Source organism: Schistocerca nitens, chromosome 1, assembly GCF_023898315.1.
Source record: "Schistocerca nitens isolate TAMUIC-IGC-003100 chromosome 1, iqSchNite1.1, whole genome shotgun sequence".
Taxonomy (NCBI): Eukaryota; Metazoa; Arthropoda; class Insecta; order Orthoptera; family Acrididae; genus Schistocerca; species Schistocerca nitens.
Window position 1 is genome coordinate 436,039,069 of NC_064614.1, and position 134,844 is coordinate 436,173,912.

Sequence of the window (134,844 nt, forward strand, 5' to 3'; positions counted from 1 at the left end):
TTAGAAAAGGGCGTTCAGCAAGTCTTCAGTTTTTGAGGTATGATGAGGTGAATGACTTGAGAGAGGAGTTAGGTTCCCACAAGACAAGACGATGAGGAGGAAGTGGTACAAGCAATAATTTATGCAGATGCAGGAAATATACCAGTACATTTAATTTTGGATATATGTGCGTCAGAAAATATTTTTTCCAAGAGTTTGTTAGCTGCGACAGCAAATGACATGCATGTACCCACTTTCCCTACACAGAACTGCAAAATATTCACAGCCATAGGAAACAAAACACGAAGTGTCAAGCTGCAAGCTTGCATTCCCATTATTTAGATAATATTACAATCAAATACAATTTTCTTATGGCTGAGAAATTAATAGTGAAATGTCTTCTAGGAATGGAGTTTGTCAAACAGTTTAAGGTAAACTTCGATGAGGGTACTGGTAAATGCTGCTTGCAGGTTGATAGAGAGATTCTATCAATTAATTTGGTTACGAAAAAGGAAAATCATGCTCAGAATAGCAATAAAGTAAATTTTCATCTTATCTATCCTGGAATACTTTTAATAAATGAGCAATGTAGCGAGGAGGTGTTGGATATCCCAGTACTATACGACGTTATCAATGGAAAGCTTGGCGGCTCTGGTTATTCAGCTGAGACACAAAGGAATCATTTAATGTAAATAATCCACGCAGTATGAACAGGTGTTTTGTAAAAAAAAGCAGGTATTATAAAAGATTACATTTACAGATTGGACGGGTATCCGTATCAAACTTTCTGACATAGTTCTTACTCAACCCTTGAGTGAAGAAAGAGCCAGCGAATGAGGAAATAGAAAGAATGTTAAGTTGGCGAGTAACAGGACCTTCAAAGCATCCTCCATATTGCAGCCCACTGTTGGTTGTCAATAAGGCAAGCAATAGTATTTGATTGCTACTTGATGCATGATCCATTAATAAAATCATTGCTCATGTAAGGATAGAACCTGAAAATATCGACAAACAACCCTTGAAATTTCATGGTGTTAAGTATTTAACTTCACTGAATCTGTGCTCTTCATACTAGCACATGTCATTGGATCTGTAAAGTAGGAAATAGATCGCATTTGTTTCTTCTAGCCATAGTTACCATTTTTGTGGATTACTTTTCAGACTCGATGGTAGTGCAGGTGTTTTTATAGCAGCAGTGGACACTATATTGGGAGCAGTGCTGTGTAAGAGAATCACCACGTATGTGATGATATATTGATTGCAATGAGTTCATGGATGGAACATTTAGATTTGTTAGAGGAGGTACTTGAAAAATTTCTAGACTATGGTGTTACAGCTGATTTGCAAAAGCCCAAATATGGAAGAGAAAAAATCAAATTTTTGAGTCTCATTATCTCTCTAAAAAACTAAACTTCTCCTGAACAGGCTAAGAAGGTTCAACGGTACTCACCGGCTGCCGTCTCATCCTCAACCTACAGGCGTCGCTGGATGCAGATATTGAGGGCATGTGTTGAGCACACCACTCTACTGGCTGTTTGTCAGCTTACAAGATCGGAGCCGTTACTTCTCAATCAAGTAGTTCTTCAGTTTGCCTCACAAGGGCTCAGTGTACCCCATTGCCAACAGTGTTTGGCAGACCAGATAGTTACCCATCTAAGTGCTAGCCCAGCCTGACAGCACTTAGCTTCAGTGATCTGATGGGAACTGGTGTTACCACTGTGGCAAGGCTGTTGGCTCACATTATCTCTCCCACAGGTATTTTACCTGATCCTGGAAAGACTGCAGCTATCAACACTTTTCTACACCACAGAAGAGAAAACAAACGCATTTCTAGGACTAACTTCATTCTTTGGTAAGTTTGTATCTAAACAACTGATAAATAGTGATCCCCATCTGAACCTGTCAAGCAAAATAATACATGGTTAAGGAAAAATAAAAATGGTTATGAGCTGAAGAATGTCACAGAGACTTGCAGACCATAAAGCAAACTTTCGTAAATCCAAATATTGTACACCATACAGACATGACATAAGATTTTTGTTTAAGCACAGATGCATCGTCCAGTGTCTTGGTATTTGTCTCTATCAAATTAGAGAAATAGATGGAAAGAGCACAATTTGTGTAATCAGTTCTGTCAGCCAAACATTCAACTTTTGAGGAAGATCATACTTGGTTACGGAACTCAAAACTGTTAGACACAGTATGGCCTATTGGAAGTTAGGATACTATTTATGGGAAAAACACACGAAAGTTTGTTGTGACCACAAACCTTTATCTTTCCATTTCACTACAAGTTTTTACGTAAGCGAATTACTCAATGGTCGTTGTTGTTGTTGTTGTTGTTGTGGTCTTCAGTCCTGAGACTGGTTTGATGCAGCTCTCCATGCTACTCTATCCTGTGCAAGCTTCTTCATCTCCCAGTACCTACTGCAACCTACATCCTTCTGAATCTGCTTAGTGTATTCATCTCTTGGTCTCCCTCTACGATTTTTACCCACCGCGCTGCCCTCCAATACTAAATTGGTGATCCCTTGATGCCTCAGAATACGGCCTACCAACCGATCCCTTCTTCTAGTCAAGTTGTGCCACAAACTTCTCTTCTCCCCAATCCCATTCAATACCTCCTCATTAGTTACGTGATCTACCCATCTAATCTTCAGCATTCTTCTGAAGCACCACATTTCGAAAGCTTCTATTCTCTTCTTGTCCAAACTGGTTATCGTCCATGTTTCACTTCCATACATGGCTACACTCCATACAAATACTTTCAGAAACGACTTCCTGACACTTAAATCTATGCTCGATGTTAACAAATTTCTCTTCTTCAGAAACGATTTCCTTGCCATTGCCAGTCTACATTTTATATCCTCTCTACTTCGACCATCATCAGTTATTTTACTCCCTAAATAGCAAAACTCCTTTACTACTTTAAGTGTCTCATTTCCTAATCTAATCCCCTCAGCATCACCCGATTTAATTTGACTACATTCCATTATCCTCGTTTTGCTTTTGTTGATGTTCATCATATATCCTCCTATCAAGACACTGTCCATTCCGTTCAACTGCTCTTTCAAGTCCTTTGCTGTCTCTGACAGAATTACAATGTCATCGGCGAACCTCAAAGTTTTTAGTTCTTCTCCATGAATTTTAATACCTACTCCGAACTTTTCTTTTGTTTCCTTTATTGCTTGCTCAATATACAGACTGAATAACACCGGGGATAAGCTACAACCCTGTCTCACTCCTTTCCCAACCACTGCTTCCCTTTCATGCCCCTCGACTCTTATAACTGCCATTTGGTTTCTGTACAAATTGTAAATAGCCTTTCGCTCCCTGTATTTTACCCCTGCCACCTTCAGAATTTGAAAGAGATTATTCCAGTTAACGTTGTCAAAAGCTTTCTCTAAGTCTACAAATGCTAGAAACGTAGGTTTGCCTTTTCTTAATCTTTCTTCTAAGATAAGTCGTACGGTTTGTATTGCCTCACGTGTTCCAACATTTCTACGGTATCCAAACTGATCTTCCCCGAGGTCCACTTCTACCAGTTTTTCCATTCGTCTGTAAAGAATTCGCGTTAGTATTTTGCAGCTGTGACTTATTAAACTGATAGTTCGGTAATTTTCACATCTGTCAACAGCTGCTTTCTTTGGGATTGGAATTATTATATTCTTCTTGAAGTCTGAGGGTATTTCGCCTGTCTCATACATCTTGCTCACCAGATGGTAGAGTTTTGTCATGACTGGCTCTCCCAAGGCCATCAGTAGTTCTAATGGAATGTTGTCTACTCCCGGGGCCTTGTTTCGACTCAGGTCTTTCAGTGCTCTGTCAAACTCTTCACGCAGTATCTTATCTCCCATTTCATCTTCATCTACATCCTCTTCCATTTCCATAATATTCTCCTCAAGTACATCACCCTTGTATAAACCCTCTATATACTCCTTCCACCTTTCTGCCTTTCCTTCTTTGCTTAGAACTGGGTTGCCATCTGAGCTCTTGATATTCATACAAGTGGTTCTCTTCTCTCCAAAGGTCTCTTTAATTTTCCTTACAAAAATTCTGTTTTGAAATAATATATATAAAAAGGGGGACAAAACATTATAGCTGACGCACTTTCTAGACTCCCACATGGATCAGATGAATTTACAGAACTAAATGAACAGATCTCAGATTTCTGAATCTCATTAATACAAGCCGAAAATTATAGACTCTATTATTTAAAACTGTGTCAAGAAATGGGAAAGAAAAGATCTCGTCGGAGGAAAGTAAGAGAGAAAGTGTTACTCTCCGAATCTGCGCTGCAGAGTGTCAAACACTCGAATCGGTCTCGCCTGAATGAATTTGGGTGTAGAGCAGTTCAAAAATGGTCGCGACTCAGTGACTGAGGAACACTGTTCTGGCCGACCAGTTGCAGTTTCAACTCCCTCACTTGAAAGTCAAATTGATGACATTATTCGTGCCGACCGCCGTGTCACTGTGGAAATGATAGTTGACAAGGTTCAAGTTAGTACTGGTACAGTTCACAACATTATCTGTAACAAGCTGAAGTACAGCGAAACATGTGCAAGATGGGTCCCAAAGGAGTTGACGTGGCTGCACAAGGAATCTAGGTTGAGAGTGTGCACAGAGCTAAAGGAACATTATGAAAGAGAATGTGACCTATTCCTCAATAAAAGTTTAACTTGTGATGAAACTTGGGTTCACTATTATGAGGCAGATTCGAAAAGACAAAGCATGGAGTGGAAGCGCACCAACTCACACGTCAAAAAAAATTCAAAACCCAAGCATCAGCAGGAAACGTCATGTTAACGGTGTTTTGGGATGCTGAAGGTCCAGCGTTTTGTGATTATCTCGAAGAGCAGCGTACAATCAACAGCCAATACTACTCTAATTTGCTCTTAAACAAGGTGAACCTAGCCATGAGAGAGACGTCGTGGATCGCAGAGGAGAGGTGTGATTCTCCTGCAAGACAACGCACGTCCTCACATTGCTCAACTGACCCGTGAAACCATCGACAAAATGGGCTGGGAAGTAATGCCTCATCCCCCTTACAGTCCTGATTTAGCACCTAGTGATTTCAATTTGTTTGGTGCACTGGGGAGGCATTACATGGGAAGATGTTCCAGGACAACGAGGACGTGAAAAAGTTTGTGGAAAAGTGGTTCAAACATCAAGATAAAGAGGTCTTTGCAGCCGGAATAAAAAAGCTTGTAGCCCGTATGGAATAAGTGCGTAAATGCTAAAGGGGATTATGTTGAAAAGTAGAAAAGTGTTGTTTTGTAAGAATGAACTTTTTTTTTCTACAGACCAATTTGTCTCTTTAATTATTGAATGAGCCTCGTATGTATGTATGCTACGAGAACCATTGTAACTAATACAATTATTACAAAGATAGTAGACGATTTTTTTCCTAGAATAGGTTAACCTAAGGCCGTATTAATTGACAATGCATCATACTTCAGAACTCCTAAATGGAAAACTTTTCTTAAAGATTCGTGAGTAAAACACACTTTATGCAACTCGATTTCATCCAGAAGCAAGTCCATTCGAACATGTATTTAAAGAGTTTAATCGCTTTGTTAGAACTTATATACCAAACAAGCAAACGAAATGAATAGGGTACATTGCTCTCTTCCAACACACAGTTAATAATTTATCACATCCATTCACAGGTTTTACACCTCCTGTACCACGTTTAGGGAAAAATGACCTCGAAAACTGGTCACAACCTTTGTCATGTATATCAGTACACGAACCTTCACTTAAAGAGGAAATAAGACAAACTGCAATTATTTTGAGTGAACAAGCACAAAAACGAATGGCCAAGTAAGACAAGAATTTAGGCTGCACTAGCATCATCCAGTTAAGAGATCACGTGTTGTTACAAACACATCCAGAATCTACTAGAGTTAAAAATATAACCACAAAGTGGAAGATGTTGTATTCAGGACCTCTGCTGATAATGGAAATTCCACATCCCATGATGCTGTTTATTAGGATGTCCCAAATCTGGAAAGGTAAACGGCCTGTATGCACACAAAAATATGAATAAGTTTGTTCAGTGAACATGTGAACATATGAGGCTTCAGATAAAAGGGAGAAGAGTGTAAATATGGAAATATTTAGTAATAAGTTTAAATTATGAGCATTGTCCTGAAAGAAGGCACGCAGATAAAAGTCTATTTTGCATCATTACTAGGGGATATATTTGAAAATTATACATGTAGTAAATAACTTCACTATGACCTTACATTATCTGGGGGCGAGTGCTAAATAAAAGACATATACATGGAGCACACTATTATGTTATCACATGAAAAGAGTCAGAAATATTTTATGAATGGCAATCGACGCACATAAATTGTGTGGTATATTTTAGGAAATGATACAGCGGATATCGTTCAGTAAAATAGCAGAATATGTGCGATGTATACGTCAAGCTATAAGATAGCTACAAGTATGTATAAATATATACGACTATGTACAACAATGATCTACGAATACATTCAGCTATGTATACTGCAACGACCTACAAACTAATAACATCTTGGTATATGCAACATGTATACTATGTCCTAGTTAAGAATGACTAAGGCAACTACTACATCTACAACTATAATCTACTATACTATACAATATCAAAAAACCTAATGAAAAGACCATCTATTATAACACTATGCTCTACGTTAAAGGAGAAGGCACTATGTGGAGAAGAAACTGTATAGATTATTAAATGTATCAGAGAACAACGTGACACTCAAAAGACCACAGGCAAGAAGTATAAACTTAATTGAAATACTTGTAATCCGAAAAGGTGGAAATACGGACACTTATTTTGTGGGCAGATATTCTTTGACTGGAAGCCTTTATATGATTTATTATGAACGTATGAACAGCTGGCTGACCTGCGGGAAACCAGGCTCTAACCAGTTAATTACGTATATTTTTTGATAAAGATGATGCAAATGATGCTGTGCACGTTCCACTTTTGTGAAGGGAATTTATAATTAAGGCAGAGATACCGGTGGTAAGCCCTGCTTGTAATATAGTTATAAGTATTTTGTGTGAAAGTGTTTTATGAAATATTAGTGAACCCTAGTAAATCGGAATATTCGCTCTCAAAGGAAAAACAAATATGACTGCTAATAAAGGCAGAAAGAATATTCTACGTTAGCCTTGAAGGAACACAAAACGCCGTGACAGTACATTAATCTCACACAATGTTACAAGACGTTATGAGGCGAGTATGCATGGTTGTCTTAGTTTTTCTCAGCTGCATTTGCGGAAAACACTGAATATATGAACAGTTACATGAGTCCGTACTGTTTTGGACATTATACTACACGAATCGGTACATAAAAGAGAAATAATTAATTGGTGAAGGAAAATACATTTGCATATCAGTACTCGTCACCAACGGATTTATAACGATATTGCCGCTGGACAAACATGTATTAAAAATCTAATTACCGACGTGCACCTGTGTAAGATGCAAGAAAATACTTATGTCAAACATCATTTCGTAACACAAGTTAACTGATATGCACATTACAGCAAAATGTACTTACAGGGTTGCCACATGTTTCCCCAAGTGAAATTCCCTTATATTTCCCTGATTTCCAGATAATTTTTAGAATTTTTCTCTGACAAATTTTGAGATCTCAGGGGTGAATAAAGATTTAAGTTGCCAAACATATATAGAGACTTCTGTATTTCTAAACGCGTGAGCAAAAATTTTAAGTACTAACATCAACATCTTTTGTAATGAACTGTTTTTAGATGGAGAAAGCAAGCCCAATGGTATATGTGTTTCACTAAGACCACTGATGTTATTTTATTCCAATAAAACCAAACACATTTGGTGGCAAAAATACGTATTTACTTGGAGTCGCAAGACGGATTTAAAATACCTTCACTGATTTCAGAAATAACCTCAGAAAAAATAGGCATCTTGGAAGAAACATATAAGGCGGGGAAGAGTTGTGTAAGCCAACGCTATAAGTGAGCGCCAATAAGATGTTGGTTCTACTATGTCAGTTACTGTCAGTTATTACCCACTGGGTTAAGTCTATAATTCTAGAGGTATTGGGTGTCCACCTGATTAGCCGAGTGTAAAACTGACAGAATTTACGTATCGTCAAATTTAGCAGACGAAGTTTGAAAACAGAAACTGTTGCCGTTAGTTTTCCCGATCACAGTGCATTGTTAACCTGCGTGAGTTTAACACCACAGCCTACCCGAAGAGTAAGAAGCCAGTGAAATCTAAATATATCGCTATTATCAGAAGAAGACTTAGTAGATTCCCTAACCAGAGATTGGGAAATTCTCCGTTCACTGGACAACATTCCAAGTGTGCTAGAATGGTGGACCCTACGGGCAAAATTAATATCTTTTAGTATAGATAAGGCGAGAGTAAGGAAACAGACTGCAGAATTCTACTATAGTGTGCTAAGGCACCTCTATGATCAGATAGATCCAGTTCCTACAAGATTAAAAGAGATCAAGCAAATAAAATCAAAGTTTGAACGCAAGAAACTGGACGGACTGACGATAAAATCCAAAGCAAAGTCAGTCATTGAAGATGATAATGTCGCATTGTATCATCTTGTCAGACAAGCCAACAATAGAACAACAGTCTTCATGGATGAGTTTCAAAGCGATGATGGTACCTAATCACCACCCAGGTGGGAATAATTAAAGAAATATCAGCGTACTAAGAAGGCATGTATGGATCAGGGGAAACAGACGAAGAAGAATATGTTGAGCTCTTTGGTGCATATCTTCCACGAATATCGCAAGATGATGAAAACATTTCTTAGGACATCACGAAGGACGATGTATTTGAAATTGTGCGGAGCTCCCGCGCTAGGAAATCTCCAGGATCTGACGGACTGCCCATTGAATTCTATAAACGATATTAGACCCTAATAGGAGAAAAGTTCACCGAATTGTCAGTGAAGTCTTATGGGGAAAGCCAGAGTTCAAACAATGAAAAATTGTGTTGATCCTAAAGGAGAGAGGCTGCAAAAAGTAAATAACCTACGGCTGATTTCGCTTTTAAATTCGGATTACAAAATTATAGCTCGAGTAATCAATAAGCGTTTTATACCATACACCGCTGACATTCGCCAACAATAGACTTGTGCTTTTAGAAGGAGACATTACAAACCGCGGCTTTGTAACGTGATGTCATTGAGCTAACACAGACAAGTAACATAATGTGGACTGCTTTCCGTAGACTTCCATAACACATTTGATCAAATTAATCACAAATACCTGATAGAGACAAAGCATCTAATACACTTCCTGCCAAAAACCATCGACATCATCAAGAACATGGCAATGGGTGTTACAGCACAAATCTCCATTAACTGTCAACTGACAAAACAAATTGAAATAAAAAGGGGCGTTACCCAAGCCATCCTCTTATGCATGCTTCTGGATGTTTTATCGCTGGAACCTTTCCTGAGATAGCTACAGTACAGACTAACAGGCACTGCCGTTCAAGGAACAAAGACAATGATAGGTGCTTGCGCGGACCATGTAGGCGTAATCATCAGAGACTAAGCAGATGTGATACAACTAGAGATAGTACTTGCAAGATATTGTTCCGCATCTGATGCGAGGGTAAATGAAAAAAAAGTAAATTTCTAACTATAAATGGGCTTGCTAACTTGCGCATTGAGTAGGCGAACCATGTCAGTGACTATAAGGCTCTTGAAACAGCATTGACAACTTCCCATTTAAAAATGATAGCAACAAATTGGCGGGATGTGGCAAGAAAAATCAAGGTAACTTTGACTGAAAACTGTCAACTTAGCATAGACCAGCTCAAGACAATACAATTCATCAACATGTATATTTTAACCAAGGTCCACTACATAGCACAGGTTCTCCGCATCTCATCATTGGCGGCGAACACGATCATGTCCACGCTAGCAAAGTTTTTATCGAAGGGGGAATTGTTTCGAGTGTCGGTGAAGACAGTAGTGTTGGATCCAAGCAATGGAGGGATGGGACTAACCCCGACATCAGGTCTAAAGCGATGGCGTTGTATATAAAACGAACATGGAGCATAATGTGTAACAATCCAGGAAGTGTTTCAGCAAAACTATACGACATTGTCAGGCCAGAAAGCGTACAGCTGCCGATAAACAAACAAAAAATAAGTTTAAACAAAAATCTATTTGGCAGTTTTATCTTGAATGAATACAGCAAAGGTGATTTTAGCAGAAAGAAGGAAACATGAAAGGAAAAATAACATAAAAACTAAATATGCTGGAATAGCATAGAATGTAGTCTGGAAAAACAGCAGTAGTGGTGTTCTTTAGTCTGACGTGTGAACAGCGTGGTACAAGGTAGTCAATAACATCATCAGCACTAACGGGCGCCTCTTTGCCATCGGTTTAAGTGAAACTATTTGCAGTATATGCAACCTCTTTAATACTGTACCTCATCGGTACACATGTGGAGATAGGATCATCAACTGTAAGAGGACCATGGCAAAAATTGTTCAAATAACAAGAACTTCAGCAAACAATGTAACGACTTCCATTTTATTCAGACAGAAGAAACTTACTACTTTCAAGCACACACAGTGATTTGGTTAATGGGCAGATATAAAAGTTACATTTTTAACAACATCGGGAGTGATGAGCATATTGAATACAAGACGTATATGGAAAATGAATTCGAGAAAACACTTAAGTATCCGAACCACAATAAGAAATATGGTAACATGCTCCAAATTTCAGAATGAAATTTTCACTCTGCAGCGGCGTGTGCGCTGATATGAACTCCAGAGTTCGAGTCTCGGCCCGGCACACAGTTTTAATCTGCCAGGAAGTTTCATGCTCCAAATTGTCTTCAACAGAATGGGTATAGATTAGGGACACGTGGATTCCTCGTGGAGAGGAGATGGGTTGGGCCACGAAGCACAGAGAGGCCCTCTACTTCTGCGGCGCGTTCCCGATCTTAACCTCCCTTACAAGTCACGCATGAAAAATAAATCAGTAGTACGGCAGATACAAGAATATGACGGCAAACATCTGGTGTCTGTTATAAAGGAAGATATTGGTTCAAATGGTTCAAATGGCTCTGAGCACTATGCGACTTAACTTCTGAGGTCATCAGTCGCCTAGAACTTAGAACTAATTAAACCTAACTAACCTAAGGACATCACACACATCCATGCCCGAGGCAGGATTCGAACCTGCGACCGTAGCGGTCGCTCGGCTCCAGACTGCAGCGCCTACAACCGCACGGTCACTCCGGCGGGCCGGAAGATATTGAAGTTCTTAAGGATACGGTTAGAAGGCTGAAACTGACATAAATGACAAGGCAGTGAAGGACTTTGTGATGTTGCGTTCGAGAGTGTTCTTCTGTCCACGTAATTTACGCTGAAGGAGACTTAAGAACATATATCGAGTATTTACTGAATAAGTTAGGTCTGGGAAGTGATGAAGAGGAACCTCAGGCTACAAAAGTAGAAAATGTGCATGCTGCACTGCCACCAGTTGTAGGTGACAGTGAAGATGCTAAATGTGTGCTACTGCTCATTCTATGTATGCTGTAATTTATGACTGCAATTAGCTGTCACCTTATTTATGTCATTTCATTTTAAGCTAGTCATTTTTTTACTGTTTTTGTGGAATTAAAAAAAAATAAAGTGGTAACGTGTTTGCCAACCAGGCAGTGGGCCCGGGTTCGATTCCCAGCCGTGTTGGAGATTTTCTCTGCTCGTGGACTAGGTGTTGTGTTGTCCTCATCATTTCATTTTACAGCTATCTTTCGAGAAATATATGCGTAAATAGTGTACAAACTGCCAGCGGCTGCCACAATTTTCTTCCTCTTATTGTCCGTACTTTCTAATGTGTGAACTACTTCCAAAGTGCCAAAATGTACTAGAATAAAAAAAACGTCTATAAAACGATGCACTGTACAATGTACTTGCCGTGAGACAGTCGCAATTCTTGAAATCCATCGCCCATGGCTCTGACCTGCCGAGAAGCACCGCAGTCCTTGGTCCATGGATAAATCACGAAAATCCGCCTCATTAGGCCACACGCAAACAGACCCTGCCTGCGGACAGATCGGTGAGACTATATCCGACGGGCAGGGCCCGCACATCAGTGGGAAACGAGGGGCTTCAGATCGGCAGGTCTCACCCGCTAGAGATACCCAAGGAAATGGCCCGTCGTTGAAGTCCACTCATGCGGCCAGCTATTCAGTTTCACAGACACCATGTTGACGAATTTAGACCAAGGTGCTCAATCCATAAAACAGATAACTTGCGCAAATACTCTGAGAACCAATACTAACGAGGATAGGTAACAAAACGAAAGCTGAAATTTTAAATTTAGCATTTGAGAAATCTTTCACGCAGGAGGATCGTACAAACATACCGCCGTTCGAGTCTCGTACAGATTCCCGTATGGAGGGCATAGTTCAAAAATGGTTCAAATGGCTCTGAGCTCTATGGGACTTAACATCTATGGTCATCAGTCCCCTAGAACTTAGAACTACTTAAACCTAACTAACCTAAGGACATCACACACATCCATGCCCGAGGCAGGATTCGAACCTCCGATGGTAGCAGTCGCGCGGCTCCGGACTGAGCGCCTAGAACCGCTAGACCACCGCGGCCGGCTGAGGACATAGTGATAGACATCCCTGGGGTTGTGAAGCAGCTGAATGGGTTGAAAATAAATAAATCGCCAGGTACTCTACTGCATTAACTCCTTACTTAGCTTGCATTTACCGCGAATCCCTTGCCCAACGTTAAGTCCCGAGCGACTGGAAGAAAGCGCAGGTGACGCCTGTACATAAGAAGAGTAGAAGGACGGATCCTCAAAATTACAGACCAATATCCTTAACATAGGTTTGTTGCAGGATTCTCGAACATATTCTCAATTGGAATATAATGAATTTCCTTGAGACACAGAAGTTGCTGTCCATGCATCAGCACGGCTTTAGAAAGCATCGCGCCTACGAAACGCAACTCGCCCTTTTTTCGCATGATATCTTACGAACCATGGATGAAGGGTATCAGACGGCTGCCATATTCCTTGACTTCCGGAAAGCGTTTGACTCGGTGTCCCACTGCAGACTCCTAACTAAGGTACGAGCATATGGGATTGGTTCCCAAGTATGTGAGTGGCTCGAAGACTTCTTAAGTAATAGAACCCAGCACGATGTCCTCGATGGTGAGTGTCATCGGAGGTGAGGGTATCATCTGGAGTGCCCCAGGGAAGTGTAGTAGGTCCGCTGTTGTTTTATATCTACATAAATGATCTTTTGGATAGGGTGGATAGCAATGTGCGGCTGTTTGCTGATGATGCTGTGGTGTACGGGGTCATCGTTGAGTGACTGTAGGAGGATACAAGATGACTTGGACAGGATTTGTGATTGGTGTAAAGAACGGCAGCTAACTCTAAATATAGATAAATGTAAATTAATGCAGATGAATAGGAAAAAGAGCCCTGTAATGTCTCAATACTGCATTAGTAGTGTAGCGCTTGACACAGTCACGTCGATTAAATATTTGGGCGTAACATTGCAGAGCGATATGAAGTGGGACAAGCATGTAATGGCAGTTATGGGGAAGGCGGATAGTCGTCTTCGGTTCATTGGTAGACTTTTGGGAAGATGTGGTTCATCTGCAAAGGAGACCGCTTATAAAACACTAATACGACCTATTCTTGAGTACTGCTCGAGCGTATGGGATCCCTATCAGGTCGGATTGAGGGAGGACATAGAAGCAATTCAGAGGCGGGCTGCTAGATTTGTTATTGGTAGGTTTGATCATCACGCGAGTGTTACAGAAATGCTTCAGGAACTCGGGTGGGAGTCTCTAGAGGAAAGGAGGCGTTCTTTTCGTGAATCGCTACTGAGGAAATTTAGAGAACCAGCATTTGAGGCTGACTGCAGTACAATTTTACTACCGCCAACTTACATTTCGCGGAAAGACCACAAAGATAAGATAAGAAAGATTAGGGCTCGTACAGAGGCAATTGGCAGTCATTTTTCCCTCGTTATGTTTGGGAGTGGAACAAGGAGAGAAGATGCTAGTTGTGGTACGAGATAACCTCCGCCACGCACCGTATGGTGGATTGCGGAGTATTTATGTAGATGTAGATGTAGAACTCACAGTGAAGATGATCGCTGAGCCCCACACATACACTGTCACAACTACGTTTTCGGCAATAGTCTTTGACAGACAACTTGAGTGCACACACTTTCACATACTCACTCAGACACAACTCATGTAAACATGACCGCCGTCTCTGGCCGCTGCGTAAACAGTCTCTGAGAATTAGATCCAAACAAACTACTCCTCACGCCTCCCTGCCTCTCGTTGGCAGCTGCTAGGCTAGCGGCAACAAGTGGTGGCAGCACTGGCTGTAAGCTGTGGGAAATGGTAGGAAGGGGAGAAGCAGTAAGAATAATGGAGTAGAGGAGCAGTGCACATACTCAAGCTGCACCATTTCATCTACTGAGACAGAAATGAGGTTTTTCCAGCCTTCTTTTTTTTTTTCAAACTTCCTGATATTTCCTTGGCACGTCTGGAATACCCTGATTTCCAGATTTTGTGGCAACCCTGACTTATGACGAATAAATCATTAAATCATCACATGGGTGCAGTGAGACTCTCTAGAACCTGCACGAGTGAAGTGTTGACAATCAGGTAAACCCTGGTTGATAATTTGAGTAACTTCATGTAGAATTAGTTTTATTCTCCTCTGTGAATAGTAAGTCTTTCTTATCAATATATAGTCACTTATATTTAACTTCGTAGAAGTTGTATGCTCCCTAGTTACATACAATGGATGTAAATGGGTCTGTTAATTTTTCTGATTGGTGCAGATTCTTGAGATGATGCACAGATGTGACCAACTGGATGGGGAAACCTGTCCTCCCCCATAAGGTGACGTGTAGAATTATACGAGGATCATTCAATAATTAAAGACACAAATTGGTCTGGAGAAAAAAGCGTTTATTTTCACAAAACAATACTTTTTCTACTTTTCAGCAGAATCCCCTTGAACATTTATGCACGTGTTCCAACGGGCAACAAGGTTTTTTACTCTGGCTGTAAAGAACTCTTTATCTTGTTGTTTGAACCAATTTTCTACAAACTTGTTCACATCCTCATTGTCCTGCAACCTCTTCCCACATAATGCCTCCTTCGGTGCACCGAACAAATGGAAATCATAGGTACTAAATCAGGACTGTAAGGGGGATGACGCAGCGCACTTTGTCGATGGTTTCACGGGTTAGTTGAGCAATATGAGGACGTGCGTTGTCTTGCTGAGAATCACACATCTCCTCTGAGATCGACGACGTTTCTCTCTCATGGCTGGCTTTACCTCGTTTAAAAGCAAATCCGAGTATTATTGCCTGTTCATTGCACGGTGCTCTTCGAGATAATCACAAAAAACTGGACCTTCAGCATCCCAAAACACCATCGACATCAGTTTTCATTCTAATGCTTGGGTTTTGAGTTTTTTCTTGACAGGTGAGTTGATATGCTTCCACTCCATGCTTTGCCTTTTTGAATCTGCCTCATAATAGTGAACCCAAGTTTCATCACAAGTTAAAATTTTGTTGAGGAAGTGCCCACCTTCTCTTTCATAATGTTCCTTTAGCTCTGTGCACACTCTCAACCTTGTTTCCTTGTGTAGCCACGTCAACTCCTTTGGGACCTATCTTGCACATGTTTTGCGGTACTTCAGCTCGTGACAGGTAATGTTATGAACTGTACCAGTACTAACTTGAACCTTATCAACTATCATTTCCACAGTCACACGGCGGCCGGCACGAATAATCTCATCAATTCGACTTTCAAGTGCCTGAGTTGAAACTATAACTGGTCGGTCAGAACGGTGTTCGTCAGCCACTGAGTCGCGACCATTTTGAACTGCTCTACCCATTTGTAAAAATTTGGACGATTCATACACCCTTTACCATAAACTTTAGACATTGTACAGTATATATTCACTGGTTTCTCGATTTCAGCAAGTAAAAAACGAATAACAGAATGTTGTTCAACTAATGTGGACATTTCAAGCGGACTCGCCATCTTGAATTGTATTTTTAAGGTTATAAACAAAATAATGTTGATACATCAGCTGATCAGGTCTCATCCCAGTTATGCCAACTTAAAGCCATTAAAGTACCAAACTTGCCCTACAAATAGTTTTTTCTCCAGACCAATTTGTCTCTTTAATTATTGAATGACTCTTGTAGTACTGTTTTTACGTGCCTGTTCGTAAGTATAAATCTACACGTAATTGCGTTGAAAATATTATTTTGGTTGTAATTACTGTACTTTATATGATACACTGTAGTGTACTCGCGCGAAATTAATGTCCATGAATCACGAAAAGTGTAAGTGATCGAAAGTCCTAAGCAAATGTTACGTCAAAAGACAATGTATAATTGCTGTAGTGTTACGTCAAGTGAAAAATCAAATGTTGTTAATAAAATCAACAACGAACGAATGCACACCCTAAGAAACTTGTGGAACACAGAAGACAATCATTAAAAAAGAAGAGGATGGTCTGGGTACTTACTGGGCAGAATTCTGTGGCTGGTATGCTGGGCGTTGAGTACTCTTCGACTCTACAACTCCACGTAAGCCATCGTACGTCTCAAGACGGAATATTTCCACCCGCTGCTGACAAGGCACCAACTCGTATAAAATGTTCACTGACTGCTGAGATGACCAACATTGAGATCAACAACAATCCACAAAGCGCTTTCGAAAATGAAAATGAAGAGACTTGTAGGAGATAAACATTGTATTAAACATACTGTGTAAATGTATGATGTTAGTGTTTAAACTTGGAAATGGAAGAAAATGTGAATAGACAATAACAGCGTTCTTAATACCTGTATTTTTCTACATTTTTCTCAAGTTGCTTCTACAAAATTTTTGAACATACACGTATTCTAAAAGGAATTGTCCCTAGATCAAATGATAAAAAAATTTAGATACCAATAATTTTTGAAATATGTAAAAAACCATTAATGTAACAGTTCAAAATCTCAATGAAGTGTATGTATATAATAGACATACCTGCTGTCTGCCGTAATCCGTAAGAACGCTAGTACAGTAGAGTCCCGTTAATCCGAATTAATTGGGACCGGACCGTGTTCGGATTACCGATTAGTTTGGATTAGCCGGAATTATGGTGACCAGTTTCTAGAATGAAGTATACTAAGCAGATAAGTAGGTACAGCATGGTAACAAATGGGAACAAGTGTGGGAACAATGGCTCACTCTCACTCCCTGCCCTTGTTGTTGAGCATTGTTGAGGCTTTTATAGTGTCTGAGGTGCACTGCCAGTTGGCTCGCAAAGCGCTTGGTTATGTTAGTTATCGATCGCTGGCACGCGTAACAGTTGTACTGTATTCGTTCAGGTGTAGTGGTGTACGTATTTTCGTCATGAGTACACGGAAACATGCAACGTTAACTCTCAAAGAAAAACTGAACGCTTTGAAGCGGATAGACAATAGTGTGACTGTATCTAAACTGGCAACGGAAGTGGGTATTGGTAAAGCAACAATTTGTGATTGGAAGAAGAACCGAGTGAAGCTTGAACAGTCCTGTGCAACGTCTTCGGGAAAAACACTCGAAATTCGGCAGACTTTGAAACAGTCATAGAACGATAACGTAGATGAAGCTCTTTTCCTTTGGTTTACGCAGGCAAGAGAAAGGGGAACTCCTTTGAGTGGAGCACTGGTTCAGGAGAAGGTTGTTTACCTGAACAAGTTAATGAATGGTGATGAGTCTTTTAGTGCGAGTACGGGCTGGTTGGGCAGATTCAAAAAAGTCATGGAATGGTCAGCTAACCATTACCGGAGAGAAGCTTTCTTCTGACCGTGATGCAGCGAAGGAATACTTGGATGAGTTTCAAAAAATGATAAGAGAGGGAAAGGACAGGGTGATCCAAAAAGAATACCACAACTTTAGGAATTTAAAACTCTGCAACGACAAAAGGCAGAGCTAAGCAGTATCTGTCGGCGAATTAAGGGAGCTATAAAGTTTCATTTAGTTGTACATTTGTTCGCTTGAGGCGCTGTTGACTAGGCGTCAGCGTCAGTTGATGGTAAGATGGCGACCGCTCAACAGAAAGCTTTTTGTGTTATTGAGTACGGCAGAAGTGAATCGACGACAGTTGTTCAGCGTGCATTTCGAACGAAGTATGGTGTTAAACCTCCTGATAGGTGGTGTATTAAACGTTGGTATAAACAGTTTACAGAGAATGGGTGTTTGTGCAAAGGGAAAAGTTCTGGACGGCCGAGAACGAGTGATGTAAATGTAGCACGCATCCAGCAAGCATTTGTTCGCAGCCCAGGAAAATCGACTCACAGAGCTAGCAGAGAGCTGCAAATTCCACAATCAACTGTATGGAGAGTCCTACGAAAAAGGTTAGTTATGAAACCTGAACGTCAACTACCCGAGGCGATGGATCGGCCGCCAGGCAGCCCGTGACAGAGCACTTCATCACTGGCCTCCAAGAAGCCCTGATCTTACCCTCTGCGATTTTTTCTTATAGGGGTATGTTAAGGATATGGTGTTTCGGCCACCTCTCCCAGCCACCATTGATGATTTGAAACGAGAAATAACAGCAGCTATCCAAACTGTTACGCCTGATATGCTACAGAGAGTGTGGAACGAGTTGGAGTATCCGGTTGATATTGCTCGTGTGTCTGGAGGGGGCCATATTGAACATCTCTGAACTTGTTTTTGAGTGAAAAAAACCTTTTTAAATACTCTTTGTAATGATGTATAACAGAAGGTTATATTATGTTTCTTTCATTAAATACACATTTTTAAAGTTATGGTATTCTTTTTGAATCACCCTGTATTATTCCCAACAAATTTATAACACTGACGAGGCTGGCCTTAATTTTAGGGCATTGCCAACAAAAAGCCTGGCATCAAAAGCAAAGATCATGCTCCTGGTTTTAAAATGTGCAAATATCGTGTGACTTTATTAGCGGGCTGCTGGTTATCACAAGCTGCCTTTAATGTTGGTCAGCAAATCTGCTAGGCCCAGATCTTTTAAAAACTGGAACATACAAATATCGTGTGACTTTATTAGCGGGCTGCTGGTAATCACAAGCTGCATTTAATGTTGACTGGCAGATCTGCTAGGCCCAGAGCTTTTAAAAACTGCAAAACGAAGTCCCTGCCCGTACATTATCGCAACCAGAAAAAAAGCTTGGATGGATGGTAAGCTGTTCAAAGAATGTTTTCACGGCCAGTTTGTTCCCTCTGTTCGACGCTTTCCTAAGGAAAATCATTTGTCTCCCCGTGCAATCCTTTTGATTGATAGCGCGCCATCTCACCCCAGCACTGAGGAATTATGTGATGGAGAAATGGTGGCGAAGTTTTTGCTGCCGAATGTTACACCACTTCTACAGCCGATGGACCAGGGCGTACTGCAAACATTAAAACTGATTTACAGAAAACAGTTTTTAAGAATTCTGATCCAAGATGATAGCAATCATTTAGTGGACAAAATAAAAAAGACGAATGTGAAGTGTGTTGTTTATTCGACGCAGAGTAAGGTCAGAATATTTCAGAAAATACTCTGAGAAAATCGTGGAGAAAACTGTTGACATCTCTTGAATTTCAGAACAGCCTAGTTGAAAATGAAGAGGAAAATCTACTACAAATGATACAGACAATCCCTGGATGTGAAGAAGCTAATGAAGGAGACGTAGATGAGTGGATGGCAGCGGATGGGGCATGTGTGGAGAACCTTACTGACGCTCATTTAGTTGCTGCTGTGACTCAAGAGAAGGAAGAAGTGGACTGCTTTGACGGAAGTGACAATGAGCCTGAAAGCGACAAAGGAGAGCTGGTGCCACACAGTGACGCAGCAGAAGCCCTCGACCTCGTGCTACGTTATTTGGAGCAACAGACCACTGCTACACCTGCTGATTTGACGTTTATGAGACGATGGCGCAACTATGCATCATATAACAGACTGTCTTCATTACACCAAAAAACAATGACTGAGTTTTTGTCGTCTAAAAAGTAGGGATAACATGTCCGCTGTATTTTAGTAAGTTTGACAGCTTTTCTTTCATTGTTATGCATTGTTTAAACGTAATGTTTTCTTGCCAATTTTTCTAATACATGTTTTCTGTACTGCGTAAATTAAAACAGTGTGCATGTACAGCAGTTTACCGCACAGTTTTCCATACTTAGACTAACATTTTTCATGTTCGGATTAACCGAACGTTCGGATTACCGGGGTTTGGATTAGCGGGACTCTGCTGTATTTCTTACGACAGACAGGGGGTAGATATAATGCTTCGTTTACGTGAACGACACCTGCTGTAAGCTGATGTTTAAAACTATGGGATTCGATCTAACGAGTGCTAAAAGATCCCAAATGTGAAAGAAAATCAAATAAAAATATTTTAACTTTTATAAAATATGGAATTTGCTGTGCATTCAGCATACACGTTCCCTGTCAAAGAAAAATTATTGAGAGACAATACATTACATTGTAGACTATTGCCCATTAAAGACGTGTTGTGACATGAAGTCTTACGAACTCTACATTGCGTTATTTGAGTTTTACCGTGAGCTCTAGTGAAGATGCTACACCAAACGTCATTTCTGAATAATAAACGAAGGTTATTTTATCACGAAGGTGATAAATGCGTCGACTGCAGCGTATCGCAGCTGTACTAATAGCAGGAATACAGCTGCAAATGAAAGAAAATTAAGTTTGGTCCTTTTCATGGAGCAATGCAATGAGAATAAAAGTCCATTACTTTAAAATCTAGGCGATGCGTTCAAGAAAAAAGAGCTATAAAAAGGCATAGGAAGAAATTTCCTCTCGCGCGAAAGTGAAATCACTCGCAAGAGATTGGTAAGAAAATATGAACACCTTTAATGAAATATACGAATTCCAAAACTGACTCGGGGTTTAACTGTAATGATTTTTGTAATTACAAAAGTCATTTCAATAGACCCGAAGTCAGCTTTGGAGTCCCTGTACTTGATTAAAGGTATCTATAGTCCCTCATATTTTCTTAGCAAGCTCTTGTGCAGTGATTTTACTTTCGCGGATGAGGAAAATTCTTCCGACGATAGTCACGATGTTGTTCACCCTCTTTCTTGACCTTGTAGTCTCTATTTTAAAGTAATGAATTTTTCTTCTCGGCCTTGCTTCATGAAAAGGACAAGACTTAATTTGACGCCTCTACGATAAAATAACTTTTGTTTATTATTCAGAAACGACTTTTAGTGTAGCATCTTCACTAATGATCACGGAATCAAAATAACGCAACAATGAATGAGAACCTAGCAAATCTATAAGCTAGCATATTCATTTACCTTGCAGAATAAGAAATGGTTTTAACTCTGGTCTGAAAGCCTTTTCCATTTTCAAGCTCTTTAAGTACGTTGGCAGGGCATTATAAAGAATGGCATCAAAGTGAAGCTCATGTCTTTGAGTGTGGGATGTTCTAACACCTCCTATATGGATGAACCCACAGTTGCTTGTATTATAAATGTGGTAATCGGAGTTGATTAGCAGGTCACCAAGTCTAGCTCTTATCACCAATATGTAATTGTATATGTACAAGGAAGGAATAGTAGGCAGACACAGGTTTTCAAATAGGGAGCATACACAGGTTCTTAAATAGGGGTTTGCATGAGCCCTAGCCGAGCTGTGTAACAAGATTGGAATAGCTCTTCCCTGTAATGTAAAAATTTCATTTAATCGCCAATTAATTTTACCCCGAAAACTATTCCACAAGCTACAAGAGACTGGAAGTAAACAAATACAGCCATTCTAGCATCATCTGGGGAGAAAACTTTAGAAATAATTCCCAGACCAAAGCATGCAGAACAAAGTTTCTGGGAAAGGTTAGTTACATGGTCTTTCCAATTTAAGTCTTGGTCAGCATACATTCCTAAAAGTTTTGAGCATCGTACCCTGCTAGACATTGCGAGGGTCAGTGTAGCGAAATGGAAAGAAGACAATGATTTCTGTTAAGAAAGATGTAGGGTAATATCAACAGCAGCAGAAAATTGTGTAACGGGATTAGGATTCATCATGAATAGGGAGGTAGGGCAGAGAGTGTGAACAGTCCAGTGAGAGGGTTGTTCTTATCAGAATTGACAGCAAACCGACGCCGTCGACGATAGTTCGCGTATATGTACCGGCGTCGCAAGTGAAAGAGGAAGAGATAGAGAAAGCATATGAGGATATTGAACGGGTAATTCAGTACGTAAAGGGAGATGAAAATATAATAGTCATGGGGAACTGGAATGCGTTTGTAGGAGAAGAAAGGTTGCGGGAGAGTATGGGCTTGGTATTAGGAATGAGAGAGGTGAAATACACTCCTGGAAATGGAAAAAAGAACACATTGATACCGGTGTGTCAGACCCACCATACTTGCTCCGGACACTGCGAGAGGGCTGTACAAGCAATGATCACACGCACGGCACAGCGGACACACCAGGACCCGCGGTGTTGGCCGTCGAATGGCGCTAGCTGCGCAGCATTTGTGCACCGCCGCCGTCAGTGTCAGCCAGTTTGCCGTGGCATACGGAGCTCCATCACAGTCTTTAACACTGGTAGCATGCCGCGACAGCGTGGACGTGAACCGTATGTGCAGTTGACGGACTTTGAGCGAGGGCGTATAGTGGGCATGCGGGAGGCCGGGTGGACGTACCGCCGCATTGCTCAACACGTGGGGCGTGAGGTCTCCACAGTACATCGATGTTGTCGCCAGTGGTCGGCGGAAGGTGCACGTGCCCGTCGACCTGGGACCGGACCGCAGCGACGCACGGATGCACGCCAAGACCGTAGGATCCTACGCAGTGCCGTAGGGGACCGCACCGCCACTTCCCAGCAAATTAGGTACACTGTTGCTCCTGGGGTATCGGCGAGGACCATTCGCAACCGTCTCCATGAAGCTGGGCTACGGTCCCGCACACCGTTAGGCCGTCTTCCGCTCACGCCCCAACATCGTGCATCCCGCCTCCAGTGGTGTCGCGATAGGCGTGAATGGAGGGACGAATGGAGACGTGTCGTCTTCAGCGATGAGAGTCGCTTCTGCCTTGGTGCCAATGATGGTCGTATGCGTGTTTGGCGCCGTGCAGGTGAGCGCCACAATCGGGACTGCATACGACCGAGGCACACAGGGCCAACACCCGGCATCATGGTGTGGGGAGCGATCTCCTACACTGGCCGTACACCACTGGTGATCGTCGAGGGGACACTGAATAGTGCACGGTACATCCAAACCGTCATCGAACCCATCGTTCTACCATTCCTAGACCGGCAAGGGAACTTGCTGTTCCAACAGGACAATGCACGTCCGCATGTATCCCGTGCCACCCAACGTGCTCTAGAAGGTGTAAGTCAACTACCCTGGCCAGCAAGATCTCCGGATCTGTCCCCCATTGAGCATGTTTGGGACTGGATGAAGCGTCGTCTCACGCGGTCTGCGCGTCCAGCACGAACGCTAGTCCAACTGAGGCGCCAGGTGGAAATGGCATGGCAAGCCGTTCCACAGGACTACATCCAGCATCTCTACGATCGTCTCCATGGGAGAATAGCAGCCTGCATTGCTGCGAAAGGTGGATATACACTGTACTAGTGCCGACTTGGTGCATGCTCTGTTGCCTGTGTCTATGTGCCTGTGGTTCTGTCAGTGTGATCATGTGATGTATCTGACCCCAGGAATGTGTCAATAAAGTTTCCCCTTCCTGGGACAATGAATTCACGGTGTTCTTATTTCAATTTCCAGGAGTGTATTAATCGAATTTTGCAATAAATTTCAGCTAGTAATATGAACACTCTGTTCAAGAATCACATGAGAAGGAGGTATACTTGGAAAAGGCCGGGTGATACGGGAAGATTTCAGTTAGATTACATCATGGTCAGACAGAGATTCCGAAATCAGATACTGGATTGTAATGCATACGCAGGAGCAGATCACAATTTACTAGTGACGAAGAGCACTTGCAATATGTACAAGAGCCGAAAGAGAGCAGTAAGAGTGGAAGACCAAGAACGAACTGCTCGGATTATAAAGGGTGTAAGGCAGGGATGTAATCTTTCGTCCCTTCTCTTCAGTCAGAATATCAAAGAAGCAATGACGGAAATAAAGAAAGGTTAAAGAGTGGAATTAAAATTCAAGGTGAAAGGATATCAGTAATAGGTTCGCTGATGATATTGCTGTCCAGAGGGAAAGTGAAGAAGAATTACAGGATCTGCTGAACGGAATGAACAGTCCAATGAGTACAGAATACGGAATGAAAGCAAATCGAAGAACGATAAAAGTAATGAGAGTTAGCAGAAATGAGAACAGTGAGAGACTTAACATCAGGATTGGTGATCACGAAGTAGATGAAGTTAAGGAATTTTGTTACTTAGGCACCAAAATAACCCATGATAGACGGAGCAAGGAGGACATCACAAGCAGAGTAGTACTGGCAAAAAGGGCATTCCTGGTCAAGAGAAGTCTACTAGTGTCAGACATAGGCCTTAATTTGAGGAAGAAATTTCTGAGAACGTATCATTGGAGCACAGCTTGTATGGTAGCGAAACATGGACCATGGGAATACCGGAACACAAGAGAATCGGTGCTACAGAAGAATGTTGAAAATTAGACTGAGTGATTAGGTAAGAAATGAGGAGGTTCTCTGAAGAATCGGTGAGGAGAGGAATATACCGAAAACACTTACGCCGGCCTCTGTGGCCGAGCGGCTCTAGGCGCTTCAGTCCGAAACCACGCGGCTACTACGGTCGCAGGTTCGAATCCTGCCTCGGACATGGATGTGTGTGATGTCCTTAGATTAGTTAGGTTTAAGTAGTTCTAAGTCTAGGGGACTGATGACCTCACATGTTAAGTCCCATAGTGCTTAGAGCCATTTGAACCAGGATTCGAACCTGCGGTCGTAGCGGTCGCGCGGTTCCAGACTGTAGCGCCTAGAACCGCTCGGCCACCCCCGCCGGCACAGAGATTGCAACACATCTCAGCTGAGGACGTGAGTGTAAGCGCATTTAGGGCCAACCTGTTGACATTGAACCATGAATGCACGGACTTAAGGACTTTATCAGTTGTAGTGGACAGAGATTCCTTAACTCTAGCAGTATTACATTTGAAGCATACCGCATCTCAGAATTCCGTGCAAGGCGCGGAATGTCCTGACAATTTGTATGTTGTACGCTTGACCGGTAATAAACATGGTATGGCTCCGTTCCCTTATTCAATTGCGTATCTATCGAACCGGGGTTCTTATACTCTCTGTTCTCGGAGTCACATTCACTGTACATGCTGCTCACGCACTTTTACATTTCTTCGACGTACGTCCCGACATTCCACAATCATAACATTTCATAGGTTCATTACTAAGCTTATCATGAACTGCTAAGCGATTTAGGTGAAAGTTGGAAGTTACTCTTAAGGTTTTTTTCTTTTTGTGGGACACAATGGCACTTCCTTCTGCAGACATGATATCTATCGCCTCTGACATGGTGATATCCTCTCCTCTGGACCTGACTATGGTTTTTGTATGCTCATGATGTAATCCCTGTATGAATACAGCTTGAACCAGCTTCTCAGTCAACATATTGCTCGACTGTAAACCAGAAGCATCTAGAACTCTTTGAGTAGCTTCCTTGAGCTGATATTCCAATTGCCAAGTGATCCACCTTCTAACCCCATTGTACCGTAGTTTCCGATTTTCCCTGCTAACTAGCAAACATATGGTAGGCGTAATAATCAATTGTCCACCTTCTTTGATAACTCTCAGTGATATTGTACGGACTAGACCAGGTAGAGTCCTGTCCCTAAACAATATTTTTCCTTTGACGGTGCCTACGATTCTCGCTTTTACAAATTTTGACAGTAAATCACGCAAATTGGAATCGAGAACTTCAACTATGCTTCACAGTTATCCAGGAACACACTAAAGCGACCTCGTCTACCGTCATAATTCTGCGGTAATGGCTTCAAAGCACCAGGTAAACTTACACACTGCGTGTGGAAGGCTGACTGCGTGGTTACCTTGTGCCATTTTCACACTTGCTCTCTCACTGACTGGTAATGTCGGTCGGCTGCTTTTCCTGCTGCTCCCCGCCACACAGTGTTGCTGCAAAGACTGCCCTGGTGTGGCACCTCAGTCATTCGGCCATGCAAGCGCCCTGACGAAGTTCAGCCCTCCTTCTCAGGTCTAGTTCTCAAAGGCGTTATCTATGTCGGACTTCGCGCTGAATTTTCACGAAAATCTCTTGCTCTGCCTATTCCACTAAATCATAGGCTGCAACTGACTGTAACTGCGGGTCGTTGTATATTAATAGAATCAACTCTATGACCAATCTACTGCATCTGTCATAATGGAGATAGGTAATTAATTGCCTCAAAACCCCACAACTGGCACCAAAATTGGGTATCCTATGTCGTGTCCTGTAGAGGGAGCTGGAAACAGGGCGGTTACCTGCGATTGTGGATCCGCCTGCTGTACTCCTGGATCCCTCAGAAGTTGCTAAAATTCTGAAAAAGGAAACAAAGCAACTACTGATGGAATGGTTCAAAAGGCTCTAAGCATTATGGGACTTAATGTCCGAGGTCATCAGTCCCTTAGACTTAGAACTACTTAAATCTAACTAACCTAAGGACATCACACACATCCATGCCCGAGGCAAGATTAGAACCTGCAGCGGTTCCGGACTGAGGCGCCTAGAACCGCTCGTCCACAGTGGCCGGCTACTGATGGAGAATCAAATTTTCACTCTGTAGCGGAGTGTCCACTGATGTGGAACTTCGTGACAGATTAAAGCAGTGTACCGGACCAAGACTCGAACTCGCGACCATTGCTTTTATGGGCAACTGCTCTACCAACTGAACTATCAAAGCACGACTCTCGACCGCTCCTCAAAGCTTTACTTCTGCCACTACCCCGTTTCCTAAATCCAAACTTCACAGAAGTTCTGCAAAGATTGTGGGACTAGCACTCCTGGAAGAAAGGATAGTGCAGAAAAATGGCTTAGCCATAGCCAGTGGGATGTTTCCAGAACGAAATTTTTACTGTGAAGTGGAGCGTGCGCTAATATGAAACTTCCTTGCAGATTAAAACTGTGTGCCAGGCCGAGACTCGAACTAGGGACTTTTACCTTTCGCTGGCAAGTGCTCTACCAACTAAGCTACCCGATCACGATTCACGACCCCTCCTCACAGCTTTATTTTCGCCAGACCGCGTCCCCTACCCTTCCAAACTTCACAGAAGTTCTCCTGCAAAACTTACGAGACTTGCACTTCTGGAGGAAAGAATATTGCGAAGATATGACTTACGCACAGCCCGGGGAAGTTTCTAGTACGAAATTCACTCACGATTAAAACTGTATGCCATACCGAAACTCGAACTCAGTTGGTAGAGCACTTGCGCACGAAAGGCAAAGGTCCCGAGTTCGAGCCTCAATCCGGCACACAGTTTTAATCTGCCAGGGAGTTTCAACTACCGACAGGTTTGTCAATTAAGGAACTCAGCATGTTACATTCAGGGGATGGACATAAACGCTTGGACAAGGTGAAATGTTATAGAAAGAACATCCGAGGCACTCTACTGAACTGCGTCTATCATCTACTTCTACCTGATGGTACAGAGCGACACATAGGCTACGCTCCAATACTCTGAACACTGAACAGATCAACAAGAACAATCATTCCACCGCGGCCGCATCAACACCCAGTGTAAAACTTATTGTGCCATGCACTTCTTGCATCGCATTCCAAACACTTGTTTCTCCTCGACAATATTCCACTGCACTCTCCCGTCACCTGTAAGTTGTCCTTTGATCCCAAATTGTAGTTGGACCTTGTGCTTTCCGCTTTGTTACTGTGTGTACATGAGCGGTGGCTGCTGGTGTCCAGCAAGCACCACGCGGATAGCATAAGACTAATATTTGCCAGTACTCTGAACACATCCGCTGTCTCTAGAGCCGCCTGCCCCGCCGCACAGCGGGCCAACTCGGATCAAAACCTGTGTAAAACAGAAAAATGGATTTAATATAGACTTATATGAATATATATGAATGTACAAAACTGTGTTCTTTTCTTGATTCTGTGGTCTCTGATTAGGAATCCGATGTCGGAATTACAAATTCAAAATGGTGCATACAAATTGGCGGGTCGAAAATTAGAAATTTATCTGATTCCATTAAAACTTCGGATATAAAGTACTGTGGGGTCGCTGATAACGAATTAGAAGTCGAAATTACCATATTGAGACGTTTTATGCGGTATTTTACATTTTTAAATCGAAAAAATAGTCAACATTCGTCGCTTGTGTCATTACTGCGTGCAGAAGGGTTGCTATCGAATTGTCCACTGTGAGATGGTTCGAAAAGCAGATCTTTTACATCGGGTGGTATCTGCCTGTCTTCTGTCATCTGGACTCTCGAGATGAATAGTTCCGAAAATGCCGGAAGCCGATGGAATATGACATGCATCGTTCTCTCACGGGAATATTTGTGAGTAAAATATTCTCAGTAACGCTGGGTACCCTTATTCAGAGCTTCCTACACATATTCATATACAAATGAAAGATGTTAGCTGCTAGTCGGCATTGTTTTGAATCAATAGGGTGAGTTGAAAATTTGTGTCGCACCAGGATTCGAACTCATGCGTCCTGCATACTAGGCAGATACGCTAACCACTACGCCGTCTGGACACAGTAGTTACAGCAACTGCATTGGGCTTTACTGCAGAATACGAAGGTCATTCAATAATTAAAGAGACAATTTGGTCTGGAGAAAAAGACGTTCATTTTTACAAAACAATACTTTTTCTGATTTTCAACATAATCCCCATGATCAGTTAAGCACTTGTTCCAATGAGAATGACGGAGTAGGGAAGCAATGCACATACTCATCTGCACCAGTTCGTCTACTGAGACAGAAATGAGGTTTTTCCAGAATTTTTGCAAACTTCCCTGATATTTCCCTGACACATCTGAAATTCCCTGATTTCCAGAACTTGTGGCAACCCTGACTTAATGACGAATAAATCATTAAATCATCACATGGGTGCAGTGAGACTCTCTAGAACCTGCACGAGTGAAGTGTTGACAATCAGGTAAACCCTGGTTGATGATATGAGTAACTTCATGTAGAATTAGTTTTATTCTCCTTTGTGAATAGTAAGTATTTCTTATCAATATATAGTCACTTATATTGAACTTCGTAGAAGTTGTATGCTCCCTAGCTACATACAGTGTATGTAAATGGGTCTGTTAATTTTTCTGATTGGTACAGAATCTTGAGATGAAGCGCAGATGTGACCAACGGGATGTGGAAACCTGTCCTTGCCTATAAGGTGAAGTGTAGAATTATACGAGGGTCATTCAATAATTAAAGTGACAAACTGGTCCGAAGAAAAAAAGCGTTTATTTTCACAAAGCAATACTTTTTCTACTTTTCAGCAGAATCTCCTTGAACATTTATGCACTTGTTCCAACGGGCAACAAGCTTTTTTATTCCGGCTGCAAAAAAATTCTTCATCTTAATGTTTGAACCAATTTCCCACTAACTTTTTCATGTCCTCGTTGTCCTGGAACGTCTTCCCACGTAATACCTCCTTCAGTGCACCAAACAAATGGAAATCACTAGATGCTAAATCAGGACTGTAAGGGGGCTGAGGCAGTACTTTCCAGCCCACTTTGTCGATGGCTTCACGGGTTAGTTGAGCAATATGAGGATGTGCGTTGTCTTGCTGGAGAATCACGCCCCTCCTCAGAGATCCATGACGTCTCTCCCTCTCTCTCATGACTGGCTTCACCTTGTTTAAAGCAAATCCGAGTTGTACTGGCTGTTCATTGTACGCTGCTCTTCGAGATAATCACAAAAAAATGGACCTTCAGCATCCCAAAACACCGTCAACATGACTTTTCCTGCGGATGCATGGGTTTTGAATGTTTTCTTCACAGATGAGTTGGTGTGCTTCCATTCCATGCTTTGTCTTTTGGTTTCTGGCTCGCAATAGTGAAACCAAGTTTTGTTGAGGAAGTACTCACCCTCTCTTTCATAACGTTCCTTTAGCTCTGTGCACTCTCAACCTTGTTTCTTCGTGTAGCCGCCTCAACTCCTCTGGGATCCATCTTGCACTTGTTTTGCGGTACTTCAGCTCGTGACAGGTAATGTTATGAACTGTACCAGTACTAATTTGAACCTTATCAACTATCATTTCCACAGTCACACGGCGGTCGGCACGAGTAATGTCATCAATTCCACTTTCAAGTGAGGGAGTTGAAGGTGCAACTGACCGGTCAGAACGGTGTTCGTCAGTCACCGAGTAGCGACCATTTTTGAACTGCTCTACCCATTTGTAAAAATTTGCACGATTCATACAACTTTTACCATAAACTTTACACATTCTATAGTATATATTCACTAGTTTCTCGCTTTCAGCAAGTAAAAAACGAATAACAGAATGTTGTTCAACTAATGTGGACATTTCAAGCGGACTCGCCCTCTTGAATTGTATTTTTGAGGTTATAAACAAAATAATGTTGATACATCAGCTGATCAGGTCTCATCCCAGTGATGCCAACTTAAAGCCATTAAAGTACCAAACTTGTCCTACTAATACTTTTTTCCCCAGACCAAGTTTTCTCCTTAATTATTGAATGACCCCTCATTATGAGTCCAGTGAAGTTGGCACACGACTTTCGAAAAAACATACATTGTTTCAAAGTTCTTGATAGATATGTTTTAGTTCTGGAGTGCTCTGTAGAAAGTATTAATAGTTATGTAATATTTCGCGAAAAAAAAAATTATTCAGGTTAATTTTAATTTTGTGAAAAAAAAATTCTCAAATATTTGCGAAAAAGATTATGACCACAATTCATAATAACTCCCCAAAAATTGCTAGAAAACCCTAATGACATTTTTTTGTGGAGGTAATAGTTTGTGGTATAACTGCAATCCGCCTCGATAGATGAGTGGTCTCTCCGGCACGCATCTCTGCGTGTTCGGTCAGAGGGATAGCGCCCTCTGTAATAAGAAAACTGAGTGAATGGATCAACGATGAACTTGAACAAGCATCATGGGACGTCCGCCCCGAACAAATACAACGACCAATAACGAACAAAATGAGATTTGTTAAGAAAAAGAATGGTCAGCGCGGCCGATTGCTCTGCAAAGAGGCCCGGGTTAGATTCCCGGCTGGGTTGAAGATTTTCTCCGCGCAGGGACTGGATGTTATTTTTTCTTCATCATTATCGTATCACCCTCATAGACGCACAAGTCGCCGAAGTGGCGCCAACTCAAAAGACTTGCACCAGACGAACGGTCTACCCGACGGGACGCCATAGCCACACACATTTCATGTCATATAACTGCAAAGACAAGGGTCCCATTTTTGCTGTGTAGCACTGCCTCACAATAGAAAAATGGTCATCCACTAAAAAAGTGCAAATATGTGCATGCAAATACATTTGAAGGCGTTAACTGTATATTAAGGTCGTGGGAGAACCATTTACGAAAGTGGGGCCGAGCAGAGGGATTTTGTAGGATTTCGGATAACATATCTGAAAAATGCGTCGTCGTCCGAGTCACTGTCTACTGTCAACTGTCACGCCACGTGCCATGTCAACTTGAGGCTGGAATGGCACCGCAGCACTGGGCAACTGTACACCAGTGCAATGTACACAAGATGTCGCGAACTGAAGTCAGAACACGCACCTATTTTTTTCTGCTCTGTCAAGGCTTTGAAGCTAGGTGGCCCAATGTGCGCCGGTGTTACAGACTACACATCCCCGTCCTGTCATAAGCCACAGCTCCAGTGCTTTTGGCTTAAATTCTCAGAAAATACCCTTAAGCTATTTTGCCTATACATGACACGTCACATTCGAAAGAACAGCAAAATATTTGTAAGAATCAAAATTACAAAAAAAAATTACTACTCGTTTCACTATCAAGCATTTGAGCTATGCCCTTACATTCATGTCTAATTTCATCCTCGAAAAACGTGACACTAGAAAAATTGCCAAATAATTGCCAGAAACAATATTATAATTACAATCGTTGTTAGTTTTATTCGCAACAATGTAAGCTTTGCTCTTAGGTTCTTCTATGGCTCCTGCCCAACATTACCTTCGGAAATCGTGTCACATACGAGAAGAAACAGCCAAACATTTATGAAACCCAAGATTATAAATATGATCGCTACTAGTTTATCTAACAAAAATTTAAGCTGTGCATTTAGATACCTGCCTGACTAAACTCTCGTAAATCACAACATATTTTTAATAAATAGAATAGTTTACACAATTTATACAATTTACTTAGACAATCACAGAAAACTTTTGTAATAGGCAGATTGCATCATTCGCATCGTCAACTCATGACATCACCCAAGACGTCACTGGTAAAAGCGGAAGAGTGAAATCGGACCGTGCGCTCGAACCATGGAGGTAAAAAAAGAAGCGTAGTGGTACTGTACAGGGTGGTCCATTGATCGTGGACGGGCCAAATATCTCACGAAATAAGCGTCAAACGAAAAAACTACAAAGAAAGAAACGCGTCTAGCTTGAGGGGGGAAACCAGATGGTGCTATGGTTGGCCCGCTAGATGGCGCTGCCATAGGTCAAACGGATATCAACTGCGTTTTTTTAAATAGGAACCCCCATTTTTTATTACATATTCGTGTAGTACGTAAAGAAATATGAATGTTTTAGTTGGACCACTTTTTTCGCTAAGTGATAGATGGCGCTGTAATAGTCACAAATATATGGCTCACAATTTTAGACGAGCAGTTGGTAACAGGTAGGTTTTTTAAATTAGAATACAGAACATAGGTACGTTTGAACATTATATTTCGATTGTTCCAATGTGATAAATGTACCTTTGTGAACTGATCATTTCTGAGAACGCATGCTGTTACAGCGTGATTACCTGTAAATACCACATTAATGCAATAAATGCTCAAAATGATGTCCGTCAACCTCAATGCATTTGGCAATACGTGTAACGACATTCCTCTCAACAGCGTGTAGTTCGCCTTCCGTAATTTTCGCGCATGCATTGACAATGCGCTGACGCATGTTGTCAGGCGTTGTCGGTGAATCACGATAGCAAATTTTCTTCAACTTCTTCCACAGAAAAAAATTCGGGAACGTCAGATCCGGTGAACGTGCGGGCCATGGTATGGTGCTTCGACGACCAATCCACCTGTCATGAAATATGCTACTCAATACCGCTTCAACCGCACGCGAGCTATGTGCCGGACATCCATCATGTTGGAAGTACATCGCCATTCTGTCATTCAGTGAAACATCTTGTAGTAACATCGGTAGAACATTACGTAGGAAATCAGCATACATTGCACCATTTAGATTGCCATCGATAAAATGGGGGCCAATTATCCTTCCTCCCATAACGCCACACCATACATTAACCCGCCAAGGTCGCTGATGTTCCACTTGTCGCAGCCATCGTGGATTTTCCGTCGCTCAATAGTGGATATTATGCCGCTGTTGGTGAATGACGCTTCGTCGCTAAATAGAACGCGTGCAAAAAATCTGTCATCGTCCCGTAATTTCTCTTGTGCCCAGTGGCAGAACTGTACACGACGTTCAAAGTCGTCGCCATGCAATTCCCGGTGCATAGAAATATGGTACGGGCGCAATCGATGTTGATGTAGCATTCTCAACACCGACGTTTTTGAGATTCCCGATTCTCGCGCATTTTGTCTGCCACTGCTGTGCGGATTAGCCGCGACAGCAGCTAAAAGACCTACTTGGGCATCATCATTTGTTGCAGGTCGTGGTTGACGTTTCACATGTGGCTGAACACTTCCTGTTTCCTTAAATAACGTAACTATCCAGCGAACGGTCCGGACACTTGGAGGATGTCGTCCAGGATACCGAGCAGCATACATAGCATACGCCCGTTGGGCATTTTGATCACAATAGCCATACATCAACACGGTATCGACATTTTCAGCAATTGGTAAACGGTCCATTGTGACAGGGGTAATGTATCACGAAGCAAATACCGTCCGCACTGGCGGAATGTTACGTGATACCACGTACTTATACGTTTGTGGTCCAACTAAAACATTCGTATTTCTTTACGTACTACACGAATATGTAATAAAAAATTGGGGTTCCTATTTAAAAAAAACGCAGTTGATATCCGTTTGACCTATGGCAGCGCTATCTAGCGGGCCAACCATAGCGCCATCTGGTTTCCCTCTTCAAGCTTGACGTGTTTCGTTCTTTGTAGTTTTTTTCGTTTGATGCTTATTTTGTGAGATATTTAGTACAGTCACTATCAATGGGCCACCCTGTAGACACGCTGTACGTCGCTTCGAAGCAAGAGCGGGCGCCATTGTAGGTAGCCCAAAATATTAGCAGACTACTGTTCACGAGTGCTTCTTTTATTCGTTATTTCTGTCACGTGAGCGCAGTAACTGTATTAAACATTAAAATCTATAGAGATTAAATGACTAACACATTGTCAGGAAGGCAATTTCGAACGTTTTTCTGTTCTTGAATACGTGTTTGGCCTAGTAATACGACATACTCAGAGTGACGTCAAGGGGGAAGTGTCATCGAGGTGAACTATGGGGGGTATGAATGCGGTGAACCTAATGTTTTGGGCTAGTTAAGATGGCGGGCATTGGTTTCAAGTTTGTGACGTAATGCCACCTCCCATCTTTTTTACCGCCACGGCTTGACCCGATAGCTGCAAAAATAACTGAATCCTCAATGTGCAAAATGCTGTGTAAACGAAAATTCTGGTAAATATATGCAAGCACCAGCTGCAACCGAAACTAACAGTTGAGGCCATGATTCAGTGCAGAGAAAACATGATTCTGTGACAGCTACAAAATAACAAGAACTGCTAAATAATGCATACCTTTGATCTCTCAGAAAAAATTAATATAAATGAACAACTGCATACAAAAAATCGGACCTTCTGGTTCGAATTTTCGTGACATGAACATCCCGCATGTATCAACTAATCGGCAACGTGAACCAACCTGCAGTTAAAAACATGTGTGCTTGGGCGGCAGTCTTGTGCAGCTTTGTATCGTATACGAGGTTTTACAAGCGGTCCGCTGTCACCTGCTACACGTCGGCAGGCGCCAATAAATGAAGTGCCAGTATAGAACAAGAACGTACAGTATTCCTCTCCTTAGCTGCTCATGACGCTCCATCATCACCGTCATTTTCCAACTCGAGTTTCCCGGGTCTCGTGTACAAGTGCTCGCTATCTACTTCTGTCTTCATATATCCTCTGTTCTAGGATAACTTCCCATTTCTCCTCCACATCTGATCTGACAGTCTCCATCCAGCGTTTTCTTGGTCTTCCCCGTGGTCCTCGTCCTACGAGGTTCAGGTTCAAATACTTTTTGGCAGGTCTTTCGCTGTTCATTCTCATTATGTGCCCATACCACTGAAGCCTGCATCTATTTATAACACTGTTAACAGAAACCTTAACACTAGCTACTTTTCTATTCACCTTATCCCTAATTTTGTCCGCTAGTCGTTTGATACATAGTTCTAATGAATCTCATTTCTGTTGCCTGAATTATGCTGATGTCTTTGTATAGTAGGATAATATTTCTAAACCATATGTAAGGATTGGTACAAAATGGCTGGTGTACATGGTCGCTTTTGCTTTTCGTGGCTTTTTATCGTCAAAGAGAAGATTTCTGATTTGGCTGTAAAAATTGGATGCTTTCAGTGTTCTGCTGAGTACTTCCTGCTTAATGGTGTTGTCTTTCGAGATCATGCATCCTAGGTACTTGAAAAGGCAAACAGATTCTACTTTGACTCCTTCCAGAAATATACACTGAAGCGCCAAAGAAACTGGTATAGGAAATACAGAGACATGTAAACAGGCAGAATACGGCGCTGCGGTCGGCAACGCCTACGTAAGACAACAAGTGTCTGGTGCAGTTGTTAGATCGGCTACTGCTCCTACAATGGCAGGTTATCGAGATTTAAGAGAGTATGGGACACAGCATCTCCGAGACAGCAATGAAGTGGGAATTTTCCCGTACGACCATTTTATGAGGGTACCGTGAACACCAGGAAACATCAAGTCTCCGACATCGCTGCGGCCGGAAAAAGATCCTGCAAGAATGGGACCAACGGCAATTGAAGAGAATCGTTCAACGTGACAAAAGTGCAGCCATTCCGCAAATTATTGCAGATTTCAATGCTGGAGGGCTTTCGGAGCCGAAGGCCCACTCGTCTATCCTTGATGACTGCACGACACAAAGCTTTACGCGCTCGCCCGGGCCCGTTGACACCGACATTTTATTGTTGATGACTGGAAACATATTGCCCGGTCGGACGAGACTCGTTTCAAATTGTATCGAGCGGGCGGACGTGTACAAGTATGGATACAACCTCATGAATCCAGGGACCCTACATGTCAGCAGAGGACTGTACAAGCTGGTGGAGGCCCTGTAATAGCACGGGGCGTGTGTAGTTACAGTGATATGGGACCCCTGATACGACTCTGAAAGGTGACACGTATGTGAGCATCCTGTCTGATCACCTGCATCCATTCATTTCCATTGTGCATTCCGACGGACTTGGACAATTCCAGCAGGACAACGCGCCACCCCACACGTCCAGAATTGCTACAGAGTGTTTCCAAGTACACTCTTCTGTATTTAAACACTTCCGCTGGCTACCAAACTCCCCAGACATGAACATTATTGAGCATATCTGGGATGCCTTGCAACGTGCTGTTCAGAAGAGATCTCCACCCCCTCGTACTCTTACGTATTTATGGACAGTCCTGCAGGATTCATGGCGTCAATTCCCTCCAGCCCTACTTCAGACGTTAGTCGAGTCCATGCCACGCCATGTTGCGGCACTGCGTGCTCGCGGAGGCGCTACACGATATTAGGCAGGTGTACCAGTTTCTTTGGCTCTTCAGTGTATTTGATGCTGTTCCTTGCCTGTCGATGGTCTTTTCGACTGTCTTTATTTACTTTTAGTCCGAAATTTTTGAGTGTGTTGATTCAATCATTAAGTTTCTTCTGTGCTTCAGCTTCTGTCTCTCCCCATACTATCAAATTATCAACAAAAACCAGGGCGTTTGGTTCACTGTCTGTTTTATTGATAGGTTTTATGATATTGTCCATTACTATTACAAACAGAAGTGGCGATAGGGCACTTTCTTGTAGGACACCTCTCTTTGTTTCAAACCATTATGTTGTCCATTACCTATCTAGACACAGCTATAACAATTTTGGTATAGCGTATTGATTATATTAGTTAGGTACTTTGGTAAGTTTAGGTCTTCTAAACATTTCCATATCTTGTTTCCAGGAACACTGTCATACGCTTTTTCAGTGTCTACAAATACAACCACAAGATTTCTTCCATATGCGTAGTATTTTTCTGTCAGCATTCTTACTGCAAAAATAAGGTCCGTAGTACCTCGGTCTTTCCTGAATCCAAGTTTCTCTTCCTAATCCAAGGTTGTACTATCTTTCTAAGCCTCATTTCTATGATCTTTTCTGATATCTTCAGGGTGTGTGGCAGCAGCGTAATGCCTCCGCAATTTCCACATTTTCGTCGATTGCCCTTTTTGAACAGAGGGGTGATGATTCCATTACTCCAATCTTCTGGGATTTTGTTTTCGTCCCAAATCACTGATGACACTCTACAAAGCCAGTTTAAACCTAATATTCCAACTGCCTTTATCATAACTGAGATCATCAAAGCCTGTCGAATTTCCATTCCTCATTCTCTTTAATGGTGTTTCTGCCTCACGCCATGTTAATGGGTGTCCGTTGGTTGGACTTCATTAATGACTTGACAGTCGTTGATGGCTGTGTTGTCCCCATCTCTGTTTAGCAGCATGTTGAAGTGCTTTTTCATTTCATCCCTGATCCCTTCCCCTGTTGGTATTAAGTTACCGTTGTCTGTTACCAGTGCAGGGATATTTACATATTCATTTCGTTTACTCTTTAGTAGTTTGTATTGTAATTTTCTACTGTCCTGGCAGTCTTCCTCTCTCCTTGTAGTAAAGTCCTCCGAGCACTTTTCGTTTTCTTCCTGGATCAGTCTTATTTACAGCTAGTTTCTTTCTCCAGTAATCCTGTGCTAGATGTTCACTTGCTAATTCATTTCGTCTATCATTTTTTTCTGTTTTCCATGGTCTAATTTTCTTTTGAGTACGTTCCTTTCTTTTAGCGCTGTCTTCACCCGATCATTCCACCAAGGTGTTCTCTTCTCTTTTGGTGTGGCACTTGTTCTTTCGCAGATCTCCGTGGCTTCTTTAAAAAGGGTTTCTTTGAATAAAGACCATTCTTCTTCTACTCCCCCTTTCTCAGTTTTGGATAATTTGGCTGTTATTCGCACTTCATAATTCCTTTTCCTTTCTGTGTCCTTCAACAACCACGACTTAATCTTTGGCATTTGTTTAAATTTTGGCACTTGAACATATTTTTGGTCAGCAATTAATAGCAGGTGGTCGCTATCTAGGTACGGACTGGATACTACTTTAACATCTGTAACATACTGACCAGCTTTTCTGTCGATGATGATGAAGCCTATCATAGACTTGAGCTTGCCATCCCAGCTGTACCTGGTTATTTTGTGACTTTCCCTCTTCTGATAACACGTGTTCTGTGTGGTTAAGTTGTTTCGCACACAGAAATCAATTACATTTTCTCCTTTCGGGTTTTTCTTCCCTTAACCATGAGGACCGATGATGTTTTCACATCCTAGTGTTTCTTTACCAGATTGAGTATTCAGATCGCCCATAATGACGGTGTCCTCCTTTCTTATTTGTTCTTTATGTTCATTAAGGAAATGCTCTTTCTCCTCCGCGCTACATCTTGTCTGTGGTGCATATACTTGCAAAACAGTGTGTGTGTTCTACCAGCCCTTTGTCTCTTCCGGGTGACCCTGTCTCTCACGTATTTGACGTCTGCTGTATGTCTTTAACTTTAAGGAGGACGAGGCCAATTCCATTTTTGGAGTCACTATTGTTACCGCTCCAGTACAGAACATATCCATTTCTGGCTCAACTGGCATTGTCCGTAAAACTACATTCCCCGCTGATGCAGCTACTTCCACAGCATTGTCTGTTAATTCGTTGTTTATCCCAGCTGATTTTACTATTTTCTCAGTGCCCTCGTCCGTCGAAGAACCCCACTTCCTTGACATTGTTTTTAGGCGTGATACATGACCTTGCAATTCTTCTCATGTCACCACAGCAAAAACTAATACTATGGCACCAAAGCCAAACCGGCCATGTGGTGCAGCGGTTTGCGACTTTTGGCTAGTGCTGCTGTGGTCCCATGTCCCTTTTCCGGCGACTACATAAATCTTTTGCGCTTATGGAATGGTCTGGAAGGAGTTCACTCTGTGTTTGTGTCGCTAGCTCAGAAGTTACTCGCCTGTAAAAACAGCGAAATTGACTCACAAGTCACCGAAGTATCGTTACATCGACAGACTTCCAGGCAAGGTAACACACAATGTTTATTTATTAGCAGCAAAAGGATCAGCTGTTCTTTTTTTTTGGGTTGGTGAGGGAGAAACTTGCGTATTACGACTAAGGATCTAATTCTTTGCAAAATTCCAACCAGTTCTATAGGATTTAAGATGGGGTCAAGTCTAGATGATACGGCACCAGTAGTTAGAGAATCTTTTTATTACAATATCTTGTCACTGGAATAAAAAAACTGGTTGATACTTTTTAATTAATGCCAGAAGTTCGGATTTATTTTTCTCTACGCGTTTTAACTTCTTTCTGTCTATATCTACATGATAGTCCGAAGGTTTCCTGTTATAGTTGTAGAGGACAAGTGATCACGAAACGGCTTTCTGCATTCTTGTTTGACTCTCTGGCACTCTTGTTTGACAGTACTCGGACCCCGTCACTTTGCAACGTTTATTCAGTGTATTTGAGGGTATGAAAAATTAATAAACTACCGGCCGCTTAAATTCTGGTGTAGCATTTTTTCGTGAAAAAAGTAATGTATTATGCTCTTTTTGCAAGTACGTTCTGTCGTCCTCATATAATGAGATGTGTTTGGTGTTCATAGGGCGCTCAACACATCCATGCCAGAGGCAGGATTCGAACCTGCGACCGTAGCGGTTGCGCGGTTCCAGACTGAAGCGCCTAGAACCGCTTTTTTTCCATTTTGTTCGATACACATCGAACTCCTCTAATCCGACCTTGGGTGGTCCGTCACTCCGGTTAGTCCGACCACGCTCAGGCTCGCGAGCCTGTGACGACTTGTCGCTAACTGGACGCCTGTCGGGCCATTGTTGCGGTGTCTACCGCTGTGCATATTGTTATACTGTACGTTATTGTGCAGTTTTATTCTTTGTTGGGATTAAAAAACGTCTTTGTTTGCTTTATTCTGTGTACTCTACAGTACTTATTACTGTAGATTTATTGTGTGTACAGTTGTCTGTTTTTCAACATGTCTGGATTCAAACGTAAACACGTAACTCTTTCACTAAATGAAAAATTAGCAGTGCTACAAAGACTGGACGAAGGAAAATCGCTCCAAAAAATTGCAAAGGAACTGAATGTAGGTGTTACGACAGTTAAGGATTGGAGGAAGAATCGGAAAGACATTTAATCCTATACAGTTACGATTGATGGTGAAAACACTCTGAAGAATCGTAAAACATTAAAAAAGCCTAAACTTGAGCTGCTTGGTAACGCATTGTGAATGTGGTTTCGTCAAGAAAGAAGGAAAGGAACTCCAATATCCGGCCAATTCTCAAAGAAAAAGCGATGGTTTTGCACAAAAAACTGGAAGCCGAAAGTAAATTTGCTGCCAGTGAAGGCTGGATTGATCGTTGGAAAACTCGTCATGGTGTCCGATTTGTTTCTATTTACGGTGAAAAACTATATGCCGATGCCGCAGCTGCTAAGGAGTTTTCTGTTAAGTTTCAAGAAATTGTAGAAGAAAATGAACTGTTACCCTGCCAAGTGTATAACATCGACGAGACAGGGCTGAAAAATGGTTCAAATGGCTCTGAGCACTATGGGACTTAACTTCTGAGGTCATCAGTCCCCTAGAACTTTGAACTACTTAAGCCTAACTAACCTAAGGACATCACACACATCCATGCCCGAGGCAGGATTCGACCCTGCGACCGTAGTGGCTGCGCGGTTCCAAACTGTAGCGCCTAGAACCGCTCGCCACCCCGGACAGGGCTGAACTTCAAAATGGTGCCAACAAAAACGCTCGCAGCTTCAAATGAATCCGTGGTAGGAACGAAACTTATAAAAAACAGAATAACAGTCATTCCTTGTAGCAACGCAGATGGTACCCACAAGTTCCCCTTGTTCGTCATTGGCAAATCTAAAAAGCCAAGGGCATTCAAAAATATAAACTTATCTTCCTTGCCGGTTTATTACAGCAATAAAAAATCTGCTTAGATGGACTGCAACCTTTTTAAAACCTGGTTTTTCGACGAGTTTGTGCCATCGGTCGAAAAAGACTTGAAGCAAAAAAATCTGCCTGTTCGTGCTCTACTGCTGTTGAATAACGCACCATCACACCACCTGAGGAAGATTTGGTGAAAGGGGACATAAAAGCTCTCTTTCTGCCTCCTAATGTGACCTCACTCATACAACCAATGGATCAGGGCGTTATCGAATGGTTAAAAAAGGTGATATCGTAGAAAGTACATCAGCTCAATCTTGGAAAAATCTGAAGGAGGTCATAACTTATTTGAGGCAATGAAATCCCTGAACGTCAAAGATGCTATTTACACAACCGCTGCAGCATGGGATGAACTGAAACCTGACACACTGCGGAAATCGTGGCGTAAGCTTTGGCCCCAGGTTATGACTGAAAATGAGCATACTGAAGATGAGCAAAACAACGACGCACTGGAAATCGTTAAAGATCTACAAACTCTGGAGCCGAACGTCCCTGCCAATGAAGTTGAAGAGTGGATCAACGAATGTGACAAAGACTGTGACACTTTTGAAGAGCTCAATGACGACCACATTGTTGCCACTATTAGCCAGGAAACTCTGAATGAGGACTCGGACGGCGAGAACGAACCCCCACCCGGATTTCACACAACAATGCAACGAAAGGTTTAAGATATCACCCTTCAATACATCGAGTAGAATCCAACTTCAACTCCAATGGACGTTTTGTGGATAAAAAAAAATGGAGGGACACTGCAGCTAAATCTACACTAAACATCTGCTAAACTTTTTTTCCAAGTAATTTCTTTTCGTTTTTACTGTAAAAACAATGCATACAGTATAATCATTTCTTAGTTTATACATACAGTAGTTTATTTCTTTGTAAAAAATTTCTTTTTTGTATACAGTGCTATAAAAATTTTTTAGTTTACAGTATTTATCGTTTATACTATTTATCGTTTATACCTTATTAAGTACAGTACAGTACCGTAATTTATTTGTCGTTTTTCCTTTTAAAACCAATACATATTATAGTGTGTGTTGACGTTTTTTAGTTAATATATTGTTTCACACTGTGTAATAAACATCTTTTTATATTAATGTAGACGTCTTTTAGCTCTTAAATTGTTTAATTTTTTGTACTAAATGTCTTTTTATATATTTTTTGCAATAAATATTAGAATTTTCGGATAATCCGACCTTTTTTTCTTTCCGACCATGGTCCCAGTCCCGAAGGTGACGGATTTTAGGGGTTCTACTGTAGTTCGTTGCGTTTGGTCTGGGCGGACGTCACAAGACATCCGTTCAAGTTGATCGTTGATTTCTTGACTCAGTTGTTTTATTACAGAGAGAACGCAGTCCTCTGACCTAACACGCTGAGCTACCGTACCGGTTATCCGCTCGGCCGCAACGGACGGCAAGGTTGTCAGCGCCCCACATATAATATATCGTTCATTCTGACATCTTTTAAATATCTAATTTTATAGATAGAACAGCTTTTGTCAGAGTTTCTTTGGTAGTCTGGAAGCCCAGTTCTATGGGACAAAAGCTGCGAAGTTTTTGCAAATATTACCTTTATCGTCAATTAAATGTTTACCGTGTACATTTTACTAAACTTGCTTTGGGGCAGATACCTGGATCACGGTACACTTGGCAGCGTGCCCCTCCTTCAATAATTTGCACCCAAATGACGTAACGAACTGCTGACGGTCGACATTTGCTTGCACCTTCCATTACATTCTCTATCGACACCATCACATCTTCCTCGGTCTCATCATCAGCACAATTTATGGCGCTAGGAGCTAGCTGTCGCGGCTTCCCGCGAAGATAATTTTCGCGATAGGTTTTTGTCATCACGTTGCAGGCTCGCACTGCGAGGTAACAACGTGCGCTACTTTGAACTGGTACGTAACTGCATCTACTCACGTGAACAATTTATTTCCTGCTGCAGCTGTATTAGCAATTTATCATGTTGTTAATTCGTGTAAGAATATGTTATTAGGTTTCCTTGTGTGAAAGCCACAAATCACCAAAATAAAAGAAGCGCCCTGCTCTAGTGACGATACGATAGCGGAGAACGACAGCAGCACTCCTTTTGGCCCGTCAGTGGACTTCGAATACGGGAAAATACGACGCGGAAACACGCATTCTTCCTTTTTGAAACACGCATAATCATAAGGACTTGGAGCCAACCATGGTCACGTTACCGATTGTCCCTATAAAAGCCCCACTCCCCATCGCCCCGCCCCTTCGCTCTGGTGAAAACTGAATCGACAATCCCGGGGGTGTCGACTGAATCACGGGATAGCGACACTGACAGTTCGCAGTTGACCGCGTGTGAGATTCTGTGGCTGCACCTCTCCCCACCTCTGAACTCCTGAAGTAAACAGCGTGTTAAGAGTTGTCGATTCGCGGAAGGGTACGTCGTCCAGATTTTATTGTGAACACCTTCGCAGGAACAGCGATCCAGACACTGGTTGGCGGCCAGCAGTGGTCGACGGCGTGTTGGGTTGCGTGGTTGTGTGTTAGGGTACATCAGGTAAATAAACTAAAGAAAAGTATGTTCTGTTATTTACTGTGCGTGTAATTATTTTTACAGCTGCATAAACACTGTTTTTCTTCCCTACAGAAAGAAAAGCCAACATGTTGTCCTGTGGGATGTCTTGCGTGAAGTATTTACTGTTCTCTTTCAACCTGTTGTTCGTGGTTCGTATGTTACTTCTAAATAAGCTGTGAGATTGGAAAAGCTGTTTTACTCTTTTTGTGTCTGATAACATGTGTGAAGAACGTAACTGTCTTTTGCATTGAGAACTCGAGCATTGTTAGTCTTCGTTCCAATACATGTAAGAAGCTAAACACGTATTTGTACGCAACAAGCTATATTTAAAGGTAGGTAACGATTGTATATACCATCATCGCATTTGCTGCCACTATCAGAATAAACCATACAAAAAACGGCGCGTTTCCGTTTTGGAAGAGATCACGTGCCGTGTGATGTGATTGACAGAAAAAAAATAGAGCATTAGCGATGACAATTTTAGTGCTTCAGACGCTAACATGCAATATTTGTTGGTTTTTCGTAGCCATAGTTGCTTATTACGAAATCATACAGTTTCAGTGCTACTTCGCATTAAACATTTCTGCTAAACGCATCATTTTTAGAACGGTTTATATTTTAGTCGTCGGTACACCATTTGCTAAAATTATATCGGACATGTCAGAAACAGAGAAATAATGTGTGCATATAAAACACATACAAAATGGGACAGGATAAAGTAAGGCAGGAAATCGGCCACGGCCTAATCAAACAAACCATTCCAGCATCCACCTTTGTAAAAAGGGGAATCCATGGAAAACCGAAGACAGGATGGCTGGACGGGGAACAAACCCCAGTACCCTCCAACGGAACGCGAGTCCAGTACTTAAGACTAGAGTAGCCACCTCACTCGGTAAATGATTGGAAGAGGAATAACAAAATACATTCTCTACATTGTGAGTTCAACACGCACAATAAGTAAATAAAGGAAAAAAATTGAAAATAAAACACTACTGAAAAAGTGAAAACACTTGACGAATTACATGATACTGCATAAAAGTAGAAAATGCACAGTAAGTCAATCAGTGATGCAGATAAAACGTGAAGATTTGATTAAAAACACAAGTGCATTATACAGCATTGCTAAAAGGTGTGAAGCACGGGCACATGAAACCAGCAGACACTAAAAAACAAAGTTCGTGTGCTACAGAGACAGGAAGTGCCGTAACGGTTTTAAAACATGTAGAATTGTGACAACTGAGTGACAAGCATTATATTTACAAGGAGTGAGGTTTGATTCTTCACCTAGCCATCCTTACCTAGGTTCCCTGTCCTCATGAAACGTGACGTGCCAATTCTGGGAGTGTGACGTTAAAGAGACTCTAACAAATTCCTTTTTCTACCCTTTACAGTTTAGTGTTTTCTGCAGAGCCATCAGTACATCCTGGTGGGATAATGCTAAGATTAGTCCCCGAATCAATGACTGAGTTAACCCTGCTGTTTTCTTTAACTTTTCACGTTCCTAATATTTGTTGTTTCTTGTAAAAATAAATGGTATTATACTACAGGCCCTTGCATGATTGGAAACAGGACACTAAGGTAGACCATAAGCACCATCAACGTAGTAAAATGCTTAAGGTCACAAACAAATTTCTATTCACGGAAAATTTCAATCTGTTGATAATGGAAACTGGAAATGTTTAGTTTCCTATTACAGCTGATTTTGATATCAATAGGTGGAGCAAAAAATTGTGTGCTGCTTACAAAAAAACTCGTAGTGTGCCCACTTTATTTGATCCTCAGTTCTGTGCACTTGAATCTGTAGACATTGGGAAAACATGAATCTCCTTTGCGTTCTTTTTGATTGCTGACAACTATAGCAGTCACACTATTTAGTGTAATGTAAAAACTGGTAAATACTTTTTGAATTATTAATTCTAAAACCACATCCAAAATACTTTCTGTATAGTTCTTCCGGTACTGCATTTTTAAGACAGGAAAGTTGCAGTACATAGTTATGTCTCTTCTTGCAGTAAAAAAGGGTTGTCATATAGATGATTCACAAGCTGTTGCCTCTTCAGTACTATGTAGGCATGTGGAATATAGCACTTAATTATAGGCAAAAAATGCCTAATGCCTTGATGTAATATTTAATGTTGTAGCTATTAATCCAAGAAACAATTAAAACAACACTTAAATGATGATTAATTTATTTTTTTCAGATTTCTGGTTTGGTAATTGCATCAGTTGCTTTATTTGCTCTTCATGATATATCGTATTATGATCTATTCTTTGGTGGAAGTGTTCTTGCTGGATGTATGCTGCTAGTTACGGTTGGAGTCATTGTTTTTATAGTTGCATTCTTTGGTTGCTATGGAGCATTGAAGGAAAATCGTTGTATGGTAATTACAGTAAGTATATTTATGAACATAATGAATCTGATGCTTTCAGATATAAAGGGACTCAAAAGCTTGTACTGACAGTTGCTATGAATAGTTGCATACGTTAAGTATATAATTATTATTTCTGTTCAGTTTTCAGTGCTACTTTTCATCATCTTCATTATGGAAATAGGTGGGGGCTTAACAGCTTGTGTCTTGAAGGATGTTTTGAGAGATGAGATAGATACTCAGTTAAATAGCACACTTTCTACCTACAAAAACTATGAAGGTATTCGAAGGTCATGGGACATCTTGCAAACAGATGTGAGTAAATTTCCGCCTGGACTGACATCTCTGCCCAAACTCTTTGCCTTTACAAATGTCTGCTTGTGTCTGTGTATGAGCGGATGGATATGTGTGTGTATGCGAGTGTATACCTGTCCTTTTTTTCCCCTAAGGTAAGTCTTTCCACTCCTGGGATTGGAATGACTCCTTACCCTCTCCCTTAAAACCCACATCCTTTCGTCTTTCCCTCTCCTTCCCTCTTTCCTGATGAAGCAACCGTTGGTTGTGAAAGCTTGAATTTTGTTTGTATGTTTGTGTTTGTGTCACATGTAATAAACTGAATAACCTAGTTTTAAAACATTGTCTTCCACTGAAGCAAATTAAGTAGTTATGGTCAACATGCCGCCCCCCCCCCCCCCTTCCACAACTCTCTCACTCTCTCTCACTCTCTCTCACTCTCTCTCACTCTCTCTCACTCTCTCTCACTCTCTCTCACTCTCTCTCACTCTCTCTCACTCTCTCTCACTCTCTCTCACTCTCTCTCACTCTCTCTCACTCTCTCTCACTCTCTCTCACTCTCTCTCACTCTCTCTCTCTCTCTCTCTCTACCCCCTCGCCCCATATGACTGTTTGTTTTTATTTTGATCAGAAGGTTGTTGGTTTATTTTGTGTGCTTTCACTCTAGAACAAATAACAGGAAACAATATATACTATAAATATAAGAATGTTTTTTCCATGCATGCTGCTACAACTCTATGGCCGACCCCTGCACCCCCAAAGGGAAAGGGATTATACGTTATGGTAGCCTTCCAACCCTTATCCATAAATAATATTTTAGTTTGGAACTGTGGGAGTGGGGTTTGAAGATATGGGTGTCAAAAGAGGGCATAACACCAATGAATTTCTTATGGGAAGTCTGAGAAGCAGCTGGGAAAAATGCTGAAGTGGCCAAGGCTGGCAGCTATGTTCAGTAATAATTCCAGGAGGTTCAAGAATGTTCAATGTTCCATTATTCTGTTGTGGTCAGAATATGTTAGTGTTCCAAAGACCAAGCAAATCTGCTCTTGTTTGGGTAATACTTCTTCATCTGCATAACTGCATTTATTGTAGAGAGGTCTCTGCAATATACATTTTGTAGTAAATTTACTTCTCGGTGTTTCTGTTGCCAATAATAACCCATTTCATAAGCAAAATAAACCATAATTTTTTTTGTAGACTCCGCGTACTTGTACTGTGTGAGTGGCACATGCCAAGACAGTAGATCTGCATTTGGAGAGACGGTAGATCAGATACCTTTCTGGCCATTGAGATTTAGGATTTCTGTGGTTTCCCGAAATCCCTCAAGGAAAAGTCAACAAGGACACACGTGATGGTTCAAATAGCTCTAAGCACTATGGGACTTAACATCTGAGGTCATCAGTCCCCTAGACTTACAACTACTGAAACACGAACTAACCTAAGGACACCACACACATCCATGCCCGAGGCAGGATTCGAATCTGTGACCGTAGCAACAGCGCGGTTCCGGACTGAAGCAGCCAAGAACTGCTCGGCCACAACAGCCTGCGACACAGGTGATATCCTTCCCCAATCTCAGTTTGTTCTCCATCTCTGATGATCTTGCCATAGACAATATCTTAAACATAATCTTTCTACCGTTACATCTTTGAGATGTTTAGAAGAGATGTCATTACACCACAACCTCAGAAATCTTACGATGTTCGGAAGAAACAAGCAAAATGTTTTGATTTTATAAAGTGTCATCCTATTGCCTGTGTAAAACTGATGCATTGCCAATCTGTGAGCAGTGGAGAATACCATCGTGATTGCCACTGGCTCTGATCTAGACTTTAGCCAATAAAAACTAATAAACACCCTTGTATAAGTTGAACAAATAATTGAGCAACAAATGATTTTCTATTAAAAATGCTACCTTTGCACTGTATTCATGTATTCTCTTATTATTTTTGTCAGCATATGGAATAACCAATATTTTTAGGGGTATGTTTGTTCTCTTGACTGTTCTTACCTCAAGAGCCTTTGCTTCAAGAAATATTTTCATGGTGTTTATTTTGTGCTTTACCACATTTGCTGTTGATAAACATGTCTTTTTGTATGTTGCTTTATTTCTTAGAAATGTTAGTGATATTTAACAACTGTACAACCCACACTTACAAAACTGCAGCTTTTGTATAAGCCCTTGCACTTTTTCAAGTATAGTTGAAATGTTTCAAGATTACTGTTACAAAGAGTAGTAAAAGAAAAACTTAAATTTTCATACTTTCAGTTCCATTGTTGTGGTGTCAGTGGACCTGATGACTGGGCTAAAGCAAGTTTGAAGATACCTACCTCATGCTGTGATGGCCATGATGTTAATGAGCCATGTAAAGAATCAGTATATCAGAAAGGTTGCGTGGACTTGCTTGAAAAATTCATCAGTCAGCATGCTGTAATTGTGTGTGGCGTTGGAGTAGGAATTGCTTTCATTCAGGTATATCTTGCATAATAAACTTTACCATATAATTTGTAACAATTTTGCCAGTGTACCAATTAAAAAATTTAGTATTCCAATAGTGATATAACATTATTTGAGTACCACAAGAATCTTAATACATAAGTTGCATTTAGTGAGTAGATAATGATTTATCGTAATGTATCCCAAACCTTCTACATCAGAATTAGACAGTAGATGGGTAATAATCCAGTATTTTGGAATAAGAAACCAATGGGTGGTTGAAGATAAAGCATTTCTTGCAATCATTCATTTAATGTGTGATGCAGCAGGATGTACTGGCCAGAAAGCCAAACAAATGCAGAGAAAAGTTTAACGTGAGCTTGTCATCCTATCTGGTAAGTCTCCCCTGACCTGGGGTTCTGGGTGACTTCTCCAAACTCTACCCCTGTCCCTAAACCTCACCAGTCCTTTTCATTCACCGCTCTTCCATTCTCTTCAAGAGGAAGCCACTGGCTCTGAAGGCTTGCAAACTTTAATACCTTTTACACATGTGTTCTCCCACCAAGTGCTGAGTAGATTTTTTATCCATTCACTTACATTATAATTCATCCAGAATAAATGAGACAAATTTTTTTTCACTTATCTCCATTCTAATTTTATTCATGAGCATGTTTGAAACAGAGCAAGTCATTCTGTATTAGATTTGACACTCCTGTAAACACGGAATAATGTTCTAAATGATGATTCAGCTTTTCATCAGATTCTGTGAGAAGCTGTAAAAGTTGGGCATAATTGCCTTTATTCAGAGACCCATGTGACTCATCACGTGCTCTGCATGTTATCTCTTTCACTGACAAGTAACATATCACATAAGTGTTTCATTATGTCCCTGCTCTTTCACATGAGATTATCTTGTAAATTAAAAGCTGTTTTATGATTATCCAACACGCAATAAATTCTCATCTGCATAAACATTATTATTATTATTATTTTTCAATTGATTACGGAGAGTAAATGGTTTTGAGACTGGTGGTGTTTTCTAACAGCTCTGTTAATGTTAGCCCTGTCACAGTAGCCAACACTTTTCCAAAGGGATTTTTCATTTACAAACGGGACATGACATACAGCATTTGCATGCTGAGGAACCACTCGTTGCTGTTATACAGTTACTATTGAATGTATAATTTCATTTTAGTTGTGATGCATATTTCGGGTGTAGGTACATCCCCCCCCCCCCCCCTCCCCAATTCTTGTCTCTTGGAAACTGCAGGCAGCAGAGCTGTCAATCAGAATCCAACAAACTGCACATTCACACTGGCATTGCTCTGCTAGAGTTTCCATACCTTCTGCGTGGTATGCTTACCTTCCCACCAACTAGAGAATACCTGCGCAGTGTTTATTCCAAACTGTTAGAGCATTTTACAGCATTGAGATAACGTACAACTTTCTACCACAGAAGTAATTGTCATTCACCTTAACCAAAAGCACATTTTCCATATCACCAGAAAATAAAATAATTATCTTCTTATATCCTCACACCAAGACCGCATTCTGCTCACTGTGGGACCTGGCAATGTGGAGAGTAGCATGTACCGATGCTCCATGGAAGTCACACGGCCATTTCTACAGCCCACCCAGATAACAGTGGTCCACACGTGAATCCTAAAGCTGGGGTTTCAAATGCAACAAAAATGCTGCCACTTGGCCACCACTTGAATGGTGGCACCAAAGTTTCACGTGGAAACGCCCAGATTCCAGTGGAGCCACTCAGGTTACTCATTTCTAGCTAAGCCACAAAAGTTAAAGATGCTTTAGGCACCACTTTCCTCCTCCCACCACTGATAAGTTAGAAGGGACTGTCATATTTGAGGCTAATGTGCCATATTTGATTTTTTTTTTTTCATATTTATACAGGTGTGTATAAAAATGTACGTAATATTAATAATCTCTCCGAAACAAATTTGTTTATGACTACACAAGTATTATTTCATTAAGTGAAGGATGGTTTGTGGTTTTACAGCAGCTCATTTTATTCTAAAAACAGTGAAAATAAATGCAATCCTGGCGGTACATTCAGATAATAAGAATCTAGTACTGGAAACTTCAGTGATCTTTAAACAATTGCCTAGGGGATTTGAGAAAGGAAGTAACAAGGTTTCTGTTGGCAGTAGTTTTTCATACTGAGTATACCTGTTAATAAAGGAATTGACTATATTACAGTGTGTCTTAGTGTACTTGCACGGAGTGTAGCTCCAAAATTAGTTTCAGAATAAATTTAATATTTTGTAATATTCAACTGATGATGTGGTGGGCAAGAGTGAAAATAATAGCATTTACATTAGTTTTTAGGGTGTCGTAAAGGGCATCCAACATATCACATAAAAACTTTGAAATTGTGGTTTTGAGAACGTGGTATAGGCCTAAATATTGGAAAGACATAGTCACCAGATGTAAAATATTAAAGTGACAGTTCTAGTTTTATTTGAGCTGGGACTGCATCTTTAATCAGAATATCAGATTTTTTAATAGAGCTTGAATCACACCTGTGCAGGTACTCGAAATTAGCTTTCATTATCCAAAAGTGTTTCATGTGTCTGTCTTCATTTATGAGTGCTACATCCATTACTTTGTTTGATGCTTCTGTATTATTTGTATGTTAATTCCACTTCCAAATCCAACATTTGTGTGTACTCTTCTTTTTGTTGGATTCTTGGGTCGGTTCTTACTCAATACCATAACCTGAATAACAACACAAATGTCTGTACGAATAATCCAAGCTGATGTCGTATTGAATATAGTACCATGACAATTTTGAAAGGAGCATGTGGAAACAGAACACAGCACTACTGCTGTATCAGCTGTCATGTTACGTGCTGCAGAGTCACTTTTGTTGCATGTGGAAAAATGGTTTAATGCAGTCAGTGCCAAGTTAACAGGTTTTGCTGAGAATCATGATAAATTGGCATCACTAAATCAAAAATATTACATAAAATCATATTTGTCAACCCATGTAAGGAGCGCTTTTGACATTTGTTTCCATAAATATGACCATTGTTTACCACGTATGATGGTAAGGTGTGTTGTTAATGTGTCTGTTGAATACATGCTATTTTTCTGTAAGATACTGCTGGAGGTCAAGCATGAACTACCATTTTAAGGAAACTGATGACCTTAACAAACAATAGAGCTGTAGCTGTTGTCCATTTCTTTGTGAAATTGGCTTTGCTTTCAGTTGTTTATCGCTCATTGTTTTTTTTATTTTTAGATAACGAAGAGTCTAGTCCTAGCCCATTATGGAGTTTAGAGTATGGCTCTCACAGCACCAGAAGGATCGGTGATCTCTGACAAAAATCTAATTTCTGCTTTCCCAGAAGCATAAAACATTGGATGTAGGCCGCCAGTTCTGCAAGAGAGAGGTAGAGATTATTCCCATGCACCACTCCTCGCCCAGTGGGTGGCCTCAGCTTTCATTCATTTATATTCATGGCTAACTGCCATGTTAGTGTCAACACTACACGCTGTTCTGATGTCTCTAATTCTTAATTATTCCCATTTTCTCCGACCCTTTCATTCTATTTGCCAATGAAACCTCACAGTGCTAAAAGGTAACAAATTTAGTAGTTACTTTCATGTTCCATGGATCATTTTGCACAATAGATCATAGTGATGTGGAACGAGTCATTGTACACTTACATTGCAAATTAATTTGTAAAAATGGCTACATGCTGAATATTTACCCGATCCCGGGTTCGAGTCCCGGTCGGGGCACACATTTTCAACATGTCCCCAATGAAGTGTATCAACGCCTGCTTGCAGCTAGGGTGTCTATTTAATTATCATTTCATTTATTTTTTTTTTAAGTATGCAGATGTGAGTTAGTGATTCCTACCCATCACCTTTTACACATTACAGTAACAGAAATTCTTCTATGGAATAGGAGTAGTTGTCGAGGAGAAATGCTCTGTTCATTTTCAAATTTTAGTTTACTGTTTGTCAGACATTTATGTCACTGGGTAACTGACCAGAAATTTTGTTGCAGCATTGTGCATCCCTTTTGTGCTAAAAACAACCTTAATGTGGAGTAATGAATGTCATTTTTCCTTCTGATACTGTAATTATGCACATCATTGTTCCTTCTGAACTGTAGTGGATTATTTACAACAAACTTCATAAGGGAATAAATATACTGTGAAGCAGTCATATTGCTCTATTCCTTTAAACAGATGGTTACATGATGGTCGTGGGTGAGCACCAAATATTATTCTTACAGCACATTTTTGAGCAACGAAGACTTTCTTTCTTAAATATGAGTTACCCCAGAACATTACTGAATGAAAGTATGCAAAATGTGTCAACTTACTGATTTCTCTCTCCCCAAGATTTGCAATGATTATAACTGCAAATGTGGCTGAACTAACATTGTTTTAGGAGCTCCAAAAATGTGCTTTTTCCAGTTTAAATTCTCGTATGTACACTTAGGAATCTTGAAGTTTCCACCCTATTTATTTCCCTGTGTTAATACTTACAGGGAATGGGCAAAATAATATGAACAGTGGTAGTAATGGGTGGTTGTTTGATGGTCAACAACTCAGGCAAGGCATGTGTCGCACTGGACTGGGTGTGTTCAGTATGGACTAGGCATCAGTGCAGTTTGTTTACAAGTGGTACACACTTCGTGTCTGCATTCAGAGGCTGAGGTCTGAGGTCAACGTGCAGACCTAACAGAGTTACAAAGAGGGCAGATTGTGGGGGCCCGATTAGCTAAAGCATCAGTAAACAGGACAGCCAACTTACTGAATGTTTAAAGAGCAACTGTTTCAACAATCATGACAACCTACGCTAAAGATGGAAAGACATTATCGTGTAAACGTATTAGTGAGTGCAAATCAAAACTAAATGACAGAGATCGTCGAATGCTAACACGAATTGTGTCAGAAAAACACACAACTACGGCAGCTAAAGTGGCTGCAGAGGTCAATAGCCATCTTAGAGACTATGTATCTACTGACACTGTCTGCCGAGAACTCCATGAAGCGAATATTCATGGATGAACTGCTATACCGAAACCATTAGTGATGACAACCAATGCAAAGAAGCTTAAAACATGGTGTCAGAAGCATAACTCCTGGACAGCTGATCAATGGAAATACATCATACGGTCTGATGAGTCAACGTTTTAGTTATTTCCAACATTGGGTTGGGTTTACATCTGGAGAATGCCAAAAGAAACCTACAATCCTGATTGCTTGATTCCAATGTTTAAGCATGGAGGTGGAAGTGTGACAGTGTGAGCAGTCATATTATGGTATTCTGTTGGTCCCATCATTGCTCTCAAAGGCTGTGTTACAGCCTGATTATGTGGACATTTTAGGTGATCAGGTGCGCCCCACGATTCGAATGTTGTTATCCAACAATGACACCATATTTCAGGATGATAATGCAAAAATGGTTCAAATGGCTCTGAGCACTATGGGACTCAACTGCTGTGGTTATCAGTCCCCTAGAACTTAGAACTACTTAAACCTAACTAACCTAAGGACATCACACACATCCATGCCCGAGGCAGGATTCGAACCTGCGACCGTAGCAGTCGCACGGCTCCGGACTGCGCGCCTAGAACCGCGGGACCACCGCGGCCGGCGATGATAATGCACCCATTCACACAGTCAGGATAGTAAAATCATAGTATGAGGAACATGCAATTGAACTGCAGTGCCTTCTTTGACTAGCACAGTCCCTGGACTTCATTATCGAATCCTGGTCAGCAGTATTGGAGCGCAGACTCCGAAGCAGATTTCTGCCCCCTCGTCATTACAGGAGTTAGAAGAGGTTCTGATCGAAGAGTGGGGAGACTATACAATTATTATATGCCAGTATTCCAAGAAGAATTGCTGCTGTATTACGGGGAAATGGGGATCCAGCCCCTTATTAATAAACCATTCCCAAGTACAGGTTTTCACGTTATTTTGCCTATCCCCTGTATCATTGGTGTAGTACCCCTAGATGTGCAGAACTCGTATGTCGCATCTTTTTAAAATTGAGGGCGAGACCATTTGCAGGTAAACAGTCACTGATAGTTTTAAGAACCCAGTCAATTATAGTTTTAAGAACATCATTTACCATTTCTTCTGTTTCTGCATGTATTCTTGGAGTGATTGCAATACTATTGTTGTCCACAAAAAGATCTAATTCTGCTTGTTGTATATTAGATGGAAGATTCTTCGCATGTATGAGGAACAATAGTGGATGAGGAACAAATGGTAAACTTAAGATTGAGCCATGGGGAACCTCATATGTGATTTTTCCCTAGTCAGAATTATGCCCCCAGACTTCATTGGTTGAATTACCAAGTAAACGTTTCTGCACTCTAGATATGACCTAATCCATTGGTTGGCTGTACCATCAGTCCCATAAAACTTCAATGTATTTGCGAGAATATTGTGATTCAAAGAGTCAAATGCCATACCAACCGGGGCTATTTTGTTATTTAATGATGGAAAATTTGGTGAGTGAAGATGTTAATGGCACCCAGTAGAACAACTCTTATTTGTTCAGGATATTATTGTTGCCAAGGAGAGGTAATATTCTAGAATACATCACCTCAAAGATTTTGGAAGATGATCTGACAGTGAAACAGGACAGTAGTTATTGACACCTCTCTTTATCACTTTTGTTAAAGAGGGGTTTGGCAACGGCATACTTCAGTCTCCCTGGAAAAATGCCTTGAGTTAGTGATGTATTACATATTTCCAGTAAGTCTGGGCTTATTATATGGGAACAAATCTGTAGTACTCTGTTAGAAACACCATCGAAACCAGATGGGCTTTTACTGTAAGGGGAACGTATGTTTTTCTTAATTTCAGGAGGAGAAGTTGGTGATACAATCATATGATTGAATTTTATGAGGGTTACTTCTTCCATGTACTGCTGTGATTTTTCTCTTGAACTGTGTCACTTATGTATGTAGTCATGTAAGATACGAGTTACATCACTCATTGTAATAGTTACTTAATAAAAAGAGGTCACAGTGAGTGTAATATGAAAGATACTGGCACATTTGATAAGTAAAACAGCAAGTTTCTGTGTGTACCTTGTAGATGTTTAGATTGTGTCCTTGCTATTGGAAGGTAATCTGATTCACCTTTTTTTCTTCCAGGTGGTTGGCATAATTCTGGCATGCTCCTTGGCAGAGTCAATTAAAAAAAGATACCAGGCTCTGTGAAGTGAATGGTCCTTATAAGTATGTTTTAGTGATTATTGTTATTTGTGTGCATATTTATTTAATGGTACTCTTAAGTTTTGCTCATCTTTAAGATAGTGCTTTTTGGATTTTGAATCTAAATGTAATTGTGCAGTGTGAATGGATGTAATTCTTACATGCACTGCTTCTTCATAAGACAGTAATGTACATATCTTGATTAATATTTAGTATGGACAAGCATTTAGATTATTTCCACATGTAACTTCTCATTGGCCATATCTTATTTTATATGCAGTGTTATATTTTTGACAATGTTTCCAATTTACTTGTATTAATTTTATTTCATTGTTGTAATACCTGTAGAAACAGGAGTCACAGTTTTACTGGATGCCCAGTATTCATGGGCTGCTTTCACAAAATTTAAAATAAATGTCAGATTTATGTATTTGATGAAATAAAGAATTTAAAGGCACACTTCTGGTCTGAATCACTTCAGTTTTGATGTCTCCTACATTGGAACACCTTAAAACATTGATCAATCAAATTATAAGTGGAGGGTTTTGTTGTAATACTACCCATGATAATAAGTGTGCAGAGTCGAGTCAACATTTGCATTTCGAACTATTATGATATTGTAGTTTAAGTATGAAGCTGAAAGCAATCAAAGTAGTCAAAGACTGACATAATGCTCCATACAAAGTTTCGTTTTCACAACAAAAACCTAAATCATAGGAAACAATAATTTTCAATGAGTTTATTCACATTTGTAAAATTTCAAATACATTCGCACTTTTGAATGAATGGACTGGTTTGCATTCTATGCTGTAACTAAGAAATGTGTGAAAATTAATTAGTAAGTAGCTCCATAAGTGCTCCATGTTTATGAAGGTGACTTTGATAAGATCAACATTTACTACATACAATGAGTAATTTCACAGAACATGAAACCGGCTGTTTCTTATGACAATATCCACAAACTACAGTTATTTAGATATCATTTCTATGATTGTAACACAAACCATTTATTAACACATTGACTTGTACTATGAAATAAAACAACCCTTTTGTTTTACATTCCTGTTTTGAAAGTTTCGTAACTGCAATGGTATCTAATAAGCGATTTCTCGTAAAACATTAATTCTCATAAAATTTATTATGCCATTTGTTTACTAGTAGGTCATGCTTGTCCAATATATGTTCGCAATATTTTGCATTTACAAATGAAGCCATAATTAAGAAAATTTAGGCTAGCATTGTCATATTTCAGTATTTTCTATAATATGATGTATGTCTTATGTTGTTGTTGTGGTCTTCAGTCCTGAGACTGGTTTGATGCAGCTCTCCATGCTAATCTATCCTGTGCAAGCTCCTTCATCTCCCAGTACCTACTGCAACCTACATCCTTCTGAATCTGCTTAGTGTATTCATCTCTTGGTCTCCCTCTATGATTTTTACCCTCCACACTGCCCTCCATGCTAAATTTGTGATCCCTTGATGCCTCAGGACATGTCCTACCAACCGATCCCTTCTTCTAGTCAAGTTGTGCCACAAACTTCTCTTCTCCTCAATCCTATTCAATACCTCCTTATTAGTTACGTGATCTACCCACCTAATCTTCAACATTCTTCTGTAGCACCACATTTCAAAAGCTTCTATTCTCTTCCTGTCCAAACAATATTTTGTCCATGTTTCACTTCCATACATGGCTACACTCCATACAAATACTTTCAGAAACGACTTCCTGACACTTAAATCTATACTCGATGTTAAGAAATTTCTCTTCTTCAGAAACGCTTTCCTTGCCATTGCCAGTCTACATTTTATATCCTCTCTACTTTGACCATCATCAGTTATTTTGCTCCCCAAATAGCAAAATTCCTTTACTACTTTAAGTGTCTCATTCCCTAATCTAATTCCCTCAGCATCACCCGACTTAATTCGACTACATTCCATTACTCTCGTTTTGCTTTTGTTGATGTTCATCTTATATCCTCCTCTCAAGACACTGTCCATTCCGTTCAACTGCTCTTCCAAGTGCTTTGCTGTCTCTGACAGAATTACAATGTCATCGGCGAACCTCAAAGTTTGTATTTATTCTCCCTGGATTTTAATATCTACTCCAAATTATTCTTTTGTTTCCTTTACTGCTTGCTCAATATACAGATTGAATAACATCGGGGAGAGGCTACAACCCTGTCTTACTCCCTTCCCAACAACTGCTTCCCTTTCGTGTCCCTCGACTCTTATAACTGCCATCTGGTTTCTGTACAAATTGTAAATAGCCTTTCGCTCCCTGTATTTTACCCCTGCCACCTTCAGAATTTGAAAGAGAGTATTCCAGTCAACATTGTCAAAAGCTTTCTCTAAGTCCACAAATGATGCAAACGTAGGTTTGCCTTTCCTTACTCTTCATTCTAAGATAAGTCGTAAGGTCAGTATTGCCTCACGTGTTCCAACATTTCTACGGAATCCAAACTGATCTTCCCCGAGGTCGGCTTCTACCAGTTTTTTCATTCGTCTGTAAAGAATTCGAGTTAGTATTTTGCAGCTGTGACTTATTAAACAGTTCGGTAATTTTCACATCTGTCAACACCTGCTTTCTTTGGGATTGGAATTATTATATTCTTCTTTAATTCTGAGGGTTTTTCACCTGTCTCATACATCTTGCTCATCAGATGATAGAGATTTGTCAGGACTGGCTCTCCCAAAGCCGTAGGTAGTTCTAATGGAATGTTGTCTACTCCTGAGGCCTTGTTTCGACTCAGGTCTTTCAGTGCTCTGTCAAACTCTTCACGCAGTATCATATCTCCCATTTCATCTTCATCTACATCGTCTTCCATTTCCATAATATTGTCCTCAAGTACATCACCCGTGTATAGACCCTCTATATACTCCTTCCACCTTTCTGCTTTCCCCTCCTTGCTTACAAGGGAACCTCCCCATCGCACCCCCCTCAGATTTAGTTATAATTTGGCACAGTGGATAGGCCTTGAAAAACTGTACACAGATCAGTCGAGAAAACAGGAAGAAGTTGTGTGGAACTATGAAAAAATAAGCAAAATATACAAACTGAGTAGTCCATGGGCAACATATGCAACATCAAGGCATATCTGAGCTCAGGAGCGCTGTGGTCCCGTGGTTAGCGAGAGCTGCTGCGGAGTGAAAGGTCCTTGGTTCAAGTCTACCCTTGAGCGAAAAGTTTACTTACTTTGTTTTTGCAAATTATGATCTGTCCGTTCGTTCATTGAAGTCTCTGTTCACTGTAATAAGTTTAGGGCGTATGTTTTGCGACTGCACCGCAAAACCGTGCGATTAGTAGATGAAAGGACGTGCCTCTCCAATGGGAACCGAAAACATTTGATCCAGGAAAACACGTCTGATATATTCTATACAACATTGGTGACGGCATGTGCGTCACATGACAGGAATATGTTGTCGACTTGCACACTTGGCGAATGGGTAAAAAGATTCTTCTACCTTGCCTGATTTATCTTTTCTTGTGGATGTGATAATCACTCCCAAAAAAGTGATGAAAACATAAGAGTGTGTCACATAAACTGCAACAAATGAATGCAACAGTTTCACAGTCGCACAGTTTTCTCTGTGCTCTGTCAAAACATATGTTTTTAACGTTTTCAAATTTTTCCCTGTGTAGACCGTCAAATCCTGCATATGTCCAAGCAAATCTGAACACGTCCTGGAATTTTGGAGAGCGAAATTGATTATGTGTGAGTGCCTGAACTCTGATAATTGTCTGAAAATAAAAATTAAAACTTTTTACTGGAGGGAAGACTTGAACCAAGGACCTCTAGTTCCATAGCTGCTCACGCTAACCACGGGACCACGGCGCTCCTGTGCCCACACTATCCTTGACGTTGCCCACAGACTACTCAGTTTGTATATTTTACTTATTTTTTCATAGTCCCACACAACTTCTTCCTGTTTTCTCGATTGATCTGTGTTCAGTTTTTCAAGGCCTATCCACTGAGCCATATTATAACTAAATCTGAGGGGGATGCGATGGGGAGGTTCCCTTGTTAGAACTGGGTTTCCATCTGAGCTCTTGATATTCATACAAGTGGTTCTCTTATCTCCAAAGGTCTCTTTAATTTTCCTGTAGGCTGTATCTATCTTACCCCTAGTGAGATAAGCCTCTATATCTTTACATTTGTCCTCTAGCCATCCCTGCTTAGCCATTTTGCGCTTCCTGTCGATCTCTTTTTTTGAGACGTTTGTATTCCTTTTTTGCCTGCTTCATTTACTGCATTTTTATATTTTCTCCTTTCATCAATTAAATTCAATATTTCCTCTATTACCCAAGGATTTCCACTAGCCCTCGTCTTTTTACCTACTTGATCCTCTGCTGCCTTCACGACTTCATCCCTCAGAGCTACCCATTCGTCTTCTACTGTATTTCTTTCCCCCATTCCTGTCAATTGTTCCCTTACGCTTTCCCCATAACTTTGTACAACCTCTGGTTTAGTCAGTTTATCCAGGTCCCATCTCCTTAAATTCCCACCTTTTTGCAATTTCTTCAGTTTTAATCTACAGTTCATAGCCAATAGATTGTGGTCAGAGTCCACATCTGCCCCTGGAAATGTCCTAAAATTTAAAACCTGGTTCCTAAATCTGCCTTACCATTATATAATCTATCTGATACCTTTTAGTATCTCCAGGATTCTTCCATGTATACAACCTTCTTTTATGATTCTTGAACCAAGTGTTAGCTATGATTAAGTTATGCTCTGTGCAGAATTCTACCAGACGGCTTCCTCTTTCATTTCTTAGCCCCAATCCATATTCACGTACTATGTTTCCTTCTCTCCCTTTTACTACTGTCGAATTCCAGTCACCCATGACTATTAAATTTTCGTCTCCCTTCACTACCTGAATAATTTCTTTTAGCTCATCATACATGTCTTCAATTTCTTCGTCATCTGCAGAGCTAGTTGGCATATAAACTTGTACTACTGTAGTAGGCATGGGCTTCGTGTCTATCCTGGCCACTATAATACGTTCACTATGCTGTTTGTAGTAGCTTACCCGCACTCCTATTTTTTTATTCATTATTAAACCTACTCCTGCATTACCCCTATTTGATTTTGTTTTTATAACCCTGTATTCACCTGACCAGAAGTCTTGTAAAAGTCTTTTTTATTGTATACGCCACTGTCAGCATAAAATAGCAAGGTTTTGTGGATAGTTACTCATAAAGTTAAACTTTTAATTGTTAATTTAATAAATTTACACTTTAGTTTTGTTCACCTGATTGTTAAAAAACACACAAATAGAAGGAGAACAAGGCTCAAGGATGGTCAGTTGGAGACAGTTTTAAGACGCAACCACTGTGTCGCACGTCTGTGCAATAATCTAATTGTTGTAATACAGTATTGTGACTATGTAGCCCGTTATGTGGAGTAGGCTCCCATTGACAAGAAATGGTGCAGCTTGTCATAAATAACCCACTATAAAACAACTTGGTACCTGGATTATTTCATGGAATTCACGTAACTTGATCCAGTTAGCAGATGAAATGGACAGAGGCAATGACTACTTCAGCAGCAGTAGGAAGCAGATTACTAACAGTTACACTGAGCAAAGATATGTATAAGAAATCAACTGAACTATATGTGTCACTGCGGAACTAATTACTAAAGTGTAATGTTTTGGAAACTGTTCTAGCAGTAAACATTTGCATTTGTCTCAAAGTAATTTTTTGAATGGTGGAGGCCAATGTGATCAGTAAGATACACCCCCATGACCACACGTTTCTTGATGTCTATGGAACACAGGAATAACAATAACTTTTTTGTTTGAATCAAATAATCTTTTTTTCGATGTTGAAAATTCTCGCCCCTGCAAAATGTCACTGTCTTCCCCATGTAACAACAGTTACGTTACAACTATCTGTTCATAATACATGTTGTCATTACAGAAATTATGATGCAGAAAATAATTCCTGTTTTTCGGGAATATGATTTGAATTATACGCTTTTGGTTGAAACCTTCATGTGCCACAGAAACAGTAGTAGGTGTTGTACAAGTTGCTCTTATAAAATTTATGGCTTTGAGGAACCTGGAACCATGAATATAGCACATTCCATTATCAAATCACATAATTTGTTTTTAATATAAATTATGGTTGACTTCATCATTAATTAATATGTAAGGGGCAGTCAAATGAAAACTGAACACCTGCCACAACGGCACCATGAATGCTTCTATTAAATAATAAAATAAAATTTGCAGTGATACAAGTGGGTTTTGATTATGGCATACTGTGTTGCAACATCTATCCTACTGGGAGATGAGACAGTAAATTCCTGTAGACCGCAATTGGCCACCGATGGATCCACAACTGCACCCACTGTTTTACTTCCCTGTTCGACTGAAACAGATGGCCATGTACGTCTTTCTTCAGGTTGCCAAAGATGTGAAAATCACAAGGTGAAAGATCCTGCCTGTATGGAGGATGTTGCAATGTTTCCCAATCAAACTTTTGAAGTGTAGCTTTCATTCGATTGGTTGTGTGGGGGCAGGTATTATTGTGCAGCAGGGTGATTCCGCCCAACTGCATTCCAGGACGTTTTGATTTTGTGGTGCATCACAGTTTTTGCAAAGTGTCTTCATAACACTGCACATTGTGATTCCACGCTTGAGTAACTTTACAAGCAGAGGGCACCTGCAGTTGAAGGAGGTTATCATGACCTCACAAACAGCTTTGGATTCCTTCGGTGGAGGAGATGTATGTTTCCACTGTTTTCACACTGCATGCTTGGCCATTACATTCCGGGCTAGGCAGTGAAGCACCAGGCTATCAAACACATTGTTTAGCGTTGTAGTGTTCCCACTGGCTGATGGGTCATGACAGGGCAGCAAGAGCCATGCCAGCGATATTCAGTAAGATTAATACTTGCAGCATTTGCTGGCAGCCAGTACGAGACAGCAAGCTATACTCTGCTTCTGAAGTAAATTTATCACATCTCCCATTGTTTTCACCGGAAGTTTGACTGCACAAGTTACTAGTTTTGTAAAAAATGTTCCTCTATTTAGTGAGGAAAAACTACAAGTTTTGTAATGATACATGCACAGTTACATACTTCATCTATATTTATCAAATCCATGTATTTTCATACATCTAATAATAGGAAACTAAAGAGTCCTATTTCCTTACATCCTTTTCATATTCTTCAAATTAAAGTGGTGAAATCCAAACAGAAAAACCTTGGATAGGTACAGAGAACTAAAAAGAAAACTTGGCAAAATGTCAAATGGCCCATGGAAGTCTATCAAAATGTAGTTCCACTTGGCCTTGGTTTAATCACATGAATTTTAAAGATACCTTAATTCCAGAGCTATGCACACAGTTCCTTGTCTGTGGAAACAGAATCATTGAGCCAGATGGCGTTATCTAGAGAATTTTTGCTATCAGTCTGTCTGTCACAAAACGAACATTCTGAGAGACCACCATCAATTCCCGTTGCCGTTTAGTGCATTATCATCAAAAAAGTTACAGGAAAACTTTGCAACTCAGAAAGGACAAAATACCACTGATGAAGGCCAAGCACGACAGTCCTAAGATGACACTAATTGCTTGCTGATACGTGTCTAGAGTCTAATAAACCCTCTACCCTTTCAGAGGCAAACATCTGTAAAACTTATTAAATAACTTTTTAGTATAACACATTTTTAAAACAGACTAAAAATAATTTCTCTTCACCCCACAAATTAAAATGAAACATGTGGAGCACATGCAGTAGGTAATTTATTCATGAATAGTTCACCCAAGTCACTAACAATTTTATTGCAGTGCAAATGATGTGAACTGTCGTGCGATTTTCCTTGACGAAAGCTACTCTCTATGCTCATTGTTATCTACTGCATGAAATATTACCGGTAATGTCATAAATTCATAAGCACATATTTTCAGGACTATACATGTGAGATTAGGAATCTGTATGGAGCTACAAGGAAATATTTTATACTTTTGAGTCTGCTTTAAAATGTGTTGTACTATAAAAGTTTTAAATATTTATTGTTTTTATCTCGCATGAAATCTTTTCGTAGATTTTAAACATTTTCATGAGATTACAAAAAACCTGTAAATTTCAGGTTAACTTCAGTTCCTCCTTTCAAGTCAACCAATATACTGGTATTGCATCCTCCTACGTATATCTTGTGACAATACCATGAAAATAAAAATCAGAACAGAGCTCACACAGAGGCTTGCCAGCTATCATTTCTTACCATCTACGTATACACTCCGCTAGCCACCAAGTGATTTGTGGCAAGGGCACTGTTTGTGCTAATGTCATATTCCCCCCCACCCCCCCCTCTCTCTCTCCCCCACTCGCGGATCGCACGAGGAAAAGACGACTGTCTGAACCAATCAGTATGAGCTCTTAATTTACCTTATCTTTGAATGGTGGTGATTGGGCAATTTGAAACTTGGCGGTAATATTATATCCTCTACATCCTCAGAAGGTCAGATTTTGGAATTTAGTGAGCTGCCCCTTCTGTTTAGCACGTCGCCTATCTGCAAGTGTGTTCCACTTCAAACTTGCTATGAGACTTGTAGCGCTCTTGCGATGGCTAAATGTACCAGTCACGAATCTTGCCACTCTTCTTTGGACCTTCCCAATCTCTTGAATCAGGCTCAACTGGTAAGGGTCCCACACAGACAAACAATACTCTAAGACTGGACAAGCTAATGAATTGTAAGCAATTTTCGTAGTTGAAAGACTGCATCGCTTCAGGATTCTACCAATAAACCACAATCTATAGTTTTCCTTACCCGTTACTTGTGTAATCTGATCATTCCATTTGAGATCATTTCGAATAGTCACACGCAGATACTTGACGGATGTTACTGCTTTCAAAGACTGGGCATTTATTTTGTACTCGTACATTAATGAGGATTTTTGCCTTGTTATATGCAATAGGTTACACTTACTAATACTGAGAGATAACTGCCAGTCATTACACTACACATTTATTTCCTGCAAATCCTCAGTGATTTGTTCACCACTTTCGTGCGATACTACTTTCCTGTAGACAACAGCATCGTCAGCAAACAGTCTAATGCTGCTGTCAATACCATCAACCAGATCGTTTATGTAAATCGTAAAAAGCAACAGACCTATTATGTTGCCCTGGGGCACAACTGACGTTACACTTGTTTCCATTGGAGTCTCCCCATTCACGCTCTCTGTCTGTTAGAAAACTTTCTATCCCAACCGCATATGTCATTGGATAGACCGTACGCGCACACCTTTTGGAACGAGCAATAGTGTGGAACTGAGTCGAATGCCTTTTGAATGTAGAGGATTATGGCATCAACCTGGGAGCTGATATCTAGATCCTATTGTATATCATGCACAAGAGGGCCAGCTGTGTCTCACACGACCGCTGCTTCCTAAAATCGTGCTGTTTTCTGCAAATGAGCCTCTCAGAGTCTGGAAAGGTCATTATGTCTGAACACAAAATATGTTCCATGATTCTACAACAAATCAATGCCAGTGAAATTGGCCGGTAATTATGTGCATCCGATTTTCTACCCTTTTTATAGATTCCTGTGAGACAGGCCTTCTTCCAGTCCCGTGGAACTTTCCCCTGTTCCAATGATCTCTGGTAGATGATGGATAAGAATGGTTCTACATTTGTACCAGTCAACATAAAATATCACAGGGGTACCATCAAGGCCAGATGCCCTCCTGGCATGTAAGGATATTAACTGTTTTACAATCCCAGACACACTAAACACTGTCAACCATCCTTGCGTTTGTTCAATAATTGAAAGGGGGAATGGTGCTGCAGTCCTCTACCATAAATGAGTTTTTGAAAGCTTGGTTTAGAATTTCGGCCTTCTGTTTATCGTCATCCGTTACATTACCCACACTGTCAGCAACAGAAGGTACTGAATTATTTGTAGCATTCATAGATTTTACGTACGACCAAAATTTTTTGGGGTTGTTTTTAGAATCTACAGACAAAATATTGCTTTCAAATTCATTAAAAGAATCTCTCATTGACCTTTGGCAGCTGCTTTCATTTCACATAATTTCTGTTTGTCAGCAGTGCAGTGACTACATTTAAAACGACTGTGCAAAATTCTCTGTTTTCTCAGCAACTTCTTAATATGTTTATATGTTTGTTGAACCAAGGTAGATTCTTCCCTTCCCCTATATTTTTGCTACACACACATTTCACTAGCACGTGGTGGACAATACCTTTAAATTCCAACCAAATATGCTCAATATCTTTGTGTCCCAGGGTGAATGCTTGGAACTGACTATGAAGGTATGCATTAACGACACTTTTATTTGCTTTCACAAACAAGAAAACTCTACACTGTTTCTTTGGTTTTTTGCAACTTCCACTGGCATAGGAGCCACGACATTATGGTTGCTAATACCTTCTTCTTGATTAACTTTCTCAGAAAGATCAGGTCTATTTGTCGCCAAGATATCTAATATGTTCCCATCTCGAGAGGGTTTTCTAACCAATTTCTCAAGGTTGTATGTTGAGAGTGCTCCTAGAATAATTTCACACGAGTCTTTGCTTCTGACCCCTGTGATAAATGTGCAATTTTCCCAGTGAATGGATGCCAGATTAAAGTCTCCACCTATAACTAAAGGATAATTTGGATATTTATTTCCTAGGTACTCAAAACTTTCCCTGAAACGTTCTGCGGTGTTTGTTGCGGATGCTGGTGGTCTATAAAAACATCCTAATACAATGGTCAGTCCTTGCCTCATCGACAGCTTTATCCAGACTATTTCACAGTCCAACCCAGTATCAATCTCAACTGCGTTTAAACAGCTTTTAACTGGACAACATGACACAATCTTAACTGGAAAAGGGGATATAGTAGTAGTACACAAGTACCCTCCACCACACACCAGACAAGAAAGTGAGTTGATATTGCATTGTCAAGCAGTTCTGACCATGTTGAAAATTTCAAATCTCTAGCTCATTGGGAAGTTAGTTCAAAATCAATTGCAAAATTTGTATCAAGCATACAGGCAAGAAAGCGACCTTATAAAAACATGGTAAAATACAAGGGTGTACCTATACTGAACTGGAGGCAGTGAATTCTGTACAAAATTCTACTAAAAATGCGTGTTTATCTTACCTCTATCATTACAATTTTTCTTCTGCTGTCAAAAAAATGTAAATGTCGTGTGACTAGGGCCTCCCGTTGGGTAGACCGTTTGCCGGGTGCAAGTCTTTCGATTTGATGCCACTTCAGCGACTTGCACGTTGATGGGGATGAAGTGATAATGATTAGGACAACACAATACCCAGAGAAAATCTCCGACCCAGCCGGGAATTGAACCTGAGCCCTTAGGATTGACATTCTGTCATGCTGACCACTCAGCTGCCAGGGGCAGACCTCTTCTGCTGTTACATTCTCCTGATAAAATTATTTGTTTTGAAATTTTGTCTTGCATGTTCTACAGCACACAGTGAAATTTATTGATTCACCCTGCAACACAAGTAAAATTTTTCAGGAATGTTTTACTTTTCCACGTGAAGAAAAAGAATGCCTGTCACTATTTAAGGGATGAGATCAGCCTCGTATTTCTTCGGTACTTAAAAGTTAAAGGTTCACTGCACTATCACAATGATACCAATAACACAGGCCGCACCTGTGTTATCTACAACTTTGTATGTCATCTGTTCGAAGAGAAGGGATTCCTCTGTTGATGTAGCTCAGCTCGGCAAGGTAAAGAAAAAGCAATGCACACCTCCACTGATCTGTAGGAACTTATTTGTCTATCCTCCAGTGTTTTAGGGTGACCTGAAACTGCCCGTTCTTTCTGTTTACAGTACCTAATGACCTCTATGTCTCTGGATGTTAAATTCTAATCTTGCTTCCTTCTTTCTGTTGCAATAGAAAACATGAAACAGAAAATCTAGACCAATTTGGCAAGGGGAAATCAAGCAATTGAGGGAAAAGTCCATCATCTTGCAGTTCTACTTACTCTTTGTTTCCTCATATAAATTTCCTAAAACAAACCTATTCGTAAGAGCTGTCCACAGTTCTTTGAAAATGAAGATAGGGCTGATAAAAATAATTACAACTTGTGATACTACACTCTCTGTGTAACACGAAAGTGAAAATTTCAAGAAGGAATATGTTGCATATTAGTCAACCTAGCTGTAAAAGCATTTACAAAAGTAATTCTATTTTTTGGCATCTGCCTTTTGCAATGCCACCTAGAAAGCAATTCAACTATATAGTCCATCCACAGCAAAGTCTCAGATTGATTCCTCTCTTTTAGTTGCAAATATGTAATGTACATTCTAGTAATTGTAGGAAGTGGACAACGTAATTTCTTGCCTTTTATAATGTAATTATAAAACCATAACAGATTATTGCTGAGGGAAAACTCCATATGTAGAGTTTTTTGAACATGGATGATTAAAATCTCATGAGAGCCTGTAGGATTACACTTATTACTAGTAATTTTTTTTTTTTTGTATCCTACAGTATTCGTCAGTACACCAAATGTGTGCAGACTCCATCAGCTTGCAGTTGTGGCACTGACAACTCAGCACCTCTCTTGTGAAGAGAGACACGTCAGTGTCATTGCAATTTGAAAATACCATCTGTACTTTTAGCAATATTTCACTCGCAATAATTAAGGTTCTAAAACATATCCAAATGTGAGCTTGACACTATCAAGACTTTTTCAACCTAAGATTTGTAACTCAAGTGCATGTGCTTGACAAATAGTGTCATTTCACGACGACTGTGAGAATGAAAGTGTTAATGGTTTATTAACAAGTGAAAACGCTACACTATAATTTCTACCAAATCTGATTTTTTAACTGTACACTTCCTTCAAAATTGAGAAATGTTACAGAACTGAAAAACCATACCAAAATAGAAAACAAGCATCTTTTTTAACAAGGAAAGGGCAGCTTTTCATGAAAAAAAAGTTCATAAATATGTGGGGTACTCTCATATACTGCCAGATTTTTACAATGTTAAACTCAGAGAAGTGAGTTTCTGCTGTCACAGCCCAGCAACGGGGTGAACATCTTGGTCGGCAACCTGTGCCTGCTAAGCAAGGCCAATCCAGTACATCCCATCCTGGTGTACAGTATGAATGCAGTCTTGAGCTGTGGTGAGCTACCTCACAAGTACTATTTTGGTAAACCACAGGTGTCTCAGAAGAAATCACCAGGAAAATTTTACAGCATTTTTTTCTTTTCTTTTTCTTTTTTAATTGTTGGATCCAGCCTCATCAGAAGGAGAATGAAAGAAATTGTGCAGAACTTTTATACAATGTCTGATAATTACAAAATTTAATTGACTTTTACATCATTCTCCCTTAATTGTTAAATTCATTAGCTGGCTGTGTAGGGAAAATGAATCAGATCCTTACATTAAGGTAAGACGATACATTTTAAAAAAGATATGAAACACTACTTTTATGCATTTTTGAAGGGTTTGCAAAGCAGACTAAAGATGTTAGGTGGTCCCAACAGGTAATAACAATTCTGAATTATGACAGAATCCAAAACCAATATCAAAATTCATGAACATACTGCCAACCACATAACTGACATAAGAATACCACTTTATTATCAATTTAAATTATTGTACACAAATTTCAACTACCTTACTTTGTTTTCAAGTTTACTGTACACACCAAAAACATTTTCAATATCTGGTTGCAATCATGCACACTGACAGGTATGTGTGTTGTACAAAAATTCTGAACATATAATAATGTAGAAAACATTTCATGCAGTGTAGTGTCCTTTCACACAGCAGTTTTTTCCATGGAACGCTTATTGAAACAATATATCAGCAGTCAAAAAAATTTTGTTTAGCACCAGAGATGAAAATTACCAGAAACAGTTTGAGAAAGGTATGCTAAAAGAAGAAACTGTATGGTATATCTTATTATTGTTCAAGCACTTCACTGATAAAAAATATTAAAATAAGTCTGAGCAAATTATTTCTTGTTTATATTGCAGGTGCACTACTGAACCAGCTCATTTATGGTGCTGTCAAGAATATATCATTCAAGAGATTAGGAACTATTCATAGTGCAGTGTTTCTTAAAAATCATTACACCACTCACTTCCATGAAACCAAAAATAAGTGATTTGCCTCACTCATACCATGGCATTACAATTCACTGCCTGTCAGAGATATACTGTACAGTAAGTTACTGAATATGAGATTCACACACACTATGACCAATTTTTCTTATGAAGTACACGATTTTAATACAAATACTAACACATTTAAGCTGTTTACTGAACAATGAACACAACAAAACCCTGGTATACAAAATTATAATTAACTGTTGACAGCGAACAGGATAAAAAATCCATTCATTTGAAATGCTCTTTACATGTGGAACTGTGACATCATTTGCTCTTCAGTAATACATTAGGTGCAGTGGACTTTAATTTACACTGACTAGTGGTTGCCACCACCAGCATTGTTCTAAGTTGGGAGACTTTCACAGATTAATCACACAACACTAAATAGAAAATTTGCGAATGTTTCCATACTCTTGTCAGATTTTTTTTTTTTAAAAAAAGAAATATGACAAAACCAACCCACTTACACTTCAAAAACTGAATTTACAAATACACAATTTTCAAATTATAACAAACCATCTGATTTCAGAATCAGTACCATAATATGTAGTAATTCAATTACCAACAAAGAAAGTAATAAAGATTACAAACAAAATTTATTTCATCGTTGACTTCAACACGCACACCAGCTGTATGCACAGGCAAGTTAACACCTTTGTTATTTGTTTTTAATATTAACTGCCGTCCTCCAAGTGAGCACAACAGACACTCCCAATAGAAAAGTCAACAATAACAGCCAGATCTGCACAGAAAGAGTTGCACTCAATGTTTCATACTGAATTATCTCAGATGGGAGCTAACCACATAAAAAACTAAATTACTGTAATGAGGTACAGGTTTGAAATTTCACCATGTTACCCATCTGAATATTACTTCCACAACACATTTAACAGGAAACAATCCACAGAAAGCTATCTATTCTGAAGCCGCACATTACATTTAATATCCTTTTCCCTATCTTTGTTTTGATACTACATTATGAATAAATGATTATCTATGTTCAAAACATCTCATTTTCACAGGAGTTCCAAACAGTGAGAAAAACACCCATACACTGTGGCATACACACAATTATATTTTTGCCAATGAAACAAATGCTGCACTGAATAAGGGCTGTTTGTCATTTATCACTATGTCTTTACAAAAAGTCATTGGAAGAGCAATTTTTTTTTTGACACATCACGTTGCGTAACGTTTGGTCCAAAGCCTTGCAATACGATCATGTTCTTCTCTGTTTTGCAAATACTGTGTTGCTATGCTGCCAACAAGAGGGTCAGCTGGAAAAAAAGATAACCAAATTACATTTTAAAAATGTTTAATATTAGGGATGAAATTAAGTGCAAACGGTGAGCAGCAGAATTACAAGAAAAGCATACAATTAACTAAAAATTCATTGAAGCATCAAATTATTCTGACAAAGATGAAAATTTTGGCATTTAAATTTTTTCAGCAAAAAGTGGCACAAATAAAGCGTTTTAGTTCATGGAGGAATAAGTACTGAATAACTGCATGCTACATTCATTGCTAAAGAAAAGTTATACATCAGTAAACAGTGGAATGTCAAATGACTCAAAAGAATCAAAGAAAGTCCTTGTAATTAAAACAAACATGTTAGCACACGCATACCTAGCAAAAGATGTGATAGTACAGACTATGAATCGACAGGCCCAACCGCATCAAGTATATTAAAACTCAAATGAAGAAGTACGTTGAAATAACATTTCTTAATAGGTGCTTGGTCCAATGGGAAGAATGTTAAGTCATCATAGGAAAGGAGGGAATACTAGTGCTACCCAGTTTTACAAAATTAAAATGTTATTTAGCAGAAAGACTGATGCAAATTATAATGGACCACTATCATTTCTGATACACAGTTGACACACAGTAGTTAATGTGTCTGCTAACTTTCTAAGGATCTGATTTTAAATCTGCATGCATTCATAGAAAACTGAACTAATCCCAAATTCATTCTTTCTTATGCCTGATGGGGTGTACAGCAACAACTTGCAAAGCTCATATAGTAACAAGTTTGCAAGAACAACTTGAAAGGATCAGATGGTACAAAATTTACAATTGCATACAAGAAGTAGGTCGCATAAGCTACATCCATGAATTAATGTTAAAATACCTTCAACTGTGCTGAATACATAGTGCATCCCACGACTCTCATTAAATGAAAAGTAATGATGGTTTAACATCCTGCTAATGAAAAGGTCACTAGAGAGATGGAGCACAAGCTCAGACTGTGAAGGAAATTAATTGTGTGCTTTTCATGGAAATCATCCCTACACCTGCATTAAGCAAATCACAGAAAACCTGAATCTGAATGGCCGAACAGGGATTTTAACTGTCACGGTCTGAAATGAGAGTCCAGTGTCTTACCAATGTGCTACTTCGCTCAGTGGTCACTATGGATTTTCAGCCCCACTGCAGAAGTAAACTGGCAGAAGAAAGCATATACTGGCCGCACTTGAACTGTCTTCAAAATAGTTTCCCCTGAGAAAATCTACTACCCTTATAATGGTAGAAAAGCTTACAAAAAGATTTTTTAATATGATGCGTACCCAAAAACTTTTGAATGGCATTAGAGTACTATCATCTCTTGATTGTAGGGAGATGCTCACCAGTAAAGGTAAGGGTAGACAGTTACAGCCTGTGATACCACACGGCAATAATATCACATAGAGCAAGTAACTGCACAAATAAATAGGATGAACAAACCCTGTTACACTGACATTAATGAAATGATAATTGTGGTCAGAATAAAGATATCAAAAGGTTATCTGTCAGTAATTGGAGTACATGCCTGGAAGAGGGATGGGATGCTGACTCTGGAAACTTCTACTACATCCTGCAAAGAACCCTCTGTAAAAACAAAGATCATTGTCTGATAATAGTGGGGGATTTAAATGCAACGGTAGGTAAAACCCCCATGGCAAATGTTACTGATTGTGAAGAAAAACAAAACAAATAATAATGGATACAGACTGAAGTAATTCTCATTAAATAATGAGCTAAGCATAACAAACATTCTTCAGGCATGAAGTGATCAACAAATGTAACTGTTACCTAGAAATTCTGCCACAATTACAGACTACATAATTGCAAATAAGGAGGCTTGGTCTCTAGTGCAAGGCACAAGGGTCTTCAGAGGGACAGCTGTCTCTTCAGATCATTTCTTGCCAGTCTCAAAAATAAAACTACTTAAAAGATAGAAGATTTCTTCCAAACAGAAACAAAAAAATGCCGATACAGCATTTAGGATACAATTACTTCAAGAAGAGAGCATCTGGTTACTAAATCAGAGAAGAATTGAAGAATACATAAGTTTCATTATAAAAGCAGATAACATCAACCAGGAATGTAATAATATAAAAGAAGCACTTGGTAGAAGAAAAGTTTTTTTCAAAAGGGGCCCACAATACTGAGATGATGGAATACCTAATGTAATGGAAGGTACAAAACATGCCTACTTAAAAATGTTTAATTCCCAACACAATCATGACCTGAGACTAGATTATAAAAGTAAATCAGCTCTAGTCAAAAGGAAAGTCAGGAAAATTGAAATCCTTAACTGGGAAAATATAACACATACTGAACATAATGTAAGAGGAAGACAACACAAGGTATAGAAAATAATTCAACATTTAAACAAAGAAGATAAAGACAATCTGCAAATAAACACAATATCTGGAACTAATTGGTTGCAACACTACAAAACACACTGGTCAGATGTGCACGATAAACACTTAGTTCTGTCGGAACCAGACAGGAACATAGACCTAATAATGTTGGAGGAACTACAGGGTGCATTAACACCTAGCATGAAGAGGAAGACTTCAGGGTGTGACAAAATCAATACAGGGCTCATCAAATATGAAACAAATATGGCAAAAATAAAGAATATTTGATTTCATTAATATGTGCTGGCAAAGTGGTTGTATACCTGAAGAATGGAATATAGCCCAGATAGGCCCAATTCATAAGAAAGGAAACAGATATGAATGTCAGAACTACAGAGGTATTAGCCTTCTGAAATCATGCTATAAACTGTATGCTACAATTGGGGGGGGGGGGGGGGGGGGGAGCCTACTATCCAATAACAAACTGTATTATCTGATGCCCAACACGGTTTTCAAACAGGCAGATATCATGCTGGGACTGTATTTTCACCATGATGTAACTAATAGAAAAATTCAGTTTTCCACCTTTTCTTGCCTTCATTGACGACAAATGGCATTTGATAAAGTATCTCAAAACAAATCATGGAAAATTTTAAGAAACAAGTGGATTTCATCTCGTAAGAGCTGTACAGGATTTATAGAGCTGTACAGGGTTTATTTATGAAAAACAAAACACAAAGGTAGCAGGTAACAGACATGTTATGGTTGAAATAAACAATGGGGTTGACAAAGGTGCCCCCTATCACTCACTTTTTTTAATATGTATATTGGCGATGCAACCAAAATTTGGGTACAGATAATGAAACATTTTAAAATAAATGATAGGGATGTTAGTGTACTTTTTCCTGACGACCAAGTAACTGTTAGTCTTACAAGAAGCTGTCTTTAATTTAAGTAAAATAGTCAGGCAATACAATCTGAATGTCTCCATTGCAAAGACAAAAGCAATAGCTTTTTTAGGACACCCGCCAATGCAAATTAAGATTGAAATTGACAGGCGGATCATAGAGCAAGATAATATTTAGGATGCCTATTACACACAGGGTGAACAATGGAATACAAAATAAGTTAGACCAATTTAACTGGGAAGGAAAGCCTACAGCGATACACTACTGAAGTTCAGTAAGGTTGTGGCTACACCAGCACTGCTCTATGGATGCAAAAACTGGACTCTTAACAAGAGAGATGAAAAGAGAATAGAAGCATATGAAATAAATTTCTTCAGGTACTTGGCTGGATATACTTTGATGAACAAAACGAGATATGATGACACCTGAGCAGAACTGAATATGCAAAATACAACTGATACAATATCAGTTAAGATGGAAAGAATATATATGAGGATTGCCCAGAAAGTAATGCACCGCATTATTTTTCTCAGCCAAAAATAATTCTACGAATGTGAAACATTACACATGTATTATATGAAGTCTCCACAGTGAGCACGCCAATTTTCTGTCGCTTCTGACAGATAGCGTACCTGCAGGACAGTTTCAAAACGGTGACTGTAGGTGATATGTGTTACAAGCAACGTAGCCACAATTTCTCACTGCAGAGAAAGAAACTGTGGGGAATATTCTCAACACTTGTGCAAAGTCCATGGAGCATCTGCTGTCAACAGAAGTACAGACAGTTGCTGTGCGTGGAGGGTAAGGTCTTCAGAAGGCACTTCGGCAGAGACCAGCAGTCAGGGAGACCATGCATGGCTGTCACACCTGGCATGTTGCAGCGAGCTGATGATGTCATTCGCCCGGACAGACACATTACGACTCGGCAGTTGGCACTGCATCTGCCAATCAGCAAAGGAAATGTGGTTGCAATTATCCACACTCTAGGATTTTCAGAAGTATGTGCAAGATGGGTCCCACAGTGTCTAACGGTGGACCACAAATCGAACAGAAAAAAAAAAAACATTTGTCTTGATTTGCTGCAACGTTTTGAAGCAGAGAGGGAGGCCGCCTTGTCCCGGATTGTGACAGGCGATGAAACCTGGGTCCACAATTTCGAGCCCAAAAGAAAACGACAGTCGATGGAATTCTCTGTCCCCACACAAGAAAAAAGTCAAAGCAACTGCTTCCACCAGTAAGGTCATGGATCACCGTGTTCAGACACTGTGAAGGTGTCATTCTCATTGATGTGAAGCCAAGAGGCGGTACCATTAATTCAGAAGCATATGTCAACAAATCGACAAAACTCAAGATGCGCTTCCTGCAACTTTGGCGCCAAAGCAACCCAGGAGATGTTTTGCTGCAACACGATAACACTCAGTCCACGCAAGTCTGAGGACTGCTGAACACAACGCAAAAATGGGTTGGACAGTGTTACCCCACCCACACTATAACCCTGACCTAGCCCTCTCGGACTTCCACTTGTTTGGGCCATAGGAAGACGCCCTTCGTGGAAGACACTTTGAGGATTATGAGAAGGCGATTCACACACTGAAGCGCTGGGTCTGCCACCAGGACAAGGACTGGTACTGACAGGACATACACACCCTTGTTTCGCACTGGAGGAAGGCCACAGAACGGGATGGAGATTACATGGAAAAATAGGGTGTGTAGATAAAACACCATTCTGCCATGTGCGTAATTCCCATTATGTTCAATAAAGAATTGTTGAAGAAAAAAAATATGATTCATTACTTTTTGGGAAACTCTCGTCGATTGTTTGCCAGATGCAGGAATCATTAAAGCCATATAAACCCACAGGCAATGAATAGCACCCACTGAACAATTTTTATATCTCGTGCCTTACATGTATACTCTGCTTACATCAAGTGAAATTTTGGTAGAAGAGGAACCAGATGTCATTTTCAGAAAATGTATACTGGACATGCTATGGGAAAACAGGGTTCAAGTAATAGAGAGAAACACTGAAGGCAAAGCAGGATTTAAGAAGAAAATACACAACCAAATGACACTCGCTAAGAATTATAAAGTTAACAACATTGTGCTGGTAAGAGTACATCCAAAATTGAGTAAGCCCACGAGGATGTCAAAAAATCCAGTTTGTCAAATTGTTTCAAACTAACAATGATACAGATACAATTTATTTGTGTGTGTGTGTGTGTGTGTGTGTCTTCAATGTACTGGGGATTGTTTTAATCATCGAAAGGAACAAGATTTTCTAAAAATCTTAAAAAATTGTGCAATTAGATATAAGGGACCATTTTCTAAAATTTCATTTGGGTTTATTTCGCTTTCTCAAGTAGGGATAGAGTTAACCTGAAGAGATGTTGATTCTCACAGACTCCTAGTGCCAGACCAATATTGTTATGCAGCCAAACTCCACTTTCTTCACAGGCATGGTAGGGCACAGAGTCCAGTCAACTAATACTACTAGGGTAACAAGCAGACCAAGAATTTTCTACCATTTTCATAGATTTTTTTGCTTCCTTAGAATAGTAATGGGTAGTAATCATAAAGGGAATTATTTTGTAGTGGCACTTTATGGAACACTTACATCACACCACTATCTGTAAACTAAATCATGGCTTCTCCAAAGGGAGAAAGCTCATTTGTTAAAAATTGTAAGTGAGTAGCAGAGAGGACATTTTCTTATAGATGGAGTGCCTCAGACACAGCCAAACAACTCAGCACATATTTAGCAAGTCACTTGTGTACAACCTAAAATGAAATGCTCTAAGATATTTGCCCTTCCCCCTTTCCTACAAAACCAACCCCTTAAGTTCATGCTGCACAATCATCTCAAAATACAGGGTGTATATGCCCAAGGACAACCGAGAAATCCAGGAAAACTCAAGATTTTTTTTTAGAATTCCAGCAATGTTTCATCGTTTTAGTTCTCAGTCAAATTTCTGTAATTTTGGCTGGTAAGGACTGATATCCTAATACAGAATTTAACATTAACCTGCTATTGCAGAATAACACTGCAGCAATGAAACATAATGGGATAATAACGCCAAAACAAAGCTGTGCTTGCAAAGAAAATGTGCCATTTACAAGAACGAAACACAGTGCACACACAAGCGTCTCCTGACACCAAATGTGTCAAAGACTTTAGGGTGAAGACGATGTAACATTTTGTAACAAAAAACTGCTTTTGATGAGCGTGATGTTACAACTGTTTAAATTTCTAACAGGTTGTATGAAAATATTGTGAATGGTGGTTTGAGAAGCCTTAATTGGCTTGGTGCCATTAGGGCCAATGCCCAAAATCAATGTTTTTCAGTTATTGGCTCTACGACACTGTCCATAAGGTCATTGTTTTGGTGTAAAAAAGGCCAATGTCCAGCTCCTTTATTAACAGAGATACACAGATTCATTTAGGGCATATGTCCAAACGGAATGTCAGAATAGCATTAATGGGAAGAAAGGCCAATATATACTTAAGCCCATTCGAAATATATTTTTTTTATAAATAAAAGGGCCAAAGTGCACATTAGCCCTTTTAACCCATGTGTGTTTGTGACATTGGCCCCGTCAAACAACGTGTACTGACATCGTTGTATAACCTTGTGTTGACATCGTTGTGTAATTGTGTGTTGACACTGTATTGAAATCGCTTGTCGAGATTGCTTTGTAGTGTTTGTTTAAACGCCAGTTAGACCATTGTTACAAAGGTTACGAGATGGCAACAAGCGGGAAAAAGCTGCTACAAATGGGTTTGAGAGAAACTTCCAAGCCAAGGTAATGAAAACTTGTATTATTCCTTTACTTTATTACACTTGACTCTTAAGCATTAGTTTTGTTTGCTTTACGCTGTAATAATCAGTATAAAATTAGCAATTGTTAGTACATTTGTATTTTAAACAAATTATTGGCATACGCGTTCTCTTCAGGTCCATCTCGGGAGCCCCAGCAACAGGCACTGTCGTGCAGTGACGAAGAATGTTTACAACTTAGTAATGAGATTAATGTCACCAGCTCACCACCTGATTGTGGCGATGTAAATGACTTTTCCTCTGATGAGTATTTACCCTCGGAAGGTAATTCAAGCGATACAGGCAGTAAAGTGAATGAACTGAATGTCATGAACACACCAAATGAAATGAATGCTTTGAGTGAATTGAATAATGATGAGAATGAACAGGACTATTTATTTCAGGAATAAAATGCATCGACAACGAAAAAACGTGGAAGAAAGAAGGCTGGAGGATATATTACCAGGAAAAAGGACGAGGAACCCAAATTTGTGGGCAAGAGAAATAAGGAAGAAAAGAAGAAATGCAGGGTTAGAATATAAAAATGCTACAGGAAAAACGGTTAAGGCCAAAGGTCTTAAAGCAACCTGTACATGTAGGCTGAAGTGTTTCGAAAAATTCAGTGAAATTGAAAGACAAACTATATTTGCTCATTAAGTAAGTAAGCAAAAAACCAATTCATGGCAGGATTGGTTTGTGAAAAAGGTAAAGCTCGCCAAACATTACGAGATGGTAGAGAACTGGAGAGTAGGCGAAAATTCACTCGCCTCTATTCACTCCCTAAATCTGGTGAGCATACTGCAGTTTCTCAAAAAATATTTTTAAATACACTTGACATCACTTTAAAAAAAATCCGAGTTGAAACGGAGAAAAAAAGGAAATCCAACTCAGGTATGTGTGCTGAAGATCTGCGGGGAAAGCATGGGAACCAGCCAAAAGTGTCTTAAGAGGCACAGAAGATTATTCTCTATCATATACATATGTTTCCTGCCATTGAATCTCATTACTCTCCTTCACATACAGCAAGAAAGTACCTTTCACCCGATCTGTCAATTTCTAAAATGTACAAACTATATGTGGACTTTGTACAGAGATCATCATCATACCTCAGAGTAGGTCTTTCTACAGGCAGATGTTTGTGAAAAATTTCAACTATCAATTTAAAAAGCCCAATAATGATACTTGCGCAAAATGTGATAAATTTGATACGATTATTAAATCTACCGACCAAGAAGAAGACTGAATAAATTCTGAAAGGTTGAAAAATGAACACCTTGACTTTGCCAAAGCTGTGTATAAACAAAAGGATATAGACAAGAAGTTGTCTTCGAAGGATAAAAAGCTAGCTGTCGTTTCCTTCGATTTGCAAAAGTGCCTTGCAACGCCGTTTTCAGTGAATGGAGTACCTTTTTACAAGAGGCAGCTCTGGACTTATTATAATCTCACACTATATGAGACAAGATGTAATCAAGCTAATCCAAAACGAAAAATGTGCTTCATTTGGGATAAAACCATTGCCAAACGTGGTAGCCAAGAAATTGCTTAGTGTCTGATGAAGTACCTAAACAATGTGTTAGACAAAGATGTATCGGAAGTAATATTCTACAGCAACTGTTGTCCAGGTCAAACAAGAAACATCTTTGTTAGCCTAATGTTCCTTTATGTCGTGCAAAAATGTCACAAAGAAGGGCATCCACTTGTTATCCACCATAAATTCATAGAGCCAGGTCATACTCATATGGAAGCTGACACAATTCATGCCATTATTGAGAGAGCAAAGAAAATATCTGTAGACCACATTGAAATTCCAAGGGATTGGGTGACCATCAGATACATACAGTGTGATCCAAATCTTATTGTATTCGAAATGGAGCAAAGGGAGTTCTTCGATTTCAAGTCCCCCATGAAAAACATCTTCATCCACAGGACTGAAAATACCGAAGCTGAAACTGTGTATTGGAACAGTGTTAGGTGGGTTAAATATGCATTTAATGAAGATTCACATGGCAAGTCGTTGTACAAAACCACTCTTCAAGATAATGTACCGTTCAAAGAATTGGACATTAAGTAGAAAAAAAAAGGGAAACGGTATGGGAGCAAAAACCAAGCTAGCCTGCAGCCTATATCAAACCAACCACTTCCTCTGTCAAAAGAAAAATTTAATGACCTGAAATCTTTGATGCCATTCATAAGGAGCAGTGGCAGGATATACTACGCCACTTTCGTCAATAGTTTGGCATGCACCTCCGATGGGGATGATGACACTGATTGTGAGTTCGAAGATGAGGAGAACTAGTGTGTTTTAACTGACCTAGTATCATTCTTTATCTCATAAAGTTCTAATTTCTACTTTGTTTATAACTTCTAATGTATGTGTACAAACAAGTTGTAATCAACGACACCATTACTTAAAACTAGTAATAACTAAACCGTTTTTACATGTTGTATCTACATTGTTTCTTGAACAGTTTGAAAGTATCATCTGCATGTTGTACATGAAATATTACTACAAAATAAAAAAAATTGAGACATACAGTATTCTAATTGTGTGTTCATTCCTCTTACATAATGCTCTAATACTTTCTAAATATTGTTATTAGACCGCATTTGTGTGTTTCGTGACAAATAAATGTATTTCGGTAATAATAATTTGTAACAACGTAAAAAGCAGTCATGTATTAATAACATAAGGGCCCATGTCCTATATTAAAACACAAAGCAAATACTTAAAGGAGGTCAACATCCTTGATAAAATTAGAAATAGGTAATTTTTAAAAATAAGTATATATGGGCCACAATGTACATAAAATAATAAAATGAAAGAAAAAAATATCAGTACACCAATTTGTTGCAGTTTAATTCCATTGAGAATTGCGCAGCAAAACTTCAATCAGCCGTAGCTGAAAATGGAGATTTTGGACATGGGCCTTTTTAGCACCAAGCCACAGAATTACAAAGTGAATTTCATTTTATACAAGATGAATTACGTTACACGTGAGAACGTGTGATGAATCTTAATGCATGGAAGACCAGCCATTTAGCCATTATTTAAAATTTTACTGCCACATTTCCATTTGATATAACTTAAAGGGTAACAAACAATAGAAAAGATGAAGCATCAAGATTATATATAAATATTGAAAGTTATAATCATGCTTGTCAGAAATAATCACATACAGCAATTTAAGCTGTGCTCTTAGGATCCTGCCAAACGACGTTCGAAGAAAAATTATTTTTACAACCAATACTATACGTGAAAGCTTACTTTTCACTGTATGTATTTTAATTTAAACTATTAACTTTTCCTGTTTGTGTGTCAACACTACTTAATAGTGATGTTGCTATTGGCTGACTACATCACATGTTCTATGCTCTGAATATCTGTGGTCATTGGCTAGCGAGATCGCATGAGAAGCTATGACCGGCTGCCAAAAATGCATAGCAATCTAGATTTCAGTGCTTCGGAAGCAACCATGCTGTATTTGATGAAACCCGTATTTACACTTTCGTAATACCAAAACATGGAGTGTGCAAGCTGCCACGCATTAAAGATCTTTCCAAAACAAGTTTTTTGTTTTGCTTCATTCCCTGAAACGCTGGGAAGTTCTAAGCCAGTGTATGAAACATTTACCAATCAAAGGATTCACAAGCTTTGCTTCTCCAAGGAAAAGTATATTGTCACTTAAAGTGAAAAAAATTTATTATAAACTGGGAAAAAACTGCATTTTTTTGTTCACATTGTTGTTGCGGTCTTCAGCCTGATGACTACTTTGGTGCAGCTCTCCATGCTAATCTATCTCGTGCAAGCCTCTTCATCTCTGAATAACTACTGCAACCTACATCCTTCTGAATGAACTTATTTTATTCATCTCTTTTCTCCATCTACAATTTTAAACCTCCACATTTCCCTCCAATGGTGATCTCTCGATGTCTCAGAATGTGTCCTACCTGACGATTCCTTCTTCTAGTCTTCTTTTCTCCCCAATTCTATTCAGTACCACCTCATTAGTTATGTGAGCTACCCCTCTAATCTTCATCACTCTTCTGTATCACCATACTTCAAATGCTTCTACTCTTTTCTTGTCCAAACTGTTTATCGTCTATGTTTCACTACCATACTTGGTTACACTACAGACAAATGCCTTTAGAAAAGGACTCCCTAACACTTAAATTTATATTCGACATTGTATTGTATTGTATTGTATTTTAACCGGGGACCTAGAAACGACGCAGTGGTCCACAACCCAACTACGACTACCGCAGTCCACTTCACCCCTTCGCCGCCCCACACCAAACCCAGGGTTATTGTGCGGTTTGGCCCCCGGTGGAGCATTTTTAATTCCAATTGGTTTTCAGAATCAAATGCAATTTTGAAGTACCAAAATAAAGCTTTTAGCTTGGCAATAATAATAAACATCATGACTGGCATGTAAGTGACCAGTTTGGTGATGCCATGTAGAATGTTCCTGCAGTCAGCTGAAAATAGCCGTTTTCTAAATTTTCTCAATAGTGTTTTGTGAAAAGAACAGTCTTCCCATCAAGGATTCCCCTATCTGTCCAGGAAGCCTCTCTATAACACTTGTGCACTGATCAAAAATACTGGGGATAACTCTAACAGCATGCCTCTGAATTGCTTTGATGTCTTCTTTTAATCTGACCTGGAGGGGATCCCAAGCACTTGAGAAGAACTCATGAATGAGTCGTGCTGGTGATCTAAAAGTGGTCTCCTGTCACCACAGTTAAACTTTCCTAAAATTCTCCCAATAAACTGGAGATGACCACTAACTTTTCCTACTACTCATTCCATTTCATACTGTTTTCCAATGTTACATCTAGATAGTTAATTATATGACTGTGTCAAGCAATGCTGTATTCAAACACCACAGGATTGTTTTTCCTCCTCACGTGCATTAACTTACATTTTTCTATATTTAGAACAACCTGGCATTAATCAAAGCAAATATAAATTCCACCTACGTCATCCTGTATCTTCCCAGTCAGCCAACGATTATACTTCCGCACACTATAGTGTCATCACCTGCAGACTGCTTCTCAGCCTTTTCGTTAGATCGGTAATGTATATGGAGAACAAGAATGGTCCTATCACACTCCTGATGATACCTTTATGTTTGATGAACACTCACCATTCAGGATAACATACTGGGTTGTATTCCTTACAAAGTCTTCAAGCCACTCACACACCTGGGAACCTATTCCATATGCTCAGATCTTCACAGTGCCAAACATTTCTTGATAATCTAGGAACAAGGAATCTGCCTATTTTGTATCATCCACGGTTCACAAAATATCATGCAACAAAAAGGCAAACAGTTTCACACAAGCAGTGCTTTCTACATCCATACTGATTGTGGACAGAAGCTTTTCTCTCCCCAGGAAATCTGTCATATTTGATCTTAGAATATGCTTCAAAACTCTGCAGCAAACTATTGTTAAGGATATTGGTCCGTAATTTTGTGGTCCATTCTTCTTGTCTTCTTATATATGGGAGTCACCAATGCATTTTACTAATCACTCGAGACTATGTTGGATGAGATATTCGTGATAAATGAAAGCTCAGTATGTAAGGGACCAATGTCAAAGTGTAGTCTCTGTAAAACCGAACTGGGATTCCACTCGGACCTTTGAACTTACAGTGAAACCCCACTTTTACACTTTTCAAGGACTTCAGAAAAAAATGGTGTAAAATGCGGGAAGTAAGGTTTTAAGCTATAAAAGTTACGTATAAGATATCCCCTTGCACTTGATGTACAGGCATCAAATCACTTGTCAAGGACTTTTTTATTATCTAATAAAAACCGCTGATTTAACTGGAATTGATAACTGTCTCGGAAATGGAAACGTTTGACTTAATTTCAAACGTCATTCATTACTTAAATAATGAAACACTGCACTAGTTACATATTTTGTCATGCTTAATGACGTGTTTCGATAATTTTTTCTCGTTGTCAAGTGCAAATAAGTAAATAAGTATTTTGTATTGTGTTTGAATGTGTGTTATTATGGATCTCTTGCACTGTGCTCGTCTTTTTGAGGTTATCGGGTACTGTGCATCATCAGTTATGTAGACCCCCCCCCCCCACACACACACACACAAACTATCACTCACATTATTTCTTTCTGTAACATCACAAAAAATACATACGTAATTACTTAACTTGACAATGAGAATAAATTCTCGAAACACGTTTTGCTCAGCATGAATACAATACGTAACTGGCACTGTGTTTACACGCGAAACATTTGAGCAACACAAAGTGAATGATGCTGTCAACTAGCGTTCCACGTGGCCATACGCTGTAACACTCTAAATATGGTTTGACGTAGGTGTCACGATGATCACAACGATCACAAAACTGCACTTGCGCATTAGAGACAGTTTGGAAATGGTTGTGATTTATCATGGTATCTTCATTCGAACGAACCTTGTTACTCCTATCAGCCACCACGCCACATAGAGCTTGGCAGCAGCGGGAGATACGGCAAGAATTGTTACAACTTTTACTCATTTACCCGTTCAAATCCACTGAGTGATTGGCCTGGTGTCAAGAAACTTAACCACTTAATATTTGTAAACACTACTGGACGACCAACATTATGACAGCATCATACTTTCTCCACAAACACTTTTTCATAATGCACGAATCGGGGGAAAATTATAAATACGTTAATGCAAAATCAGGTGCAAATTAACATTGTGGGCACAGGAAATTTGACGGGACCGATAAAAAGTGTCATAAACGGTGGGAAAACGTTAATTCTGGGAACACAAAAGCGGGGTTATACTGTATTGGTTTTCTGCACAATGGTGAAACAAAGGCATGCCTTTACAATACTCCTACATGAATCATCATTTAATGCAAGATTTAAAACTTCTGCTTTCCTTTTGCTATCTTCTACTGACACCTGACTGGAGGGTGAGTGACTGGACTGAAGCCTTCAACTTGGTAAGTGATTTTATGTGGTACCAGAATTATCTCGTGTTCTCGCCAAAATATTTTCCTAAGGTACAATGGTGGTATTTATTTGCTTCGTGGATCAACTTTTTATAGACAGAGGAATTCCTATAACTTTGGCTGCTGACATTTCCGCAGTCTATTTTGAAGTAACAATAAAACAGTTTCCTCAACATTTTCGGAATTTTGTCATTAAACCATGTGATTTACTATCATTTTAAACTTTGGCCCCAATTCCTCTATGTTCATCACATTGGGACTAAATTACGGCCGTTCACTGTATAATGCTAACAACTGTTTATAGGCTCTTTCCAGCTTCAAAACCCTCTTATCTTTCTTAATTGCTTTATTAAATTTAGAAGGAATTGGGCATTTGAATTTAGTGAAACAAAACTTCTAATAGTTGTTGTTTGTAAGTTCCCTAACTCTGACTTCAGAGCATTTCTGCTCAAGCTAGAGAGGGTTCTTGGTTCACTTTATACGAAGTACCAAAAATTAGTTACATGTTGTGACTTCAACATTAATTTTGTACGTAATTGTGCAAGAAAAAGGATGTTGGTAGATCTCCTAAACTCATAAGATCTGATGCAGACTGTATTTTTCCAACTAGGGTGCAGGGGAACAGTTGCACAGCCATAGACAATATTTTTATTCATTCTTCATTACTAGATGGGCATTCTGTTAGTAGAAGGGTGATTGGCCTTTCAGACTATGATGCACAAATTTTAACACTAAAATGCTTCGTACTCAAACAAATGTTACATATAATTACAAATTATGTAGGAAAGCTAAACCAACAGCAATAGAGTTTTTTAAACCTCGTTAAGGAACAAGAGTGGCAGGATGTTTATAGTTCCGATAACACAGATGACAAATATAAAGCTTTTCTTAACATATTTCAACTCTTTGAAAGTTGCTTTCCATTAGAACATCCTAAATAGGGTACTAGGAGTAAAATGCAGCCTGGGTGGCTGACTAGTGGGATAAGAATATCACGTAGAACAAAATGTTAGAAGTAGTCACAGTCAACCTAGAGTAGCCCATTACAAACAGTATTGTAAGGTGCTTAAAATGTTATTAGTTAAACAAAGATTGTGTGGTACACAAATAGAATAGGAAATTCACAGGATAAAATTAAAACCATATGGTCAGACGTGAAGGAAGTGTCTGGTCAGCAGCACAAGGTCAACAATATAAAGTCAGTTCGTAGTAAAAATATTTCTGTTACTGGTAAGTCAGATACACTTACAGTATTTAACAACCATTTTTTGAGCATTGCTGGTGAATTAAACAAAAACTTTGTTTCTACAGTGAATCATAACTCTCGAAAAATGCCTTTCCGAGATCGATGTCTGAAATACTCCTCTGTGATGCTGACAAGGGGGAGATTGAGTCAATAATTAAAGCACTGAAGACTAAGGACTCTCATGGATATGATGGAGTGCCTACCTGAATAGTAAAGTACTGTGCTGCACATGTTAGCCTTGTACTTAGCCATCTTTGTAGTTTTTACTTTAATAATGGTCAGTTTCCTGACTAATTAAAAGTATTCAGTAGTAAAGCTGCTTTATGAAAAAAGACAAAGGGATAAAGTAGACAATTTTAGACCTATTTCTATGCCATCAGTTTTGCTAAAGTTACTGAAAAGGCTGTGTAAGTAAGGATAATTGATCCTTTTATATCACATAATTTGCTATCAAATGTACAGTTTGGCTTTAGAAAAGGTTTAACCACTGAAAATGCTACAGTCTCTTTTCTCCGTGAGGTTCTGGATGGATTAAACAGAAGGTTTCCAAATACCAGGTATATTTTTTGATTTAACCAAGGTGTTTGATTTAGTTGATCGTAAAAATATTGCTCCCGAAGTTGGACCATTACAGAATATGGTGAGTAGCTCACAATTGATTCACCTCTTGCTTTAACAAAAGACAGCAAAAGGTCACTGCTCACAGTGTTGAGAATGGCTGTGATGTGGGGTCTGAGTGGGGCACAAGGCACAATCAAATTGGGGGGGGGGGGGGGCTGCACCAGGGATCTGTGTTGGGACCACTCCTGTTCCTTATTTATATAAATGAAATGCCTTCTAGTACTACAGGTAATTTTAAAATATTTCTGTTTGCTGAGGACACTAGCTTGGTAGTAAAGGATTTTATGTGCAACACTGGCTCTGTTTCAAATAGTGCAGTTCATGATCTAAGTTGAAGGCTTGTAGAAAATAAACTAACATAAATCACAGTGATTCAGTTTTTAGTTTCTAACACACAATTCAACAAAAACAGACATTTTAACTCCACAGAATTAGCATATGTTTAGTGAAACTGAACAGTTCAAATTTCTAGGTGTTCAGATAGATAGTAAACTGTTGTGGAAAGCCCATGTTCAGGATCCTGTTCCCAAACTTAATGGTGCCGCTTTTACTATTCAAACAGTATCTGAAATAAAGTGATCGTTCAACACAAAAATTAGTTTACTTTGCTTATTTTCATTCGCTTATGTCATATGGTATTCTATTTTGGGATAATTCTTCCCATTCTCCAAGGATATTTTTGGCTCTGAAACGGGCAGCTAGTGCAATAAAGTGGTGTAAGTCTGCGAACCTCTTGTCGACTCCTGTTCACTAGTCTGGGTATTTTGACACTGAACTCTCAATATATATATATATATATATATATATATATATATATATATATATATCTAAAAAGAAAGATGATGAGACTTACCAAACAAAAGCGCTGGCAGGTCGATAGACACACAAACAAACACAAATATACACACAAAATTCAAGCTTTCGCAACAAACTGTTGCCTCATAAGGAAAGAGGGGAAGGAGAGGGAAAGACGAAAGGATGTGGGTTTTAAGGGAGAGGATAAGGAGTCATTCCAATCCCGGGAGCGGAAAGACTTACCTTAGGGGGAAAAAAGGACAGGTATACACTCGCACACACACCCATATCCATCCACACATACAGACACAAGCAGACATATATATATATAACAGAGGGAAACATTCCACGTGGAAAAAATATATCTAAAAAGAAAGATGATGAGACTTACCAAACAAAAGCGCTGGCAGGTCGATAGACACACAAAAAAACACAAACACACACACAAAATTCTAGCTTTCGCAACCAACGGTTGCTTCGTCAGGAAAGAGGGAAGGAGAGGGAAAGATGAAAGGATGTGGGTTTTAAGGGAGAGGGTAAGGAGTCATTCCAATCCCGGGAGCGGAAAGACTTACCTTAGGGGAAAAAAGGACAGGTATACACTCGCACACACACACACATATCCATCCACACATACAGACACAAGCAGATATATATATATATATATATATATATATATATATATATATATATATATATATATATATATAAAAAGAAAGATGATGAGACTTACCAAACAAAAGCGCTGGCAGGTCGATAGACACACAAACAAACACAAATATAAATAAGACGACAGAAAAGACTTCGAAATGTAACAGTGACAATAACAAACGTCATTGTTGTCTATCGACCTGCCAGCGCTTTTGTTTGGTAAGTCTCATCATCTTTCTTTTTAGATATATTTTTCCCACGTGGAATGTTTCCCTCTGTTATATATATATATATATATATATATATATATATATATATATATATATATATATATATATTCTTTACTGTTGTTTCTTGTTAACAATATCAACTTATTCCTTGTTAACAATATCAACTTATCCCCAAGAATTAGCCGTTTCACTCAGTTAATACTAGGCACAAATCCAATCTGCATTTGTATTTTACTTCCTTAACTCTTGTACAGAAAGGCGTGCAGTATACTGCTGCGTCCATTTTCAATAAGCTACCACAAGAATTCAAAAATTTTAGCAGTAAACCACGCACTTTCAAATTGAAACTGAAGAGTTTCCTCGTGAGTCTCTCCTCCTATTCTGTTGAGACGTTACTTGTAAGCTGACTCCTACGTTATATTGTTGATTGTGTTTACTCAAACTAAAGGCTAGACTTTTTTTGGGCTCAAACATTTTCTTTTATCTGTTATTACTTTTATATTGTAATTTCATGTACTGATACTTTCCACGGACTTTAAGATTTGCTCCTCAATTTGGTCCTATAGAACTAATAGACGTGTAAATAAATAAAAAAATAAAAGTAGTCACTGTCCCTATGATGAAATCATGATAACTAAGCTTGAAATCATGATTACTAATCTCAGCCTCTATAATGACAATGTCAATAAAATCAGGCTAGAAGGTCAAAAATTCTCTCATCGGATGTGGGTTGTTGAACTAGATGCTCAAGAGATTTTGGAAAACTGTGTTCAGAACTACTTTCAAGACTTACTGCCCATACCACCCGCAACAAATCCATTGATATCCCAGTCTACACACAATAGCTATGCTATTGCCTGCAACTAATACTGCTTGATCAGGGTACTTCCATGCTACTGTGTGTAGAATTTCTTTGAATCATTCTATAATTATTACGACTTCAACGGATGGCTGATGAAAGCAACTGATGATTAAATTGAGTCACCTAGGCCACTTACTTGTTTCTATATAACTTTGCAATTTCGACCTCAGAAGCTGCAATATTTTTATTGACTGTAAAGAACACTTCCCCTCTTATGAAATTAACATATCTTTTTGATGTACATTCCATATACCTCATTAGATATTTAAAAATCTTTCTACTTCGGGTTTCATCTGGCTCTCAGTCACGAGCATAATTTGAGTGCAACAGCTCCCTGGAAGGGTTAAATCTGACTTGGCACAGAAAGGGGTGACTTCTGATGCCACAAAAATCTCTGGTCATCTACCACATAGCATTAAAAGTTTGACACTTAAAAAAAAAATTTAAAAAAATAAAAATAAATAAATATGAAAGAGGAAAATTTATATTACGTAAAGAAAATTTATGTTAAACTAACACTTTCCACAGCATTATGAAATGTCGTTTCCATGATCTAGTGAACAAGTATTAATGTAAGGGGGGGGGGGGGGGGAATTGCACTCTCAGTAATCTGCTACCCAAATTGCTGCTTCCTCTATAATGCGCTCATGACTTTATCTAGGTGATTCATAAAGCTCCCTACGTACAACAAAGGTACAGACATCTGTAACCAAGATAGTCACAGAATCAATGGAGTCTCTGGCTCAGACCTTTCACCAATTCCAAACCAAAAGCCCTGATCAATACTGGGACTGACAATGAAAATTCTAAGCTCTACTTGGACCCCACAAACAAGGCCAGCAGTCTTCACCACTCGCCCTCCCCCGTACAAACTGAGGTCGGTCTCAGACCCCAACCAAAAGGCATCATTGGTGCAAACAGAACCTCCAACTTGCACACTGTATAGCTGCTGGCAGGGCTGCCTGAACATTTCAGATGTGCCGCCCCCCCCCCCCCCCACACGAGCAGACATACAAAGCACATGTTTGGCTTTTCTCAGTCCTGGAAGCTATTTTCCTAAGTGATTCCATAACATGCCTGACATTGAAGCTACCAATAAATAGCTAATCCATCCCACCATATACCTGCACAGACTCTGGTGAAGGAGTGCCATTTGTCAACTCACAGGGGGAATGGGTGAGACCGGACAGTTGGGCAAAAGAAGTGAGGTCCGAGGTGTCCTATGTAATGTATCAGTTTCTCTGCCACTGCTACACCCCAAGACAGCAGCCTTCAGAAGACTGAGCATTATCAGCAACATCTTCAGCTGTTTGTTAACTCCGACCAGCTCCTCCTGTGTCTGCGCACATCATGCATGTACCCCCATCCACCCTACTGCACAAACACTGAAGGAAATGTAGAGGTACACACAAGGAACTACATAATGGTGTTCACACCATTACCTATACCTTTCTGTATCCTAAAGTGTCTTTTGGGCCACTGTCCATAAAACTTGTAACTGACATCCTTCAACTTTCTATGCTTCTTTTGTCATTTCATTTCTCCACTTCTGTAAAGATGATCTCTGCTACCAATTCCATATTACTGAATCACATTGTACTCAATATTTAAGATACTTTAAAATGAGACGAAAACAGTCATTTATATACTGCCTGATGTACTCTACAATGTAAATGTAATCTGTAGGTTTTACTTTGTAAATTTCATACCTGTCTTAAAAATGACTATTCTAGCATATTACATGGACATTCTCATTCTCAGGTACATATTCAATTTCAAAATTGTCTACAAATGTATTAAACAAAGGAAACACGACGGTAGTCTAAAAGCTTAAACTAGTTATTACACAGAGGACATACTGCATTTCAAAATGTAAGGAATTAAAATTCGCTTTTAAACTTACCTGGGTTGCAGTCAGTAAGCAGTGAACAAATGGATAGTAATACTTTTGATATTGTAAGAGCAGGTGACCAGTTGTCCTTCAATATATCTAAGCAGATAACCCCCTGGCTATTAATATTACAGTGATAAATACGAGTGCGAAATGTCACCTGAAAAAGAGGGGAAAAAATCTTTCAAAGAACGTAGCAAAATGTTGAAGTTCCTACAAAAATGAGTAATATTCTCTTAAAATTAAAAACAGAAGTGTAATTACATTAATAACATAAGGTAATCTGTTCCAATTCACACTCTTTAATGAAACACTACAGCTGTTGGGCACACTCAGTCACAAAAAGTAACTCAGTGCACTCTTTGAACACAAAGCTGTAAGAGCTCATTAAAAAAAACCCACCACTATCTTTTTTGTAACCAGGTCATGCTTCTCAGCCCTACTGTCTATCACAATCAACCTTCCAACACATAGAGCTGTGTGCAAACCACATCTAGTTCTAATGACTTTATAAGCAAGGCAATATAAAAAAAAGATAACTTACAGTAAGGTACTCCACCAAATGCGAAAGCAAATTGTTATAATGAGATAAAACTGTTGAAATAAAAACTTTAATGGTCTTCAAATATTTCTGTTTAAGGTTACAAAATATACTGTAAAAAGTGTATGCAACTGCAGAGGAACATTATCTGCAAACCAAGCCAAGTGGGCCACAATACAAACTACTGATTATTCCTCCAACAAGACTAAAAGGAAACTGTTTAAGTGGTTACGAACATAAATGAAGTGGCAGTGGCTTGAAACTTCCTCGCAAATTAAAGCTGTGTGACCAACCAGAACTCTAATCTGGTTTTGCAGACAATTATCTGACTGACAGTTATACAAATAAGACTCGTGGTGCATCTTCCCATCTTCAATTTTGTCACTACCTCTCTCCTTTATTTTGAATATCACCTTGAGATAAGGGATATAGTGGCAAAATTGCTTAGTCACAACGTGCGAGTAGTTTGCAAAATGAACCTTTCATTCTGCAGCTGAGCACGCAATCACAAATCAAGCTTGCATAACCATGTGCAAATGTTATTTAATAGCAGCTACAGCTGTATATAAAAAAATCATTGTATGCCTGGAGTTACAATAAGCTTTTTCTTCTCTTTTTCCTTTTTGATGCAACAAAGGCTGCTACTAAATAACACTGACAACAGCTGTGGATGCCTTTTCTCTAAACTCTTAGACTACACAATGGAAAAGGAATTTTATGGCATTACAGAGTACCTATTAATTAATATATTATTGTTCCTTATAATCAACTGTGTTAGAGGATGCAATCAAAATGATTGATCCTTAGAAAATAAATTATGAATATTTTCTTTTTTTTTGGTATGTTCTATATTACATGAACACTTGCTATAGTCGGTGTAATCCCACATGATTAACTTCAATTTGGTTCCAAGATGATGAGCATGCTGAACAAAACAAACAACCCTTAAGAGCTGACAAAATGCAACATGCACAGTAAAGGTTCCAGTGTGGCTCACAATTTGAATTCTTAATGAAGCCTCCTTACAGGCAAACACATCACTGAAGAGTGAAACTTTCACTCTGGATCATTTTGTTAGAGTGTAGAACTACAGCCCAAAAGGTTACACATCAAAGCAGTTTCAGTCACAGAATGGATTCCTTAAGTATATCAGACACGTATGGGAATGAAACAGCTCAAAGGCTGACATGTAGCAGTGCTTTAGAGGCATGACATTTAAGTTATACAGAATTCCAGAGGTGGAACTTTGCTTCTAATGGTTCAAGTGACTCTGAGCACTATGGGACTTAACTTCCGAGGTCATCAGTCCCCTAGAACTTAAACCTAACTAACCTAAGGACATCACACACATCCATGCCCAAGGCAGGATTCGAACCTGTGACCGTAGCGCCTACAACAGCTTGGCCACCCCAGCCAGCACTTGGCTTATAAAAAATACTTTGCTCTCTCTATTTGTGGGATCTTATTTTTAACTTCCAATTTCTGCATGCTCTCTCATGGATTTCTTTCTACATCATTTGAATTTAAATTTTGGAGTATCACTGCTTCAATTACCAGTTTGTTTCCATTTTCTTTGTTCATCTTTTTGCTCCTCTTATACATCAATAGAAAATAAATGAAATTGTGTGGATTACTGAGAACACACTTGTCATAACACATTAGTGCACAACAGTTTCTTGACTTGATCCTTACAGCGTCCAAGTTACATAAAATTCATTAACTCAATAAAAGTAAATGAGCGGCTTTCTACAGGCATATGGTTGAGCTCAGCTGGAAATCAAAACCAGCTCAGCCACTGTGCAGCCTCACACAAAAATGGCACACTGAAATGTTTTGAGCATAGGAGGAAGAAATGCAGACACACATCTATGTAAGTAATTTAGGAGCAAAGGAGCCACTTACCGAAAAGCAGAAGTGTTACGTCATCAACAGGCACACAGAAATAGAAAGAAAACTTGTTAGCTCTTGGAATCACTCCTTTACAAAGCTAGAACATGCGCACTTCATTGGGTGGAATTCACATGTTTGTGCACAGCATACTGATAACTGCACTGAAGGTAGTGCGGAGCATTCACTATTGTAAACTGCTGCTTACTGTTAACAATGCATTATGTCCAACAGTAAGTTGTCATTAGGGTTTGACGTTTTAGGTTTCTTTCAGAGGTGGCCAAGTAAAATTTGTTGAGGCTGTAACCCATACAACTGTTAAATTCTGTTTAAGAATTAATCGGAGCACAAGAGGATATTAAAAATGTTTCTGGCAGATGGGCTGAGTGAGTGGGGGTCGTGTCAGGTAGGGTGATGTGGGGTGGGGTGGGGTGGGGTGGGTGGAAGGAGAGGAAGGCTGGAAGAGGGGTTGGGATGGGTAGCTAGCAGCTTGGAGGGAGGCAGCCACTTCGCTAGCTATGAATGAAGTGAGGGACAGGTGGCAGTTGTACCGTTGGTTGGTTTAGGGTTAAAGGGACCAAACTAAAAGGCCATCAGTCCCTCCCACCCAGGATAACCAAGTCTATAACACTCCAAATCCAAGAAACACCTAGTGCATAAAACATAAGGGAGAAAACCTCAAGGTCTGCTTAAGGTCAGCAAAGCTTAGAGAAAGGAACAGCTGGAGGCACTGAAAGGCAGAAACTGTGATGGGGGACATAACCCCCACCACTTACCTGAAGCACCCCACCCAACAATACACAGTACAGACTGGTGACATGAACAAGGCGAGAGAAGCACAGGGAAACACGAAAGAACAGAGTCCAACAGAAAATGAGAGAAAGAGAAATAGAAGAAGGGCAAAAGAAAGGGTAGGACGAGGTCTGGGATGCACCACCAAGCCCAAATAGCCATTGACCAGTCGGAACAGAGCATTCTGTCAACTTCTAAATGGGCAGACAAGGCCGAGGCGCCCTCCCATAGAGAGAGTGATAGAAACCCCTTTCACTAATAAACCATAAAACCAGGTCAGATGCTGAGGCATTGTCTGCTAACTCCATCTGCTAACACCAGCCATAGCAGGTCAGGAAGATTATACGAGTCTACTGCATAGCGACTAGGTTAGGTCACAACTCAGCAAAATGTGGACCACTATCAAATGGGCACCATAATGCCAGTGAGGCATATCCTCATGATCAAGGAGTTGACCAGGAGTCACCCAAGAATGGCCAATGCTGAGCCGCAAAGGATGATGGGAGACCTTGTAAGAGGCCCGTATGGGGACCTCCACAAAGTTCTGGACTCCATTATCATCCATAGTTTCTTTGGCGAAGTTAGAATATGCCATTCCATATTCAAAATTCTTCGAACTTGAAGGCATAATACTAACTGAAAGTCTGGTACTGGAATATCGATCTTATGAGGCAGCTTGCCATAAGCCAATTTGCCAGAGTTCATTCCTTGGGATACCACTATGACTCGGGGTCCAGACAGAGACCACTGACTATTCACAGTATTTAAGAACAGAAAGGGAATCCTGGATAGTCAGAATCATGGGATGGCGAGGGTAACACTGGTCTAGAGTTTGAAAACCACTCAAGGGGTTATTCCAGATAAGGAAGGACTCGCCAGTGAAGGAACGGATACACTCAACAGCACAATAGATGGATAAAACAACACAGTGAAAACACTCCAGCCATCCACCAAGGAGTGGAGTTCATTACATCCTGCACGAATATAAGCAATGCCAGTGAACCAGCAACTGTATACACTACTTCAAAACCCTGAAACACACTAAGAATGGAGCACAGTTGGCGGTGGAATGCCTCACACGCAGCCAAGTCTTACAGACTTGTAGGTCAAGATAGAGCTGTGGACGGGGGATGCAAAACAGAGGTTTGTGAGAGCAAGCCAGAGAAGAGGTAATGGAGATATGAAGAAAAGGAGCGGTTGCAGATGGCGATCGTAAGCCCCAACCTGGGCTTCTGTGTGTGTGTGTGTGTGTGTGTGTGTGTGTGTGTGTGTGTGTGTAAAGAGAAGATGGTAGTTCGGCTGCTCTGGGGAACAGCATATGTGGAATGCATAAGCAATTAGCTGTTGTTGGCACAGAACCCACAATGGTAGAACTCCTATCTCTGCTAGGAGGCTGATCGTGGGGCTAGTCAGAAAGGCCATTGTTGGAAGTTTTACACCGCAACAGTGTATGGGTCCAGAATCTGTGACATTGAAGGTGACGCTGAGCCATATGCAAGCCTTCCATAGCCTAGACAGGACTGGACCAATGCTTCGCACAGCCTTAGCAGAGTAGAGCAGTCCACACGCCAATTGGTACTACTGAGACATCAAAGACCATCAAAATGCGGCCGATATATCTGCTTCAGTCTATGATGATGCAATTAAATTCAAATTGCAATGTCAAAAATTTTTTATTTATTTGAACAGTATCGAAAGAAAATCAACAGAGTAAAATGACTGATCTTATACTAAAAGATTAGTGTTACGGAAACCTCTATAATTATGTCAATAAGCACAAGTGATAAACATTCACTGGAAGGAGAGAGTATTTTGCGAAAAATTAAATATTTTATGAAGAATAAAATACAGAAACGAATGTAAGTTATAAATGTACTGACTGTAACATTCTAAGGGTATCAGAACATGTAATTAATTTAAACAAAATGAAATATAAAGGTGGGGAATGAGCTATGGGTTTTTGACCGGCAGTCTTTTGGACGACCCTGGTGTAAGCACCACAAGGGAGGAAAGAACGGAAAACAAAAGCAGCTGAGCTTTGACAGTGTACAATCTGGCGTGCCATGTTTGGCGATGTAATCCTTAAGCAATAACAATTTGTAGTAAAAGTGCATCTCCAGTTTATTTTGTGTCGAAAAGCAAGAAAATCCAACTGGTTTTATATTATGGAATATGAAGCTGATGATACAGCAAGTTAACATGGTTCCTGCAAGTCGGTAGTAGTTATAAATTAATACCACCACTAGAGACATGAAGACCCCACCCAAATTTGCACACAGCAACCACTAACTTCAACATCGACAAAACTGCAATGAACGAGGCAAGACATTTTCGTATTAACAGTCTGTAACAGTGTATCATAATGTTACAGTCAACCTCATGGTTTGCTTAAGTTCTAATATAGTTTTGTTAAAGGTATAAGTAAGAATCACTGTTCCAAAGTCTTATACCGATCAGAAGTTCCCAGTCCATTACAATAAGGGTAAATTTTGTGTTACTCTGTACTGTCAAAATATTGTAGTGATTGATGTTATAATGCTCTTACAGTTTCATACAAAAGTAACTTCCAATAATAACGGTTTACTTTCAAATCGAAGAGACAAGAACTGTGGTGACTTTGATAAGTCATTGTATAGTTCAATTTAATGAGCTTTCTTAATTTTAAATTTGCTTTAGCAAAAATCTAACTTATCTAATTATTCAAAGTAAAGCTGGCAGCCATTAAGCCACATAAGAATATCTCAGTCTGCCTCCATCTTGTTTCCAAGTAAAATTGTTGCCACAAATCATTAAAGTAAATTTACTTCTGGCACGTTAAAAGAACATAAACTGAAATAAAGTATTGAAATTGCTTCTTCAAAGCTGGCAACCACAACAGTCTTCATAGATATGGCATTCTTTCAGTGTATCTGTCACACGGTTAAGACTACATAGCTACAAGCTGTTTGCTACAGGGATGCAGATAAAACCAAATACAGGTAGGCCATATAAAGTGTTGTGTGTATAGTAACTTGTGTGGTGCACAAATCCTGAAAAATCTAACCCCATTATCCACACCTCACTTTGGAGAGAAGTTTAAAGCATAAATAGGTGCCTTGCAAATAATAGTATTCTGTTAGGTAACACATGTCAAAATTTGTGTTAGATTGTTGTTAAAGTTAATAATGATAGACCAATATTGTGCAGTTTTTAAGGAAAATGTTCTACTGAATGAACTAAAAGCTGTATTTTTCTGAGATGCAACGTATGGTCAGCATGGGAAAGATGAAGATTCTTTTTATTGTCAGTCGGTCCCAGCAGGTAGCTGCACATGCACAGGGGGGCTGTAAACCTGAGCATTAAATGAATTCACTTTCCGTAATGCCGCCAGCTCTGCAGAACAATGCAGAAATCATTCTGCACATTATTACTTGCATATTATGCAATATTAGTGATCCATACAGCTAAATTTTGTCACATTCATAGTTAAAAACCATTCCTTTCCCTGCTATGTAATGTTCAAAATTGGTTTGATAACATGCAATTCAGACATTTAAAATGTTGTTGTTGTGGTCTTCAGTCCTGAGACTGGTTTGATGCAGCTCTCCATGCTACTCTATCCTGTGCAAGCTTCTTCATCTCCCAGTACCTACTGCAACCTACATCCTTCTGAATCTGCTTAGTGTATTGATCTCTTGGTCTCCCTCTACGATTTTTACCCTCCACGCTGCCCTCCAATGCTAAATTTGTGATCCCTTGATGCCTCAAAACATGTCCTACCAACCGATCCCTTCTTCTAGTCAAGTTGTGCCACAAACTTCTCTTCTCTCCAATCCTATTCAATACCTCCTCATTAGTTACGTGATCTACCTACCTTATCTTCAGCATTCTTCTGTAGCACCACATTTTGAAAGCTTCTATTCTCTTCTTGTCCAAACTGGTTATCGTCCATCTTTCACTTCCATACATGGCTACACTCCATACAAATACTTTCAGAAACGACTTCCTGACACTTAAATCTATACTCGATGTTAGCAAATTTCTCTTCTTCAGAAACGATTTCCTTGCCATTGCCAGTCTACATTTTATATCCTCTCTACTTCGACCATCATCAGTTATTTTGCTCCCTAAATAGCAAAACTCCTTTACTACTTTAAGTGTCTCATTTCCTAATCTAATCCCCTCAGCATCACCCGATTTAATTTGACTACATTCCATTATCCTCGTTTTGCTTTTGTTGATGTTCATCATATATCCTCCTTTCAAGACAGTGTCCATTCCGTTCAACTGCTCTTTCAAGTCCTTTGCTGTCTCTGACAGAATTACAACGTCATCGGCGAACCTCAAAGTTTTTATTTCTTCTCCATGGATTTTAATACCGACTCCGAATTTTTCTTTTGTTTCCTTTACTGCTTGCTCAATATACAGATTGAATAACATCAGGGAGAGGCTACAACCCTGTCTTACTCCCTTCCCAACCACTGCTTCCCTTTCATGCACCTCGACTCTTATAACTGCCATCTGGTTTCTGTACAAATTGTAAATAGCCTTTCGCTCCCTGTATTTTACCCCTGCCACCTTCAGAATTTGAAAGAGAGTATTCCAGTTAACGTTGTCAAAAGCTTTCTCTAAGTCTACAAATGCTGGAAATGTAGGTTTGCCTTTTCTTAATCTTTCTTCTAAGATAAGTCGTAAGGTTAGTATTGCCTCACGTGTTCCAACATTTCTACGGAATCCAAACTGATCTTCCCCGAGGTCCACTTCTACCAGTTTTTCCATTCGTCTGTAAAGAATTCGCGTTAGTATTTTGCAGCTGTGACTTATTAAACTGATAGTTCGGTAATTTTGACATTTGTCAACACCTGCTTTCTTTGGGATTGGAATTATTATATTCTTCTTGAAGTCTGTGGGTATTTCACCTGTCTCATACATCTTGCTCACCATATGGTAGAGTTTTGTCATGACTGGCTCTCCCAAGGCCATCAGTAGTTCTAATGGAATGTTGTCTACTCCCGGGGCCTTGTTTCGACTCAGGTCTTTCAGTGCTCTGTCAAACGCTTCACGCAGTATCTTATCTCCCATTTCATCTTCATCTACATCCTCTTCCATTTCCATAATATTGTCCTCAAGTACATCGCCCTTGTATAAACCCTCTATATACTCCTTCCACCTTTCTGCCTTCCCATCTTTGCTTAGAACTGGGTTGCCATCTGAGCTCTTGATATTCATGCAAGTGGTTCTCTTCTCTCCAAAGGTCTCTTTAATTTTCCTGTAGGCAGTATCTATCTTACCCCTAGTGAGACAAGCCTCTACATCCTTACATTTTTCCTCTAGCCATCCCTGCTTAGCCATTTTGCACTTCCTGTCGATCTCATTTTTGAGACATTTGTATTCCTTTTGCCTGCTTCATTTACTGCATTTTTATATTTTCTCCTTTCAGCAATTAAATTCAATATTTATTCTGTTACCCAAGGATTTCTATTAGCCCTCGTCTTTTTACCTACTTGATCCTCTGCTGCCTTCACTACTTCATCCCTCAGAGCTACCCATTCTTCTTCTACTGTATTTCTTTCCCCCATTCCTGTCAATTGTTCCCTTATGCTCTCCCTGAAACTCTCTACAAACTCTGGTTCTTTCAGTTTATCCAGGTCCCATATCCTTAAATTCCCACCTTTTTGCAGTTTCTTCAGTTTCAATCTGCAGTTCATAACCAATAGATTGTGGACAGAATCCACATCTGCTCCTGGAAATGTCTTACAATTTAAAACCTGGTTCCTAAATCTCTGTCTTACCATTATATAATCTATCTGATACCTTTTAGTATCTCCAGGATTCTTCCAGGTATACAACCTTCTTTTATGATTCTTGAACATTTAAAATACAAAGATGAATTGGTCACACGTGGAATAGGCGGGTTCAGTTACAAGCTGACTAAGACGGGGAACCCGTGTCAATCAGGCATCAAAGACCAGTCCCAAAAAAATTATGAGAGTCCACCACATTGGAGGCCTGGTCGTCAAGGTACAGATCCCAATGGGGAAGCACTGTACGGCAATGACAGAAATGCCTACCACAGAGTTTGGCAGCTGGAAATTGGAAGCTTTGAGTAACAGCCCAAGACTGCACGCTGTGCATTACTTCCTACAGTCTGCTTTCAGCAACGCTCATCGTGGATGACCAACAATAAATGAAAAAATCGTCAGCATACAAAGAGAGGGACACCATACGTCCCACAACCGCCACCAGACCACTGACAGCAACTAAAAAGAGAGGGGACACTCAAAACAGAACCCTGCAGAACCCTATTCTCCTGCAGATGGGAAGTGCTATGGGAAGTGCCAACCTGTGTCTGAAAAATGCGAGATGAAAAAAAGTCCTGGATAAAAATTGGAAGCAGGCCATCGTGGCCCCATAACCTTTATGCAGATCGAAGAAGACAGCAACAAGGTGGTGACAACACCACGCAAAAGTCATTCCGATAGCAAACTCCACGTGGACTAAATTACCTGCAGTAGAACAGGCTCAGCATAAATCACACTGGGTCAAAACCAAAAGTTCCTGGGATTCAAGGATCCAATACAGCCTTCGACTAACCATATATTCAAGTGACAGAGGTGGCATTGGTTAAACTGATCAGATGATAGCTGTCCATCTGAAGCTGGCGTTTACCCGATTTCCAAACTGGCATAATGACACCTTCTTGCCACTGAGAAAGAAATTCCCCCTCACTCCAGAAACGGTTGAAAAGACAAGTGTATGATGTTGCGTAGCCACCAGTAATTGTTTAAGCATTTGGTTGTGCACCCAGTCTGGTCCAGGAGCTGTATTGGGGCAGTTATCAAGAGCACTGGCAAACTCTACTTCATAAATGGGGCGTTTTAAGACCTCAGGCGACAGGAAACAGTAGATAAAGGACTTAGTCCAGATGGTGTTTCAGAAGATGGAATGCAGGTGGACAGTGGACTGACACTGAGATCTGGGCAAAATGCTCAGTGATAAAGAGTCCAGGCTGGCAGCAATGACACCATTCAAGGAAATTGTCGGGACACCTGCATGAGAACGGCACCCAAAATGTGCCCCATCTTTGTCCACACCTATATAGCAGTGTATCGTCCAACAAATCCACTTCTGGCATTTAATTAGATAATGAGCTTGGGCACGAAAGCAATGCCCACCTGGAAGGGCATACAGGCAAGTGACGCTCAAGAAAAGACAACTGGAAAATGATCGCGTAATACTAATTGTCATGAACTCCCCACTAACAGAGAGGAGGAATCCAGGGCTATAGATGGAAACATCAATGGCCAAGGCAGTGCCATGTGGCACAATAAAGTATGTGGGAGCTCCACAGTTGAAGAAGTAGAGATCAAGCTTTAATAACAAGTCTTCAACAATCCTGCCCTTATCAGTTGTTGCAGGGCTATGCCACTGAGGGTTGTGTGTGTGTTAAATCCCCTTGGAGCAGGAAGGGAGGTGGGAACTGTCAAAGGAGGGTAAAAGAGCACAAAGTGTAGGAGGTCGGTCTGGGGAGGAGATGAAGTTGCGTATTGTCACACCAGAGTGTAAATGGTTCCTAACAGCCACCACTTCCAGTGTGGTTTGAAGAAGAAGCCAGGAACTAATAATGTCCACGTGGTTCAACGTACAGGCACTACCAGACACTCGCAATGGGCCAACATGACTCCTACAGGAGGCTCGGAAACCACAATGGATTAGTAGCCACAAAATGAGATTCCTGCAATACAACACAAGCTGCAGAGTACAAAAAGAGAAGAGACTCCACTTCTGGAAGGTGATGACGGTAACTATTACAGTTCCATTGAAGGAGAGTAGTACAGGAGCCCGGATAGATCATGTATGGGCCAGAACTGACTGTTGTTCTGAGCAGTGTGCATCACCAGTAACGACGAAGTGAAATCCATGAATGTAAGATCAGACCCTGATTGTAACGGAGGGGTTGACACTCCCTGGGATGTCAGGGGGGCCTCATTCCGAGACTTATGAATCTTCTTCTTCTCCTTTGGAGGAGGAGAGTAGATGTGGTCACGAAGAGAGAAAGTCACAGTAGTATTAAGATCCAAAATAGAATGAGCAGCCTTGAAGCCCACAGAGCATCGGTTGTACATCTGACTAAATAAAAGGCTTCGTGTTCTGAAGGCACAGGGGATGGGGGCTCCTGGAGGGAGCCCCATCCCCGACGGAATTTAGAGAAGGGGGCCAGCAGAAGGGCAAGTAGCAGCTCCATGAAGGGAGGGAACCAGAACTGCCAGGGAGGAGGAAAAGAGAATGGAGACAGGGTGGAGGTAAGGAGGCATGGGGAGGTGGAGGAGGAAAGGACACAACAAATGCAAAGGTAGGTGTTGAAGATACGGCATGAAGACAGTCACATTTCTGTCAGGCCACAGAGAGTATAGACGGTCGAGAGACTTAAATTCCTTAATCTTCCTTTTAATCTAGTGAGTGAGGAAAATGTGAGCCAGTACATTGCACACACTTGGGCAGTGGGGTGCAATGACTCCCCACATGGGAGAGTTAACAGTCGCCACAAGCAGGAGTCACCTCACAGTGTGAAAACATGACCAAGACAGAAAAGCCAGGAACAGCATATGAGAGATGGGATATAGGGCTTCATGTCACAACAGTAAACTATGACTCCCTCCAACCTTCAAAAACCAGGATGAAAGTGCCAATATCAACACGATTGTCCTTAGGAGCTCTCTGGACTCGCTGGACGAAATGAATGCCGCACCATGCCAGATTAGTCCCGAGTCCCTCATCAGATTTAAGGAGAAAATCACTGTGGAAAATAATGTCCTGGATCATATTTAAGAACTGGTGAGGAGCAATGTTCACTGGCAAGCAAAAAGGGAAGCCGGCTGACTGACAGATGATGTTTTAATCAGTACGGAACCACATCTTGCTACAAGAGTGAACTTCACCAAACTTATCTTCAATGTGTTCTACAAAAAAGAAAAAGAGTGATTTGGTAGCGGCGAAAGTCTGCACAAAGCCAACTGGGTGCTCCATACAAGTGGGACTCAATGTACTTTTGCCAGTATTCACTGGAACACAAGCAGAAGAATCTGTGCCAGAGTATCGTGACACAAAGTTGCAGACATCAAGCACTTCACATGAAATTTCATGGGAACAGATAATAGTCGTCGTCCTTTCGGTATTTACAGCTTGAATGACAGATCTGTTTGACTCCTCCCACACATCAATGTTGGCATTTTGTGTTCCTTGTTCAACATTCTGATGACAGCTACTTCTCCTTTCATGTTAGTAGAAGTTGGAATGAAGCATACGCAGCACACATTCACTGGATTCATTTTCTCCACGACCTTTTGCGCCAGCTTTTTTGATAATTCTTGATTTGGAACTTTTTGTTATTCGTAGTTCACGTAGTGTCTTCGTGGATGATTGCATTCTGCAATCAAGACTGTGTTGTCTTTTCACATGTTTTCCTCTGTTTTTGGAATAGTGTCAATGACCACATTCCTAAGAGAAACTTCTCCCAGTTTATAATGATCAAAAGAAATGCCGCCTACCATAATGTTTACAGTATAACCACTGGAGACTCTTCAAACTCAGATTTGTGTCTGGCATATTAGCGTTTCAGTTTTCAGTTCACTACAGACACAAAAAGAAAAATACTTGTTACAGTTATTGATTTATTATGTTTAGCCAACATTCGGTGCATCTTCGTATCTACACTGTGGTCTCCAAACCCAGTTACAAAAACAGGAATAAAAATAACAAAAACAGGAATAAAAATAACTGACTATTACTTTTGGTATTCAGGCCCTCGATGGCAGTGTATTTCATATTGAAGCTGTAGTGACTTCCATGTCTGCTCAAGGAAAATATCGGCTGGTGAAATTAATTCTTCCTGCTGGTAAAATAACTTTGCTACAACAACAAATATGTTCTTTAACTGCACGACCATAGAGTTACTTCCTTGATGATGCAGAAACATCCTGCTTAACTCACTTGATATTTGCTTGTCATTTCCTTTGAATAATCTGAGCAATTTTCACTAAAGGCATGAGGGCGAGTTATCAATTTATGGTTTTGAGACCAAGGAAACCAACCCATGTAGATATTGCACTTAAATTATTCTTTTGCATTATGATGTTCTAGCCAAAAATTGGGCTAACTCGAGGGTAATGAGGTCACTCTGTGAAGTAAATTCTGTGTTTGCTTTCATTTCCAGCTATTCAGTGGCAGAGCTTCCATCAGATAAGATTGAAAAACAATACCTAAATCTTAAGACCTCTTGCTACTTCCAGTAACCCAGGATGAGAAACTTATGATACTGCAAACTTGATAATAACGTCTTTTTCTACTTTTACTGACATTTTTGGTTTTTGCGAACGTACAATTTTATTTATGAAGCGGTGGTACTGAATCACTTCTTAACTAGGCTTATCTGAGGGTCTACTCCCATTGCTGAATCTCCACACTACTTGAGTATGGCACAGAACACAAAAACAGACCGTTTCGTAGTGCAAAACGAGTAATAACTTACTAATCCATGCCAATTTTGGGGCACACTTGTGTTAGTATATAATTAACATTTTGTTTAATTACACTTTCATCTCAAGGTTATCACAGTGACTTGGCATTCACTTGTATTAGTACAGTGTGTATTTTATTGGTGAAATAAGTGTATTGAAAATAACAGTAAACATAAGAGATAAATTAATCATGAACAGTATGTTCTTTAACTTCATCTAAGAGTGACAACATCCCAGGTAGTCTACTGATTCCATTCCTGTAGAAACATATGCATTCGAAGTTAAGACGTCAAGCCAGGTTTGAAGTGCACTTTCGTCTGCAAATGTATTTTCTTGATGGATGTTCGATGGGAGAGAGAAAGATAAACATTTGAGGATGCAAGATCAAATGTATAAGCAAATGAGGGATCTTTCCTTGATAGTTTTCCTTGTGAAATCAGCAAAGTTATGGTGTAATGGCGGTGTAATGGCAACGCCTGATGCAGTTTTGTTGGTCGATTTCTTATTCTACAACCAAAAGGTGTCCCAGTTGTTGGCAAAAGGCCAGTTGCAATGGAAAAAGACACCAAAGAGGGCTTTGTAGCACACAACGTTTTTGTGCCACAAGATACAGAATATTGTATATTCACACTACCCTTTTCTTGAGGACATCTCTTCTTGGAACTCAGCTGTCATTTTCTTTTTAAGAAGTTTAACATGTGGGCACTATAACTTGCCACCAGTAACAATACTGCAGAGGAATGCTCAATGACCAAACTGCTGACGTTTAGGCAAAAAGTCAGTAATAGTTACCCCCTTTTATTTTTGTTGCTCTGAATTAGAGCATGGCTGTACTACTACACCTAACTTCTGAACGTTGCAGTTCGTCCCATCAATTTGAGACATCCACATTGTAGAAGATCACATACCAGGAGGATCTTCATTGAAACAAGAAAATCTTTTTCTGACTTTATTTGTACGATAGCACTTCCATCACAAATGACACAAATGTTTTAAGCTGCTTCAGATGTCTGGCTCATTAAATTCAGTGAACAATATGTCACATACAACTTTTGGAAGACTGAAAGATGAGAATTCAATATGTAACTGCATATCTGAAACTAAATCTTTACATGAAAAAATGACACTTCATAAACTAGTGTGTGTTCACACTGTTTATTGATGTTATTTCAAATTGAAAATCAAAATGCAGTAAGAAGCAATTTCATGCTAACAATACAACAGCAGAAACATGCTGAACTGCATTGCATTCACTTGGTTGGATGGCATCAAAGTGCCCTGAGGTGAATGACTGCCATAGGGTTAAGAAAATCTCAAGCATAAACTGTTCCAATATTGAAGCAGCTGTGAGCTCTTTCATGGAAGGTTTTGCTATTACTAGTCTGTTAGAAAGTGAAGCAAATTAACTTTGAGTGTTAGATATTCACTTTCTAACAGACTAGTAATAGCAAAACCTTCCATGAAAGAGCTCACAGTTGCTTCACATATATTAGAGGGAAACATTCCACATGGAAAAAATATATCTAAAAACAAAGATTCTGTAACTTACCAAACGAAAGCGTTGGTACGTTGATAGAAACAAACACAAACAGAAATTTCAAGCTTTTGCAACCCACGGTTGCTTCATCAGGAGAGAGGGAAGGAGAGGGAAAGACAAAAGGATGTGGGTTTTAATGGAGAGGATAAGGAGTCATTCCAATACCGGGAGCAGAAAGACTTACCTTGGGGGTAAAAAGGGACAGGTATACACTCGCGCACACACACATATCCATCCGCACATAACAGACACAAGCAGACATATGTAAAGGCAAAGAGTTTGGGTAGAGATGTCAGTCGAGGCGGAAGTACAGAGGCAAAGATGTTATTGAATGACAGGTGAGGTCCTACTCCAAATCCCATGCCACTTTCCTCGACGTTGACCTCCATCTGTCCAATAGCCAGCTTCACACATCCGTCCACATCAAACCCACCAACAAGCAACAATACCTCCATTATGACAGCTGCCACCCATTCCATATCAAACGGTCCCTTCCCTACAGCCTAAGTCTTCGTGGCAAACGAATCTGCTCCAGTCCTGAATCCCTGAACCATTACACCAACAACCTGACAACAGCTTTCGCATCCCGCAACTACCCTCCCGACCTGGTACAGAAGCAAATAACCAGAGCCACTTCCTCATCCCCCCAAACCCAGAACCTCCCACAGAAGAATCCCAAAAGTGCCCCACTTGTGACAGGATACTTTCCGGGACTGGATCAGACTCTAAATGTGGCTCTCCAGCAGGGATACGACTTGCTCAAATCCTGCCCCGAAATGAGATCCATCCTTCACGAAATCCTCCCCACTCCACCAAGAGTGTCTTTCCGCCGTCAACCTGTTATTCCTAACCTCTTGGTTCATCCCTATGAAATCCCCAAACCACCTTCCCTACCCTCTGGCTCCTACCCTTGTGTATATATATATATATATCACATCATCTATAAAAAAAAAACACAGATGATGTGACTTACCGAACGAAAGTGCTGGCAGGTCAACAGACACACAAACAAACACACGAAATTCAAGCTTTCGCAACAAACTGTTGCCTCATCAGGAAAGAGGGAAGGAGAGGGAATGACAAAAGGATGTGGGTTTTAAGGGAGAGGGTAAGGAGTCATTCCAATCCCGGGAGCGGAAAGACTTACCTTAGGGGGGAAAAAAGGAGCGCGCGCACACACACACACACACACACACACACACACACACACACACACACACACACACACACAAGACTTACCTTAGGGGGGAAAAAAGGACAGGTACACACACACACACACACACACACACACACACACACACACACACACACACACCCATCCGCACATACACAGACACAAGCAGACATTTGTAAAGGCAAAGAGTTTGGGCAGAGATGTCAGTCGAGGCGGAAGTACAGAGGCAAATATGTTGTTGAAAGACACGTGAGGTATGAGCGGCGGCAAATTGAAATTAAAATTAGCGGAGATTGAGGCCTGGTGGATAATGAGAAGAGAGGATATGCTGAAGGGCAAGTTCCCATCTCCGGAGTTCTGACAGGTTGGTGTTAGTGGAAAGTATCCAGATAACCCGGACGGTGTAACACTGTGCCAAGATGTGCTGGCCGTGCACCAAGGCATGTTTAGCCACAGGGTGATCCTCATTACCAACAAACACTGTCTGCCTGTGTCCATTCATGCGAATGGACAGTTTGTTGCTGGTCATTCCCACATAGAAAGCTTCACAGTATAGGCAGGTCAGTTGGTAAATCACGTGGGTGCTTTCACACGTGGCTCTGCCTTTGATCGTGTACACCTTCCGGGTTACAGGACTGGAGTACGTGGTGGTGGGAGGGTGCATGGGACAGGTTTTACACCGGGGGCGGTTACAAGGGTAGGAGCCAGAGGGTAGGGAATGTGGTTTGGGGATTTCATAGGGATGAACTAACAGGTTATGAAGGTTAGGTGGACGGCGGAAAGACACTCCTGGTGGAATGGGGAGGATTTCATGAAGGATGGATCTCATTTCAGGGCAGGATTTGAGGAAGTCGTATCCCTGCTGGAGAGCCACATTCAGAGTCTGATCCAGTCCCGGAAAGTATCCTGTCACAAGTGGGGCACTTTTGTGGTTCTTCTGTGGGAGGTTCTGGGTTTGAGGAGATAAGGAAGTGGCTCTGGTTATTTGCTTCTGTACCAGGTCGGGAGGGTAGTTGCGGGATGCAAAAGCTGTTTTCAGGTTGTTGGTGTAATGGTTCAGGGATTCAGGACTGGAGCAGATTCGTTTGCCACTAAGACCTAGGCTGTAGGGAAGGGACCGTTTGATGTGGAATGGGTGGCAGCTGTCATAATGGAGGTACTGTTGCTTGTTGGTGGGTTTGATGTGGACGGACGTGTGAAGCTGGCTACTGGACAGGTGGAGGTCAACGTCAAGGAAAGTGGCATGGGACTTGGAATAGGACCAGGTGAATCTGATGGAACCAAAGGAGTTGAGGTTGGAGAGGAAATTCTGGAGTTCTTCTTCACTGAGTCCAGATCATGAAGATGTCATCAATAAATCTGTACCAAACTTTGGGTTGGCAGGCCTGGGTAACCAAGAAGGCTTCCTCTAAGCGACCCATGAATAGGTTGGCGTACGAGGGGGCCATCCTGGTGCCCATGGCTGTTCCCTTTAATTGTTGGTATGTCTGGCCTTCGAAAGTGAAGAAGTTGTGGATCAGGATGAAGCTGGCTAAGGTAATGAGGAAAGAGGTTTTTGGTAGGGTGGCAGGTGATCGGCGTGAAAGGAAGTGCTCCATCGCAGCGAGGCCCTGGACGTGCGGAATATTTGTGTATAAGGAAGTGGCATCAATGGTTACAAGGATGGTTTCCGGGGGTAAAAGACTAGGTAGGGATTCCAGGCATTTGAGAAAGTGGTTGGTGTCTTTGATGAAGGATGGGAGACTGCATGTAATGGGTTGAAGGTGTTGATCTACGTAGGCAGAGATACGTTCTGTGGGGGCTTGGTAGCCAGCTACAATGGGACGGCCGGGATGATTGGGTTTGTGAATTTTAGGAAGAAGGTAGAAGGTAGAAGGTAGGGGTGCGGGGTGTTGGTGGGGTCAGGAGGTTGATGGAGTCAGGTGAAAGGTTTTGTAGGGGGCCTAAGGTTCTGAGGATTCCTTGAAGCTCCGCCTGGACATCAGGAATGGGATTACCTTGGCAAACTTTGTATGTAGTGTTGTCTGAAAGCTGACACAGTCCCTCAGCCACATACTCCCGACGATCAAGTACCACGGTTGTGGAACCCTTGTCCGCCGGAAGAATGACGATGGATCGGTCAGCCTTCAGATCACGGATAGCCTGGGCTTCAGCAGTGGTGATGTTGGGAGTAGGATTAAGGTTTTTTAAGAAGGATTGAGAGGCAAGGCTGGAAGTCAGAAATTCCTGGAAGGTTTGGAGAGGGTGATTTTGAGGAAGAGGAGGTGGGTCCCGCTGTGACGGAGGACGGAACTGTTCCAGGCAGGGTTCAATTTGGATAGTGTCTTGGGGAGTTGGACCATTAGGAGTAGGATTAGGATCATTTTTCTTCGTGGCAAAGTGATATTTCCAGCAGAGAGTACGGGTGTAGGACAGTAAGTCTTTGACAAGGGCTGTTTTGTTGAATCTGGGAGTGGGGCTGAAGGTGAGGCCTTAGGATAGGACAGAGGTTTTGGATTGGGAGACAGGTTTGGAGGAAAGGTTAACTACTGAATTAGGGTGTTGTGGTTCCAGATTGTGTCGATTGGAATTTTGAGGTTTTGGGGGGAGTGGAGCTGGAAGTGGGAGATTGAGTAGATGGGAGAGACTGGGTCTGTGTGCAATGAGAGGAGGTTGAGGTTTGCTGGAAAGGTTGTGAAGGGTGAGTGAGTTGCCTTTCTGGAGGTGGGAAACCAGGAGATTGGATAGTTTTTTGAGGTGGAGGGTGGCATGCTGTTCTAATTTGCGACTGGCCTGTAGGAGGATGCTCTGGACAGCCGGTGTGGATGTGGGAGAGGAAAGATTGAGGACTTTTATTAAAGATAGGAGTTGACGGGTGTCTGCTTGTATCTGTGTATGTGCAGATGGATATTGTGTGTGTGTGCCCGAGTGTATACCTGTCCTTTTCCCCCTTAAGGTAAGTCTTTCCGCTCCCGGGATTGGAATGACTCCTTGCCCTCTCCCTTAAAACCCACATCCTTTCGCCTTTCCCTCTCCTTCCCTCTTTCCTGATGAGGCAACAGTTTGTTGCGAAAGCTTGAATTTCGTGTGTATGTTTGTGTGTCTATCGACCTGCCAGCACTTTCGTTCGGTAAGTCACATCATCTGTTTTTGTAGATATATTTTTCCCACGTGGAATGTTTCCCTCTATTATATTCATATATATAAAGATAAATTTTCACAGATTGGTTATATAAAACTGAATGGCTGAAGTCTAGATCAGTGTCAGCAGCATGCTCAAGGATTGACAACACATCAGTTTTCCCATAACCAACAGGATTATGCTTTCACATAACCAATGAGTGAGAAAAGAGGCAATGTACTTCTAGTGGTGAAATTGAAGTCACTGTCCTGTTCGTTGGTTTTCGGTGCACATTCGTGAGAAATTTTTTATGATTACTGCAATGAATTCTATAGAGTGGAATGATTTAACCGACTTGGATCTGCAATGTGATGTCATCTGTTGGTGCATGTCTTGTGGATTAATTGTCAAGACACGAAAATGTATCAAATGTGGGAGTGAAGTGACTATTTAAGAGTTGAAAGTTTGTGTGAAATAAAATAATTTGAAAGCACAGAAAAAGCCTCCAATTTTTTAAGTGTTTTATCTGAATTAATTTCTGGTTTTATGAAAGATATGAAAATTAGTATCTTTCTGCAGAACACATATTTATGGGTTTACGAGTGTACACAAAAGTTTATATACCAAGAACTTGATTCAGCCAAGCAAACTATTGTCGATTGGGGATAATTTTGCACAGAAGTTCTAGTGGAAGTTCACATAAGACAGAACAAGAAACTTGGTGGCGAAGGGCAGACTGTTGAGATGAATGGATCTCAGTTTGGCAAGTTGTAGTCAGGGAGGGAGAACAAACATGAAGAGAATTTTTTAGGTGGTACCCAAAGAGGCAAATAAAATTTATTTACATATTTTTTTTGCATTGTGTCTAGGTTTCCAAAAGCTGTTACACTGAAAATTCTTAAAGGGAATATTTTGCCCAGGATAATAGTATCATCAGACCGTTTCTCCAATACAAATGTCTAAAAACCAAAGGTTTCCAGCACCTTACTGTAAATCACAAATTGAATTTCAAGGGTACAGAGACAGGTCCCATACAAATATCACATAGGGCACACGGAGTGCCATTAAATGGTCTCTACATGGCACAAAGCAGTGGAAGACATTTTTCAGTAGTGACCTCTGCGAATATGAGGAGGAAAGAAATGAGTCAGACCTGTTTTTATATTTTTGTGGGCTGTTGGATTGGTGTATACTTAAGAGAATAAAATCTGTTGTAGTTTCATCTTTCCTTTCTTTTCAGTGGTAACTTATTTCTAACTATACAAACAGCAGTTCTATTAATAATATTGGTTGCAACAAATAACTGACTATTTTTCATGATTATGTCAGTTACTACAAAATGTTTGTTCATTCCAGTGGGAAAGATTGCTTTCCAGTTGGCAAAGACAATGCATCTATAAACAAACCAGTTTTCGTAACAGACTGATCTGTAGCTTACCCTGAGGCCTAGGTTAGGCTGGGATGTGACAGTATGGATGTGACTTGGCAAAGCCAACAAATGTGAAAACTAGAAGACCTGGTTGCCGTGACACAACAATTACATTTACAATATTACTATTTATGAGTATTTCACTGCGCCCCCCCCCCCCCCCAATGTTGTGAATTATGACACTGTTGACAATAATAGAACTTACAGTGCTTACTGCATGAAGAGAATTACATTAATGAAACTCACTGTAACAAATATTCCAAACATATTAAAAACTAGTAGGCTGTGCTTACATAAGCATCTCTTTAAACATTTTCATTTTCTGCCAGTGAGCTGTTCACTTATTATTTAATAACCTTTGTCGTGACAAATATTTCCTACTTTTCTTAATGTGTCAAGAATTACAAGATTGTGGTTAGGCTGTGTTCTAATAGCACGGCATAAATTATTATGTGTGAAATTAGTAAGAATTACCTTAATAAACTACACTGTCACAAGTATTTCATTGGTCCTTCTCAAATATATAAGTAATTAGGAGGTTGCCGTTAGTTATGGAGATAAATGCACAGTTCTGAAACTAGCAATTGAACTTATAATCTTGTGTTTTAAAAACATTTTACTTTTTTCCCTTTGAGTGACTCAAGCATTATAATAGTGTCTATATGGTAGCAGATACTACCACACTTTACATAGCCACAAGTCACACAACAAGGAATTAAAATTTAAATCCTCATTTACAGCAATATTTGACTCTTTTTAGGAACGTGTTACCACTTCCGATATTGTGGTAAATTCACGCAAGAATTTGAGTTTTCTTAGTGCCTTACATCCATGCACGTTCCTGCACACACTGCTCTTGCATCTGCAGTTAAGGAGCAACAGATGACACACTCCACTTTATTCCTATCATACCTAATGGCAAGAGCTGACTACATTGTCGCACAAGACACAGAAATATGCCACTGGTCCCATTTACAGCAATATTTCACTCTTTTTACAAATGTTTTATCACTTCTGATGTGGTAAATTCAAATGAGAAATTTTTACCAAGTTACATACAGCATTTACCTTCTAATGGATGTATATTACTACTAAGACAGCTTCACTGATTTTAGTGAGATCTCCATTAGATACTATTTATGTTATGTAGTATGTTACACGAGAATAGCTTCTTCCACAATTGGTGAATAATGCACAAGTCTAGGTTGTGGTCAGGATGAAGCACAGCAAGCCAGCATTTTCGGGAGGGTTGATGGTGGAGGCTGGGGTGGGGACATCCACGAAGAGAAAAAGACTCACCACAGCCACATGTGGGGCAGTGGAGGGTGAGCACACTTTCTCAACTTTTGGAATCTGATCAGTGATTATCAATTCATATGATTACTAAGCATTAAGACTTTCTTACAGAAATATTTAAACTATCGTTACACGATATGGAGATGACGAAAATTTGTGTCAAGGTACTTGACTGGTGAACAAAAAGTGAATTGTGTGCAAACTTCAATGAAAATTCTGAAGTGTGTTCAAGAAAACCCACATATTCTCAACAATGTGGTTACCAGTGACAAAACCAGGTATTTCCAGTATTACCTGGAGACGAAAAAAGTTCGGAACACCAAACGAACATGTCTCCTTGTATTGAGGCATCTTCTAAAAGGGGTTTTTACCCACTGCACAATTGGTGAATGCCCAGTTTTACATGGAAGTGCTCAAGAGGCTGTGAAAATGAGTCAGCTGCATGTGAACAGGCATCACCTATTCCTGGAAGCTCCACCACAACAATGCCATGCCACATTGCACAGTCGATGCAGTAGCGGCTGGCTCAGTACAGTGTTGCCATATTGCCTCACCCTGCCGATAGATGAAATATGACTGCTAACTTCTTACTCTTCCGTCACCTGAAACGGGACAACATTTAGACTTCATCGACAATGTCAAGGTGGCTGTAACGAAGACTCTCAACAGCGTTCTGGCCAGTGGCCTCCAGAAGGTGTTTGCAGATTGGCACACACATTACACTCAAGAGTGCTGAAGCCCAAGGGTCCTACTTCGAACACTTTTACAGGAGGTGCGCCAATATGTGTAATAAAATCAGCTCTACTACTTTCTGATTGCACCCTGTACATTATGTTATTCAAAGAGTATCAGCACCCTCCAAAACACTATCCTCTGTTGCTTACTAATAACCAGTATGTATCTAATATCCAACATTCCAAATCCCTGCAACCTATATGCAATTTTATGTTGTGTGCCTTCCACTTAAGCTTATTTATATCTGACGGAAATCAAACCATGATTAATCTTTATTTTAAAAGGAGACAAACACTTCATTGTTTCTAGTTACTCATCTATCTTCTCAAAACCCCATGAACACCTGAGGCTACAGTCATGTGTGGAAAAGTATTCCACTAAACACAATCCATGGAGAACACTCCGCCCCAAATATCTATCTCAACTGCACTACAGCTCCATTTTCCTGTAGGGATTGTTAATATACCTAACTGCTAAGTAACAAATCCATTATCATCAACTTTTATCAATGCTGCAGATTAACCTATTAGCATGACCTTTATTCTGCAATCACATTGACTGCCAACTAACAACTAAACTGTCACTTTTCAGCCTAATCTACATCAAAGTCTCACCACAAGCAACATTTCGTTGTACTATCCCATTAATGACTTTTGCTCTGGCACAAAGCACAATAATTCCAAATAGACTTCAAACTTTAGAATTTCTGTATGCTTTATGGCAGTTGAACCTTGCCACACTGATGACTTTTTAACTTCAACAATCTAAACATAAGATCAACTATGTACCAATTCATTTGAGTTTTGATAGGCATAGGATTATTAAACATGTTCTACAAACCTTTGGAGGTTTGAATGGGTATTCTGGAGAAAAATGAATATCCAGAAAAAATACGCCCCCTTCGTAGACTGATCCTGGTGGCCCCAATATGGTTGACACCCATTCATACAAATTATCACCTTTTGGACCAGCACTGGAAAAATAAAGTTTTGTAAAGCAAGTAAAACAACACGGAACTTGGCTTCTTAGGTGCACATGTTAATACCTGCAGTTCGGTGGTGGATCCAGTGTGATTTCCGCTAATTCTTTCTGAATCCTGAAACAGTGAACAAGAATTAGAAACCACTTAAAACACACTATTGTTGGGGCTTAGCACCTAGAGACAACAGTGGGCATGTGCACATGTGTCTTTTTTCCCCTAGTCTCATGACGGACTCCATCCAATAGCCTGTCTGCCACTGATTGTGTCCTCTATTCACCGAGTAGCCATCTATCCTCATCATATTATCATCATCACTGAATCTATTCTGACAAACTATTCAGTAAGGCTCTTGTCAAATATTAAACTATGCTGCAATACCTGATTGGGAAGGTCCAGAATATGAACAGCAATAGAATTAGATTATGCATATTCTCTTAAATGATTGGCTGCAACACTGCTCAATATGAAAAACAGAAATATCTGTGGGATTAGTAATACTGATTACTTGGTAAATGATACTTAGCCTACTTTTAAATAATCTCAAATATCAACAATACTTAGTTCTCTTTTGTCTCTTGGCCACCAGTAAAATCTTTAGGGCCTAATCATACGAGATCTGTAATTACTTCCCAAATATCTTGCCACTGTAACTCTCATTCTAAACAACTTACTGGTTTTGAAGAAAATAAATTTTTAAATGTTGTCACCAAAGTTGCAAATTATTTATTGGCTGCAAGTAGTTTTGGGCTTGGCCCATTTTCTCAAGCCACATATGTTTTATTTACGATATGTTTGTTGCAAACAGTTCTGTTTATATCATCACACTTAAATGTGTTTCAGATCTTTATTATTCAGCATGATACAATCCACCTGATGATATTTCATGTACAATGGAGAATTTTTTTCTTACTGCATTACACAGAGTACCGTGCTCGCTTATTTTTTTACATTTTATGACGTTGACACTTGTTGATACAAAGAATGTTATAGGCCTAACACTCTTTGCATCAACATCTGTAAAAAGTTACAGTAACACCTGGAAAAAAAAGAAGCCAGACACATTGTAATCCAACTAGGACAAATTCTCCAATGTATATAACATATTGCTGTCACACAGACCACATCATTCTGGTAATGAGGCTCTGAGATTCTTGTAAATGTGATGACATAAATAGAACTGTTAACAACAAACATATCCTAAATATAAAATACATGGCTTGTGAAAATTGGCAAAGTTCAAAACAAATCGGCCAATATATAATTAGCAGCTTCAGCAAAAATTACGATGACTTTTCTCCATTGTTTCAGAATGCCAAGCTAACATACTTAAAACCTTTATACTTAACGTTTGGTTTTAATCATTCCTTGCTTTGCCCATAGAACGAGACTGCACATGAAATACATAGTACTATTCTGCAAAACATTGGGGAAGACTTAGGCTTCGAAACTATGTATAGAGAACTTGGCATATAATAACAATGGCTCAGCAATATAAATCTGTGGTTTAAGTTACACTTCATATTAACGAGTTTCCTTAAGCTAGAACACACATGCCACAGCCTAGCAAGAGAACCTAAACGAAACAAAAGTTCTTGGCGTCACATAAATTACAGGCACTCTTGCTACTACCTCCAGTCCCTCTATCCCACACAAGCATCCTTACATCACTTACCTTTTTGCAGAAGTACTAAGCGCTTTCGACATCTTTGGATTTGGCTTAGTATCTTTATTATCAGTCTTATTGTCAGTCAATGAGGCTGTGCCACGGCCCCGCCCTGTTCCACTAGATCCTGCCCCTGACATCAGTCTGAAAGGAAATGTATGATTTTAAAGAATGAGACTTTGTATAAATATTACCAATCTTTACTGCAATACAAGTTATAAAGATGCTAAAAAGAAACAAAATCCCGAAAAATAAATAAAACAAAGCAGAATCCAGGGGTGCAAACATCTATCAGCAACAGTTCAATACCACAAGGATTATACATTATCCGCCATTTTGGAGAAATTTTATTAATACACCTACTCCTTCGATTTTCTCACGGGCTTACTCTGATAACGAAGAACTGATGCCTCAAAATCAGAGCACGCAACTTAGTTACCAGGTGAATTGAAGCAAAACGAACAAAGATACGAGGCAAATGACAAGAGGGCTACCGAACCTAGAGGGAATTAAAAAAAAAAAATCATTACAAAGTCACTCAACTCTTTAGCACTTACGACGATTTTCTTTTTGCTTTGAATACATAAACTGTTACTGTTTTAATAACCCCAACAAACACACAATTTACACAAAATAACCGAAACGTGAGGTACAGTGCGCTATTTCATTACACTAAATTTATCTACAAAAAAATATTCTTCCCCAAAAAGAAAGTATCTCCTATACAACACTTTAGTATACTAATAGCGTGAAAGAAGAGGCGGAGGCTATAAAGATCATGTACTTTTGTTGCAAAACACAAATTACAAAGTATATCTACCAACAGGATCGGCTTGCCGATCACAAAGCTTTCGGCCCAATCGCTGTTCAAAGATATCTTTGACTAGTTTGAAGGCAAAGTTCTTCCGTCAAAGATGCCAAAACATAGGGGGCACACAATTTTTATAAAGTTGACGTGTGAAACTAATTAAGATACAATAGTATTTTATAAGGAGCACATTAATATACTCTAAAATGAAACTTTTTTCCAAGTTATTCAGCACTTGTTTGATATCTTTTGCAGCCACTTTGTGCATAAATAAATGGTTAAATTAAGTTAATAACTCATTCGCACAGCTTTCTAAAGTAAAGATTAACACAACACTCATGTCTGGAACTTTCAGTCATCTACTATGAGTAAGAGCAGCATAAAGCCGCCCTTCCATAGGCAACCACAAGTCGTACATGAATCCTTTCACTATTTCCCTCGGTGGCCAGTATAAACGTATTTTCTACTGGCAGCGTATTCAGTAGAGAGTCAATTGAAATAAGACGTGTATGTGTAAATACGTAAAAACGTTAACAGAAAAAAACACACCCTTAAATACTGTTTATGCAAATAGACTTCCCATAGAAATAATTTGAGAATATCAAACACGTTAATAAAAGCATTGTTGAAAAAGGACGAAGTGTTCTTCAATACGTATTCGAATGAGCAAAATAACTTAATGAATTTCTTCTGAGCTAGTCAGGTGCATATACAGTGTGGGGCACGATAAGTCACCCGATTGAATTTTGATCCTACATGTACACTCCTGGAAATTGAAATAAGAACACCGTGAATTCATTGTCCCAGGAAGGGGAAACTTTATTGACACATTCCTGGGGTCAGATACATCACATGATCACACTGACAGAACCACAGGCACATAGACACAGGCAACAGAGCATGCACAATGTCGGCACTAGTACAGTGTATATCCACCTTTCGCAGCAATGCAGGCTGCTATTCTCCCATGGAGACGATCGTAGAGATGCTGGATGTAGTCCTGTGGAACGGCTTGCCATGCCATTTCCACCTGGCGCCTCAGTTGGACTAGCGTTCGTGCTGGACGCGCAGACCGCGTGAGACGACGCTTCATCCAGTCCCAAACATGCTCAATGGGGGACAGATCCGGAGATCTTGCTGGCCAGGGTAGTTGACTTACACCTTCTAGAGCACGTTGGGTGGCACGGGATACATGCGGACGTGCATTGTCCTGTTGGAACAGCAAGTTCCCTTGCCGGTCTAGGAATGGTAGAACGATGGGTTCGATGACGGTTTGGATGTACCGTGCACTATTCAGTGTCCCCTCGACGATCACCAGTGGTGTACGGCCAGTGTAGGAGATCGCTCCCCACACCATGATGCCGGGTGTTGGCCCTGTGTGCCTCGGTCGTATGCAGTCCTGATTGTGGCGCTCACCTGCACGGTGCCAAACACGCATACGATCATCATTGGCACCAAGGCAGAAGCGACTCTCATCGCTGAAGACGACACGTCTCCATTCGTCCCTCCATTCACGCCTGTCGCGACACCACTGGAGGCGGGCTGCACGATGTTGGGGCGTGAGCGGAAGACGGCCTAACGGTGTGCGGGACCGTAGCCCAGCTTCATGGAGACGGTTGCGAATGGTCCTCGCCGATACCCCAGGAGCAACAGTGTCCCTAATTTGCTGGGAAGTGGCGGTGCGGTCCCCTACGGCACTGCGTAGGATCCTACGGTCTTGGCGTGCATCCGTGCGTCGCTGCGGTCCGGTCCCAGGTCGACGGGCACGTGCACCTTCCGCCGACCACTGGCGACAACATCGATGTACTGTGGAGACCTCACGCCCCACGTGTTGAGCAATTCGGCGGTACGTCCACCCGGCCTCCCGCATGCCCACTATACGCCCTCGCTCAGAGTCCGTCAACTGCACATACGGTTCACGTCCACGCTGTCGCGGCATGCTACCAGTGTTAAAGATTGCGATGGAGCTCCGTATGCCACGGCAAACTGGCTGACACTGACGGCGGCGGTGCACAAATGCTGCGCAGCTAGCGCCATTCGACGGCCAACACCGCGGTTCCTGGTGTGTCCGCTGTGCCGTGCGTGTGACCATTGCTTGTACAGTCCTCTCGCAGTGTCCGGAGCAAGTATGGTGGGTCTGACACACCGGTGTCAATGTGTTCTTTTTTCCATTTCCAGGAGTGTATATTACTGGGGCAAAAGTTTTCAAATTGTGCGCTCAACTTCATGCACTTCATGGAAATTACGTCAGATGTCGTTGGGGGTTCATCGCTTTCGTTGTGAGCCCGCCATTTCAGTTTTCCGCGATGGCGGACAAAGGACAGTTGACTGTCGCACAAAAGACAAAGTTTGTGTTACTGTTCGCGACAACGAACAGTGAAAACATTGACACAGGAAGGATTCGTCAGGGGGGGCCAAATGGCCTGCGCAGATCGGCGAATATTTCGTCATTCTGTGCATGACGTCATCATAGGAGCACGTGGTGTCGAGGCGCCAAAAGAGCTGTTTTACCGGTGTTGTTGTTTTGCTTTAGTTTGTGGTGTTGTTGCGGTGATTTGTAAAAGTGTTGCGTTAAAATGCCTGGGTGTGCTGTAACAGGGTGTCTGTCGTACAGCCGAAAGACAAAAGGCACGGATATAATTTATCATTCGTTCCCAAAAGACGTTAAAGTGCAGAAGGCCTGGATTATGAAGTGCCACCGAAAAGATCCCTTCAATGTTGCGACGTCAACTGTTTGTTCATTGCATTTCACATCCGATGATTATCTACGTGACTTGCGAGCAGAACTTCTCAATCTACCGCTGAAGAAAACACTTAAACCAGACCCAGTGCCGAGTGTGAATATACCAGGAAGTGTTCCCAGTGTTAGTGGAAATTCAGGCCCTGATGACACAGTTTCTCCGAATAGGGCAGACAGGTTGCAGACAAGAAAGACAATGAAAAATGCAATTGAGCACCTGGTTAGTGTGTCTCCGAAAAAAAGAAAAATATATCATACAACAGCGACAGATGACTGTGACACTGATAGTAAACAGATCAGCGAACTCTGTAAACGTATAGAAGAACTAGAATACAGGAACCGCAGACTGACACCTATGTGTGCAAATCTCAGGTGTAGTGAGAAGCGTTTGAAACTCAAAGTGAAAGCTTGTGGTGAGAAAATAAAATATCAACAAAAGTGTCAAAAGAAGCAAGTGCAGGAGAAAGTGACTCAAATATTAGGCAAATTGTTTTCAAAAACACAGATAAACTGCTTGTTGAGTGGAAAGAAACGAGCAAAATAGCAAAGGGAAGATATTTGTAAAGCGGTTACACTTCGTGCTGTGTCTAGGAAGTGTTATTTGTTTTTAAGAAATCAGGTCGGTTTCCCACTTCCAGGACTGTCAACACTTAAGAGATGGACGTCACGCTCTTTCAGATGCTTTCCAGGTGTGCTGACAGACGTTTAGACACTAATGAAAGCCCACTCATCTGTATTGACAAAAACTGAACGTGTGTTTGTGCTATCGTTCGACGAAATGAATGTAGACAGCAATATTATTTATGATCCTGTTGAAGATCGTGTTGTAGGGCCACACAGTAACGTGCTATTTGTTATGGTACATGGTTTGTTTTCTGGGTGGAAGCAACACGTTTACTATGATTTTGACACACAAATAACAGCTGATCGGTTAAATAGTATTATCTGCTCTGTACAAGATGTTGGTTACGATGTTGTTGCGGTAGTGTGCGACCTTGGAACAAAAAATCGATCTGTGTGAAAAGATTTTAATGTGACAGAAACAAATTCCTGCTTTTCCAATACGCAGTATGAAAATAAATGAATCTGGGTGTTTTCAGATGTTCTACATTTGTTTAAATTAATGAGGAATCACTTTCTGGATGACAGACTCCCAGATAGCACAGTAAGCCGGTTTCAAACTTGTTTCCAGATGTAAAGTTCAAGTATATAAGCTTGATCAAAGCTGGAATATTCAGGCCTGTTAGTTGGATTCAAGATTGAAACAAACATCAAAGTTGGCAGAGTTCAAGCGATGTTTCAAGCTTGACTTATCAAGTTTGGCTCCAGCTGTATCTACACACGTGGAATACAGCTTGGTATTTACAGCTTGTTTTAAGCTACATAATTATTAATCTGAATTTATTGAACCTAATTAATTAAGTAAATATCAGAATGGAAATGGTGTGAAAAAATTATCAAGACATGTATGTTTAAAAATTTTTATTTTCAAAGTGTTTAAAATTGTTTTATTTTAAAATTTAATTATTCTGAAGCCCCTCCGGCCCCAGCACACAGACCAGAGCAAATATCGCTGACTTCTGCTGATATAATGATCCTGTAACAGGTAAAAGAAAATGTTAGCCATACCTAAACATAAAAAATGTAAAAAGTTGAAACTGATCAACCTAAATATAATTTATGCCCCAGATTAGCAAAATAACTTCAAACTCACTGATGTAATAAGAATCATTAACTAGTATAAACGTCACTGAGTAAGCAGCTGCTTCTGGTGACTTCATTCCAAAGAGTTTTTAAAGTAATTTGAAATAACTTTTTGTTTGAAACTTTGAAAGTAAAGATGACATTTGGGTAATTTTGCGATGACTTCATGAAGAAGCCACACATCACTATTTCTAACAGTTTCAGGGCCATTTAATCTGAATTATAAAGAAACAATTACTTGAAATCATATACACCTCATACTGTAAGCTTATAAGAAAACTACCTTTTAAAAAAATGTAGACGTTTTATTCTATCCACAATTATATTTTGGTGAGTAAAACTGAATCAAAATGAAATAAAAGATGAAATCGAAATGAATTTAAGAAATTACCAGTTCAGTGGAACTGAAATGTAAAAGAACAAAAAATGTTCTCCTTGTCTTATTTTAATATTGCCTTTTATTAGATTTCAGCCACATTACAAATAACAATGAAAGTAAGAAGTACCAGTAGGCCTAGCAGTATTATTTCATCTAGGGAACAACAAAATTAAGAGCAATTGAAGACCAGTCAAAGCTATGTAAATAAAAAAGACTGACACCTATGCAGTGACTGGTTCTTGATGCACTTTTCCCGTTCACCATGTCATTACTATTTCTATTAGCAAAGAAACTTTTCACACTTCACGATTATTCATTCATGGTGTGACACACACGAGTATTTACAAGTAAACAAATGTAATAGGGCGATATATATAAAAAGGCGAGATTTTAAAAAGGTAAAATAACATTAAGTTTTAATTTATTGGTGCCACGTACTAGAGAGCTAGTTTAAAATGACCTCTTTTTGCTGATCAACTTGTAATATGTTTTCTTAGCTGGTAATCCATTTCACTTTCATCCAGGTTCAATTTTTCTACATAAAAGAATATGATATTTCTTTACGTTACGTAATAATATTTAACATTTATAATATTAACGTACCACTAGAGAAAAAATGCACCAGCGTACCTGTAATACACTATATATCTTCTTCAGACCCGGTGTAGCAGTAAGGCATGGGACGACACACACTTTCCGAACTATTTTCCAGTATAAAACAAACTTCACAACAGTCAACAATCATTAACGCACGTCACACAAATAAAATGGCCGTAAACCTAGCAGAGTCAGTGCAACTGCAAGGCTTATAAACGCTTGTGGCGCTTCCCGTGGACGTCTATGGAAGCTATGCTGCGCGCGCATCTGCTATACAGCCTTCCAGGGAAATTACAGTTTATTTCAAGCTTGGGAAAATTATTTTAATTCAAGCTAAATTTTTACAGCTTGATGTAAACTGTGTGACAGGTTGATTTTTCAATCTTGAATTTTCAACTGAACGTAAACTCAATATCCACCTTGAAAAAAGCTTGGGTGCTAGCTGGGCTAAAGCTTCCAAGTGGGAAAATTGTTAATAAATCTATTGTAGAAAGACTGCTCGCATTAGATAGGAGTGAAATGAAGTTGTGTCCTAAACTGTCACAGCTTCATCTCAGTGTCAAGGGGAGAGAGCATCAAAGGGTTTATTTGGCAATGCAATTTTTTTCGATACCACAGCTAAAGCCATAAAGTACTTAATGCCTGAAGAAGAGGAAGCAGCAAATTTTTTTTCAGTTATCAAACGACGCATTTGACATTCTGAATGCTTGGAGGTACAATAAGAATGTGTTATCATGTGGTTATGGGATACATAAGGATGTTCAAGAAAGAATATTGAGAGAACTGTATACATGTGCCGAAAAAATGCGTGTAGGCAATGCAAATCACTTGCTCCCATTCCAGAAAGGCATTATGACAACTGTTCGGTCATTATTTGGACTGTTTTCAGATCTTCAGCCACTACAAATAACATATATTTTAACTGCAAGATTGAACCAGGATGCACTGGGAAATTTTTTCTCACATATCAGAGGAATTGGTCATTTCCATTTGAATCCTCTGTCAAGTGACACATCAGTAGAGGCAGATGAGTGTAACGGATTTTTGACGTCACATCTGTTCACAGGAATTTTGCCTGACATGAGCGAAGCACTGCAAGTGATAGATGGTGAAAAAGAGCTACGAGATATTGACTTTCCTGTTCAACCTGCACCAGAAGAATCTGCTGTCAAAGAGGGATGTGACAGCTCTGCAGAAGGATTCCGTTACCTAGCTGGCTACGTTGAATATCGTGCAAAGAACTGTGACAGGACACTGGGAACTCCGTCTGCTGATATTTTAAGTCCTCCAACAAATGAAAATTATGGTTGGATTGAATTTCTATCTCGCGGTGGGCTTACAGTTCCAACAGATGAGTGGCTACATAAGGTGTCTCAGTTTGAACTAATTTTTAATGAATTTAATGGATTGGATAGTATTTCCAAGGAAAACAATATGCACTGCTGTTCAAACTAAATATCCGGAATTTTCGTCATACGTTATAAAACTGTATGTCAGAACACGACTTTTCATTCGTATGCGGTTCCTCAATACGAAGCATAAAATGCAGAAAGCAGCAGCAGCACAGAAGTGGAAATCAAGACAGTGGCACTCTTCTTCTACTGCAAACATCTAAACAGGTAAATCAACTGTTTTAAATAATTTCCTGAGAACTTATTGGTGTTATAAGTAGTTGCTTGTCCTTAGTAAGAGTCGCTTGCTGCGCTAGCCGCTGCCTCGCTTTGCTCCTACAGTGACGTCACTAAGCCAGCCAACACAGCCGATTTAGCTTCGGGCCCAACCTCCCTTTTAAATAACCTTGGGATTCGTGCTCTTTTCGGCGCACGGTGGGCTCCCAGCCCACAGACAATACGCAGATTGCATCAAAAATTTGAAGGTACTGGATCTGTTTTGGAGTGTCAGCGGCCACATGAACTACCGTACATTTGCTGCAAAACATTGAAGCAGTTCGAGTGGCTTCGAGTCATATAGTCCGATAAATCAACAAGAAGAGCCAGTGCCGAGTTGGGAATTTCACGCCAACCCGTACAAACAATGATTCAATCTGACCTTCGCTTGTATCCACAAAAGATGACTGTGGCACATAAGCTTACTGCGAGAGGTAAGGAGGGGAGACTGCAGTTTGCAAGATGGGCAATCGAGCAAGACCAAGAGGCAGTGCTACACCACTCATGGTTTTCTGACGAACCTTATTTTTATGTGAACTGAGTTGTGAACAAACGGAACGTGAACCTCCGCGAATAATGCTCACGAAAAACACCTGCGGGAGGGGGGGGAGGGGGGGGGTGGATCATGATGTCAAGCCATGGAATCATCAGTCTGTTCTTCTTCGATACTACAGTAACCAGTGAACACATGCTGCGAAACCAGTTCTTTCCTCAACTCATGGATTCATGTCTTCTATTGCAGACGCAATAGTTCATGCAGGATGGATCACATCCCCATACTGCCAACATTGTGCTTTATTTACTGTACGAAAGACTTGGCCTCAGGGTATTGTCAAACAGATTTCCAGAACGTTACGCTGGAGGAGGAATGTGGCCACTCCATAGCCCAGACATTAACCCATGTGACTTCTTTGTTTGCGGGTTCCTTAAAGAATATGTGTACCACAGAAAACCCGAAAATGCAGTGCAACTTAGGGCCATCATTGTGGAGTAATGCCACGCCATTCCAGAAGATTTGTGTTGGAGAGTCGTCATCAATGCACGTCTGCGACTTGAAGAAGCTGTAAACCAAAACGGCAGTCATATTGAAGATGAGATTCATTAGGTTGTATTTCCAAGCTGCATTCGTTACTTCTACATCAACAAATTACAAATCTTGTCAACATCAAATGTGTTATTCATGAAACAAATCAGGTGATTTATCTGTATATGAGTTGACATGGCTGTTCATCTTAAGTGGTCCTCATGCATTCAATAATATTGTCAAATCGTCGATATACTGACTGCCTGGCAGCACATATTGACTTGTTGCCAATACTAGAAGGATTTACAAGCAGGGTGATGTCTGTATAAGTATTCTCAGTATTTCCAGTACATACTGAACATTTGAGATCAAGTATGGATGGTTTAACAATACTCTCCATTCAAATGTTTATGGAGCTTCATGAACCAGCCACATAGCGTTATTGTGCACTGTTTATGTTTTCAATTCACAGTTCTGTTTATTATACTACAGGTTCAGCTTTTAGTAGTCTCTTCACACAAAACAGTTTTAACAGGCCTATGCAAGGACAATCTTTGTAAATAACATTTTAGGATGTCAACAGAGCATCCTAGAACCACACTGCTGAAATTATTAATTTGAAAATATAATACAGGTTGGTGAACTACATAGCAGTTTGGAAAAACGCTTCTGCTTCGAAAAATGCGTTTTACATTTGCAATGAAAAGTAAGAGGTCGAAATGAATTTCAGTTTCACAAAATTGCCACAAACATTAACTGTCTGAACATATCCTTGTTAGTTAGATGTAATTGCTTCACAGGCTTCTGTAGAATATAACTAATTGTGTTTGCTGATATTACAGATATAAACTTAGATCACTTGAACAGCCTGCTATAGCCAGGAATCTCAAAGTAACTTCCAATCTCTAATCAGTTGGTACTGCCCCTCTCATTAACGTGTTTGAATCTCTGTATTATTTGATACCAACATTAACAACTTGTCAATGATGCACGACTCATCACAATGTATGTCATGAAATCTTTCAGGTCTGTGATTCTAATTTCAGTCATTAAATTAACATTTGATGAGCTGCTAATTTTTTCAACCATTCTCGGATCCATTTCCTCTTTTTCATTATTTTCTCTTCCTTGCAATCTCTAGTTAATATAATTGCAGCAAACACATTCTCTTGGGCATTGGACGTCCTAACCTTGTAAAACGATGATGTCAGCTGACAATTTTTGTTAGTATTATTGATAACGTGATGTTACTTCAATATACTGAATATTTAACAAACCAGTGTTGTAAATAAATATTGAACATGTGCAGACCTCCTTCAGTTACAAGTAACACTGAGATACCTGCAACTGGAAACTTCTTTATTATATCTGCAGAGGGTCTAGGCTTATTGCATTCTACAAGCATGAGGTAGATTAGAATGTAAAGCTTTTATCTCAACAGTTCTGTAGCATTTCCTTTTTTTTTAAAAAAAAGTTTCAGATTTAGTCAGATTTAGGAATATCATACTAGCCATAAGCAATTTCTTCTAATCACTTATTTATAATAAAGTAACACAACATCACCTGAAGTGACACAACATATTCCAAAAGTATCGTAACTGAGAGTGTGGACTTGCTTAGGTGCATGTTACTGCAGCACAGTCGATATTGTAAACATTTTTAATTTCAGTATAATGATAATATTTGTATTAGTCATTGAGTGTAAATATTATGATAACATGGAAATATAAAATCTATTTACACCTTCAGAGATTTAAAGCTACTCTTGACTTGATTGAAGTCCCATGTAAATAAAATAGTGTTCTCATTGGTGTAATAACTGAACGATATTTGTTTTGTATAGCAGTCAAAAGTTTGGTTGATAAATAAAGTAAATCAAACGTTATATTTGAAGCAAACATCACCTATCAGAACCTTGACAAAAGTTGAAATGTTGAGATCAAAGCCTTACTCCAGGTTTCCACAAGTGTGAATTGTTGTACATAGTCCTCCCCTTCACCCCTACCATTACCCTTTCATTCAAAGAAGCTTTTCCACATGCTGAAGTTGGAAAAGCTACTTACATGACTTTCGAGAAGCCAACAAGTGAAATTAAAACCAATTCACACTTGCCATCACATCATGTCAGATGATATCAAAACATTCCACAATGAGGTTCAAATGGTGGAATTCACACAGGTCATCAACATTATGTCATGTCCCATCACATCACATCAAGGTACCATGAGAAGAAAGTTTTGATGGTGTAATTGGTGGTGGAACTCCAATGTCGTCTGCTAAATTAACCTATTTTCTCGGTACTTACTCCCCTTGCACCAGTGTATTTCATGCTCTCATGTCTTCTTAATCTTTATTTTATCATTTTTCGTTATTTTCAAGACAAACTGCAAATGTCCAACGACGACTTGTGTATTCTTTTCATTGAATTGAAAAGTGGCAAGTCCTTTGGCTCATTTCTTTTCATTCATTTTTGATAAAATAAATCGATCATACACAAATTGAGCTAGACAGGGTCTGTTAATATAAAAGTTGAGATGGATTGATGAGGTCACAGTGGTTTTACATGCTGATTTCATTTCCTTTCTTAACATCCTTTAATTCACCCTGGTGCTGGCTATTTCAGTTACTCTCTGGGTCAACTTCAGAAATAAGAAGTACTGAGGATAGAGGATGGAGGACCTCAAACTGTGGCTCACTAGAGAACAGGGAGCTGTGAATACTATTTGACAACCCTACACTGGTGCAGCAATACTTTACCCTTTCACCTTGATTCACGTTGCAGCAGAAAATGGAATGCTGTGAGCGAGGAAGGGCGCGCTGCAGCAGCTGTAATGTTCTTACGCCTTCACAAAAATTTGCAAACTATGCCGACTGATATCCCGATTATTAGAATGTGGGAAACTTCTCTATCAGAGCCCTGAAATTCCTGCTGATTTTAGTGTGGAGTGCACCTGTTCGCCGGTCTGGCCAAATCAATTTGACCTACAGGCTGGAAGAGCAAGCCTCTGCTCTGCATATCCTGAGAGGAGCCAGTAAGCGACTCAAACTACACTCCTGGAAATTGAAATAAGAACACCGTGAATTCATTGTTCCAGGAAGGGGAAACTTTATTGACACATTCCTGGGGTCAGATACATCACATGATCACACTGACAGAACCACAGGCACATAGACACAGGCAACAGAGCATGCACAATGTCGGCACTAGTACAGTGTATATCCACCTTTCGCAGCAATGCAGGCTGCTATTCTCCCATGGAGACGATCGTAGAGATGCTGGATGTAGTCCTGTGGAACGGCTTGCCATGCCATTTCCACCTGGCGCCTCAGTTGGACCAGCGTTCGTGCTGGACGTGCAGACCGCGTGAGACGACGCTTCATCCAGTCCCAAACATGCTCAATGGGGGACAGATCCGGAGATCTTGCTGGCCAGGGTAGGTGACTTACACCTTCTAGAGCACGTTGGGTGGCACGGGATACATGCGGACGTGCATTGTCCTGTTGGAACAGCAAGTTACCTTGCCGGTCTAGGAATGGTAAAACGATGGGTTCGATGACGGTTTGGGTGTACCGTGCACTATTCAGTGTCCCCTCGACGATCACCAGTGGTGTACGGCCAGTGTAGGAGATCGCTTCCCAACCCATGATGCCGGGTGTTGGCCCTGTGTGCCTCGGTCGTATGCAGTCCTGATTGTGGCGCTCACCTGCACGGCGACAAACACGCATACGACCATCATTGGCACCAAGGCAGAAGCGACTCTCATCGCTGAAGACGACACGTCTCCATTCGTCCCTCCATTCACGCCTGTCGCGACACCACTGGAGGCGGGCTGCACGATGTTGGGGCGTGAGCGGAAGACGGCCTAACGGTGTGCGGGACCGTAGCCCAGCTTCATGGAGACGGTTGCGAATGGTCCTCGCCGATACCCCAGGAGCAACAGTGTCCCTAATTTGCTGGGAAGTGGCGGTGCGGTCCCCTACGGCACTGCGTAGGATCCTACGGTCTTGGCGTGCATCCGTGCGTCGCTGCGGTCCGGTCCCAGGTCGACGGGCACGTGCACCTTCCGCCGACCACTGGCGACAACATCGATGTACTGTGGAGACCTCACGCCCCACGTGTTGAGCAATTCGGCGGTACGTCCACCCGGCCTCCCGCATGCCCACTATACGCCCTCGCTCAAAGTCCGTCAACTGCACATACGGTTCACGTCCACGCTGTCGCGGCATGCTACCAGTGTTAAAGACTGCGATGGAGCTCCGTATGCCACGGCAAACTGGCTGACACTGACGGCGGCGGTGCACAAATGCTGCGCAGCTAGCGCCATTCGACGGCCAACACCGCGGTTCCTGGTGTGTCCGCTGTGCCGTGCGTGTGATCATTGCTTGTACAGTCCTCTCGCAGTGTCCGGAGCAAGTATGGTGGGTCTGACACACCGGTGTCAATTTGTTCTTTTTTCCATTTCCAGGAGTGTATTTTGTCTGAAAAAACGAAGATTTTAACTAGGGAGGCATTTTAACTAGGGAGGCATTTACGGAGAGATCTAGTCTTTCCAGACTGACCATTTTCAGTTTCAGAAAGCAGCAGCACACTAGACTGCGCGGCTGGCCAGGCGGGGTGTAGGATAATTTCCAAGATCTAGTTTCGCAAATTTTGCAGTTACGAGTGTGAAAGGGTGGACGTGTTACCATCTCAGACAGGGAACGAGGAGAGCCGGTCCCAGGTGACATGGCAGCTGACACCCAGCCCAGCTGGAAGGGCTGATGGAACAACAGGTAGCAACGAGTCAAAAATGGTTCAAATGGCTCTGAGCACTATGGGACTCAACTGCTGTGGTCATCAGTCCCCTAGAACTTAGAACTACTTAAACCTAACTAACCTAAGGACATCACACACATCCATGCCCGAGGCAGGATTTGAACCTGCGACCGTAGCAGTCGCACGGTTCCTGACTGCGCGCCTAGAACCGCGAGACCACCGCGGCCGGCAGCAACGAGTCACTGTGGCTCATTTACTTTCACTGTCAGCTGGAGAATGAAAGGTGGAACACTGAGACAGAGGCTTGCCTAGAGGATGGTCCCAGGAGAGTCTGAGCTCCTGCAGAACAGAGAAGTGGCTCCCATCAAAACACAGAGCATGCTGTAACTCAGGACACTGCAGCTGTTGATGTTTACTCTGGCAATTTGACATTACTTGTACTATTGTCTCTCTGTACAACAGGAAATGAACATTTCCCTACAGCCCTTCTGGTACAGAGAGACTACATTAAAGTGATCGATAGACATACCTTTTTTCCTTGTGGAAGATATGTTGCACAACCAGTCCGTACCACTTTGTAGAACTGCACCACAAGGCAGCTGTTAGGTTACCACAATCTGCTGTATTAGGGAGAACTCCCAGAGTCTATTAACCAAGGTAAACAGTATTGATCAACACACCCACTTCAGCCTAAACCCATGGACAGCAAGGACCTACCTGTTCACGCTACTCCACAACTGAAACCTGTTCTGGACTCGATGGACCCATTACCACATCACTGTCATTGTAAAGTCGAGTTGACAATCTCAGACTGACCAAAATATATTAGTAATAGGTTGAGCTTCGAGAAGGACTACAAACAGATTCTTCCTTCAGCAAAAGTGCATGTTGAGTTCGAGACTATACAGAAGAGAAGCCATAGTCCTGTGATCATTTAGACACTTAGTGCCGCCACATTGATAGACTCTGTGTCACCCTGTTCCTAATGGTTCCTGGCCTGGGAGAAGACGGTCTACCTGACGTCTCCAGTCAGAGATGAATCGGTCACATGCACCACACCCACTCTATGAACTGAAACCACATTCACACCCACCAAGATTAACCTCACATCTCTCCAGAATAGTTGTTGTGATAGCGCATCCCCACCACTCTTGTGTGTCAATGTGATCACTCCACATTTCTCGTGTGACAGTGTAGAAACCTGTCACAGATCAGGTTATAAATCAATATTAGTATTCATTTATGTCTATTATCTTCTTTTTCAGACGATATATGTACTTAATTTTTTTACTGTAGCAGTGATGAACGCCATGTACACAACACTTTTCGTTATGATGCCACATGTACATATTATTTTTTACTATTAATTATGGACCTCAAATTAGGGCATAGCTCTTTTTCTTTGTGCTTACACTAATTATCACACTTGGGACTATCAATATATTGCATGTCTATCATATGATTTTTACTTAAGAATAATATTCCGTGTTCAGTGTCTGTTTACCTTTTACTTTATGAATGTTGCAGCAAAGTAGAAGCACATACCATGTTTTCACATACTTTCTAGTGATATTTAGGTGCTGGGGTGTTGTTTGTTCTATGAGAATGTTGAAAACATACATCGCAATCACAAGGAACTTGGATACTTCCTAACACATACATCTGTATTCAGTGTTAACAAATTTCTCTTCTTCAGAAGCATTTTTCTTGCTATTTCCAGTACACATTTTATATCCTTGCTACTTCAACAACATCAGTTTTTTGTCGCCTTAATGGCAGAACCATATACTACTCTCAGCATCTTTTTTCATAACGTAATTTCCTCGGCAATACCTGATTTAATTCGACTACATTTCATTATCGTTCTTTTCCTCTTGTTGGTGTTCATCATATATCCTCCTTTCAAGATGCAGTCCATTCTATTCAAATGCTCTTCCAAATCCTTTGCTATCTCTGAAAGAATCACATTGTCATTCGCACATCTTAAGGTTTTTATCTCTTCTCTCTGGACTTTAATTAGCACTCCTGTTTTTTCTTTGGTGTCCTTTACTACTTGGTCAATTTACAATTTGAATAACATTATCGATAGGCTACAAATCTCTCTCCCTCCTTCTCAGCCACTGCCTTCCTTTTCATTCGTACCCTTCGACTATTACAACTGCCAATTCGTTTCTGTACAAGTTGTAAATAGCCTTTTTCTTCCTTTATTTTACTCGTATACCTCCAGATTTTCAAAAAGACTGTTCCAAGTCTCTGCCCACACCCGGGGCTCAAGGAAGGATGGGTGGTCCCTGCCCCACCCCCTCCCCCTCTGAGCTCGCAGGGAAAGGAAAAAAAATATAATATAGTCACTTGTTTTTCTTTCAAGAAAGTCTATATTATCAGATTTAGCAGGGTTGGAACTGGAACTTCTTTATGGTTTCTTACAAGTCATGATTTGGCTTCAATAACATAAAAAATACTCAGTACCCACTGGTCTAGCCCCCCTAGATACTATTCTATGGGTGCCCTTAGAGTATTCCAGTCAACATTATCAAAAACCAGTTCTATGTCTACGAATGCTATAAACATAGGTTTACGTTTCGTTAACCTATCTTCTAAGAGAAGTTGTAGGGTCAGTATTACCTCGCATGTTCCTACAATTTTCAGGAATCCAAACTTATCGTCCCCTGAGGTCAGCTTCTACCAGTTTCACCATTCTTATGTAAAAATTCGAGCTAGTGTTTTGCAACAATAATTTATTAAACTGATAGTTCGGTTACACTCACATCTGTCAGCACCTGCTTTCGTTGGAATTGGAATTACTGCAGTTTTATTGAAGTCTGAGGGTATTTCGTCTGTCTCATGCATCTTGCAAACGAGATCGAATAGTTTTGTCATGGTTGGCTACCCAAAGCTAACAGTAGTTCTGGTGGAATGTCGCCTGTTCCAAAGGCCTTGTTTCGACGTAGGTCTTTCAGTACTCAGTCAAATTCTTTTCCCAGTGTTATATCTCCCATGTCATCTTTCTTTACGACCCCGTCTCTCTCTATAATATTGGCTTCAAGTTCATTTCTCTTGTATAGACCATCTACACAGGATAAATCACCTAAAACTTGCACCGCAAGTATTGTGGAAATGGATATTGCTATTGATGTGCGGTTTTCACAGAATGGACTGGCAATCAGAGGCTCTTATTGTTAGCCAATAAACAGATTGTGATAACACTATCAAAGTGTGTTTTTGTGCAAACATACACTTTTTAAAATGGAACAATGCCAGTTAACCTTAACAAATTAAATGTAGGGTAAATTAGAATGTCATTAAAGTTTGTTGCAGGATTCTAGTCTGAGTCGTTTACGAGATATCGTATTTTGAAAAGTTCCTACAAGATGGTTCAAATGGCCTAAGCACTATGGGGCTTAACATCTTAGGTCATCAGTCCCCTAGACTTAGAACCACTTAAACCTAACTAACCAAAGGACATCACACACATCCATGTCCGAGGCAGGATCCGAACCTGCGAACTTAGCAACAGCGTGGTTC

The 134,844-nt window shown here is 40.3% G+C and overlaps 2 protein-coding genes across 6 annotated transcripts; one reads left to right on the forward strand and one right to left on the reverse strand.

The window, feature by feature from the left end:
• Positions 1 to 44,051: 44,051 nt before the first annotated feature.
• LOC126252710 (23 kDa integral membrane protein-like) lies at positions 44,052 to 56,373 on the forward strand. Its single transcript, XM_049953648.1, has 5 exons — positions 44,052 to 44,114; positions 46,167 to 46,355; positions 46,479 to 46,649; positions 48,898 to 49,101; positions 56,222 to 56,373. Exons 1-5 carry the CDS (start codon positions 44,052 to 44,054, stop codon positions 56,285 to 56,287), a joined length of 693 nt encoding a protein of 230 aa, XP_049809605.1. The 3' UTR covers positions 56,288 to 56,373.
• A 13,468-nt stretch (positions 56,374 to 69,841) lies between these two features.
• On the reverse strand, positions 69,842 to 118,519 carry LOC126251331 (ubiquitin-conjugating enzyme E2-24 kDa). Of its 5 annotated transcripts, none has more exons than XM_049951689.1 (6): positions 118,465 to 118,519; positions 117,654 to 117,788; positions 116,045 to 116,095; positions 115,840 to 115,972; positions 92,025 to 92,172; positions 69,842 to 71,673 (listed from the first exon to the last, which is right to left on the reverse strand). In XM_049951689.1, the coding sequence occupies exons 2-6, from the start codon at positions 117,782 to 117,784 to the stop codon at positions 71,576 to 71,578; spliced, it is 561 nt and encodes a 186-aa protein (XP_049807646.1). In that variant the 5' UTR covers positions 117,785 to 117,788; positions 118,465 to 118,519; the 3' UTR covers positions 69,842 to 71,575. The 5 variants fall into 5 exon arrangements, with proteins under 5 accessions (XP_049807646.1, XP_049807656.1, XP_049807673.1 ...); XM_049951699.1 differs by having other exon boundaries at positions 118,429 to 118,497; XM_049951716.1 differs by having other exon boundaries at positions 118,469 to 118,487.
• Positions 118,520 to 134,844: the final 16,325 nt, after the last annotated feature.

Excerpts from the sequence above, each read along its gene's own strand:
- LOC126251331 (XM_049951689.1), bottom strand. The coding sequence starts at position 117,784 with ATGTCAGGGGCAGGATCTAGTGGAACAGGGCGGGGCCGTGGCACAGCC. Across the intron at positions 116,096-117,653 it reads CTTAGTACTTCTGCAAAAAG|GATTCAGAAAGAATTAGCGG; the intron begins GTAAGTGATGTA and ends TCACTGTTTCAG. Across the intron at positions 71,674-92,024 it reads GCTTACTGACTGCAACCCAG|CTGACCCTCTTGTTGGCAGC; the intron begins GTAAGTTTAAAA and ends CTTTTTTTCCAG.
- LOC126252710 (XM_049953648.1), top strand. The coding sequence starts at position 44,052 with ATGTTGTCCTGTGGGATGTCTTGCGTGAAGTATTTACTGTTCTCTTTC. Across the intron at positions 46,356-46,478 it reads ATCGTTGTATGGTAATTACA|TTTTCAGTGCTACTTTTCAT; the intron begins GTAAGTATATTT and ends ATTTCTGTTCAG. Across the intron at positions 46,650-48,897 it reads GGGACATCTTGCAAACAGAT|TTCCATTGTTGTGGTGTCAG; the intron begins GTGAGTAAATTT and ends TCATACTTTCAG.